Raw genomic sequence first — 139350 nt, forward strand, 5'->3', positions numbered from 1 at the left:
AGGAAGGCGGGGCCGGACCGTGAATGGCAGCTGGCGAGATAAACAAGTCGCTGCACTGTTCGGCGCCCCGCGGCATGGGGTGCGTGTCCACTGTCTATTCCTCTGTTCCTCCCTCCATCGCTCCCTGCCAGCCAGAGGCGCCACGTCCGGCCGCGCTCGCCGGTCCCGCCTGTGCGCGCAATGTGAAGAGTCAGCAAGTTCCCAGCGGCCGCTGAAACGCTCCGATGTCTCCGGAGAAGGGCAGTGCGCCGACGTCGCCCGGCCGGGGCGGCCCGGGGCATGCCGGGAGTTGTAGTTCTGCCGCTACGGCGTCCCGCCTGCGGCGGCGGGGCCGGCTCCCGCAGCCGCACTACGACTCCCGGCACCTCGCGCGCCGCGCCGCGAGGAGCCCAGTTGAAGCGGGTGGCGGCGGCGGAGCGCGCCCCCTCCCCCCCGCCGAAAAGCCCCAAACCAAAACAAAAACAAACCGCCCCCCCCCCCCCCGTCCCCCTCGCCCGCCGCCCCCGCCGAGCCCCGGACATGGCGGCGCCGGGAGGGGGCTCCGCCAGCTGCGGGTGCTGATCCGGCCGCCGCGTCCCCCTGCCCGCCCGTCCCTCCCCGCCCATGGGCGAGACATGGACTACGAGTTCAAGTCGAAGCTGGCGGCCGAGCGCGAGCGGGTGGAGGACCTGTTCGAGTACGAGGGATGCAAGGTGGGCAGAGGCACCTACGGGCACGTCTACAAGGCCCGCCGCAAGGACGGGTAAGGGCCGCGCCGAGAACCCCCTTCCAACCCCCCCACCCCCCCGCACCAGCGCCCTCCCCTCCTTCCTTCCCCTCCCTCCCTCCCACCTCGGAAAGTTCCTGGCAGCGCGGGGGCCGGAGCGCGGAGCCCGCCCGGGCAGCCCCCGCCCCGCGCCGGGAGCGGGCCCCGGTGCCCCGGCCCCGGCATCGGTGCCCGACTACTCAGAGCGACGGAATCAATTAGGCTGGAAAAAACCTCTGAGATCATCGAGTCCACCCTATGCCCGAACACCACCATGTTCAACTACACCGCGGCACCAAGCGCCGCATCCAGTTTTTCCTTAAACACCTCCAGAGACGGAGATTCCACCACCTCCCTGGGCAGCCCATTCCAATGTCTAATCACCCTTTATGTAAGCAGTCCTACCTAATGTTCAACCTAAAGCTAGTCCCGCTCTGCCCCTCTTCCCCCCCGCCATCCCTGGTGGTGCGGTGTCAGCAGGCTGTGCCCTGGGGTCGCCTTTGCTTTGCACGCCGTGTTTCAGGTCGTCGCTTTCGTCTTTTGTGTGACCGCGTTCGTAATTTGATGATTGCAGGGGATTGAGAAGGGAGAAGCACCTGGCTCTCGACCGTCCCTCCCCGGCTGCTCCCTCCCGAGCGGCCCGGGAAGCTCCCGGGGTGTGAGTTGGTCCCTGGTGTGTCCCCAGCCCCAGGCACGCCGCTGATGCCAGTGCGGGGCACGCTTGGCTTGATGGCCTGTCCGGGACGCTCCTTGTAGGCAGAGCTGGTGGCTTCTGTCCAGTACCTATGCGCAGGTGTGTCTCCATCAGTTTCCCATGAAAGAGCAGGATGCCAGTCCCTGTCCCCAAACACTTGGCTGCTGTCCTTTAGGCATTAAGCCCATGTATGTTGGCTAAGCAAGGTTTCTTCTCTTCTCTGGGGAAAGCCAGTACCACGGGATAAGTGTTCCATGGATGCTATTTTCACAGTGTTGTGGTTAAGAGAGCAGTGGGGAGCTAGGGTTGCAATTTGAGATTGTTTGGCTGGCATGCAGTTGTTGCAGGGGAGCAGTCCTGAGGCTTGAGCAAGGCTCTCATGCAGGTGTGGGTTCCAAATAGAATCCTTTTCTTTCAGAAGAGCCATTGAGCACTTTTTCACTGTGGTGTGTGCCTGGTGCACAAACACAGGCTGTGTTTGCAGAGTGTTCTAAGCATACTGTAAGGGTGGATAAAATATACCTGCAAATTAGAGGTTATTCCTTTCTGTCAGAATGTTAAAGGGGAGAGCCTTCCATTATAGCCAATGGAAACTTTGAAAAAGAAGAGACTGAATGTGGAAAAATGACAACTTTTATTTAAAATTTTGGAAGTGGTTAATGGAATGCTGCTGCTTGAGATTAGTAGAGAAGTCTAGGGATTCTTCTGTAGGAATAAATGGCATTCATGTGTGTCTTGAAAATTTAAACTCTGAATTAGGAGGTTGTAGTATAAAAGTGATTAATAACTGAAAGGTAGACACTAATTCCAGTGAAGGATTAACTACCGGGAAATGAGCTCTGATTCTGACTAGCTTGCTCTGCAACCTTAGGAATACTAGAGCATAGCTAACTTGAAATATCAAAGCTTTTCCAGGTATTACAGCTGCCACTGAGCTCTTCCAATATTTTTGAGTTAAGTGATCATGGTTGTTTCTTTTTCCTAAATATTAATTTTTATGAATATATATATGTAAAATATACATGGGATAGGAAGAAAGCGGTAATAAGGAAAGGAAGCAGTAATAAAACCACCAAAAATGCTAGTTAGATGTTTGTTGCTGTTCTTTGATATAGTAAGCCTAAAATTTCTGCTTGTAAGAACAGCATAAAAAAAGGCAGAACTTTGGGTTTACTGTTTTACAAAAGAAAGAAATAAAGAAATTTGGTGTGAGTTAAAACCAGACATTTTTCATTTCCATCATCTGCAAAGTAAAGCCATCACAGGAATTACACTGCTGCTACAAAGCACCATAAAGAACATGTCTTCAAAATCCCTAATAATATGACAAGTGCAAATGGGTAGTAAAGCAAAAGTAAATATGATAAAAAGATAGCTAATGTGTCAGAACTGGGAATAATCAAAGGGAGACCTTGAGCCGTAAGACAACTAACTGGTAAAAGGAAGTGCAAAGTTTCAGTGCTGTCAGATAGATTGACATGTAATATAACATGGCACAAATTCAACTGTACTATATACTCAGAGGCTTTACTTCATGAAGCTTGGAAAGTGATTTATTTTTTCACTTTTTTCTTGATATTCATTTTATTATGTTGGTGAGTTCAGTCTTAGTTGCTTTTGTGTAACTTTAGATCCTTGGGTAAAAGTAAGATGTGAACAATTTAGGAAAAAATTAGAAAACAAGCCATTAATATCAGATGATTTCCTGATGTAAACTCCTAGCTAAAGTATATATTCAGGTTGGAGGATATTTAGCATTAGTTATGAACTTTAAGGGGTCCCTAATGAAAGAAATTAGCAAAAGAAATCTAGCAGTGCTGCATATTTATTGTGTGCTGATCACTGGGGGCTTTTGAGCCTCGTGTAAAGGAATTCTTCTTTAGCTGATTGCAGAGACTATTTCAGTATTTCCAATTTGCAAGGGATTTCTGTATAAAAGAGAAAGATTCTGGCTTCTTGCTTCATATAGATAATTTACAATCTCAGGAGGCTGAGGGCAATAAGAGCCTTGTAGCTCTGCAGAAATTCCACTGAGAACTTGTCACTTCATGTTTCAAAAAGTTGGCATATGAATTTTATGAAATAGTAAAATGTGTTTATATGGAGCTTGGCAAGCTGTTCGATAAAATGCTTGTAGAAAAAGTGGTTGTGTTGCTTAGATCTCTGTGAATGACTTGTGCATAAAAGCAGTTTTTTGACAAAGTAACAGCTTAGTTTGGCTTTTTCAGCCTAGAGTAGAATATAATTTGGGCATGTTTCTAGTGAGCTGACTGGTTTTTATTAAAGTTAAAAGATTTTTTCTTTTTTAAATAGTCAGATTTGAACAATGTTGGTGTTACATTTTAATGCACTGCATCATTATATTTTTAGAGATTTTGAGCAGCTGCAGCTTCTGTTTAGGTCAGTAGTGTTTGTATGGTCTGATGAGGTCTGGAGGTATTACTTGTGTTACACATTTAGCTAAATTAGGCACTTGTGTTTACAGAACTTTCATTAATACCTCTGTAGTCCAGAAGGTGCCAATAGGCACGTATGTAACCTGTCCAATCTTTTATTTCATGTACACTAAAACCAGACCAGTGACTTTGATGGGGGAAATCGTGATATAAGCCTCATGATTGCAGTTCAGTCATCAATATTGGTTTTTAGCTCTTTATGTAGCTGGAAAATCTGTTACAGTTTTTTTGTTTGTGTACTGCTTCAAAGCATCATGTTGACTTGTGCTAAGTGTTTTTTTGGACACATTCACATCTGTCTAGTAAAGCAAAGAATGCAGCTTTTCCAGTAATGGTTAGGAAAATGTAGTTTTGTTTCATGCCTTACCTTTCCTCATTATGTTCCTTGCTGCTTCTTTGATCACATTGTAAGCTACAATGTTGTGCTTAGTTGTTTCATTTCTTCTATCTCCTCCTCATATGAGAGGCAAGTTTTAGGATGAGTGAGTTTTGGAAATTCTGTTTGTCGTGTATGCCTGAGTTATTTTCCTTTAGTTTTTTGAAATGATCAGTCTTTGAATGCAGGCCACTACATAGTATTTCTTCACCAGGATGTCAGTCCACCTGCAGGTGGATGCTTGCATGAGTCAGCAAGCTGAAAAGACACCACTGCTGGTTCATCAGGAGCGCAAGGAATAGTGGGATGCTTGAGTCAAGTAGGAAATAGGCCACTCTGTTCTTCATTCTGTAGCAGCAACAGCAGATGCAACACTTGCAAAAGCTGTATCTTCATGTGAATAAAACCTTTCTATTTATTGCTGCTTCTGTTTACCTGTAAGCAAAAAATTGAGGTGGTTGCTTTTTCTCAGTCTTGGGCTATTTTATTTCTTATTCATTTCCCTATCTGCGCTTGGGCAACAAAGTTTATTATAAAGATTACCTATATAGCTACTTGGAAAAAAAAAAATCTGTAATTTTAATTTAATCTGTATGTTTCAGAGCACCTTTCAAAAAACAAGTATGTGCTTTTTAATCTTGTTACTGAAGGAATGCCAGAAATATGAAGTGATCAGGTTTCAAATCGATGGCTGTAGAAGGGCCAGGATTTGTACCCTGGGCAGCTCACAGGCTCACTGCCAGCTCAGTAGCTGGTGCTGCTGGGCAGACCCTCCTGCCGTGTTATCCTTTGGCAAATATAAAAGATTTTGCACTGCCCTGTACTTACAGTGTATCAGCTAAACCAAGGATGTAGATTTATGTGCTACTGTAGTAGTATACTTTTGTAGCTTGTCAGATTACTTTATTTTTACTGTACCTGTAACTTTTCAAAAGAGAGTTGGTATAAAACAGGTTGCCAAATACGTAATTCCCTTTTGAAAACTGGACAACAGTGATGCAAGTGCAGAAACATCACTGTGGAATACAGGCATAGGAAGGGGAAGACAAATGAAATATTCTTTCCCTCTTCTTGCCCCTATTTTTCAGTACTATAAGTTTGTGACTGAAGAGGAGATTCTGTTTTCCTCCTTGGACTGACACTGGTGTGCAGAATCATTACTGTAAGGTTCTTAACTCACAGCTTCCAAGTCTACGTAAGAGTTGAGTGTCCCCTTCCTGGCAGTGTTCAAGGCCAGGTTGGATGGTGCTCTGAGCAATCTGGTCTAATGAAAGGTTTTCCTGCACATGGCAGGAGGGTGGAACTAGATGATTCCAACCCAAACCATTCTATGGTTCTATGAAAGGTAGGACATGGGGAGAGAAAGAAGGATGAAGTATAGAGCCAAGGCAAATACATAATCTTAACACAGAAGTGCTGCTTGTGGTTGTGGCTGTGTCAACTTGCCTTTGTTTTAGTTTTTTTATTTGATGAATATTTTTTGTTTGAAGCAGAAGTGGAAAAATAATGATTGAGAGAGAAAAAAAAATCTGCTATGAAGCATGGCTCCGTTGGAAAAACAGAATTTCTGCTGGAGCAACTTGGTGTATTTGGTATTTCTGCTAATATTGTTACATTGTTCAGAGGTTGCATCTGGTCAAAGTGGTGGCTCAGGTCACTGTGGTAGTAGAAAACTGAAAGTGTAGAAGAGTTAAAGGTAACCTGCTTGATCTCTTAAATCAGTGTTCGTATCGCAATTAATTTGTGTACTGTTGTCCCCATATTCTTATTTTGTAAAACTGAAATTACTTAAGTTATATAGCAGGAGTTTGTCAGGAGAGGAAACTTCCACTCAAGTTAGCTAAGTGCTGCAGATGGGCAGTGTTGGTGGCAAAATGTCAGGGGGATGAGTACATGTGTACTGCAGTTGCATTTACTCTTAAAAGAGAGGCAACTCATTGATGTGGTAAGGATTATACTCTCTTGAATGTGAAACTGGAATATTATTTACCAATGCAAGTTGATATTTGTAAGACATTTGAGAGGCTATAATAATTTATATCTTTACATTTTCTTACATCCTCTAGTTGACATTGCTTTGAACGTAAGTAATTTGAGTGTTGTGCTGTAGTTGCTTTTACTAATATAAATCTGTGACAGCCAAACCACAGAATTATTGACTGAAGTCAGAATGCAATGTGTTAGAACCTAAACAATTACTTCTCTCTGCAGGAAAATCTCTTACCAGTTATGGTATCTGAAAACCTTTGATTTGCTTTCCACTTTCATATTTTTTTCTTTTCCTGATGAAACTTCTTATCTTGAGGAGGGTAGAATGGCTGAAGGTGTTTATGCTTTGCTAAAATCTCTCAAAAGCAAAGAAAACCTAAATACTAGATTTATCTGCAAATCCTGAAAATACCTCTTAACCACTGAATGCTCTCAATATGTGTGAGAGGGAGCAGTAGAACTAAACCAAACCTGTCTAACTAGTTGCCTGCCATGCATTCTAATAGAAAAGTCCCCATCTAGGAAGAGATAATTAGTGCTCCATATCTGTGCTTTAATGAGAGCTGCTGTTGCAACTATACCGTGGCTTTGCTTCCTGCCCAAAAGGATAGTGCAAGTGGTGATGAGTAATCTTTAGTGCTTCCCACAGACTCTTGCTTATGGTTTCTCCCATGGCTGTTTTGTTGTTTCTTCTGTTACTCTCCCTAAAACTAAGGACAGAAATGAGCTGTAAAGTGCATCATCATCTTTCAGTGGTGTGAAGGTGGTAGGAGCTTGGGGAAGAAAGGGGGTCAGTAAGATGTAGAAGGGGTTGTGTTTGAGAGAAACAGATGAGTTTTTGCTAAACTTGTAAAGAAAGAATTTACATAAATTAGCCCATAAGATGTGAAGGAAAACTTTCAAAGTTAAGTGGTGTTTTTTTTTTTTTTAAAGAAATTAAGAGGGCGAGAACATTCATGTTTCTGAGTGAAGGGGTTAAAAGTTTTCCAGTAGAGCTGCAGGAAAAGGAAGTAAGAGGTTAAAGGGGAAGAAGAGTTTCTTTTCTGCCCCCCATCTGGTAATAGGGTGCAAAGCAAGACAGATCATGGACTAGGTCAGAAATGAAATGCTTCTTATGTGAACTACTTGACATAGCAATTTAATATGTTGTATTTCTCGGTAATCCAATCTTAACATGTTATATTGTGAGTAGATGTGTAGAGGTGTTTTTTGTGAAATTATTTTCATTATGAGTATTTTTACATCATGTATGATTTGAAAAGAAACCAAAAAATCAGCTAAAACCCTGAAGCCCCAGAAATTGCTGTGGTTCATAATGCTGCAGATGTGTTTGTACAAGTAACCAAAATTTCTGTGGAATGTCCTAACCAAATTGCACTAGAGATTTACCAGTAACATTAAATTTTCACCTAAGTTTTGAAAATACCTTCTGAAATGCTGTTTGCCTCTTCTGTGGCCTTAATCAAGCTCATGGCTTGCATAGACTTGGGTCAGAAGGTGCCTTTGTCCTCTGGTTGTAGCAGCTGAGTTCTGTGTTGAGAAGTGACTCCGTTTGTGTGCGCTTGCTGCTGCTTTACGCTGGGTCCAGGAGGAGGTACGGTCTACGTGTGTCATCGGGAAGGGATTGTTAGCAGCAGGGACAGGCAGCTCTTACATTCTGCTTCCACAGATGTTTGAGCTCCTTTGCTGGCATTTGAGAACTGAGGTACACTGCAGGGTTTTGGGTTTTTTTTGTTTTGTTTTGTTTGTTTGTTTTTTTACCGAAACAAAGTGTTAGAACTTAAAGATTTATTTGTTTCAATAACAGCACATTTGCTTGAAGGAATGCTGAAACTGGTCCAGGACAACTGCATTTAGAATAAATTGGCTAACTTAGTATGTGACTTCAGGAAACGAAGAACAGTTTCTACTTGTGTAACAAACACAAGAAGTTTATTCTTTTGACTTGACTTGAGTTTCATGTTTTCTAAATAATATAGGTTTATAAAAGACCTCCCAGCCCTGGGAGCTCGGTTTCCATGGTTTGCTTGACTATAAGTTAGATGACTGACAGATAACAATGCTAGTTGTGATGATATTAGAAATCATTATACCTCTTGTGAAGTTCACTATCTCAACAGATTCAAGAAGAAAAAAGTGCAGAAATACTTCAAACCAAAATTTGTTGTTGACAAAGTCAACAGGGAAAGTCTTTAACTCAACTGAAACTTCTATATCTGAATTTTTTATTAACATTCTTTTAGACTTTTCTGTGGGAGTACAATCCTTTCATTTAGTGGTGGGAGTTTGAGAGAGTTTATGAAATACTAGTGTGTCTAACAAGACTGGAGGGAATCAATGTTGTGGAGATAGCGTCAACTCACCTTTACAAAATGGGTGTCTGTAAGTGTGGGTTGGCTTTTTTGGTTGGTGTGTTGTGATTGGGGTTTTTTATCCTTTATTATTTATTTTATTTTACCTTATTGGAAAGCACAACTGACCTTTCTGTTTGTGAGAAAGATTGAGAAGCTGAGATTACTAAAAGAGTGAATCCCTGAAGGGCATTATTTATGTTCATGTTTGCTTCTCTCTTTTCTGGGCTTATCAATCTTTAAAACAATATTTTCAAATGAGGCCACTCTATAACTGCTTGTTTCTCCTCAGTTGTCATCTGTTTTCTACAAAATTCATGATCCTGAAATATTTTACAGTTGTTTACTTTGTAGATGAAACCACACTGAAGACAGGCTTTCCAATAGGCAGAGTAATGGCCATAGCTTGTGGTGTGTGCTGGGAGTGTCAGGTTGCTCAGTTAAGTATCAGGGTTCTGGGCTAAATAAAAGCACAGATATAACATGGATGAAGGCTGGGACAGTGTGGCTTTAAACATGTGTTCCCATAAAGTGGGCCTTGTGTGCAGAATGATTTTTTTTGTTCACTCTGTGCTGACTTAAGTAGAAAATGCTATTGATTTCTTTTTGCAGTCAAGTGAAAATAGGAGTTATAGGCAATTGACTTAGAGGCAGAAGCTAAATCTACTGGAATGGAAACTGCATCTGCAGGTATGCTTCACTATTTTGAAGCAATGTATCTGCTTTCCTCATGCATTAGTTGAAGGAAGAATCAATCCTTTTTGTGCAGCCAGAATGTTTTCTTCCTCTTTTGTCCCTCCTTTGTTTTGCCGTCTTTATTACAGCACTTGGAAGCATTCACCCAGGTTATGCTGGGATTCAGCTCTGCCTCTGATTGACCTTGACTGTCCCACCTCATTGGTAATGTTGTGGGGCCTGAGAGCCTGAAGAGATACAAGGGCCACTCATGTGTGACATTTCCAGCAGCATGTTTGGTTCTGAAGTCGGTTGTTTTGAGAGAGATACTTCTTATAAGTTGTGAATTCTTCAAATTCAGAGGTGTTTAGAGAAAATTCTCACCTGTGTTAATAATGAATTACCATGGATTCATGCTAAGATTTAACACCTTGCATATTCAAAAATGCTGTGTTTGTTGCTTGCGTTAATTATCGTCAGTGTGGCTGAGAGTGGGTGTCAGCTCATGTCTTTGAATGTGTCTATTCCTCAAATGGAGTTTCTGTATCAGTTGTTGTCTTGTTCTCAAGGGCATTGTAGACTTCAAACTTAGCTTATGCTCGTATCTTTTGATTAAAACCAGTCAATGTACTGGATAACCAGTTGTTCCTTTGCCCAGTTCTGTCATGCTTCAAATGAGAAACAGAGCTAGACAAATTGCCAAATTTAATTTGACCTTCAGTACAACCAAGACTTGTTATGATTAGAATGCCATTTATTCTACTTTTAGTGTCACTTCACTGATGGGTAAAAACCAGCATAAAACTTCATCAAATGATGTTCTTAAACCTCAGATTGTGACAGAAGCCTGTTCTGACAATGGGACATGGAGTTCCAAAATTCAAAGGAAGCAGAATGCCCCTCCCTTTCCCCTGGAGCAGATATGATAGCTGACTAAAGACCTTGTTTGTTTTTGAGAAGTAGCAAGGTTGTCTTAGTGGCTGGAATTAAGACCTCTGTCTTCGAGAAATCCTCATGTCCTGACAGTGAAGTGAGGGAAAAAAAGTGGAGAGGTTCCATTAAAAAAACCCGTGTAAAATTATGATTTTTTTACATTTCAGAATCAGACCTTGGGGTGACTTTATTGAGTTTCATTCCAGTCCTTCTATTTATTGTGAGGGTGTTGTTTCAACTTTGCAACTTTTCAGCTGTAATAAATGTGCTCTGTCTCACTCTGCCCTACTCTGACCATATGGAATTTGGGTCTTCCTTCTTATTCATGATCTGGGTGCAGCTTTAGCACCTAAAGGCTAATTTACCACCTAAGAATTACACTCGCATTGTGTTAGCAAGAATTCTTTCATGTAGATCTGGCTTTGAGAATTGGTAATTTCACTGTAGATGGTTTGAGTTAGAAAGTCTGAAGGAAAAGAACAAAAAGTTTATGCTAGATCTGTGATAAATCTGGGCTTTCATATGCTTAGGGGAAGCATTTGATTATGCCATGAGTCAGAAAAGGAAAATTGACTAACTGCAGCTTTTAGGCCATTGCCCTTCTGTTAGGTTTTACATTGAATCAATAATTATGCATATTCTGCTATAGGGGAACCTAATGTATTATAGGGATTTAGAAAAAAAATCTGCACCTGGTATTTCAAACATGTTATTGCTAAAAAAGACCCCAAAGTACAGGCTTCCTATTATTTGGTGCTCTGATAGTAATTTCCCACCTATCAAAGTTGCAGTATTTAGCCAGATTTAACACTACATAAAAAGAGTTCTGATGCACATTAAGCTGGATGGTTTAGTTACAGTATGGCTTTAGGAGTTAAAAAATTCTGAAACCAGACAGCTCATTTCTGTACATTTATAGTTAGTTGCAAGCATTCTTCTTAAGTGATTTTATGAAGCAAATGGCAGATTCTTTTTTTTTTAGCATAGTCTTAGGACCCTATTTCGATGATCTTGGTACATAATTTGCTGGCAAATAAAAGTTTGTTTCCTCTTTATTTCAGAGTTATTTTTCTCCTTGCTGCTGCTATTCCTTGTTTTAAGGTAGCAAATCCTTACATGCGGTGTCCTTTCAGGCAGGGAGATATTTCCTAAATCTATCCATTATGTTTTATCAAGCCTGTCTGTAAAGAAATAAAATCAGGTGCAACTCTCTCTTCTGCTTAAATATAGCAAATGCTGGAAGAAGCTACCTGGAGCAGCAGAGTAATTTTACAGCTTTCAGAGTTTAATGTGAACAGTTTAGTTTTTACCCTTACAAACAGGCTGTCAAATCTGCTTACCCCAATCTGCTATGAATGTACTTGTATGAAATTCACAGTTCTCAGTCACTCCAGATACTTAGGAATCAGTCTAATTTTAGCAATGGCAACAGCCCTGTAGCTGGTTGAGGTCTCCGAATTTTCATCAATAAATTTGGAGTGAGGGTGGCACTGACTGAAGTTGTGCTCTCCATGCAAATGCAAAGTTTTATTATTACAGTGTAAAGGCTAAATTTTAATAGATTAAGGTTAGCAAGATTTCCAGTGGTCTGGTATTACATAGATCTTAGACTGTGATGTGAAATAATCTGAAATTTTTGTTAACAGTTAGAAGGTATCTATGCTACAAAGATTTTTTTTTTTTAATTTTTGAATTAGAAACTAATGGAATAAAGAGAAGAGCATATAGTTAAGTTAGGTATTATGGTGCTGGAATACTTTTAGTTTCCTCACATTGATACTAAGAGACCTCTACTCCCTACTCCCAGTCTAGTGAAATCATAACTAGGAAAAAGCATCTTTTTTTTTTAATGACAGAAAACCTTATCAGTGCTCAGATTCACTTTTGGTCCTTTTAATCAGCTGTCTCCTCATGTATGAAGAACACATCATATATGTTAGGTGAAGTTTGTGGGGGATTTATAGGTATTCAGCATCTTTTGTGAGGCTCTGTGGAAGCAGGCAATGTCAAGGGCATTGTGTTTAATGACAAGTAGCTTAGCATCACTTTAAGAACTTGCCTTGTTCTTCAACTTGCACATTTCCCCTTGAGTTCATAAACTGGTTTGCAGAGGAGTAAACAAGGGAAGGATAGCCATATCACTAGTGTGATTTAGAGATACACTTGGGGTTGTTCTACAGATTATAAAGCAAAATCTGTTTCAATTTCTCAGGTGGTGCTGTGATAGCACAAAGTGTCTATTAATAATGTGATGCAGTTAGTACTTCTAATATGAAGTCTTTCAGTCTGACTGGAACATGGCAGATTTTCCAGCAGGTGAAGCTGTGTGTAATGGTTCTTCTGCCTATTTCTCATAGTGTATGTGATGAAAATCAGGTATCTTTTCAAAAAGCCTAATTGTAGTAATCAGTTGCTCTGTATTTGAATGCCAATTTATAGCAGACTTAAGCTTAGCGTGCTAATTTCAACAACAACAAAAAAACTATTTTCTTGAAAGGTTTTTTTTAAACCAATCAACCAAGAAAAACCCCCTAAGTATTTAAAAAATTCACTGATTACATTATGATTCCTGAGTTAGCCTTCTTTGGCATGCATTTATGCCTGACATTGGCAAGTCAATCAAATTGACAATTACTGAAAAATGGAGTAGTAAACCATACAACATTCAGGAATTTGGTATTGTTGCATTTTGAGAAGAGTAACATCTAAAATGACACACAAACTTCTGTCTTTTGGATGTATTCTTAGGTTGTTCTAAAGGATTTCATAGGTAGACTTTAAGTCTTGGGGGTAGCAGAAGATAGAGAAAAGTGCTGCTGCCTCGTGTTATTCTGTGTATATACTGAGCTATCTGGTGTTATCTGATGTTTGGAGTGAGACCTAGTGGAGTTCAGTAGGTATCATCAGGCAGTGATGCCAATGGAGCTGAGAAGCACTTAAGCACCTTTTTGAAAATTGAGATTGTAAGGACTTAAGACCAAAAAACCCCCCAAAAACCAGAAATGCAGTATTTACTGTAGCATACTGTCTCCATTCCAAAAAACTTTTTTCCTTCTGTATACCTGGATCAGCCTTGGACATTCTATTTTTACTCTAGTTCTTTTTAATATTGTGTACTAGAGACTGTCCTGTTCGATGTAAGTTTGTTGCATTGTTCCCATTCCTCAAGTTAACTTGTAGATGTTTCAGATGAGATACAAGCTCAGCTTTTAAAGATTGAATAGTTACTGCCTGATGGGGAAGTTGGTTTACCACCCTGCTGTTGTCCACAAGAATTGTTTTTGTTACCCAGTGGGCAACAAGCCAATAACTACACACTTGAGAGAGACATTGATTGTTTTTTTTTTCAGAGTTCTGCAAGCCTGGGTGCCCAGTGGAATTCCACAAGTCAAGCACAACAACTATCAAAACCTTTTGCTATTTATATGTGTCAGCAAACAAAGGAATTAGTGTGCATTGGCTACATGTTACATAATCCTTGTATTAATTAGTGTTCTATCTTCTATTGGTTAATGATTCTCTCTTCTCATGCTAGTCAGTCCCATGGTGTTTCTCTTCTTTTGGGCTGATGGGTTTTTGGGTCAATGATCTGTGAGTCAGTGGTTGGGATCTCCCCCTGCAGAATTACCTTTTACCCACTCAGAGCTGGTTCAGCACAGTTGCTGGGTAAGGTTTATTAGTTTCTTCCTTATCTTGGGGGTTCTGCCCAATGTCCTTGTGGCCCATAAATTCTGCATTCCTTGTGTCTGCTGTCAGTGGTACATCCTTCTCCCCACTTTGTTAACTTCCCTCTGGGTGTGAGATCACTGAAACCTGCCAGGCCCTAAAGCTTAGCAGGACAATTCTACCAAGCAGTAATTTGTCTTTCTAACACCTGCACATCACTTAGAGCTTGTGGGCTGCTGTCTGTTTCACAGATCAAATATCCCATCTTGTTGGTAAAGCTTGAAAGTATACAAAGATCAAACATTAAAGAACATCCTTTTCTTAAGAAAATTTTACATAGTCCACATTTTGCAACACTGCCACTAAGAGGAAAGCCCAGGTCCAGGTGACATACATGTCTGCTCTTTCTGTATGAGAAGTCCTTTCCTGTGACTGACACATGTGATGTTCTGTTTGCAACAACAAGAAGTTCCCATTAAACCTCTGGGGGATGCATCAGCATAGAGGCTAGCTATGCAGTCCACAGACATGACTGAAACTCTTCACAGCAGCAGAATGAGGTACACACCTGCTGGTTTAATCCATTCTTTTCATGGCCAAAACCAGCCAGTTGTAGTTCATGTTGTAGTTTACTGGTCTGGGACTGGGTTGTAGGGGCAGCCTGTAGCTGCTCTGATGTTTTAGCTGTTGCCTGTGAAGGTGAAGAAAGACAAACCTTTTAAAGGGCAGATGCAGTCAGGGATTTCTTTTCAAATTTCTGCTTGACATCCTTACTGTTTTAAATTTTGTGTTTCTTATGTAGCTCTCAAAATGGAGTAATAGCAGTGCATTGAAATACAAAGTGTATACTGCTGGCTAGAAATAAATTAAGATCAATCTGTAGATTCACAGCCTCTGTCATTTGTGACTGGTTGTCATGTGGATGAAAATGAGCTGAATGAGCTGCTGACTGGGTAAGGCTTGATAGGTTTGGAGGATAGCCGTAAAAGAAAATTACTTTCTTAGTCTGGCAAAGAACATGCACCCCAGAGACACCATGTGTAGATTTTTTGATCTAATAATTCTTTTGGCTTAGTGAGTGCTTCTACATCCATAAAAATTCTAAAGCACAAGAACTCACTACTTTTTGGAAAGGATGATGACCCTTTTTCCATTCAGTCATAGATTATTTTTCTGGTACTGTTACCTTTGTAAAGGGCTATGGCCATGTGCTAAGTACAGGATTAAATCCATGAGCAGCTTGCCTAACGTAACCAGTGCTGAGCATGATCTGTTTAGTGGCTTGGCTGCTGTGTTCCAGATGAGGTTTTCGGTTAGCTTCTAGTTGCACTTCAGTGTCATGGTTTAGCCTTTTCTCAGGGGGAAAAAGGTTTGCAACTCTTTGTGATCTCCTGCTGAGTGATTAAGTTAATGCGGTCTGGCAGCAATTAAACAAAGTGATCAGAATGTAACCAGATACCCCTATGAACATTGTGTTCCAGACAGTACTGTGAAGGACACTGAGCTCCATAGTGTTCCCAGGCTTTGTCCTACAAAGTCACAAATACTTAAATTCCATTACTGTTGTTACAGGGGTGAATTGTTGTTCTTTTCTATTACTTTTTTTTTTTTTCTAGATAAGTCTTGAAATGGTTTTATGGTGCACTTTTTCTTGGTTAAGAAAATGTGCACTTTAATTATTATTTATTTATGGTACTGTGCACTTAATTTAAGGCAGCTATTATTAGTATATACAGTAAGGATAATATCTGTATTAATTGATCTGATAGTCACAGTTTTAGCTTCAGAGTGATTGCAGTCTTTCAAGCCAGTTCCTTGATGTGGATAATTAATTCTGAAGTTGGGATGCATGTTAAATTATCTGTGAATTCAAGAGAGACCATCATTGAAAATCTTCAAATTTGAATAATAGGGATAAAACAATTGTTTGAACTATGCGCTATTTTCAAGTCCTCCTATTTTGTTATGGTCTCAGGCAAGTTGTTTCTAGTTTTTAATTCACTTGTTTGTAAAGTAGTTTCTCATATGATGGGAGGTCTCTGAAGTACAATTGCAATAGTTAAGACAGTTTAGCTCCTTTGAAATGTTGTAATTATTCTGAGTCTTCTGAGCTACATTTTTTTTTAAGTGAATTTGGTACTTTGTTCTTTCCAAAGCATTAGGAAGATGGAAACTGAAAGTGTTACCCAGAAGAAGTAGTAATCACATTTTTGTTTTCTTTATTGAGTACAGCTGGACATCAACCGCTGAGTACAGTTTTTTGGGGCAAGAAAACAGTGTTCCTTTGCATAGTACCAATTAAAATATTGGCAGCAACCTCAAGGATTGCAGAATGGGCTATTTATTGTGAGGGAGAAAACCTTGATCTTGAAGACCAAGTTTTTACAGTGGAGGAATGTTCTCAATACTTGTTGACATGCATGAGGACCTTTGTGTTGTGCTGCCTATGGCAGTTTGAAATACTATTTGGGAAGTTTTCAGGAAGGCAGTATCTCATACTGACAGTGTCATTTTGGTAAAAAGTTAATCCCTCTTAGAACAAGAATATTTCTGAAACCAGAACCCCTGGTTTTGGATAGGGGAACTTGAAGCTTAGAGAAGCCTCGTAGTGGTGTGATGTGGTGCTTGTTTTATCAGGCAAGTTCTGCTTTAGTTTGAAAAGCATTAATAAAAATTGTTAACTCACAGGTTCCTAAAGTAATGTTTCCCTTTGCTATGTTTTTTGCTCAGATTGGTGAACACATCAATGGTGAACACATTGCCACCATCAGCCTGGGCTGGCTGTTTAATACAGCCTGCTTGATTAAACCTTGATCTGTGCCACTTGCTTCCTGCCCTCAGACAAAACACCCTTACAGTGGAGGTTAAGACCTTCAAGTTAGTTGACCTGTTCCTGAGGCAGTGTTTCTGTGGACCAGATAAAAATGGCTGTGGGCAAAGACCTTGCTTTCTGCTGGCTATCCCTGGCATGGGTGTCTTTTGCCTCATACCAGAGCTGTGTGGTTTGTGGTTGTTGTTTGGATTTGGTGTTAACTTGATCATGCTTGCTTCGCTCCTGTAAAAAATGTGCTGATATAGGATCTGTCAGAAAACGATTTGTAAAAACTTTCCTGCTGTGTAATTATGTACAATTTCTGGAAATGTGTTCAGAGTTCACTAGGGTTTCTCTGAACTGAAATATAAATACTTCCCCCTGTCTCAAGTGTTTCGTGAGAGCATTGGTCTTTAGGGAGTTGAACAGTGTATTCACCTATCACACACACCATTTGATATTATTTATTGAATTCTTACAAGTGGGGAAATAGCTAATAAAGTACCTATGTGTTCTTTGTGTTGGACACTTCACTGAATAATCAGAATTGTTTGTTTCATCAGATTGCACTGGCTGACTTGCTTTTGAAGTTTTGAATATACTTCTTTCTTTTTCAAATTGTCTTGAATGGAAAATATTATTAGCTAAAATATCACTTGGTATTTTTTGGACATCTTTTGGAAAGTGCTTTAATTAGCTATTATATTTCCATAATAAGGACAGTTAACTTTGGAAAAGTATTTGTATAGACTTACATTTCTTCCAAAGCAAGTAAATAGTATCTAAAGGAGGCTGTGTTTATGATTCCAAAGCTGTTAGTAAGAAAAAAAAAAATCAGGCCAAGAATACGATCTCTTTAGAGTTATTTATCCTTGCCACCCATTTATTATAAATAAGCATTGCACTATCCCTATTTTTGCTCATTTTTTACAAAACCCAGTGTTTCAGAACTATCTGGGTTGCAACTCAGTAAGACTGCCTCCTTTTCCCACATGCTGTAATACCTTAGGTTGTTGGATTGGTTGGGGTTTTTTTTTTTAAACACCTTCCATAATTTCTCATTCGTATCTTGAAGTCCTGCACGGAGTGGCTGGCTGTCAAGGGCTGACAGCCTTGCCATGGCGGAGGCGTTCAGCAGTGCTGCTGAAGGCAGTGTGTGCCAAGTGTCATGCCTGGTCTCTGCTGTGACCTTCACTCTGTGCAAGTCTGAGTAACTGGATAAAATGCTTTGCTTGTAGAATTAGTTCAAGGGTGGCCATATCAGTGTGGTCCTGTGCCTGGTTCAGCAGATGTGCCAGAAGAAGGATGTGATACACCGCTGTAGTGGCTACATTGCTTTGGGATTCCAGCTGATAGTTGTGCACAGGATTGTTTGTGCTGCATAGTTTAAACATGACCATAGTTGAAATGCCGTGATCAATTTTGTACGTCCAGGGTTGGTTTTGGTTCTGCAGACAATGTAATTTTGTCTTCACAGTCTCTGTAAGCAACCTGAGTTAATGGAGTTGACACTTTGCAGTGTATGGAAATCCTCTGCATAGACAGCAGGGCCATGTATAAGAGGGGATGGACATTTATTATTTACTGTTTAAAATTTGGACTAATTAATGAAATCAGAAACAATTCCTGAGAGATAAGGTGTGATCTTATTACCTGTGAAGTTACATGTTTTCATGTGTAGTTGGAAAGCATCTGGAATTTTTCTTGTTAAAATTTTATTTCAAAAAGTGTAGCTCAGTGTTAAGTATAGACATACATTGAGGGTTTAGCTGCTACTGAAAATTAGTGAGAATGCTTGCCTGTGTTACTTATAATATGTGTAGACACCTATTATTTCAAGTTGTCTTGTCCCCACATTTTTCCACTCAGTCACTTCTTATCCCATGAATTTTGGAGGGAGAGGGTCTGGTGGAAGGTGGGAAACAGGCTGAAGATGGTAGGGCACAGGCTTGGAGTTCAAAGCCAGAGAGACTGAATCAAGTGCAAGTTCAGAATCTTTCTGTGTGGCAAAACAAAATGGTTTGGGACTGGAAGAAGGGCTAACTGAGGTCTACCAGAAATGCCACGGGGAATTTGAATAGGGGCTTGTGGGTTGTTGAATTGTGACTGGTGAGTCTGCAAAGGGGCATCAACACTTGGGCATTGGTGCCTACCAACATCTGTCACTGACAGCTGAATCCTGCAAAACCGCGTTGTAGGCTGGTTCTGTTATATCGTGAAAGCTTCAAGATTCTACCTCCTTTTCTTGTTCTTTTGGTGGTCCCTCTAAATCACTTCAAGCTGTGATTATTTAAAAGGATGGTACAGTGTTTGGGCTGAACTCTTTTTCATATTCTGTCTTTGTACATCAGAGCACAGCGTTTCATGTGCTTTGTAAGGACCTGTCAGTAGCCAGTGCTTATTATATAATTAATTTAAAATAGTAGTATTTCGGAAATAAAAGTGGATTGAGAGTAGCTCATAAAATCAAGAAAAAAGCTTGTCATTCCCAGATATTTCCAGGAGAATTTTCCAGGCATGGGATACGACTGCAGTGCTTTCACAGTAGTAGACAATATTAGAAAACGTCCTCTAAAATTCTGTGTTTGCAGTTATCTGCAGATATTATGTCTGTTTTCAGAGAGAAATGGATATAGGTTAACCAGTTTTTTTAATAAAAAAATTTTTGTTTGGGAACTGTAAGGTCTTTGTTAAAAGAAAACTTGCTTTTCATATCAAAGTATAATTCATGCATAAAAGCAGATTGGCTTTTCAGCTTCTTGATCCAGACCAAATTAAAGTGTTTCATCATTATACTGATATTGATTGGTGTAATGTAAGTCAGAGCTAAATATATTTTTCTCTCTTTTTTTTTTTTTTTTTTATGTGTGTCCAGAAAAGATGAAAAGGAGTATGCACTGAAGCAAATTGAAGGTACAGGGATATCCATGTCGGCCTGTAGAGAGATTGCAGTAAGTGTACATAAATGAAAGTAATTTTACTGACATTATTACTCAACAGGTATTTTATTTTCCTAGAATTAAGTAACATAGAGATTATCCAAATGTTTTCTTTAAAGTATGCAAGCATGGAAGTTTATTCAGATCTGAGCCTTTTAAAGAAGCTTTTAAAATAATAATTTTCTTTTAGTTCTTTTCAGGTAATAGCAACGCCTCTTTCTGATATAATTTTGTTTCATTTTATGTGTTGAGAGGGAAATAAATATGAACTTCTAAATGAAGACTTACTTTATAAAGGAATGTTTCTAAAATGACTTGAAAGAAAAAGGTTCTGAAAGATTGCAACTACCATCTGAAGTCCACTTACTAATAATGTATTTTATTTTAGACTAATTGAACTTGTTGTTCTTTAGTATCCGAGAACAGTTTGCTCTCCTCATTTGTAATTTGTTTTGCTAAGTACAAGGAATTTTCATAACAAAATGAAATGCAGCTTTAATTATATTTTTATTACATGTGTCTTTTATTACATACCTATTATTCCTTCAAATTTGGTAAAAAATAAGTGTTTGTAAATAAAGGTAGAATTTGATCTTTAAATGTTTTTTATGTCTGAAAATGTGCATTATTAACAAAATGCTGGATACCGAGTAGAATTTTGTAATGCAAGTGTTTCTTGCATTGCAAAAGAAGTGCACTTGATTAAATATTTACTTTGTCTTACTGCTGTCACTATGCAGTCAGCTGTTGAATGTATCTTAGGATTGTGCCTAAAGGTTTTTATAATCTGGTAATGTTGCATTGAAATACAGCATTCAGATGTGCAATGCAATGTGAGGCATTAGAAACTCTTGGTGTCCGTGAACTGAACAAACCACTGGGTTGTGTTTAGTGTAGTGTCCATGGTGATTCTGTATGAAGAGACTTAACAGATAAAACTGCTGTCCTTTTAAAGTGCTTATTGCTATAAAGTCAAGGTCACTCATGGATTTGAGAGGTGGCCACATTGCTGTCAGTCACTTTACACCGGATTTACCCAGTGACCTTTTTTGCTATTATTTCTGCCTTTGGAGGAAATAGGAAATCCTCTTTTAACATCAGTAGTAGGTTATATTCTTGGTACTACAAAGTCATTTTTGACAATATTGAGGGGTTTTTGTTTCTTGGATTTTTGTCCTTTGTTTTAAATTCTACTGCTGTGGAGATGTGTGGATTAGTCTGAAGGAGACTTTCCTCTGGGCATGGTAGCACTGTAATATGGAGCTGGTTCTGTCTACCTGGACAAAACAATGTAAAGGAGAGAGTGACAGATTATGTTTTAACTCCCATGATACATCTTTCTTTTTTAAATAGCGAAGCTTTATGCAAAGGTCAGTACAGCTTGTGAATTTTGGCATCTACTATGTAAGTTACTTGACTGCTTTCAGTGGTTCTTCTGGTAATTCTTCCATGAGTTAGATTTCATTCTTCTTCTTCAAACCTTATTGTAAAACTCTGTTACCTGAGCTAATGCAGCACATCAGCATTTGTCTCAGTGAAATTTCAGGTCAAATATTAGAATTGTGAAAAAGGTAAAGGTGAAATAGTTGAAAAAAAATTACCAAATTTTTGTCATACAGCCAAAATCAAGTGCATTTTCCATAAAAAGAAACAGACTTCTAAATAATGCATCAATAGCTTATCTTGTATTTAAAGGCTTAGATAGGTGACAAGGAGGGTAATGTTTACTGATTAAGTAAAGATTATCAGTCTGGACAGAGGCCATTTAAAAATGTCACGAGTGGTTCTTTTGGCACTTAACCCTTCCCCTTTGCTCCAGCAGCAAAACAAACCCAAATCTCACTTTGGAAGATGAAAAAATGACAGGGACACCAGTGTACCGGTTTCTGTGTGTGTATGTCCAGAATATTTTAATAGTTCTGTAAACTTCAGACACCTGACATTGTACTCAAGAAATATATTGCTGAACTGAAAGGCATTCAGTTTTACAGTCTAAAACCATTTTGTGTGTCTTATTGCATAGATACCTATAATAGGATCTGCTGGCTAGCTTTACCTAAAGGAAAAGGCAGATGACTCTTCTCTTCTGATATTACAAATCAAGTCGGTTTGTCTTTACTTAGGACTTCAAAACCCATAAAGTTTCTCTTACTGCTGTTCATTTGTAGGAGCTTTTTCTGGAAGAAAGTTTATATCAGTAAAAACATCATATAGGCAGTGGTTCCTGTGGCAAGTGATTGTTGCTTTATTTCAGCTGTAGGGTGATCCCTGCTTAAAGAATCCTTATTTTAGCCAGTTCTGTTGTATTGAGTATGAAAGTATTAGAAAGGACTCTTTATACCTCAAAGAATTCTGTGAGCGTGTAAAAACCGAATTAGTTCCCTGTAACTCAAGTGTGTTCTGAAGATAACTGAAATGCTAACTATTTCAGTGTTCTGGTTATGAGGCAGATTATTGCTTGGCTTAAGCAACAGCATTTTTTGAAGAGCAGAGCTGTAAAATGTGAATGGGAGCAATGACATAGTGTTTCTATTTTTAGATGATTGTTTAGTTAATGAATGTGACATTTCTTTCAGCTCCAGACTTGCATTAGCTTATTTTGGAATCTGAGGTGGGTTGAAAGGAAGACTTTAATTCTGCTGCTTTTGTGTTTTACTTTTTTCCCTTACCTTTTCTAAGTAGGTTCTTTAGAACAAGGAGTGGAGACACAAGAAACAGACTGGAGGACTATTATGCATTAAGGCTGTTTTTTCCTGTTGAATACCTTGGCCGTCATCTGTTAAGAACCAAAAGCTATGACTTTAAATATCTGCAAACAGGTAGTGGTAATATAATTTGGTATTTCTGTATCAAAAAGCACGAGGGTAATACAGCTTTATCTGAGATTTCTTGTCCCAAGGGCTTCACTTCCTGTGAGAGTACATTCAAGTTAATTCAAGGACTTTGTTTTTCACAGTAAAGAGACTATAAACTTTTAATTGTGGATTTTGGGAAAACTTAATTCAGAAAAAAAGAAAAGTAATAAGCCTTTTCTTAGTTAGTGCCATTCACCAATAATGTAAATTGTAAATATATGGATATGCATCTTGTCCCTGAGCGTGGAAGAACTTCAGTGCAATTGTTACTGGCTTACTGATATGATGACGTTGAAGAAGAATTCACTAAGTGAATGGAGCATGTCAAAAAGTAGGATCATGACCCTGGACTTTAGGAGAACAGACTTGAACCTCTTCAGCTGTCTGCTTGGAAGTATTCTGTGACATACAGCCCTGGAGAGAAGGGGGATTCAGAAAAACTTGTTGGTATTCAAAGATCAGCCTGTCCAAACTTAAGAAAGTTCCACCCCAGGGAAAGCAAGCAAGGGCAACTGGAGGCCTGTATGGATGAGAAAAGAGCTCCTTATTGAACCTGGACATGAAATGGAATTATATATGAATTGGAAGGAAGGATGGGCAAAACAAGAGAAGTATAGAGTTGCTGTTTGATCTTGCAAGAATAGGGGTTAGAAAAGCCAAGGCTGACATGGAGTTGGGCCTTGCAAGGGACCAGAAGGACAACAAGAAAGGATTCTACATGTACATGAGTATTAAAAAGAAGACTAAAGAAAATATGAGCCTGCAGCTGTATGGGAATAAATGGTATGGAAAAGGCCAAGGTAGTCAATATTTTCTTTGTCTCAGTGTTTAACAGTAAGTCCAGCCTTCAGGAGTCTCATGCTTTTGAGACCAGAGAGCAAGTTGAGGAAGGAAGCCTTATCTTGGTGGTGGAGGTCCAGGTTAGGGAGCACTGGAACTGGACATACAGAAGTCTGTGGTACCTGATGAGTTGTACCCACAAGTGCTGGGAGCTGCTTGGATTTCCTTATGAGACTTCTCTGTTATCTTAGAAAGATAATGGTGAATGGAAGAGAACAAGTGTCATTCCTGTTTCCAAGGAAGATCAGGGGAACTACAAGTTGGTCAGTTCCACGTTATTTGCTGCAAGAGTGATGAAGCAAATCCTCATGGAGACCATTTCCAAACACATGCAGGACAAGATGGTGATTGGAAGTAGTCAGCATGGATTTTCAAAGGGAAAATAATCCTTAACCAACCTGTTTTTCTTGTACAATAAGATGTCTGGCTTGGTGAATGGGTTGAATGCTGTAGATTCTGTTTATCTTGACTTTAGTAAGGTTTTTAATGGTATCTTCCATAATATTCTCACAGAGCAGCTAACACAGTTCACAGACAAAAATTACTCTACTAAAGGTTTCACATGAACTAGAGACAGTCAAGACTTAGATGTTCTTTGTTCAACTTCTGGTCCTTTCTAGCTTTTTTTTGCACCCTCACCAATGAGAACTTCCCTTCTTCCAAGGATAAAGAACCAACTCTAGCCTTTTTCTCTGTAAATAGTGACTTTAATTCTAAAAGCAATTCAATTTTTCTATATCAGGGTAGTTTTATAGCTCATTCTTTTTTTCCCTGTAGGGGAAAAAAAAGAGACTGGGCTGTTGCAGATGATTTAAATGGGGCAAGCAGAGCCACAAACCACCATTGCTAGCCTAGTGTTTTTTAAGGAGTGCCCTAAATTGGTGCTGTTTTGCCCTGTGTGAATGTTGGGTTTGGATCCTGTAACCATTTCAGTTGCCACATCCTGTGCCTGTGTGTACTGGTTGTTAGGGAAGGCTGCTCCTTCTGGGAGGCCTTGAAATGGTGCCAGTATGCTGTGGCACACTAGTGGGAGCATTAGTTGGCCTTTGTTGTTCAAACTTGCATTTATGGGTACAGGCTAAAGTAAATTCAGACTATAATGTTAAATGAGTTACTGAAAGCTCAGTTGAACAATTTAGCATGCACAAATCATTCTCAGGCCTTTTGCCTATTCATGCAGTATATGTCCCAAAGTACTACAGCATACAAATATTTTGGTTTCTGAGTGTGGGCAAAGTTTTAGAAGCCTTACAGGTTAAATAATATAGTTTTGTAACCTTTTTGTGTTTGTCAGCTCTCTTGAAAGTGGCACTTTCTCACTGTATTTACATTCTTTTCTGCCTCCCTGCTGTCCATGGCCTTCCTTTCCGTGTGGGCAGTTCTTCTGGGGTTGTGTCCCCCTGTTCTTGGGTTTGGCTATGCTGTGATGTTGTGGTGCTGAAGCTGAGCCAAGGAAGTCAGCCAGACTTACCATCTCCATCTTGAAGCACTTTGTGCCTTTGCCATGTGTTTCCTCTGGTGCCATTGGCAGCGTGGCACAGGGACTCAAGGGGATGTGTTGTGCCTTGCTGGTAGAGCTAGTAAAACTTACTTGCTTTTACCTCTGTCAGGTGCTGCACATCATTTATGAGCTGCTCTCATCCCCCTGGTTGGAAACTGCTTAGTCAAATGAGCTAAACATGAAGTTATTTAATTTGAGGCTGTAGACCAGACTGGCCTTAGACTTCTTTGACCTGTCTCTGCATCTCTTAGTAACGTGGAAAAGGTCAGCTGTACGGGAATAATGGTAACTTTTCAGTATTTATTAAAAGATTTGTAATGCCATTGGCTCTCTTCAAGTGAAGTTGCATAAACTTTCATAATAGGTACAAATTTCTGTGTTTCAGCTATATTGACCTTTTCTTTGTCCATGACTATCACAGCAGCTTGCAGTATTTGCTGCTGTGTAGACTTATGTAGACTTTGGTCCTTGGCTTTGTTGGAGGCAAGGTTGAGTAAAAAAGGCTTAAAAAAAGTCTGTGTACCTGAGTACGTTTGCTGTAGGAGATTTCTTTTGAATGTCAGGACTTCTTTTCCCATGCCAAGACAGAATAAATGAGTAGAATATTTGGCAATGTAAAATCTCCCCATAAATTCTCTACTACCTAATTAGAAAAGATTGTTTGTGGAAACTTTGAAACTTCACTCCCGCTTTCAATAGCTGGAGGTAGTGAAATAAGTGAAAAAACTTTTTTTGAAGGGATTTTTATTAGAGAGCTAAGGCATGTGTTGGCTAGAAGTGTCTGTGCATTGTGAATCAGCTGGAAAAAGGTTTTTTGGTTCAGCTACCTGACAACTCGTGTTTTGTGTGCCATAGGAAGAATAAGAGCTCTCTGTATTACATGGTCTAATCTTGTACAATCTGTGTAATTTTAATGCTTTTTGTATAAGGGAGTACTTAAATTCCTGCTTTGGTTATTCTTCAAAAGGGTTTTGTGGACATTTTTTGTCTTTATTTTATTGCATCTGAAAGAACAATTAACTTCATTAAATGAAAAAGTTCACAAGTAGTAAATATGTGGAATAAAACTATTTTTGTTTAATCAATTAAGTTGATGTTTCGATCAGTCCATAAATACACTGTAGTGTTTATGAAAATAAAGTTTCACAGCTTGAAGTACAATTTTATATCAAGAAATTGGACAGAAGTAGAGCATCATCTGAAGCAGCTAGTCAGCTCCATTTTCTTAGCTACAGATATGTCCCTCAGCAATTTAACAACAAAAAAGAGCATGCAGAGGAGAAAGGAAAAGGAAGATTCTGCTTTTAGATTTCTAAATGCAAAATTTGCAACTTCGTTTCATGCAGAGGTTACTTTTCTTTCTTGAAGTTGTGTTTCTGCTCAAAGCAGGAGAGCAATATCAATACATCTATGGAAAGTACATTAAAAAGAAGAATAAGAAAGCTTTTACCCCATTCTAACATGGTATGAGCCAAGGAAACATCTCTATGAGTTTGATACTTGACATCAGTTAGGATATAAACCAAATTCCCAGTGCAGCTGACTAGGGAAAATGACTGTTCAGTGCTATTTAGGCTCAGTTATTTTCACTTTGAATTTGCTGTTTTGTTCAGATTCTGAATATTCTCAGAACACACAAATGCAAAAGCAACTGATGGTGCCTTCAGCAGAAATGAACAAAAAACCATTTCAGATTAAAGCTTCAGATTAAGCTTTAGGCAGCAATGCACTGAAAGCAAATAGCTACTTCATTGCTCAGATAAAGAAAACCAGAGTTGCCAATAATGTAAAGAAGAGGTTTTTAAATACTTACTTGCCAAACTTAAATACTCCCTGCAAGACTGTGTATGTGTGTGCACAAGTGAACATATATACTTACATGCTTTAAAGCTTCAGTTGGAATGTTTTGTAAATTGTGTTATTTTCTGAAATTGCCATAAATTTTCAGTTTTCTGTTTCTCATTTTTTCTTTCACATTGCATATTTTCCTTATGTTCCTTCATTTGTGCTTTCCCTGTAGTTAAGTAAAATTAGTTGAAACATAAACTTTAAGGGATTTAGAGATTTTATAGGAGCTAAGATTTTAGTTAGAGATAAGCCTTACTAGAGTTAATTAAAATAAAAGGACTCTGTAAGTAGGCCTTGATGAAGTTAAGAGTTAGTAGTTAACTAATAATTGATTGCTTGTCAACACAATGTTTAGTTAGCTGGGTTTATAATGAAGAATATAGAAGCTGACAAATAGCTTTTAGGAACATAAGACAATTGTGGGCCTCCTCTGTTGTGAAACAAATTGGAGACAAGGAATGGGAGTTCTACCAAGGTCCATTTGTCATATTTGCATTGAAAAGGTAGAAAGGTCAGAATGAGGAAGACTTCATTTACTTCTTCATTTTGGGACCCCTCCCCATGAAAGGGACCACCGACCCATTTCAAGGAACAAACTAACTACACATGCTTAATAGCTTTTGGAATGATTAGCATATGAAGGGAGGAATGGGATGTACTAAATGATGAATATGTATTTGTATTTTGGGTATTCAATTCTTGTGTGGATAAAAGGACTCTGGAATCATTTGAAAGGCGCGGTGTGTATTTGGGAGCTATCCCACACGCTGCCCGGCGTCGCAATAAACATACACTTTCTAACTTCAAACTGTTAGAGAGTTTTTGTCCGTCACAGTTGGATATCGGTACTAGATCAATATCCATATTTCTTTAATAAATCATAGTTTGTCCATGTTTTCAGTTTATTCTGTGTGGAGTTGTAAAATTGTTTGAATTAATATATTGATTTTGCATAATTAGAATGTCTCTAATTTAACATTACATGTAGCTACTTTTATGTCTCAAGCTGAGAAGTGATGGCATGGGTTATCAGATGATGGATTATTTTTAAGTTGGAACTCCTATTATTGAATTGTCCACTTCATTTAGAAACAGGCTCACATTTTCCTGTTCAGCTTTTCACAACCAATGTTAGGAGAAGCTCTTGTTGCACTCAACACCCCTTGTAAGTGTCAAATCAAGGTGAGCTTCAGCTCTCCTGACAGCATCCCTACATGCCTGGGCAATGTCTATAAACTCCTCCCAAGCAGCCTGTCCCTGTTTGCACCTCTCTATACACTTGCATTTGAACTCTGGCAGTCTGCTTAGCCAAACAGGTCTACTTGTATTTCTTAACAGACCTGCTAGTTTTCCTGAGCAACTTTGCTCTTCAGAGCTGCTTCCTGTGGCTACCTACCAGTTTCTTCAGTAAGCTGAAGAAGTATGCTGTTCTGAAGCTCCAGGTCTGTGCTCTGCCTCTTTCACTCAGGATCTTAGAATCATAAGATAATGGAATGGCTTGGGTTGGAGGGGGCCTTAAAGATAACCTAGTTCCATCCTTCCTGCCTTGGGCCAGGGATGCCACCACTAGATCAGTTTGCTCACGGCTCCGTCCAACCTGACCATGAACACTGCAAGTGATGGGGCATCCACAGCTTCTCTGGGCAACCTGTTCTAGTTCCTCACCACTCTCTGAGTAAAGAACTTCTAAAATATCTTTCCTCTCTTTTTAAATTTAAAATTCTTCTCCCTTGTCCTATCACTGTCTGCTTGTGTAAAAAGTCCGTCTCATTTTTATAAGCCCCGTTGTACTAAGTACTGGAAAGCCACAGATGATCTCCCTGGAGCCTTCTCTTCTCTGTGCTGAATATGCTCAGGTGTAGTTGATGGTTGCAACAGCCAAAGCTACCTTGTTAAATGTCCAACCAATTCTTCCTTGTTGGAGAACAAGGAAGTGTGCTACCTTTATGGGCCCTTCCAGTATGTATGTCAGGAAGCTGTTCCTGCTAGCCTCCCAAAATTAACTGAGTTAATCCCAGTGGATGTCAAGGAGGTAGATGTCTTCTCATAAGAATGATGGCTTGTGGATCAGAGACTTCTCTGAGTTGTAGAGAAGACTTAACCCTCTTCACCATCCTTATCAGATGACTCTGTAATGTACTCCCAACACAATGTCCTCCTTACTGATCTCTGGTGTCCCAGATCTGTAAACTGCCTGAGACTTCTTGGTTCCCATGGAGTCTGTGAGGCAGAAATTAAATACTATTGGTAGTGCCTAAACTGGATAAATTTAATACAGAACAGAGGTGACTGGATTGTGAATGGATCATCACTGGAAGAAAAAAAAATTCTAAGAATTTGATTAAATATTGCTTTTTTTCAAGAAATGACCTGTGTATGGCCAAGTGGATAGTGTTTTTAGTCTGCAGTCGTATTTTACTCTGCAAGTTTTTGTGTGCAAATTGTAGTCAGCTTTGTTATTGGAGGCAAAATATCACCTTCTACTAAGCTTTATTGACTTAAGTGAATTCCATTATGTGAACAGTTTCAGTGTGATGTGTGTTTTCTTGTGAACCTCTGTGTCTATTTCTGTGGTAAACTGAACAGTAGCTCTTTTTAAATACAGCTTCTACTGTACCCTACTGAGATTTTTCTTATCTTTATGATGACTTGAGTCATTAATATATGGGGGTTTTAAGATACAGGAAGCCTATCCTGTTTTGACACTGTAATCAAGAGTACAACACAAAGTGGATAGCCTGCTGTCTTTAATTCTGTGATGCATCTTAGTGTGATGCTTTGTTTGCATTTTGATAAGAAAGGTGTGAGCATCATAGTCTTGTTCTCTGTTCCATTTGGCCATCTAATTGGCAAAATGTTTCTGACTTGTAGAAAGAGCATCGTGCTCATGCTTCCTCTGTCACTGCAGTGTCAGGATGCTTCCTGGAAGCTGCCTGCACGTAGTGGATGTTCTGAGTTGTGGGTATGTGAATATGCCACAAGTGTACTTGGCCTTGAGCTTTTTCATATGCTGCCACCTGAGCATACTGAAGTTAATGTAGTCCAGACAGGCTATACTTCTGGGAAAAACTATGTTTTTTTTGAATATGTGGAATATTGAAAAAAGCTATCAGCAGAATGATTTTGATTGGAGGCAGTTATGAAATGGGAGATCTACTGCCAGTTCTTGAAGACATTGAGTCCTTGCCTTTTCTTTCTGTGCTAATGAACTTACTCCATCCCATGGCCCCTGCAAAGCTTATTTCTCAACTGTCATTGTCTTTCCATATTTTCACTTGCTTATTAGATTACTATAGTTTCATTTTTACCTCAGTTGCCTTTTGTACTATTTCCCTTGCTTTCCTTTATCTCCAGATGTCTTTAATATTTACAGGCAATATAGTGGTTTTGTGTCTGCTAGCTTGGATCAAGTTCTATCTTGGATCCATTTTGGTTTGATTTCTCTAAGCTCCTACCCTAAAAAGGCTTCTTATTACTGTGATTAATGATCTCTCTCTGACCAAACTCCAAGGTTTGTTCAGTATCCTCATTTGCTTTAATATCTTTGCACTTCAGACTTTTTTGACATATTTGTTATATATTAGTGATTTTCTGCTTGCCTAGATTTCACCTAGTCTGTTTAATTTTTCTGAGGATGGATGATCCTTGCAGCTTTACATTCTGTCTCTAAATATTATACTTGTGGCCTAAAAAATTCTTTACTGTTGCTAAATTGTTTTTTGTACTGTTTCACATTTGAAATCCACTGAACTTTGCTCTAAGCTGTGCAGTCAAAATAAGGAATTCTACTGTGATTTTATGTTTTAATAATTTTCAGCTATCTCCATTGTTCAGATTTTCAGTCTAAGGCCAGATGGATGGATGATTTATTTTTTGCTTTTTCTGGGCATCTGAAATCCAGACCATTTTCAAGCTTTTATTTTTTATCCTCGGTACTTTTAGAGCTCATGCTTTTTTTTTTTTTTTTTTTTTTTCTCCCCTCCTTTTTTTCTTTTTTTCCCCAACGGAGATGAGCCTGGAAAACAGATCTATGGTGCTTTCTCACTGGGATTAGTTTCATAAATTATCGAATGGTTTGGGTTGGGAAGGACCTTAAAGATCATCTAGTTCCAATCCCCCTGCCATGGGTGGGGACACCTTCCACTAGATCAGGTTGCTTCAAGCCCCATCCAGCCTGGCCTTTGAACACTGCCAGGGATGGGGCATCCACAGATTCTCTGGACAACTTGTGCCAATGTCTCACCCCCCTCACAATGGAGAATATATTCCTAATATCTAATCCAAGCCCACCCTTTTTCAGTATAAAGCCATTGACCCTTGTCCTGTCACTACATGCTCTTGTGAAAAGCCCCTCTCTGACCTTAATGATCCTACAATTTCAGTTTCTGTGTTTGTTGGTCTTCCATCACATGCAGATGGGAAAAAATTAAATCCATTCATCTTGCTAAAGCATGCAAAGGAATTTGGTCACCTGGTGCACTTCCTTGTTGTTGTTAACATTTTATCACTATTTATAGAATTGTGGTGAGTTTCAGGCAACAAAAGGCATCTTCAAAGTTTAGTCTGCTGCTTCTCTCCTGAATTTGGCTAGAGGACACTAGTGAATGTCCATAAGGGATGAGTCCCTTTAGTGCTAGAATAGCTTCAGCAATCAAGAGGGATGGCAGTGAAAATGTCTCTTTCTGCACCACATTCGAGGTACTGAGCTGACAATTCTAGATTTGATAAGACTTGCTCTCAGAGTACTCATAAGCTGCAGCATTTTCAGCTTGACAACTTGGCAGTCATGGTGGTGGAAACTGGCTGAACACAGAGCCTCAAAGTGACTGTTGCTTGGCCAAAGGACAGTGACACAGCTGTTGCTTTTAGTGTATGTGAAAATGGGCTTGAGTGTATGGGATCTAATAAATATGGGCTTAATGTTCAAAAGTCACAGCATTTGTCTGCATTAGCGGCGATGAGGGAGCAGTGGGGAGAGTGACTGTGCTGTGTGACTTAGGCTGATATTGCCCTTTTGCAGTGCATGATGCTCAGAAGGATTCTGTTGTCTAGGTAACAGGGTCTGTACTTCATTTCTTAAGAAAGATGGAACAGATGTTCCTACAAGAAGCAACCAGTTATCACCAGTGAGAGCATTGGCAGTATTTAAACTAATTGCTTTGTTGTTACATACAGTCCAAATCATAGGCTGTGAATAGTGAAGAAAATTTAAAGGAAGGATTCTTCCGTGCATGGATTTTCCTGAATGACACTTTACAAAAATTTTTGCAGTTTATAAAATTGCACTCATCCATGTGCCTTTTGAGACTTCCATTTATCACTCCTTTTTTCTCTATATCATCCAGTCTTTTCTATTTGATATTTGTAGTGTCTCTGTCATGATCCACTGAATCCCATTGTGCCATCACATCTGTGTCAGATCACATTAATTTATTTTGTTTATTTAAAATACCTAAAAATCTGAAAGCAGTGGCGTAAAAGGATGCTTGCAGTGGAATAAGAGATGGAAGGGCTTTTCTAAGAGATATAAGTGTTTCCTTAGATTGAATTTTTTTTTTTTTTTTTTTTTTTTTTTTTTTTTTTTTTTTTTAATCCAAGCACAGCAAGTTAGGTAGGGACTGTGCTATTAAAAGCTGGGGCAAAAGGAAGCCATATAGACAGGTGTATACATGAAGCCCCACCACGGGCTGCTTAAATGGGGACACAACTTGTGTGTGCTGAGATAAGCAGGTGGTGACAGTGGCAAGAAAGAGAGAAGAGCTGAAGGTGACAGTGTGGAACAAGGAGTGCCCGAGCTCTCTCACTGCAGCACTTCCTAGCAGTGTGCCTTGTTTGTGTGAAAAGTTGTGCTACAGAAACTTCATGCATGGATTCAAGTGTTTGTGTTCTTTATGGATATGCCTTTGTTAGTCTGGGAGATTATTGTAGTCATTACAGCATAAGATATGCTCCTGTCTTTTAGAAGAGATTTATAAGATTTATCATTTATATTTTTATAAGAGGGAGATGTGTGTGTAAATCTACTTTTATACCTTTGGGATAAAAATCTGATGTTGGGTATTAAATAAGGAGAGAGGGCATTGGGATCAGATTCTCAGGGCACTGTTTTGTGAGTCCTTAGCAAAGCTAAGCCATAGCGTTATGCATTTTGGACAAAAGATCTGGCCCATTGCCTGAGGTTTTCCATGCTTCTTGCCAAATAAAAAGGCAAATACTCTATTTTTTAGGTAGGGCATTGCAAAAACATGTTTTTTGTCTTGGCAATAATAGGATAAAGGAAGAATCCTTGACTTGCTCTCTTTTTTGCTTTTTTTTTTTTTTTTCCTCTGATAAAGTATGTGCTGTTTTGATTTTTATCTAACTGTGGAAAATGTCATAATGAGTGGAAACAAAGTGCATGTTGCTCTTCTTAGATTATGTGGCTGAGTTATCCTATTGTCTAGTAGTGACATGTTGATTGGGACAAAATGTGTTACTGCATCCAGTTATTTCAATAACCATTGTAAAATATTTACAGTCTGAGTAGGAAAAAATATTAATTCTAGGGGTTTAAAATCTTTTTTACCAGACTCCTTGCATGTAACTTGTAATCTTTTACTTGTTGTCCTTCCTCTGACTCTGGCTCCTGGCTTTTCAAATGTTATCTCTATTTTCTGTTCCAACCCTTTTCTTTATTGTACAGTTTCTTCTTTCTATAGTATCCTTCATACTCTGTTGCTTAGACCTTCTTATGATATCTGGTGTATAAGTATTCACAGCTTCTCATTTGTGACTTCATTCCTGCTTGCTTTTCTTCTGTTAATACAGTTTTTGATTCTCCCTATTTTCTCACAGGGTCTGTCAGCAGCAATATTTACTACTTTTGCTACTTCTTTTGTATTCTAGACTACTTATAATAAAATCTTAATCACCTTCTGCAGATTTTCCACCTACTTTTATGAGAATTTTCTCCATTTTTGCAGTTTAATTATATCACATATCGCCAGTCCCAGGTTCTTCTCATAACCCTTGACATAAACTTTGAGCCCTTCTCTTCTTCTGCCACCCCTTTCCATACAAATAATTTAAACTGATTTTATTCCTGAAGGTCGTGCTCAAAGAATAAAAGAATTTGACAAGGACTATTGATTTTTCCACTTTCTGTCCTTGGAAATAGAAGTTTCTTCCTTATGATCCTTCTTTTCCCAGCACCGGTTCATTTCCTTTATGCCTCATTTTTTCTTCTTTCTGACCTGCTCACAGCACCGCCTGCCATCATAAGTAACCTCACTGTCATGGGAACTAATGCTTAAAAGAGGAGAGCAAGAGGACAGTTTTGCTGGAGGGTTGGTGTGCCTCTGGACTTTGTGCCAAGGTTAGAAGGAGCATTTGCTATGTTGGACACGTTTCTGTGTGTCTCTCCTCCCTTGACATTTTTGTATTTGCCCTTTACTTTCCCCTCCACTACTCTTTCTCTCTATTCTTCCCACATAGTTCATTCCTTTTTACACTTTCATATCCTATTCCTCACCTCACCAACACAATTTTTTGTCTTCAGCTTTGCTAGTGTCCCCTGCTTTTATTCTCTCCTCCCCCTCTTCCCTACTGTTTCCACAGCCAGTTGAATTCCTCATCACTGATATACCATTGTAGTCCATTAATCCTTTTCACATGGTCTAGCATCTTTCTCCAAGGTCTTGCAGTTATCCTCACTTCTCTTTCCAGCTCTGCCATTTCTCCTGCTCAGTGTTGCTGAGCAGAGCAGGTGCTAAGGTGCACCTCTGTTCTTCTTCTCCTGTGGCTGCCATGCTGATTTCCTTCTCCCTGGGATGGTTATCCTGACAAGCTTTTCCTTCACCTTCTTCCTATCTCTCTTTCTGGAGTGAGTTTCATGTCCATTGCCCCATAAGAAGTCAGCCTTCTCCTCGAGGACTGAATTAAGCAGGGGAAAAATTAGGGATGCTTTCTCCTTTGTTTTAGTGCCAGAGCTGTCTCTGACCTGCATAATTTAATAGTTCTAAAGGTTTTTCTACAGTGTGTGCTCAAATGGCTTTTTTTTTCCCCCAAGGGAAAAAGAATCACCAGGTGGCAGTTTGATGATCAAAATTTGCTTAGCCTGATTTTGTTTCTTTGCTAACCTGTGCAGAAGTGCAAAAGATCTCATAATACTTTGCAACTTGTGTAATAAAATTATAATTAAGTCTGTCATCTTTGAATTTTAATGTAGTGGAAATGGGAGAGAAACTATCCAACCTATTTAGAGATAGCAGTGGCTTCTTGTATGATCATTACTTCAGTGCAAATTGAGGGTGAGGGGAAAATCTGTCACTCTTCTTCTGTAAAGAGCTCCAAGATTAGGAGCAGTCAAAAAAGCCAATTCAGTGTGAGTTTCAGTGAGTTTCTTAAGTCAAGACCTGAGAGCGAATCACACTTGGTCAGACACATAAATCCCTATGATGAGTGTCTTTGTGCTATCCTGGTCTCTTTCCACTTTGGAAAGGATACAGTAACACTAGTAAAGGTAGAGAGAAGGGGAATCAAAAAAGTTGGTGATAGAAAACTATTTCTGTATGAACAGAAACTAAGTAGACTGGGAGTCTGTGAGTTGGAAGGGAGGGAAGCTGAAGGAAAATGTGGGAGGTCTAAAATCCCAGACTTAGATGGGAAAGTTAATTATTCAATGCTTATCAGAATAGAAGAACTAAGGCAACTGAAGGAAGATAGCAGTCTCTGGTTCTTAAATCCCTGATCCAGTGTGTTGCTGGAAACTGACTGCTCATCTCGTAAAAGGCTTTTATTGTCTGTGCACTGCTCAACCTGTTCTTTTCCTTGGTGTTTGCCTCAGCTATGTTGGGGTAGGATAGTAAGCAGACTTTAAATGAGTCTTAATCATGTACAGCAGCTCTTACTTTTTTGACTAGGGACACACATGTATTTTGTGTTTTTATTGCAGTGGTGTTCTTGTAAATGGCTAAATGGTTTATGTGAATAATCAGGTGTTCACTAGTGTCCAGACTAGAAAATTAGGAGCAATAAACATGCAGGAGGCTTGCTGTATTCTTAGTGGGTCCTGGTGTCATTGTGTAAGAAATGTACCTAACTTCTGAAAGATGTAGTTCTTTTTCTTCAGGCAGTCCAAAGTTGTTGTTTCAGAAGGAAGATGCACATAAATGAATGCTGTCATTTTTGCTGGGATTAGAAAAATGTTATTTGCTACTGCTAATTGCATACTTAATGAGATACTAGAAAAGTGCTGTTGCAGGTCTTAAGAGACTTCCAATTACTCCTTTCTGCGTAACATCTGGGGCAGTGTCTGTGGTTAGTTCTCAGGAAAAAAGCCTACGTGAGTGTTCGTAGTGTATTGTTTTCAGGGCCACATGGCTTTTGCTGCCTTGGGCAAAAAGTCAGTTCACTACCCATTTGCTTGCTGTCAAAGTCTGCTTAGAGATGAATTATATTCATTGGAAGATAAATACATAGTGCCACATACTTAACCTCTTATGTTGGTAAATATTAACCAGTTACTAATTTCTTCGTCTGATAACAACCTATTGTTGTTTCCAAAGCTTTCTTACAAAATTGATGTTGTTCTGATTTCTTAGGGGTTGCTGTAAGAGCATATTTACCATACCTTGTTTATATTTTAATCTCTTTGCTTACCAAATTTTATAACTTGTTTTAAGTCACCTTTTGAGCCTTCCCGACCTGTATTGGTCCCTATTGAGGGAAATGTGATTTTGCTGCATTCGCTGTCTCATTAAAGGATTTTTTATGTTTAATAGAAGAAGGAGGAAATAGCAGGCTATAGATTACAAACTGACTTTATTTATCCAGTTGCAGTCTGATCCTGAGAGTATGAGAAGAATCTTGTGGTAGGCGTTTAATGACTTGGGAAACTGCCAGTGAACTTCTTGTTTTAGCTTGCTTCACACATTAGATTTGTCTAATGTGTGGCTGAAGATTGCAGAAGATTTGGGTAAAAAGTAGAAACCTATGAGCAAAAGCAGAACAAATTTAACGGGTAATTGTGTTAATAAACTCTAAGAATGTTCTAGTGTTGTGCTTCCAGAGTGAAATGCTGAATTTGTTGTAAATAACTGTCAACAGACTAATTATAGAAATAATTATTGAGTAAAAACTCTGAAAGAGTAATATTTCTAAATTAATCTTATTTGGAAACAATATATAAGAAACCTGATCTATGTGCACAACTTTTGCTATTTTAACAAACCCAAGTTAATAAAAGGAAGTTAAAACCTCAAAATAATACATTTCCCTTCTGCCGTCTGCAGGCACGTTTCTCATTTGGACAGTGGTATTAGACTCAATTTACACTTGCAACTACAGGCTTGTGTATTAGCTTGTTTAAGTTAGAGGTAAGACATCTAAGACATTAAAGCATATCAGTGGAAGTGCATCAAAGTTTAATGGATGCTGTCATTCAGAACTAAAGCGGTTTCAACTTGATTCCCATAAGGAACAGAGGGTTAATATGCTTAATATGTTTTGAATTCATACCTCTGATTTGATTTCATTTTCTATTTAAAAAAGCCATAAGTATAAATTATGTATCTATATGCCTGTATCCCAGTCTCAAGTAAGTAGAATGAAGCATATGAGCATAACCATTAGGGTTGTGTTTGGTTAATTAGTTGGCGGGGTTTTTTCCCCTTTTTATTTCTTTTTTCTTTTCCCACATTAACTATAAAAAAAGTAGTATTTTCTTTTAATCCTTAAATGCTAAAATACATACAAGTTGTCACATAATAGCGTCACGGAAAACTTAATGGGATTTACAAGATTGCGTTATTCCTCTATGAAAAATCTGCTATTTCTGTGACTCACCATCATGGAAATGGTATATAACAGAATTGTATCCCAGCTGGAGGTTGCTGTTTTGTTGGTGGATCAACCTTCCTGTTTGGTCTAGACTGGGGCATAGGCATTTAATTTAGTTTCTTCTGAGTATCTCAGAGCAGGGACTTTATGCTGGCTTTAGGCAGACAGGTGTCCTGATTCTGTCCATGACAGGGTTAATTTTTGCACAAGGACTGCCTCATGCCATTTTCCAGGTTGGGGGGAAGGGGTCCCTTTTGAGTCTGTGTTGTCAGATCCCCTGTGATGTGGTGGTGAGCATTTGCATATGAATCATTCACCTCTCTTGCACACACTTTTGTTATTAATATTGTTGCTGTTTCCAGTAAATTTTTCTTGTCTCAAGCCTGAACTTTGCTTTTTGCATCTTCAATTCTCTCCAGCCCTCCAGAGGGGCTGGGGAAGAGGGAGGAGTGAGCAACACACACATGGTTTGGAGTGGTTTTGGTGGGAACACTAAACTGGAGAACACCATTCCTAAACCATGACACAGGTACCTGATCTGGCATACAGCCCCTGGATACAAAATTAAGCTAAGTTAGTTATTTTTTTCCAAACAGTTTTTGAATTACAAAAGGGTGTTTTGTTAGTACTTCGTATTATCAGAAGAGTCCCTTCTTTAAATGCTATTGAACATGCTAAATTATTGTGAGACTGTTGTCTCATTATAACTGTTGCTTTATATTTCTGTATATTTCTGTATTGGAGAAGTAATTGTCTGCAAGTTGAGAATGTGGATGTGAGAGTACTGAATAGCAGCACACCTGACCTTGAATAATACACCAAGCCCTTTTACAAAGCAGAGGTAGATTTAAATTCTCAAGTTGGATTTGTAACATGCACACTTGAGCAGCTGCATTTTTTGGCCCTTTCCTGGGAAGGGGCTGGGATGCCTTCCTTCAGGCTGTAGAGAGTCACCTCTTTTACCTGGAATACTGTCCTGAGGTGCTCAAGCGGTGTCTCTCCAGGCACTGAGCCTCTTGTGATCAGCAGGTCAGAGCAGTGCAGGGGACTGAAGCCACGTCTGCCACTTGGTGGGAGTGCTCTGGTTTTGGAGAGGAGATGCTGGCAGTCTCGCAACCAATTTATTATGGAGCCAAATCTGTTATGCATCATCTGAGAGAGCCCCTCACACATTGGATTTTACAGGTGGTTTTGGCAGAGACTTTGGATCTTGGGTATGGATGTTGGATCAGCTCAACATTGTCACACTTTATGCACTCTGGTTCTAGCAAATGTGGGAAATTTTCATACTGTTGGATAGAGGACTTTTCCTCTATCCTGAGCCCAAAAAACACATTCACCAAGTTGGGAGGCTGGTTATTGTCACTGTTCAGGTACAAGAAAAGAAGTTGTTAGGTGGAAGTTTTTTCAAGATTTTTTTTTTTTTTTTTTTTTTAAATTGTTGTTGTTTTTTGGTTGTTGTTGTTGTATTGGTAACTTCAAATAACTTGTTTCACAATTTGTGTTTATACTGTATAAAACGTGGAAAATGGCAAATAATCACAAAAATGAAATAATTGCTTTAATAATAGAAGGATTAATTGAAGAGTCAGTTAAGTAGAAGAGATAAGTTAACTTTAGGGGAAAAATGGACTGTAAAATCATTATCTTTGCAGGATAGTACTGCAATCCCTGCCCAATATTTTGTGTAGGTTAGAAATTTATTACCTTTTGAGAGATACATCACTGTGGTGCCATAATTAATTGAGGTTGGAAAAACATGCTTTTTGACTGTTCTTTGCTAAAGCATTGTTTGTCTTACTCTGGTTCATACACCATTTATCTTTCTGAAGTCTTCTTGAGAGGAAAATCTTTGAAAAAAGAATGGTCAGCATTGATGTCTACTCATCCTCTTTGCCCTTCTACAAGAATTTTAGAGCACCTCAGTTGCCATCACTGTTTATTCACTATGAGATACAGTGCTAGAGCAAGGTGATAACTGGTTGTCAGGAATTCAGAAAAGTGTGGAAATGTTAGAATAAGACCTGCAAGAGAAAACTCGTTGCAGTTTAAAACTCCAGGGTGAATGTGTGGGTTTGAGAATGATGTGACGCTACTTGTGATGTGTTGTATTCCCTCTAACCCATTTTAACATTTTAATATAGCTTTAGGATTAAGAGTCTTTGTTAGTTTGATAGGAAAGTTATTTATCCTTTCAGTAACAGAAGAAATTTCTAGTCAACATAGAAGCAAATTCAGGGTATCTTAAAATCTTCAGAAAGGACAAACATTCATTATTACTTTTTCAGCAAGTTACTTTCAGTATAGTTGTTGGTGTTATATGAGTGGTTGGATGTTCTTTTATTGTAGGCCAAATAAGGAGAAAAATCTCTATAGAGAGAGACAGAGTTTAACTTATCTATACTTTTCAGATGGGAGGAAAATGGTTATTGCTGATCTGTGACAGACCGACCAAAATTAAATACACAGCTACCTTTAAAAGAAGAGAGTGTAGAATTCAATTGTCCTAAAGGAAATGAAGTTTCCTTTAGGAAGATGTGCAAATTCAATAATAATTCAGATTTATTTTGTAGAAAAAATATGAAAATAAATTATATATCTGATATGTGCACTGGAGCAGAGGCTGATATTGTGTGTTCTTAATGTCAGCATTTCCTTTTATAGTTGTATTAAAAATTGAGAAATTTCTTGCTTTGAAAGTAATTTTACAGGCATTCTTTGTCTCTGTTATTAAGAAGTCTGTGCCCTGGTATATGATATTGGTAAGTAATGGGAAGAATTTTAATACTTGTATTTCTGCTCATGTGCTTCAAGATAAATGCCAAAGATATATATATTTTTTTTTGGTGGAGACCTTAAGAATTAAAAGTGCAGTTATCCTAGTTTCTATTTCTTTAGCTGAGTTAGAATGTAATACTTACAAGATGTCTTTTGCCAAGCTTTTGTTTCAGAATAATAATGTTATTTAGCAATGCCAGACAATTTTCAGCTCCTGAAATGAAAATATTTATAGAATAAATACTTTTTTAATCCTTCTCATAGGAGGAGGGTGGGGCACATTTTTGCCTTCTTCCTGTCCTGGCATTTGGCAATTTACTGGTTAGATTCTGTTCTTTGTCTTTTTTATTTTATTTTAACATACTTGGTATTTCTCTTCTGGCAGTCTGAAGCCCTCACAGCTCGGGGACTGTATGCTTTGAAGAGATGCAAGTGTGAAAAAAGAAGGTTGAAGAATGTGTAAAGCATACTTGGAGGGATCTTTTAATTTGAAGGACTGCTTGGGTTCAAACTGGTCAAAATCAGATGCATGTATAGGAAGAATTAGAGGGAAGAAGAGAGTCTGCATGGACTCTACTTAGAGTCTGTTTTGAATTATTTTAGCTTGTTAATTTTAATTTGCAGTGTGCCTTGGAGTAAACTCAGGCAGCACTCCTAGCAGTTTGTGTAAGAATGGCAGTTGTTAATTTTTGGCATTTTACTCTATGTCCCCTACTTGGTTTTGCATGCCAAAGGCAGTCCAAGGACAGGCCTTACCAGACCAGAGTATGATGAATCTGTCCTTTCTAAAGTAGAGCTTAAGCTAATGCTTAAACTTTTACCTTTCTTTCTAGATTCTTTGGATGGTGGGGTGGATTTTTTTTTTTTTTTTTTTTTTTTTTTTTTTTGTGCGTGTGTGTATATCTATATTTCTCTATGTCTGTTTTTATGTTGCCTGCATATTTCTGAGACCTCTTATATAAGTGTCAGCCATAGCCAACTTAAAGCTGGAAAAAAACCCTCAATACCTGCTCAGTTTGAAGGCATTACTATAAAGTCTTTTGGTACTTCAGTAATGCAGTAACTCTGTAATTGTAATTTCTCCAAGTAGAAATGGGAATCCAAACTGGAAAAGCCCTAACTTCAGAATCAACTGCATCACTAGAAAAAGCTGAATTTTGAGTAGTTTTCTAATGTGATACCCTGTTTGAATTTGAATTCCCTTCTCTTTTCTTAATAACTTCTCTTTACTTGATAACTTCAAGATCTGTAGCACAGTTAGCAAAAGATTATTCTTACACATTAAATCAAATAAATAGCTGCCTGTTTCTTATTGTGGTTGTTTTGTTTTGTTTTTTGCGGGGGGGGGGGGGTTTGTGGGTGTTTTTTTAGGGTTTTTTTGTGTTTTGTTTTGGTTTTTTTTTTTTTGAGAAAGAGGCCCATATATACGTCCCTGAGGGAAAAGCTGCAGCATGAGCTTGATATGATAATAGGCAGCAGAGGGTCTATGGAAAGGATAATATTAATAACACGGAGGAGAGGATCTAGTATTGATTAATAGCATCAAAACCAGTTGGAATTTTAAAAGACCTTCTGAAGAAGTAAAATTATGATCTCTATGTTCCTTTGAAAAGCCCAGTTTCAATTTAAGAAAAACTTCAGTGACCCTAGAGGCTTCAAATAGATTCATCACAGAAGAGGCAGCTTTAAAATTCTGTAATGTGCAATTGCTTTTATGAGCCATCAGCCTCATGCTTTGGCCTTTCCTGTGATTTCTTGTGATCCACATTTCTGCCTGTTAGAGGTTTTTGTTCTAACCTTGAAAATGGTTCAATGCAGTACAGCGTGCATTTCCATCAAAGCAACTACCAGTGCTGTTCCAGATCAGTTGAAGTACATAGATCAAAAGACTGTAGTAAACTATGTGAAAGGTGGGTACACCTCTTAGATGAGATTGCCCCCTGGATAAATTTTTGAAGGTGGTTTTGGGTTTTGTCATCACTGATGCAGAAATACATGTTTGCTGCAAGATTTACTTGTGTCAGTTGTGAGAGCACTGGTTTGTCTTCCTGTTTTCTCTTAATTTTTCTTAGGTTGAGATGGGAGTCTCTGTCCTCACCCTGCTTTTTTTATGTGGTAGCTAGAAAGCATTATTCAGCCAGTGAAATAAAAGTATTTTGGGCAAGATTTATTTCCTTGAGGAATATACTGTTTGACTTGTGTTTAAATGTGCTAAGTGTCCTCATAATTGATCACGTTATTTATATTGGTAACACTGCAACTCTTCTCCCATTTTTCTCCCAAAGAGATTTCTTTGGGAGAAACAGGGAGAATTTTACCTATGTCAAAAGATCAAGAGACTTCCTCGTTGCTTGTCTACTTCTTGTAAAAGGAACTTGCATTATATGGTAGATGATTTGCAGGCTCAGTTCAAGCGTTTAAACCAAATTGCTGTAGGGCTTGCTGTCAATCATCTTTTCCATCTGCTGGAGATGATCAGTAAAACATCACTAAACCCATTTTTCATGAAGGCTTCTACAAGAGCACGTACTGCATAGGCATCTGTCTAGGGAATCTAATGGTGACTTCTATCAAATTCATCAACTAAATTTGTTGTCCAATGCTGATAAAGAAGCAAATGAAATACACTGTTTTCCCTGCTATTGAGAAGGTATTCCTGAACCTTCCTGTTCATGAGATGCTAACTTGCAGGGTGATTTTATCTCTTATTAGCTGCCTTTCTGTTCTTCAGCCATGCTTATCATCTAGTAATGATTTCTTTCATCATTGATGCTCATATCTTCGTGTTTTAGTGGGTATCCATCTTATTTCTTTCAATATTTGATCAGCTACAGTAATTGAGAAAGCTACAGTAATTGAGAATTCCCTGTTGAGAGATGGATTGTTTTGCTCCTTTGGTCACCCTTTGCCTCTTTCCGGGAGAGTTCATCTTTTGTGTGGGTGTGGAGGGGGAGGTGTTTGAGCAAAGAAAACTGCATATAGTATTAAAAAAAAAAATCACGGAAGCCTTTTATGTATCTATGTAAATAGATTCCATCCTCTCTTGTAAGGACCTCAACTAGGATATCTAATATCAGATTTACCATCTCAATTTTCTTCTTTGTTTTATGACAATCCAGTTCTACCATTTGTCACTTGCACCTGATGACTTTTCAGCCTATAATAGAAATTCTTGGTTATTTTTTAAGTGCATGAATTCAGATTTTGTGCTGTTGATTTAATCTTGTTTCTGTTACTCTTTGTTTACTCAGTCACAGAATAAAGTAGCATAAAAGATGATGCATTATCACATTCCTTTTCTTCCTTGGAAATGCTGCCTTTATTTATTCAGATAATTTCATTCACACTCATGATGTTGATACTGAGATGGGTTTTATTAATAAGCGCAATACTTGTTCTTTGGTAACTCTTCAAATAGTTAATACATAGAGCTACTTTACCTTGAAATGTGTCCCATTGTCAGCTACCCCTTTAGGGTATTTTTTTTTCCTCACCTTGGATGTATTCCAGTTGTCATCTTTTCCATCTGATGAAGTACTTAAAACTATTATAAGGTTGAAACTTGAACACAGATCTTCTGCTTGAGTAGAAAATCAATTATCTGAGGTCAGGATAGTTTTTTTCACACATTTTTCTTTATGTGCATATTTTCAAAATTGTTTTTTTGCATACTTTGGATTCACAAGTCTCCAAATGTCTCCTTTGTGTCCCTTTTTTGAATGTATGTGATGTATTTGGTAATCATCAGATACCACCTCTGAGTTTTACTTGTATATGATTTGTGCTAGTTTTTACTTTCTTAAGCATGAGGCATTTCTTTTATCTGTGTGTTCGTTCATTCCATGGTCAGTATCATAACTATTATTAAAACCTGAGGTAAAACATAACAGATTTTTTCTTTGTTTTATGATATCCCACTTTTACTTGCTTAATCTTTTATACTTTCTTGTGCTCCTTCTCTGGCTAGACAACCTTTACTCTTTACTTGGATTTTCTATGCAGAGTCTACCTCAGCATGACTACTGACATTTTACATTTCCAAGGCCTCAGGCTTCTATACCAATACTGTTGCCAACTTAACTTTTTTTCAGGCATCATGACCTTCCCCTTCCCTGTAAGAGACATTCACTTATGAGGGAAATTCACAGTGTGCATGATAAAGAACTTATGACTCGTCAGACGGTTGAAGAAATTGCTAGCAATTCTGCATATAGTAGATATCCATCTGGGAATCCTGGAAGCTGTTCCATGCTGTTTGGGCTATCCAAAAGCATCATTTTAAACTTTAAGCTGTGATATCAGCTAAGAATGCTCAAAGATGCTTGTACAATTCTCTTCTTAATACTTTTAATAATAATCATCATACTCTATTTAGATGAAAGCCATTGTACAGGACAGTTGAAGTTGCGCAGATGTTGATAATTCACTATGAAGTCCTTCTCAGTGCCTTTCTGTCTAAGCTGCCTTGTGTGCTGCTACAAGAAGGGAATGTATTGTAACTGAGACACAGGTTTCTGTTAGCATTTTATCTCAAGTTGGGTATGATGGAACTTAAATTTTAGAGGAACATTAGGTTAAAGTACTATTCAAATATGATGCTGTGTTTATTTACTTATAAATTATAGTAGTTGCTGATCCTTTTTATGTTCAGGTTGCTATCTTGTAATAGAAGATGTTGTCAAGTACACTGGAATCTTTCAATTACTAGGACAATATATTAATTCCTTCCTTCTGACTTCAGACTTAGATCAACCAAGTCTTCAAACTGATTTACTTCTGCAGAAGACTTAAAAAAATAATACTGGTATTAAGTTTCATTTATCTATTCTGTTTGTTAAAAGTTTGTACAGCAATTTGCTGCAGGAAAATTGTAGACAATGATTTACCACATCCCTGATGTTGTCCTCGTGGTTCTAGGTAGGGTTGAAATGTACATTTGTCAAAGGTGTTTATGGCGATGCATGGACATAACAATCATACCACATAAAGGTGCATCACTTACCTGTTAGATGGATGTGGCATATGTAGGAGGTAAATATTGACAAAATTCTAGTCAAACATCGACGTTGTTAGGGTAGGTGGTAGATTCAATCATGATGCAAATAGCTTCACTATGTCACCCTAATTTTCACATTGTTGGCTTCCACCTGTCTGCTGTAATGTAAACTTCAGTTTCTGAAGTTCCTCATTTCTTTTTGTCTCAGCCTTAGATTGATATTTGTCTTTGAAACAGTTGTCTCAAACTTGCTGTCTTTTGATTTCCAAAGCTGCGTATTTGGTTCTGCCCAATATTCCTTTCCGATCACATCTTTCCAGTGCTTTTAGAATTACTTCCCTTATCTCCACTCTTTGTGTACCTAACAGTTCCATCTCTTCAGTTCCTGTAATCACCCTCTCTCCTGCAGTAGCATGTTTCTAGATGAGATGGTTTTTAACATAAATCTGACCAACAGTTTGCGTTTGTGGCTCACGCTCATCCCTTGTACCTTACATTATAATTTTGACCTCCTGTAGCTGGTGTGGAGCACCACTGCAAGTCCAGCATAGCTAGAATAGAGCTCTCATTCTTGATGTGGTGTGTTGAACTCCTAGGGCCAACATTTCCTTGGTCTCTCTCGTGTTGCTGAAGCATTGGCTGCTGTGGCATGCAGCCTTGACAGCCAGAATGTAACAAAGAACAAGTCTCACAAGGAGCTGCTGAGGGAACTGGGGTTGTTTGGCATGCAGGAAAGGAGGCTCAGGGTTAGGGAAAGACAGAAAAATAAGAAAGCACTTCCTACATGGTAAAAAAAAAAACATCTAAATTATTTCATTTGCTGGAAAACTGGAATACATTTAAGCAGCTACGATATTCCTTAGATTTCTTGTCTTGACAGATATCTCTATAGTCAAAAGATAATACCATTTAAGATCAGTATTTTATTTCTCCTAGAATAAACATCTTGAGTCTTTTTCTGTAGGGTGAAAAAATGGAAGACTCATTTTTCCCAAATGTGCCTTGGAACATACTCAATTTACAATTTTGCCATTATAAATTGATTCTTGGCAATGTATATACTAGTGTTGCAGATGTAAGCAATTTCCAGATAAGACAGAAATGATCAGTCATTCTGGTGACTACAGTGTGGAGGGGGGATGGAGAAAGTGATTCCATGGAAATTATGTTTTTGGGAGTACCGCTTCACAGCTCCTCCTGAACTTGGTTTAATCTGGCAGAAGGATGACTTCAGCAGCAGTGCCTGCTTTAATATGCTGTCTAATTAGTGATGGAACCTAGTTTTCTTTCAGGCAAGCAATAAATAAATATGGGATGATTTCTAGGTTACAGAATAGTAGTTGAAACAACCAGAAGGAAACCCATTTTGGTAAACTTTTCTTTGGAAACAATCTATTTTCTGAGAGCAACAGCCTATGAACTTTAGGGCAAGTGAGGTAAGGATCCAAAGCAAAAGAAAGTTATTGATAATAAAATAATTATATGTTGATCAAGAACTGTGTTGTCCAGACAAAGAACTGGACCAGCTGCACAAGTTTCACTCTGGCATCCTCAAATCCTGATGTTCACCTTTGATAAGAAAACAATTATACTTGTGTGTAATAACTTTTTTTAAGAAAGATACTGATGGCAAGCAGGATGAATAGGTGGGATGGGCAGCTCTGTGGTGAGTGTGGGACAGAGAAAGGTAGGTAGTGATGGGCAGCTATACTGTTAGAACAAGCAGCCCATGCCACGGAAGCTGTGTACATCCTGATTTTGATATTTGGAAGATAATGGGCTGAATCAGTGGTGTCTTTCCTTCTAGGGCCTGTTTTAGGACTACTTGTTTGCTATTTGACCTGTTTGGTGGTTTTGTTGCTGTGTTTGCTTTTCTTAGCAAGCACAGAAGTAACAAGAGCTTCTCTGTTTCTCTGCAGCTTTTACGAGAGTTGAAGCACCCAAATGTGATTGCATTGCAGAAGGTTTTCCTTTCTCACAGTGACAGAAAGGTTTGGCTGCTGTTTGATTATGCTGAGCATGATTTGTGGGTAAGTACAGATTTCCCTGAGTATTTGAGAGTGTACAATAAGAGTTTGTTCAAACTGACGTGTGTGTGATGTACCTTCATAGAGGCAGAGATGCATTCATTTCTTACTCTGTAATTAAGGGTCTAACTGATAATCCTGTTACTTTTACACTTTAAAGCCTGCCAAAGACTGCATAGAAATTTTGAGTCAGATTGGGTTTTGAAGTGAAAAGGATTTTTCTGCAAGCTTTAATTGGAGTTAAAGAAAGCATTCCTAAATTGAGAGCTTCTAAAACTGTGTTTGGAAATGTATTTAATCCTGTTTTTCTGACATTTTGCACATAGACACACAAGAAAAAAGGAGAGGGACTGCTTTGATGAGTCCTCTCACTGAGAGTGACTGCAAGTGACTGACATTCAATCTTCTATATTTTAAACAGAGAATTTTTGACAGTATGAGTGGAAATAAAATAACAAGTAAGCTAATTGGACCTACTGATGGACACTCATTACATGGAGGAGTAAAGACTTAGATGTCTGTTTTTAAGTTTCTAGCAAAATGTGATCGGATTTGGTTTAGTCTGTTGTAGAGGTGGACGTCAGTGACATTGTGAGAGTTGAACTCGAAAATATTCAAGCTCTGCATCTGTTGATAAGATGTGAGTTACTTGAACCTGGATTTGTGTTTAAACTTGAAAGATATCAAACACGAAGTGTAACCAATATGGTTATGATTCCTTTGAAAATACTGGCAGGGAGGGGAAGTGGTAATATAAATTTCAGTATTACTTTTGAAGGCTTCAGTAATACAGATGTTGCTATTACAAATGTTAGTGACAAATTGTTCAATTTCTTCATACTTGGCTCTTGAGCTTATAAATGATCCAAGATTTTAATTGGTCAGAAAGTAAACTTAGCCCATTCAAAAAGACACTTCTGTCTCGGAACATGTAAAATCATGGTAATTTGTTCCCCTTCAAAAGCATGAAAGATATTTATTTCTCTTATGGGCTAGCAGATTTGTATTTTGCAACTTTTCTTCATCAAAGTGACCAGTAGACATTGAGAGTTTTTGTATCTCACATAACTAGTGGTAGTGATGATGAAGAGAAGTGCATCAGCTAAATCTCTGTATGACAGACTTTATTTGTGCATTAAATTAGTTTACTCATTTTATGGAACAGTCATAACAAACACATTTTACTGCTACATTTATTGCCATGTGTTTTAAACACCTTTTTTTCCTAACCTTTTCCATTTGCGTGTGGTTTTTACACTACGCAGTGATTTTTCACATGATTTAACAGCTTTAGGAGAAGAATCACTGCAGTTTGATGTTCTTGCCACTCCTCCCATATGGCTGAATATTGGATATAATCTCAGTGAAGTTAATTATTTTCTATTATTTAAGACTGAAATGTTTGTTACAATGAGGTTCTTGATACGAACTGGTCTCCCACTTCCTAACTCTCTTTTGTTTTTATTTTTTTCTATGGGACATGCTACACAAGTCATTTCTCCTTTCCTGTATAATTGCCCATGTTTCCTCGCTTCTTAAGCCTTTGCCAGGAATTTTTTCCTCCCTTGCATAAAGTTGGCCGTGTTCAAGGCACTCTTGGTTCTGGCTTAACCTTGCTCCTCATTTCCTTTACTGTCAGCACTTCCCAAGCATCGCTCTTAATTCCCCTTTTGTCTGTTTTGCTCACTCCCAACTTTGTGTCTTTTTCCACGCTGCCTCCTACACATGGAACAGCCTCCCAATTAACGTACGTAAAGATCCTTCACTATCCTCCTTCAAAAAACTCCTGAAAATCCACTTATTTTGTAACGCATTTCAGTAATACCAACCACTTGTCATCCTGTCTGTGTTGTGTTGTGTTTTGCATTTCCTGTGCTTTACAGCTTGTGCCCTTTCAACTCTTTGGGGTAGAAATTTTAGTAGGGGTTTAGCAATTTTTTTTTTTTTACTGTTTAGCACCATGTGCTTTGCCAGCACTACATAAAGACAAAATAAGTCTATTTATCATGGATCTATCAGTTTATAAAGATTTAAGTTTTAGAATTGAGGGTGTGCTGTCACTAGAGACATGTAGATTTCCAGAGAGTAATGTTTTCAAATGTAAGTAGCTTAGAGTTGTTACCAAAATCAATAAGTATGGAAATTGTCTTTCTATTCAAAGCTGCACAGCTTTTAGTAACTCCTATTGGCTTCAGTGAGAAGAACAAATGCTCATCACATTCAATCATTAGATTAATTAAAATCATTATATTTTTCAGCTTCTGTACTGGAAACATTTGGCAAGAGATGGATAAACTGTATTAGATGCTATGCTATTCTGTTAATTTTCTAATACTGAAAAAAATGTTCTGTTCTAAAAGGTTGGTGCTAATTAAACTTATTAAAAAGTTCTTCTGTGGTGAGCAAGAACTTTTTTTTTACTTCTCATTTAATTCCCAAGAATTAAAGAAGAAACTGCTCTGATCTGATTTTTTATGTTTAGATAGCACATATTTAATAATGTTCTGCATCTTCTGCCGATACCATTACCAAGGAATGCAGAAGCTTTGCTAATTTGAACAGCTTTAGGCGTGAACAGCAGTTCTGCTGTCCTTGACAACCAAGATAGTCATCAGTTTTAATAACTAAGCCTATCAAAGATACTTTCTTTTCTTATCTCTCAAGATACATTATACAAAACTGTGCAAAATCATGAGATTACCATGGAGAATATCTAAGAATATAGGAATTATTTTGACAAATTGATTTATAACTAGTTTCCTTTGATTACCAGATTTCTTAGTGTAATACACAATGTTATGATTTTTCTTGGCTCTTCGTCTCTGCCAAAGAGAACTGGTAAAGTTCTCAGGCTATAGGATGTTAACTTTTTATTTTTAATGGTCAACAATTTGTTTCAAATGCCAGAGTTCCTGCTGTCTTATCAGCAAAATAATAACTTTTTTTTTTGTTTAACTTTCATGGATGTTCTTTATAACCCTATTCTTATACTTCTAGACAGTATACTGCTGTCCAGAACTTCCTGCCTAAAGCTAGTGCATTTAAAGACATCATTCAAATTTATATCAAATGCTTTAAATGCATGATGATTACTAAAATGGACTTTAAGAAAAGTTTAATACAAATGAGATCTGTCCTGGAGGTGAATTTTTTTTTTCAATCTAGTTACTTTTTAACCACTGTAGAGGTTACAATATTTAAAACTTTTCCTTTGCTCCCTTTTGCAGCAGATTTCTAATATTGAAAGTATTTTCTAAAGCTCACGTTTTTAGTACCACAGATAAACACATTTGATGATTTCAATTTCATAGTCTCTATACTTTAAGCAGGATTTTTGATTCTAACCAACGTTTTTATTATAACTTTTTAAAAACTTTTTGTATTGACAGATTATCTAAATACCTTTACTACTTATGGTACAGAGTTAATTCCCAGACTCATTTAGTATGTCTGTATAGCATCACATTTTTAAGATCCCCTTTTCTGGAAATATATGTTGTAACTTAAATAAGAAGCTTCTGGATGGGTTTGATCTCATTCTGAAAAAGGGTGACATTTTTATCATAGTAAAAATGTGTTAAGTGTGTTTTATAGCAATAAAAACCACTGCTGTATAAATAATTATATAAGTAAGTACATACATAATTAACTACGATTTGGTAATATTGAATGTGATGATAGATTCACTATCCCAAACCAGTTAAACCATGATCTGTGAATTATTTCGATTTGGTTGAATGTTTCTCTCTTATTACTAGATTCCAGTGATCTCTAACCACTAAATCCTAAGCAACAAATACTACTGAGAAATGTGGAGTAAAATTAATCTTGGAATTATTGTTGATAATAATAAAACTATATGGGCAGACTGGCTTTGTTTTATTACTTGTTATGTATATGTACTGCTTTTAAAAAATGTAGGGTAGAGATTATTAGCACAGTCATGAGTACCTAAAAATAATAATCAAATAATGGAAAGGAGAAGCTATTCTTCCTACATGTGAATTTCATAGCACTACTTGATCCTCTCTGTCTACAAATAACTATACTTAATTTCAGCTAACAACATTTTGAATAATCTTTTATGATAAATGAAATTGGGAGAGTATTGCATACTGATGTGTACAATAAACCTGTACATTTGTTTAATCACATGAATATTGTCTAACAGCTGAGTTTTAACATATTCCTTAAATATGGTATAATCAGTTATGATTCTTTGTTCAACAGGCTTCAGTTTAGCTCTTAATCATAAATATAATTCAGATGCTAGTTGATGACAAATATCTTTATATACATAAAAACACTTTTCTCAGTGTAAGAGGGATTTTTTTTTATATATTTTGATTTTCTAAGTCATGTCTACACTTTTGGTGTAATTCAGGTGATTCTGTCAGGTGGTTTTTCATGCAGTCTTCTCTTGTATACGTATGTACCAATATAGGCTGGAAGAAGAACGTAAGGTTTGTCAAGACACAAGGCAATGGGCTGGCATTGATCTTTATGTCATGACTGATTCCTTCTAAGTGAAATGGATGGGGTTTTTTGACCATCAAAGTGATGGTTGAATTTCTTGCAGAGAACAGTGCCATTCCTTGCCCATAGCTGTATGTCATATTCTCAAAGCATACACTTGTTTTTTCTGCCAGACTTGTATGAATTTGAGGGTAGTTTATATGGACTCATTTTCTGCACCACAAAGCATGAGAAGTGAAGGAAACAACAGGTAGGAGCAGGTCTCAAAACAAAGGCAAGGTTCAGAAGCATAAATGTGTGAAAAACTAAAGTGAACAGAGTGGCGTATTCCACTTTTATGTGTACTGAAAGGGTATCTGAATTCTGATGGTTTTTATTAACATTGTATAGAGTTATTTTGCAATATTTAGGGCTGAAGGCTACTAAAATACCTAGAAAGATGCAGGCAAAATCTAGGAAAATTATATGGGATCTGTTTGTGGGGATGTGTTATATGGGATGTGCTTGATCTGTGTTTCAAAGCTTAGATATTTAAAGCAAGCTAGCATTAGCAAAAGTTGATGTATAAAAGTTCCTTTCCCTGTTACTAAAAATGTTCACCTCTTGTCACTTGGAGTAGGGTCTTTCATTAGGCAGTTTGGTTAATGACATTTTAAATAAGATACTGATGATGGCCATGCACTGGCACCATTTAGAGGGAACAAGCATTCTTCTTTCCCCTTCTCTTTTGAAGGACAGTTTATGTTAATTGCTCTAATGTTTCCAAAATTGGAAACTAAAGTGATTGCTCTAGAAGTACTTCTATCCTCTTCTGTTTTGATTTGATTTTATTTTACTTGTGATACGTACATTGACAAAATTTTCTTAGTTTCTAAAATTCTGATGTCTGAAATGAGTCGTAAGTGTAGGCATATCAAACTGTGGTTTATTTTTGGAACAGCAAACAAATTACTTGGGTTCATTGGGTCTTTGCTTTCTCTTTTTGAAAATCATGGAAGCAATGCCTGGTTGGTTTCTATACCACCTTAAGATGTTGATTTGTTCTTTCATACCCTTTAAAGTAAATGTAATAATTTGAGGTGGTTTTGTGTTAAAAATGAGACTAGAAGCTGTATAAAATTAATCCTCTTGGCCTTAGTACAGATTTTACATGTATCCAAGCTTCCCTCTCCTCAATATTAAAATGTAACTTTACTTTATATTGGCACATTGACATAATTCTGTTCTGTTCTCAAAGGCTGGATTAGGGATTGGATAGAATGCAGGGTTTTTGCTGAAGCGTGGGAGCACAAGCAGTTTGCTTCAGCAGGGAGAGCCATCTGCACTGACATGATTGCATTTCAGTTTGAAGGAGATGCATGTAATTTTCAACAAGCATTGCCTTAAGCAGTAGAAGTCAAGCAGTCAGATTTTCTAGAGGCTTGTGTCTATGGATTGTCTCATGTGTGTTGAGGTGGGAGCTCACTGTAACTTCATTTAATCAGACATGCATAAAGTCCCTCTCTTAGCTGGCTTCCTACTTTAGTGAAAAGTTTCTAGGTCTAACTTGTTTGTTTGCTTGTTTTAACCTCTGTCACACTGAACAGCACTTCTTGGAATTGGGAATGGGATGACACAAACACAGACAGACTTGGAAGCAGACTAAAATTAGGATCTTGTTGAATGTTCACTTAACTGCTGGGTGGGTAAATCCTAGGGATTTGAATTTGCTCTATGTTGTTATGCATTATGTTTGCTTTGTTTGGGGTGGAGAATTTAGAAAATGGACACAGTTCTTCACCAGCCAGCTTTCAAAGCAATTTCCATGCACTAGGCAACACAGAAGAAGGCAGTCAAACTCCTAGATTGACTATTGTTTAATTTTATTTCCAAATGTCTAGTTTTGTTTCTCCTCTTCATTTTTTTATCATTTATATGGTCTTGCCTTTGCAAGAGCTAAAATTGTCTTATTGAAATAATGTGGTTCATCCAGTTTTCCTTGCAAATTTATTACACTTTTTAAAGTTGAAAATTGGGGATTAGCAGTTAGTAAGTAAAAACACCAGTCTCAGATATTGCAAGCATCAAATTATACCTACCTTGCTTTCCTAGGCTTCTGTTGAATGTATACGTTAATGTTGGTCAGTGAAGTATTAATTTAATTTATAATAACGACTTAAAATCACTTCTACAAAGTTGCCGTCTTGTTTAAATTAAAACCAAAATATGTACAAACAATAGAAAAATGTTTACATTATATTTAATAGTGAATACCTAATTGGCTCACACCATTGTTGGGATCCAGTCAGTGGCAGCATGTTTTTAAGATTTAGGAATCAGAAATGTACAGAAAGGGAAAATGGCTACTTTTGCTGAATAGATATCAATATTGCTTGGAGTTACGTTTGCCTCTTATGATGTGTGTTCTTCTTTCATTTTGAAAGATTTTAAATGTATCAGAAGAGAGCTTGCAGTGTTATAATGAACTAATTAAAATGAATTTCTGTCTGCATAACATTGTGGATGGGTTTCTGTTCTGTAGCATGCAACTGGTATAGAGTGGACTGACAATAACTTTCCTCATTAATTTTGCTGAATGAGTCTGGGTGTTTACCAGCTTTTTTGGCCAAGTGATCTATCAGGATATGTGTGTTATCTTTAAGGAATTGCAGTGAAAGAAGACATGGGGAATACTGAAGCTTTTTGTCCCTCTGCTTATTGTCTTGTTAAAAACGTGCCTCTGACTTGCCTGGATTATGGAAGTCCTCATGTTTTGTCCTTAATGGCTATTCATTAGGGGTAAGATTCAGCAAAGAACTTGAGTATACCTAAAGGTTACAAACTGCAGTGCACCAAGTGCATCTCATGTTTCCTAAAGAGAGACAGAACATGCTTCATACCTGTCATGCTTCAGATTTATACTCAACTTACAGGAGAGTCTTAATTTTGTGCTATTCAGCGAAAAGATTTATTGAATGAGAGAAGTGTAGTTTTGAAGCCTAGTGGTTAAGTCAATTTTCTGGGAAATGGGAAATGTAGGCTGTAATTCCTGTAAATTATTCCATGCCTTTATTAGGTCTGAGGTTCAGGCTGTTAACGTGCTGTACTTGAAGCAGCACCTGTTTGCTCTTCTATTTCTTAGATGGACACTGCCATTAAAATTGCTGTTTAGTTTAGGTGTGTTGTTCTTTCTTCATATGGCTAGTTGCTTACAAGAAATTGGATTAACTACTTTTTTTTAGACAACTTTTCAGTGTAGGACTTGGTCACAAACATTGTGGATTCATTCCAATGTCATGGGGCAAATCTAGCTTTTCAGTTCCCTATACTACTTGGCCCTGCAGTATATTTTTAGCTTTTGTCCAGTTCTCTAAACTGTGATGGTTGCAATCTTTTGGATATAAACTTCCATAGTGTAAGCTGGAAACAACATGGTTTTATTTGCTTTTGCAGGAAATTGGATTTTACCTAGTGGTGATATTGCTTGCTTCGAGCAAAACTATCCATTTTTATTTGCTTCTGCAATTCAATAACCCTTTCAAGGAAGGAGCTTGTTTCCTTAGCCTTTCTGAGAGCCACATGGGTGGGGCAGGGACAGAAATGCAATGGCATCAACCTGGTGCTGTCTCACTCCCGACTTCCAGAGGTACCAGAGCAGCTGAGGCAGAGCCAGAGGCAGAGCCACATGTGTTGTTCCTCCTCAACACATCTGTGGTTAATTGTGTCCCTTTCTGTCTCATAAGACTCCTTCATTTTCTCTGTGCCTAAGGACTGATGTTTTGTGTGAGTAGTACTTGGTTTTTAGATAAGTGTAGAAATCCCTTCTACTGATTACATGCACCATGAAAAAGGGCAGGACTGGATTTATGGGCCTCTCTGTATGACCTTTGCCTGTTGGTTCCTCTGTAGTTTTCATTTTTCATTTCCTGTATTAATAAATATACTAATTTGTGAGTTTATGGTATCATTACTGCTTTATAAATCTTACTGTAATTACACATGACGGTCGCTATCTGGTGAGCATTGTTTAGTACTAGGGACTCCTAGTTGAAGTTCTGAGACAGAATCTTCTTGTGACATCACTAGAAAAAATTTTCTACGGAAATAATCCCTTAAAGTATTTCGATACAGTTTTCAGAGTGCACAACTAAGGATCAGGTACTAAGAGCTTGTCTTGTTTATTGATCCTCATAAGTATATTAAAAACTGACAATCCTATAAATTTCTACTGTTTTTTAGTACAAAGCCATAAATACTATACATTTACTAGTGGAAGGCTCTGTGGGAACATTGTTGATAGGGAGTAACCAGGCTGTTTTGATTCATTTGGTGTTTTGTGCCTTTCTTATTTCTCTTTAAACACTATTGTTTACAGTTTTGCTAGGTACAGTTTGACAGTGGCTAAAGTACTGGTGACAGCCAGAGGTAGCATTTACCCTGAGTAAACATTACCGTTGTCATTGGGAGCAGCAGTGACAAACCAAGTGGAGAGTGGGGATGGTGAAGGAGGGAGCAGTGGTCTAATTAAAACACAGCCTTTGGCTACCTCTTTAACCTGGGAAGGGAGATCTTCAGCTAGACAAATCCTATTTAAAAATTGGGTAATTAATAGTCCTACTCTAGCATTTTGTGTGGTTTTCAGTAAAAATGCAAACTGCTTTTATAATTTCTACCTTTCAAAAGACACAGAATTAAAAACTATTTTGTTATTTGAGGTGCTTCATTGAATTGCCTTCAAAAAGGAGATTTTTTTTTTTTTTCCATCTCAATGAACATATTTAGTCATTTGCTGAATGATCATATATTAGGATTGGATTTGTGCCCTGCATAGCCCCTAACCTTTCTGAGGATTGAAAAGGTAGAATGGCCCGACTCCAGTTAATTTCTTGTACAGTGTAGCAAGACCAGACCTAACCCATCATCTCCACATTGATCTTAGAATTAATTAGTTTATGACTATTTCATGATCTCTCAACAACCTTTCAATTTTTTTTTTTTTTTCATTTCTTCAACTAATACTGGGGTCCTTTACTGCATTCTGTGTTTTCAAGTGGTGTTTGTCCTCTAATGGGCAGACTGACTTCTGTAATCCAAGAGGCACCAGCTTGTCATCATCAGTGAAGTATGCAGCCATAAATTGGGAGCAAGAAGACAACCATTTTTAGATGTTTGAACATGATCTCACCCAAATGTTGTGGTGTGGGGTTTTGGGAGTTATACCTTCCCTGCCTTCAAATATTTATTAAAATATTTATTTAATCTGTCTACTGGGATCCTGATTTTGGGAGGAATAGTAGTTGCAAGTATGCTAGCCTAGGTGTTTTTGAAGAGGAGGAGAGAAAGTCTCTATGAAAGCATAGAGTGTGGTCCTCCTACTAGTAGATACTCCTGGTTTAAAAGGTTCTGGTCTAGCTGCCAAGGGTAAGAGGATGCCATGTGGGGAGAAGGGAGGAAGGAGAATGTCTAAGACCCTTTACTGGAGGTAAGTAGCCAGTATTTAGATATTCACAAAAACTTCACGGCTGTTTTTTGAAGCAACTCAGAGAATAAAAACAATTTTAAGAGAATTGTGAGTGCATCACTATTACTTTAATTCCAAAGTTCAACAGACTTTGTATCTCATTCCATTATTTAGTGTTAGAAGTTAAAATATCCCAAAACACCCAACCTTCTCACCTAATACCTAACTTTCTTCATGTTTCTACTTGTTTTATTTCTAGCATATTATCAAGTTTCACCGTGCCTCAAAAGCAAATAAAAAGCCCATGCAGTTGCCAAGATCTATGGTTAAATCCCTACTCTACCAGATCCTCGATGGAATTCATTACCTCCATGCAAACTGGGTGCTTCACAGAGATCTGGTAAGTGTGGCATGTGATACCTGGCTGAGAGAGTTCCACGTGCGTGTTGTTGGGTAGGACAAGAAAAGCCCCTGTTAGTAATCTTGCGTATCGATCCCTACAGCTCTTCCTGTTATTGTTGCAGGAGACCAGTTGTGCCTTTAAACATGAAAACAAACTATGCTTTCACATTGTTTTTATCTGAGTCATCTGAGCTCGGACAATGATGCCAGATCCGGTAAATGGATTGCAGATATCAATATCCAAAAACAGTACGTGAGACAGCTGATATATGTTGGTTGAACATTCTTACAACTTTTTGCATGACTTTGAAAAGGCATCTAAATAGGAGGGTGATTGATACCCTTTTACATTGTTTGGCTTACGTGCAAGTTAGCATAAAAGCTAGTGAAAGGGTAGTTTTTTCATGGAGTATTTATTTTCCATGTGGTATTTTTTTCTGACCGTGGGAAGAGAACTGTAAAAGAGTTATCATCTTGAAATTTCTCATGACCTGAAGTAGCTCTTGAAGTTGATTGCAGATTACAAGGGCAGCCAGTTGCCTTGTCTCTAGTTCCCCTTTTCCCCTTAAAGTTTTCCATCGCTCCTCATAATTACGTGAAGTGCTACCATGGTTTACGAAAAGAATACTAATACGGGTGTGCTTCCACTTGCATTCTAACTAGAATGTTTGGCATGAAACAGTGTGATGGTTTATGTGCCAAACAACACTCTTAGGTATGGTAATCTGTGTATAAAGTCACTGCTTTTATTTTGGTTATTTTTGGGTTTTCATAGTTGTCCCATTATGTCAAGATAGGGCTGCCCGTCCAGAAACTTAGAGTCACTAATTGTTCTTGCGTTTTTAATAGTAAGTAGGGACTTTGATTAATTTTTGGTTGTAGACCAAATTTTTTTTTAATAGATAAATATAAAGCAAGGCAGACCTGGAATACAAGTCACAAATATTTTCTGAACTGAATTTTGTTTAATTTTTGTTGTAATACCTAACAACACTGGCCAGAGCAGGTTTCAGTTTTCATTATGGATCTTTTTTTTTTTTTTTTTTTTTTTACTTTGTCCCCTGGTTGTTTATAGTCAGTTTTTCTGTGAAATTCCAGATGTTAGTATATTTGGGGAGGGGCAGGGGGTGTGGGTTGCCTTTGGAATGGTAGCCATGACCAAAAAACAGGAAGCATGTACAACTCTGATTTTCGTGTTACAATTACTGCTTTCCTAAAGAGTCAGCTGCTGCTTTGGCAGAGTGCTCAGCTGTGATTAGCCGCAGCTTGAGAAGTTACACCTGAAAAGTCTATATCCAGCTCTGTCTAAGGGAGACATAGCTGTTCATGGAACTGTTAATTACATATACACTGAAATGCCATACATGAACTCGTTATTTTGATAGGAAATACAAGATGGTATCTAAGATAATAGCAACAAATAGCCTTGAGAATTTTCTTGCAGGTGTTGTTATTTTCAGCCTGCAGCACCAGGTGTTTTGTGTGACTCGTGCTGCTACTTTACAGTTCTTATCTGTTGCTGATGAGTTGCAGCAAAGCTGTTGTCTAATGTCTTTGTGTTTTCTTTTGGAATGTTGAGAGATGATGGTTGCTGTTTTGAAAAAGACTATATTTTTTGGTTCTGGAATGACAGTGCTTGAATGATGTTGGCATAATTGAGAAGGGAGAAGAATAGTAATTTGTGAAGTCTTAGTCTGTTCTTGGTCTGCAAATAAATGTGAACTGATGGATTCTGGGATGGCTCAGTAAGGCAAAGGAAACCATTTCAAAAATTGCTTTGATACACTAGTGATTTAAAAGTATAATCAGAATCCTTTGCCTTTTAAATTTTTTTTCTGGATTTCTGGAGAATTCAGGTATGTGAAATAGTTATATCTTGAGCATGGTAAGAAAAAAACAGGTATGTGAAATAGTTATATCTTGAGCATGGTAAGAAAAAAACTGATGTCATTCTGGATGTGTCCTTGTGTCCGCACTTGAAATTAGAGGTTAATATAATTAGTAACCAATTTAAATCCTGGATTAACCAAATTTTTTTATTTATCTGTGATTTTTATTTGTATGCTCATGCTTGTGACTTTTTGCTACTAAGAATGATACCTCAGACACAATTTCACTGGAATCAGTTTCTTGCATAATACATAAATACCAGCTCCTCAGTGTCTTTTTAAGATGGGGAGCAGTTTTTCTGGTGGTTTTCTCTTAGCTGTTTGAATTTACAGCTGCTGGAAAAAGTATTTTTCTATTTTGTGTAAACCTAATTTTGCATCAAAACACCTTGTACTTTCTTGGTTTAATATAGCTCTGTTCTTACTATTTTTAACCTGTGTTTGGATGTAGACCAAAAATGGTGACATCCATAAAAGTCGTGTTATGCTTATTTCATTGCTCAATAAAATTAGATTCTCCAAGAATATTTATCATAATATTAGTCAAATTCTCCTGAGCTATGGAAATGACCTCTGTAATTTATTTAACAAATGTTGTTGTGAAAAAACAGAAACCTAGGAGGTTAAGTATTTGCTTAGAGGTATTTGGAGAACGTTATTTAAATCTTAGTTTACTCCTGCCTTAAATCAAAGAGGTTTTTTAAAGAAGCTGGAATACCAAATTTGTTACTTAAAAACCTTAGAATTACTAAGATATTTTTAGTTAAATCATTTTTAAGATCAGCAGTAGCCAGCAAGTGCATGACAGGGTAATAAAAGTGGTGAACAATGTGAGCTTGGTGACTTGAATTCCATGTCCTTTCCTTGGGCTGAGCTCATGGATGGCTGTTACCACAAGGACAGTCTTCTTCCCCTCTTCCTCCCTGCCTGGCAGTGACACCCCTGCTAATGGCCTGGCAGGGGACACTCACCTGGCTCCTGGGGAGCTCATTCAGGGAGTTAAACCCACACAAAGTGTCACAGAAAGCTTTTCAGAGCTTGTTTTCTGCAGGGTTAGGTCCTGGAGGGACCTCACTGGGGGCTTAGCTGGGTGTGCGGGAGCTGGCGCAGAGGCAGCGTGAGGCAGGAGGTGGTGGCAGAAAGCTCAGCAGAGGCCATTCCAGCATCACTTGTCATAAGAACTGGTTATTTTATTGTTAAAATGCACTGTTTTGATTCTTAGGAGGGAGTGCAAGTGTTTTTAAAAGATTAAATTGGTATAACTTTTTAATGCAAGACTTACAGCTGCTTGAGACTCAAATTGAGGTAAACACCAAATAGACTTGTACTCGTGCTTCTAGAAATTGGGAACTAATTTAGTGTTGTGTATCTTTCAATTTTTTGTAGTATTTGGGTTGAGTCTGGCTTTTGTATCTTGAGGGTAGCTGAAAGGTGCTAAATTACTTTTTAGGTTTTTTTTTTTTTTTAACTAAGCTCTTAATTTCTTTTGGGTACAAAACATTCAGCCTTTATGGCAAGATGCAAACAAGTATAGACTATGGGACAGGAGCACTGGGTTACTGATTTCTTTGACTAGCATTGTGTCAGTTTATACATCTTGGAGTTGACCTAAGTCTGTGAAAATCCATACATTTGTTCTCCTATGATCCCATTTTGAGTGGGATTTTGCTGTTGAATTGGCATTGGGCAATGATAATTTAGCCTTTTCAGCATAGCAGTGTTCCTGAAAGCTGTGCACGAGAGGGGGGAGGATTTGCTGGCTTTGCTAGCTGCTGGGGCATTTTATTATGAACAAGAGGTTAATAGAGATAGATATTGGAGAAAAAACCTTTGAGTACTAAGTTTTTGGTTTTTTAAAATACTCTATATACACTGTGGGCTGTCTGCTTGAACAGGGTCTAACCAGTGCTCCATACTTTGAGGTAAGAGCAAGCACTTGAAGTACACTATTTCAGAGTGTTCTGAGACCTTTGTCCCCTCCTCTCCTAGAAGGGAAATATTTAGTTTTTACAGGAATGTTCAGCAATGGTCTTAGTTTGCCAAAATGTCAAAAAATGGAGATCTTACATATAGTGTTTGCAATGTCTGTTCAGGTTAGCAGCTGAAGGGATTTGAGCACTTTCTTGTTCTAGCAATCCTTCTGTAGATTAGTTGCTTAAGGTCAAAAGTAGATAGAGACCATATCCTTTATAACCTGATAAAAGCAATTTCTATTTGTAACAGAATGTATTTTCCTGAAGGGAGGTGTTACCTATGAGATGTTCGAAGTACACAGAATCCATGGAGAAATTAATTTAAGATTCCACTTACATACCTTGGGCATTTCTTTAGAATACTGCTTCATATTAAAACAACTGGTTGAAAAATGAATATTGGAAATCTAACTCACCAGAGAAATGCAGATTTCTTCTTCCCCTCCCCAGGGAGTTAAATGGTTGCTCTAAGAATTCTGAAATAGAAAACTTGCTTGTGATGGTCATATAAAGTAACTTTGTAAGATGAGCAAAGTTGCTGAAGTGTTTTTATTATATAAACATTAATCTGGGCACATCTGTGTCCATGTGGGGTTTTCTCAGTGTAACCCGTTCTCTCCAAATTAACCTTTTCACTCTAATTTCACTAATTCACTGAGGAGAGAGAGGAGGAATCCAGTTGTGGTAAAGACTTTGCTACTGGTTTCCTATATTCAGCTTTTTTATTACCATCTCCTTGTCTCTTGAAGAATGAGAAAATAATATCTGTGTTCTGTAGTTTGTTTCACTATGTCATCTATATTGGGAGAAGCTATTTTTATTGTGTGCTTAAGCTAAGGGTTTCTGTTTCTTTATGGAGTGGATTAGGGAGGGTCTATGTGCTTCTCTCACCTTCAGAATTTATGGAGAGCTAATCTGGGCATTTTTGGTGAAAGGACATAGCAGACAATTGAGGTTGACATAATTTTGACTCCACATATCTGTCTGTATAGTAAATATCTATATGCAGCCTTTAGGGTGATCAAATGTGTGAGCTCTAGGATTCAAGTCCCTTGGATACCAGTGTCGTGTCTGGCTCTGGCTGGCTGTGATTGCACTCAGGACAAGCTGTCTTCTCCACTGGTCCTGCTCTGCATCTCTTGTGGAACTGTGTGGAGTGGGCAATGCAGTATTTTTGTCTCTTAGGGTTTTCTGGAAACTGCAGCCATCTGGAACCTGGGTTTTCTTCTGTCAGAAGTAAAGCAGAAAGGGAAAGCCCAAACTGAAGGGGTCAGACAGATAATTTTCTGTGGGAATCTGCAACTTCTGTCTCCATACAAGCACAGCCTATTCAGAAATGATTGAACTAAATAGGTTTTCATCCTCTAACTCTGTTAATTCATGGGTTTTGTAAAAGATATTTTTGTTCATTCAAAATAAGTATTTTAAATGAACCATCACAATTTTTCTAGAGAATAGCAACATTTTAGTAAATTTTCAGTAATTCAGTTACATTAAATTCAATAAAGCTCTCACAGTTTTCAGGTTTTTAGTTGACTGATTGACTTTTAGTTTAGGAAAAACCCCTAGTCATTTTCTCATAGTAATCCTTTTCTAGCCAGCATGTAAATATGGAGTCTCTTACCTTGAACTTTGCTCCCACATTACACAACTCACTTAACTTGTCTTTACCTCTGTTTCCCAAACTGTAACCTATTTATGGGTCTATTTCATAGCTCACTGCTTAATGTGCTATGAAATTGGTATAGTATGGCATGGCTTATGTAGGTGACTTATTTTTGTTGTTTGATGCTCTTCTTCTAAAAATAAAAATAATTGCATGTTGTATGAAGGCGACTTAAAATTGTTATATACTTTTTGCTTCTGCTTTTATGCTTTCATTTCAAAGCCTTTGATAAAAAAATGCTTATTATTACTAGTTTATATCACTTAAATACGTCTCCCACTTTCTCCCTGTGCCCTCCCAAAATTTTCCAGTAAATGATTAGAAAAGTTACCCAAAAAGCAGAAAAACTGAAGTGGCTTTTAAATTTCTCACTTGCATTTTGCTATGCAAGCAAACTGTGGGTTTGCAAAATAAAATGTAAATAGATGAGTGTGGGAAACTCCCCTTTTACTAGCAATTCTAAAATGGGATTTTTATCTGCTGATATCAAAAGTAAATTTAGATACAGGTTCATGCATCCTTCTCTTGACAGGCAGCTGCTGCATAGGAATGTAGAACTGTTGAGTCCTGCCTTCTGCCAGTAATTTTGTACTGGCTTGAAAAGCTTCTTGGCCCTGCTGTACCCATTTGAACATGCACATGACTCCTATAAATAAATATCGAGTCAACCTGTCTACCAGTTTCTTTAAACTTTTAAAACCCACTGTAATTGTAATCCCCACCATTCTGTGTCATCGTGTGTGCGTGCATGGGAAGGGTGCAGGAATATGTCCGGACATGCACTCCTGACTTGTATTCCTCCCGAGCTGTGTATGGGTTCAGGACTCCTAATCATTTATTTTTCCATCTGCATGGTCTCTTTGGGATGGAGGACACTTTGCACAGTGTCAGAGAATCATATGAATGATCATACTCAGCTTGCAGATTTCCCAAAAGAAAGAAAATGCAGGCTAAACCCACATGTTTCAAGAAATAAGACTCCATTGATGACTTTAGAAAGTGACTTGAATTTACTAACTGAAAGGTCAACACACTTTTCTTCTTTTATATCTGGTTAGAGAGAAGATAAATTTTTTATTTACTAGTGAGGAAGAGCAGTATGTCAGTGCCTATACATGTATCTGTATGTGCTTCTAGATTGATAAATGAACCAGAAATTTTATGTGCTGATTAACAAACTGAGTTTTATCAGCATGTACTTTTATCTTTTTTTTTTTTTTTAAATATTAAGCATATATTGAGGGCACCTCTTAGAACTTTGCTTTTGTCCTTTAGCTGTAAAAACTAATCTTCATATGATTTAAAAAGGTATGTGAAGACGTGCAGATTGTTACCTGTGTTGTGTACATGGAAACAGCAATTTTTCCACGGCTGACTAATGCATACCTTTTGGTTTGTGGCAAGAGTATTAAGATGTTTGTAGATTAATTTTTACTAATAAAAATAATTACAGTTGAAGAGAAATGCTTTACCTCAGGTTCTGAAACAAGCTTATGCTCATAAAACCCTGACTGGATATAAATTCAGATGAGTCAGAAGAAACAAAGGGACTGATTTAATGTTCTTTTGGCTGTGTTTTGCTGCTAAAGTCAACAGATGACATATGGCCTGTGAACTTCTTATCCCTTTTCCTGAGATGGAAAAAGGGCGACAAGGAAGTGAAAGTATTAAAATAATTTTGAAATTTATTTGTTTTTTTTTTTCTGATACAGAATAAACACATTGAAAACGTCATCTTTTTTAATAGCCCCACTTTAGCTTGCCATCTGCTGTGAGAAGGTTTCTAGTAAATATGTGATGTATTTAATCTTACTGTTGCAGCAAACTGTTTAGGGTGAGCAAACTGAGTTTTGCCTTCTAAATAAAAATGCAAATGTTAGAAGCTGCTTTTAGAAGTTTTTCTTTTGTAAAAGAAGTATTACTATTTTTTTTTTCTGTTGGAAAAGGTACCCTTGGGATAATGGGATTGACTACAAGTGCATTTATGGGAGTATTTCTGTTTGGACTCATTACCTCTTCTGAATAAGGCTACAGAGGTTGTCACCATATTGTTTTGCAGTAATAGAAATTAGTGAAGCTTAAGAAAAGCATATTACAATCAGTGAATACAACTAAGGTAACAACATGTAATTGAGGAAAAAAAAGCTTTTTTTTCTCCATGTTGCTTGCCATTTTGCGCTTTCTCATGTGCATTTCTCTTCATTTGCAAATATGCTGTAGTTATTGCTGCTCTACTAAGCAGTTGCAGTTACATTGCAGATTGTCTTGCATTTAAATTAAGCATCTTTCATTAGTGATCCAGGAAGCTGCAGTGACTTACATAGGATGTTAGTTTATTTCTCCTTTTACTATGTGTGAACTTTGTCAAAGAAACTGGCTCTGCTGCAGAAAATGACTGATCAGCTGGTGTTTCCCAGATGGCTTATCTCAGGACCTCTGTCTTCTCCAACCTCCATGCTTTCTGGCTAATGCTTCAGAAATCACTGGCCTTATGGTAGCTCTTAAGACTGAATACCACAGTGATGTCAGTTAAAACAAAGGAAATACTTAGCATAATCTGTCAAGTGACCCTACTGTGTGAAGCGATCCTCTCAGAACTGGGCATTAGGTCTTCAGATTCGTCTTTAGGGAGGTTTCTGAATTTCACATAAAACGATCTTGGAATTAAAATTTCAATACATTTTATTTAAGGAACAGGAACAGTTCCTTCAGGATATCTGACCACTGGTAAAATATTTATTATATTCTATCACCTATTTTAACGGTGAAGCAGCAAAGATTTCAAGACAGAAAAGACTTGTCATAGTGCAAGTAGTCAAAAGCACAGTTTTCTGAATACCAAATCTAAGTACTAAGAGTATTCTTTAAACTGATATTCTCTGTTGTTTTCCTGCACTCTGGAAACTAAAGCCCATGTGAATATGACAGTTGATTTGACAGACCCCACTCCACTTTGTTCAGCACTTCAGTGGTGTTGGAGCACAGTTCACCTTCTGCTTTTCTTTGAGTGGCTTGGAGAAGCACTTCCAAGCAGTTCAGTAACCTTTCTGTGCTACTATGTAAAGTACTTGAAAACTATGTGGAAATTCCTTTATTCTATTTAAGTTAGCTGCTGGCACCTGAAAAATGTTCTTTATATTGGACGTATTTACATTTTCCTGCAAGTCCTCCTTCCCACCCCCAAGCTAGCCCTCCATCTGTGACATTTGGGCTCCTGCTGCTGTAGTAATCTTTGAACATAGGTTGAGGCTATTTTTCTATTAGTTTATTTCTACTTAACCATTTCTGGTGTGCTTGGGATGTTTCTTGTGGTTTTTTTTTTTTTTGGTTCAAGTATTTTACCTAACCAAAAAAAAAAAAATAGTCATAAAAATGTAGTCAGGTTGTACTAGGATTTTATGCCTGCTTGATTTGCTAGTTTAAATATTGAGCCCAAATCCCAAAATTTAGTATGGTAATGTTCTGTGTAGCTGGTGTTCTCAAACGTAACTAATGAAAGATAAAATTCCATAGCCAATGTTTTGCATTCCTGAAAATCCTCTTGGAATGGGAGATTTCAGTTACTCAAGCCATTTTGTCTTACACTGCAGTTGTTGCCAAAGAGAAGATTTTTCAGAAGTGTCTTCTGTTCTGCATTCTTCTCTAATCCATGAAATGCACTTGTACATTTTTACTTTGATTTGCCTTTCATGTAGTTACTTTTGATGTAACCGTTGTGGATGATGAATGTTAGAATTATGAAATAAATGCAAACTCTGGTGGGTTACATTTTAATGAACTGATACTGACTTCTAATGCTATGAAAACTGTTTTTGTGGCTGTTCAACTGTGAGCTAATGATTAGTTATTTGCCAGCTCAGCTGAAATACAACTTCTTAAATAAGATATTTAAAGTTTGGTTTGTTTCTTGATATTCAGAGGATGAATCCCAGTCTCATCCCTAAAACTATTTATCAAGTAAATATTAATTTGAATTCTTGATAGCTAAACCAAATAGAATTGCAGACCCATTTAAGCTTTTGGGTAAGGCTTGTGCTTGAAATTCTGGTTATAGCTAGATAATATAATACACTTTCAGTAGCTTCTTAGTAATTTTGCTGTCAGCAAATATATATGCTGTTGCTGGCTGACTGCTGCTCTTTTCTAGGATGCAGGATTTACTTTAAGTTTGTTTCTCTGTGCCCATCTCACTGCTCTGGTGAGGAGCTGCTCTTCTTTGATGCCAGCTTCTGTAGTGCAATGGGAAGAGCTTGCAGTAGCAGTAAACCTTTTAGGGGACCTAAAAGTAATCTTTTCTATCTACCAGAAGAGTGCCTGAGTGTATATTGCAAGTGGTTTGATATGTTTGAAAAAATGTTAGATCAAGCTGTTTTCTTGTTTATCTCATTTAAAGATCCTTTTTTCCTTCTGCAATGTGAAGTTTTGATTCTTGTTTTTTCCCCTCTCTATAGGGATATGTGTTCCCATTCCTTTACACTCCTTTTTATATTCCTTTATAACTTGTAGCTTACTGAAGTGTTGTTCCCCACAGTTCTGCTCACTTCAGGATTTTTCTTTTTGCTTCATTGGAAAAATATTGGATGTTAATCTTTCTTCCTCACTCTCATGGGCGGCGTACATGGGGACACTCAAGAAAGTCTGCATAACGTGTTGAACTAGATTAGCTAAACTGCATTAAACTTGTCCTGTGGTTCTTCTGAGGGGTCTGAAAAGTACCTGTTTGGCTGTTTTGAAGCGGTCTGTGCCCAATCCAGCTGTATCACTGCGAGGCAGTGATGTCTCTGCCCAACCCTCTGCAGCACTGGGGGTGATGTTAGCTGCTCAGTGATGAGGGTGCTTCTCCACTCTGTCTGACCCAGTCCATGGTCCCAGTGCTGCCTTTGAGGTGCTAAAAGTGGACTGGGGTGCTACAGCAGAGGAGCCCATCCACTCCAGCCATCTGCTGCCTGGGTGATTATTTCCAGCCAAGATAGCATGGGCTGTTAGAGGCAGCAACATTTTAAACTATACAGCTGTTTTTCTTGGTGCACATGATGTGGAACCCTTTTTTAGTATTTTGGTAGTTTTAATGTTGTTGAAAACCTTAAACTAATGCAGAGAGTATGACTACATGAACAAGTTACAGCAAGGTAATCTAGGGTGTGGATTTACTCTTCATTAGGTGCTCTGTAGTATGTGCTCACCTGCATATTTTTATTCTGTGGAAAATGCATAGGCCTTTGATATTTCACTCCTTAATAGGGTGAGATAAAATTGTCTGATTTACTATCATTAAACTGGACAGCTATTTCAGTAATTTCCAAGTGCTTTACATTGTTTCTGAGAGTGATTTTATTAAAATGCAAGTGCCTAAAATGTCAGTGTAGTAATAATGACAGTATGGTACAGGGTTTTTCTGACTGGTACCCACACACTAAGCTTGTAGAACAATGCAGCCTTTTGGGTACAGTTCTTTTACAGTGTGTGTCTAATTTAGGCTTCAGCATGCAAGAAGCACTTCAGTCTTAGAAAAAATTTTGTTCAGAATTGAAGGTGTGAGTGTCTCTTTTCATCCTAATAATGTTAGATTTGAAGTTGTTAAATGTATTGATAGCTTTGGGATTTTTAATAGTAGGAACATTGCAGCCATTAAGTCTTTATCAAAATTATTATTGCCTCCAATAAAGCTTCCCTAAACTTTAATCCTGGTCCTAAGTTTGTGACTATTCTCAAAACTGATGTTGCAACTTACAGAGAAGAATTTCAGCTCGTGAGCACAGACTATACAAAACATGGGACAGAGTAACAGGAAGTATAAAGAGCTATGATGCTGTGTTCTGAAAGCCAGGGATTTTCTCAAAGGCATTTTGTTACCCAGTAAAAGTCATAATCTGGCTTTTAGTAACAGGACTTGAATGTCTAGCCTGTTTATGCAGTTTGAAAAAAGAAAATAAAAATTTCTACAGGGAGTTTGTTTGCCTTTTAAGCACTTGATTTTTGTGAGAATATCTAAAGATTTATTGGCAACATCAACAGTGAGGTAAATCCTAAGACTTAAGCACTGAAAACATAGATATTTTATCTAGTAAGCTGTAGCAAGTACAGTTGTGTCTTACTTTGAAAGTGTGGTATGTATTTGGAGTTGTTTAATTAAAAAAAAAAAAATTAGGGCAGCTTGACCTGCCACTCTTTAACATGTTCGTGTTTTTTACATGAATCACAATGTTTCTCAGGAATCTCATAGCCATTGCATGTCTATGCAGGTTGTTTTTCATTTTTAAAAAGGGCATAATTGTTGAATGGAAAAATATTATAATTAGTTCTGAACTAGTTCAGATTTTGTTTTCGGCATGTAGAACCTTCTTCACAACTATTCTTCTGGGTTTTTTCTTGACACAAATCTTTCATTTGCTTCCAACTTCCTTCTCCTCTGCCCATGTTCCATATCTGTTGATCTGCTTTTTGCCACTTCTTTAACATTACTCATATAACCTTGACTCAGCTTTGACTTTCCTGAAATATTCCTCTATCTCATCTTCACAATCTTAATTATCGCTCCTCCCTTTGGCCTCTGTAACTTTGAGTTCTGTGGCTGGTACAGGTAGAATGCTGTGTTTCATAACTTGACCCCCATGTAGGAAAAGCTCCCACATTCCAGGTGGAGTGACACTCCTTTGTTTTAGGTTCTCATTAAGAGTATCATGCTCATATAAAAACTTTACTCACTCATTAAAACTTAGACTCTAGATTCTGAATTCAGTAACACTCCTTACTGTAGTGGCTCTGCCTCAGAAAAGATGTTGAGATTGACTTTTCTAAGGCTTTTGTTTCCCAAATCAGCTTTCTGTGTTTCCCCACTCAAAATTATATGTACTAAATCTTCTTTCCCTATCTCTTCTGACTTTTAGCTTCCATTAGTAACTTTCTGTATGAATATGGTCATGTATGTTTAAATTGCTATGATCTGTAGTTCTGATATGTCTTGTTTTTTGTGTAATTCTTCTAAAGCATTTGGAGATCATTGGGAAAATAGTTTACAAAATAAAAGGGAGTTTATCCATTTTGGATTTGGCAGATTTTTTTTTTTTTTAAACAGCAAATAACTTTTTTGTCAGTACACTTAAAAAAAATTAAAAAATTGAATTCCAGAAGTGTTTTTGTTATTTGTAATATCAGAAGTATATGTATTACTGACTGCAGGGGTTTTGGAGTTAGTTATCGTAATTGACTAGCTTGCATGAAACTTGAAAATCTTCAACCACAGTCTAGAATCGGCCTTGATTGACAATTGGTTGAAAAACCTTTTAGTAGTTGGTGCTGTAAACTGTCTGCAGGCATTCCAAGTCAATAATTAATCAGCCATTCCACATGGTATTAGATACAGCACAGCAACTTCAGTGTGTAAGAGGTGTCTTGATGCTCGCTACAAAGCTATTGTAAAACTGCCGCTAGTAACTCCAGAGGTATTAACAAGGCTTTATTTAAATGCTAATGTGTTAAGTTAAATTTTTCTGAGGTGACTTAATAATTTCTGTGTTTTATGCTGTGTGTGTCATTTGGAAAGAACCTAGTCTTCAAAAGTAGTTAACAGACTCTCACGTCTTGTCTTAAGCTGGCTCATCTAAAATATTTAAGCATCACTTGTTAATATCCTGCCAAGAAATGCTTTTTGGTTTGCATTAATGAGGACAAGTAATACTAATACCTGATGTATTTGTTCATGAAAGCATCTCTTAACATAATTGTCTTCTGATGCATTTTTATTAGGTAGTAAAATAAAAAATGAAGATTCTGGCAATATGTTACAGAAACAAAATTTTAAGAATCTGAAATGCTACACTATGCTACACTATATAAATATATTTAATGTACCCCCAAAAAAGTCCTTGTACACTTCTAAGAAAGGAAAAAAAGAAACAACTTGCTTCTTGTATAAATTAATCTGGCCTGGTTGCCATCACTGCTTCCCCAAATATGTTTTTTTCTTCTGTTTACATTCATAAATCAAGATGTTTTTAGGGCAGAAGATTAGCATTTTGCTTTAGATACTGTGCAGTTTTAATAAACTTCCATTTTAATATAATGGAATTATAAAACAATTATAAAATTATAAACCAAGTCCATTATTTAATATTTAATTTTAAATTTTAATAGATTTCCATTAACGCTTCAAGTCACTGTATCAAGTATGTTCAATACAAACACTCTATCTACCTAGGTTATTTTAAATTTAAGGGCTGGAAAGCTTTCATATGTATTATGGAAACCTAAATGGAATACTCGTGCCTCTGACAGCGTGTCATCACCTCAGTCTTGTGTTGACTTCATAAACACAGTAAGATATTGGGTCAGGTGGATAAACTCATTAATAATCTAGAGAGATTTCATCACTGATCTGCTGCACCTCAGTTTTCATTTCAGCTGTCAGTGTAGTCTCTAACCTGAGGGACCTCTTGCTCTGAGACTTGCAGGTCAGAGTATAAGTGTGTTTCCTTGAAGGAGGTGTTATTGTGGCTGAGATGGGGAATATGAACCCAAAGCCCTGAACTGCTCTACTTGCCTGTGAGCACACTTTTACCAGTGCTATTGTATGGTAAATATAAGATATGTTCTTGTCCCCATGGAAAGGAGCAGGTTGCTTAGTGCTTGCTGCAAGATACTGCATGATAAGAGCAATGCCCATGGCAGTTACCTGCATGTTGGTGGAGGTGCTGACAACTCCTGCTTTCATTTAGCCTAATTTCTTCATCCAGCTACATGAATATCTGAGACTACTCCAAATGTGTTACTCTGCACGTGAAAATGCCTATAACAAATACTAAGACCGTAATGTAACTGTTTAATGAATGTGTTTATGAACAATTTTTAAGTGGAATCTCGCTCATTTATGCTGTGGAGAAGTATGCCATTGAAAGCCTACTGCTTTTGGCTATTCAAGCAAATATATGTATGAGGGGTACTGGCAGCTTCCCACTAGCATGGAAGTGCTGTGTAAGCTCTTTGTGGCCAGAGCTTTTATGTTAAAAAACAGGTTGTCTAAACTCTTATGAAGGTTTTGGTCCTCAAACACAATCTCATTGCTAGTAAGAGATTCATAGACTGAAAGAAGGGAGCATCTCTTACCAGCTCTGAAGTGATGGTGATGTGGAGTTAGGAACCTTCCTTGCACGTGTCCAGCATGCTTCGCCTCAGCATCTGCAGGATCTTTATTTTGAAATTTTGGAGGTGCTGGTTTGAAATGAATGGCTGTAAGTATTCTGTGGAAAGACTCTTCTGAATAAGTGATGTTTTCTGCGTGAAAACCTGGAAACTGGATTAACACTTAGGCAAAAATACTCATGCCCAAGGTGGCAGGGTACATAACTGCTTAAAGCCTTTGCTTCTAGCTTGTCTTAGGCAGTGACAGTTGATACTAAAACACAAATTACAAATGTCATTTTTTAAAGTGAAATTGTTTGATTTTTAATAGTAGTTTTTAAAATACAAATATTTATCAAGCTGTAAATAATGTGGTATCTGGAAAGGAATATATTTTTCTTTTCCAAGGCAAGAAAATTTAGCAATCTTGGACTATACCTACAGTAGCTAAGTAAGTGGGATAAGTGCTCAAGAGTCTTAAAAGATAATTTGTGGTCTCCATAATTTTTTAATTGGCATATTAAATCTTAACTTTAAATAGTTTTCCTTTTCTTCAGCCAATTTCAGGTTTTCAGTCTCTGTATTCAGAGCCTTTTTTTCCCCCTGTTGCTTATACATCTTTCACAGCCTTTACCAGCTATGCCTGTGGTTGGAGAAGCCTTCCTTGGTCTCTGTCCCTTGCTCCTCCCAGTTTCAATGTTTTATGTGTCAGTCTTTGCTTGAAAGAACCTCTCTGGTTACTGCTCTCCAAGTTCTCTCCCTCCCTGAAGCCAAAGCCCCCTGAGCTGTGTTGGTGCAGTTACTGGTCTTCCTTACACAATGTGTACTGCTCTCTGTTCACTCCCGTGTTTTCTTGCTGTACTGGCCTTTTCCAGACTAGATTTTCCAAAGCAGGAGCTGGTTTTTTGTACTTTACATACTGTACCCTTTGTGCAAGAAAGGCTGCATAAACAAACAATAAAATACTTGAATTGGTTCTTGTGTAGGCTGTGTTCACTCACGTTTGGAATAGCAGTATTCCAGATCTATGCCTTTCAGTAATTTATGGTAATTTTGGGAAGTACGTTCTGTATTGAAAGGGTTCGTGCTTGTTCCTGCCTGGTCTGTTAGAAAATTATTTTAATTGGTGGAAAACCTTCTTAAACACAGATAACCTTTAATTTATGTGAATAATTGTTGTGATGAGATGCTTTAAATTGTTTTGAGGTGCTGATAGTTCTGAATTAGTGCTGATTTAAGGGTTAAGTCTTCAGTTCTTCACATCTAGACCATCTAGACCTTTATTGTTATATTGGATTTATAATGATTGAAGCTTATGCTACAAAAGGAACACCATAAAAATTTGAATCCAAGCTGAACATTAAGCTCCTTTCCCTAGCATTTTCTGATAAAATGAGAAAAAAGGGAATGCGGTATTATTCTAAATTTTAGAGTGCATTTGTGTTGAGAAACATTACTAAGACATCATGAATGTAAATACATGCAGATGTGCTACTTAGTATCTCTTAATCTCGTCTGTGTGTGGGAGTAATGGCAGATAATGAATACATCTCAGACTTCAGAAAACAAGTAGAAATACTATAACTTATGAATCTATCTGCAAACATAGCCTTTGTTACCTCTTTCTGACTTTTTCTTCTGCAAGAAAAGAGCCTAAAAAGATTCAGGGAATCATCCTATCTTGTTGGTTCTTTACGAACTTTGTAATATTGAAGTGTAAATTCAGTCTAACTGAATACTGCTATAGCAGTATATCCAGAGATGTTTTCCTGTGTCTCCTGTAAGATTCACTGCCTCATGATATCTCATCAGTTCTGTTTCATCCAAGGGAATTGTTGCAGCCCCATCCATGACAGAGCACCCTGAGCACACGAGCAGGTTGGCTCAAGGGTGAGCACTGCAGCTACCCAGGGACCCTGCTTTAAGGAGTACAGTGGAGATGTAGGCTGCAGAGGCAGGACAACTCCTGAGATGGAGTGAGGATTCTCCTCTTCTGTAGTCTGGTTAATGTTGTGAAACAAGTGCTCTTCTGAAGAACAGTGGAAATTAGTATCTGTGACCTTGTTTTGGCATGCCATTAGCTGGCTGCATTTACTGATTACTTAAAAGACTTCATAGCTGCTTATTCAAGTGGAGACACTTCAGGAAAACCTTCAACAGAAAACTAGGAGCACAAGGCTTCTCTAACTTAATGTTACAAGACTGGGTCTGAAATATAACAGCTGAAGAAGCTGGCCATTGATGCTTGTCTTCTTAAAAATCAGAGACTTCATGAGCCTGAAGATCCCCCAGAAGTCAGGAAGCTGAGAACTGAGTGAGAGATAAAGAGAGATTAAATCTGAGTCCCGAGGTGAACAGGGTGATGGTGATAAACTAGGAGAAAAGTTTCTATTAGGATAGGTTTCAAAGGTTATGTTTTATTTAGCTTTGTTTGTAATGCATGTGTCAGCTGAACACTGGTACTTTGTCTATCTGCTTGCTTTGGGGTCTGCATTTGCTTTTTTTCCACTGCAAGACACTTGGGGTTGTGCTGCCTCAAATTATACATGAATTAAGTGCCTAAACATGGTAACTGGATGGTGAGTTTGAGACCATAAGGTCCAGACGACTGTTAAGTCCCAGTCAGTGTTGCTGTAGGCACAAGGCTTGTATTAGGGTGATAAAACTCCTTCTTGAAACCTGAAAACGCATCTGCTGGACAAATCATGAGGAAAAAGGGACACTTAACCTAGCCCTGCAAATAGTGGAATGTGGGAGCTTGCTTTAAGAAGATGCTCCAAGAAAGACTATATGTAAGAATTTGGCTTACATTATAAATCACTGATCTAGATTGTTTCCACACAGAGAAGGTTGATGCTATAGTATAAAAAGCATTTGAATTGCTCATATAGGTAAGGGTTAGTTTTAGTCTTTAGACTCAACGTCAAAGAAGGAGGGGAGACGAGATGGCATTTCACTTTTTTATTCTTGAGATAATGAGCATAGAAAAACAGCATATGTGAAAATGGATAAAAAAATATAGCTTGATGCTACAAATTTACATATGTAATACACTGACAAGAGCTAATAAAATATATTAAATATTATTAGACCTTTAATTGTTAAAGTCCTGTAAAATGTTTTTTACTGCCCTTCTAAATCTTCCCAAGTTTATACTCCAATAACAAAAAAAAATGTATTCCATAATTCTGACTCCCTTCAGCTATATTCCCATGTCCATATGCAAGCAAAAGGAGACTCATTAAGATCCACTCAGCATGGAAGTAACCACTTCAGGTAATCATGCTACCCTATTCTTTTCCTCCTTTGAAATTTCCATTAAAGGCTTTTAATATTTCAACCTAATTCAGTCAATCTACACTATCCAAGCAGAAGCTTGTTTGTAATGAAAATGGGTTACATTTGTATCTATTAATTTATGTCTATACTATATTATTTATTGTAGCCAGAAAAGCTTTGTTAATTATTTGACTCTACCAGACTCTTGGGGGAATGGAGATATTGGAATTTTACTGCCAAAAATACTTTGTGAAAGGCAATTAAGAAAATGTTTTATGATGTTGTCACCAGTCTCACTTTCAGTCACTTATTGTTTGATTGGATAGAGGCTTCATGCTCCTGTCTTAATAAACCTACTAAATCAAGAGGAGTTGTCGGAATATAAAACAAATACCAGGTTTTGGCCGTGGTGGAATTTAGTGCTGCAACTGAAAGAATTAGCAGTTATGGTAGCTAATTTTCATGCTGCTGTAACAGAAACAAAGTAATGCAAGGAACAGGTGAGAATTGCATCATGTCAATTCCCCCTTCTCTTAAATTCCAGTCCTAAGCTTAGTACGGGCTTAGGTTTTCTTATGTTAGTGTTTTGTCAGACTTACTGTCTCCTGGCTTTTGCCTTTAAAAAGGTGAAGAAAATAGTAGTGTTGGTAATGTTTCATGTGTGCACATACCTTCTCAGTTTATTTGCCTTTGGGTTATTATTCTGAGTAAAGATTATGTGTGAAGAATGTGTAAAGAGAACTTGATAGCAGAGATGCAATGACTTGGCTTGACCACAGTACCTTGGGGCGTTTAGAATGTGTTTTAAAGGCCCAACAGAGGAAGAGTTTGACTGTGCTTTTATAGAACAAAATTTATCCCCTCTGTTTTTTGTAGTTTTTTTTTTTTTTTTTTTTTTTTTTTTTTTTTTTTTTTTTTTTTTTTTTGTTTTTTTGTAATACATTAAAAGAAGAGCATTCTTCCAAAGTATTCCTGAGGTAAGTCTTTCTTCTGTTCCCAGGCACTGTGGGCCTGCACATCTCACAGTTTGGAAATGGGGTAGCAAAGTTGGACAATCTGTCTTGTCCTGTGCTATGCTTGGTGCTCCCAAAAAGCCCAGGCAAGGTCTAAAAACAAGGCCCTAGATGGTTGCTGGGTATCTTCATGGGAATTTTTGCTGGAGCGTTTACTGCAATGTGTTGAAAATCCTAGGGACAATGTGAATTCAGCATATTATTTGAACATTTGCATTATGACCTTTTATTTTTCATTGAAAATTTATGATCATATTTGTCTCTTTGTTTCTGACTTCTCCCTTCTTTGTCCTTCTCAAGGTTGCATGTAACATTTTAAGTTCAAGTATGCTATTGCAGCACTAGTAACAGCAGAATGCTTTGGATATTGTTGCATAGCAACATAAAATTTAATTTGTGTCAAATGTTTTGGCATTCTCCTAATGTGACTTTTTTCATCCTTTTCTTTTTAACTTAAATTGCATTGCCGTTGATTGGGGTGAAACTATTGGTACACTGGTACATTGTGAAGATTGTTTTAATCAAAGCAATGCCCAGCATCCAAACTTGTCTGGAGTTTTTGTTTTTGTCTTGCATTAGTTTAACACCCTGTCAGCCATAAGAGACCTGAAATGGTGTGTGAAAGAAAGACTGTTTCATTTCTGAACTTTTATGCAGCCCAGAATTATATTCTTTTTTTATGATTACTCTTATTTCATATTCCCCTTGTGTGTACAGTCAATTTTCCAATGACATAAGTGCAACTATATTATCCATTGGTTAACCAGGGAGTAGAGTTGATGAATTGTCTTTTCTTGTTTCAACAATAATCAAAGCATCTTTGAGTTTATAAATCAAATATTTTATCTAGAAATTGCCTAAGAAACCATTGTTTCAGATGGATTTTGAACCAGAGTATTCTTATAAGGAGCATGGATGTTTTGGCCATTTCTGGGGAAGGCCTAGACAGAAGTGAGAGGAGAGAATTTAAAGAATTAATATCACTTAAGGTATATGCTTAATTACATCTCAAGAGAATATCTGACCTATGAAAAATCAAGTCAAACAGAGACACGAATATTCTACCTGATCACTGATTTAATGGAGTGGTTATATATAAGAGTAACTGAAGGAGTAGTAACTTAATTAGAATGTACATCTGTGTGTGATATGTGTGATTTGGTAAAAATGAAGGTGGGAGTGGAAAAGTCTGTCTTTCCCTTTGATGAAATACTTTAGTTGTTCTAGGGACTGGAATTCCATGCTGACGCTGACGTCTCAGATACCTTTTTCTGGTGCTAAACGTGTGGCTCTGGAGCTGTTCAGCCAAAGGTGCAATAGGGTTGGTTACAGCAGGGTGACAGAGATGGCTCTGTGAGCCTCAGCTGTCCTACCACTCAGCTTGGCAGCGTGAGTTTTTTGAAGGGACTTGAGCTGTGGGAGTTGTAGAAATGGTGAAGCTTTCTTATGCAGAAGGAGGAGGGAGGACAGATCCATGTTTTAACAAGAAACATTTTGATTAGGTGATGGGAAACAATCTTTTGCCAGGTGTTGCCCACCAGAAGGGCTTGGTAACCTCCAGTGCTGGAGACTTGCAGCTCCCTTGGTCATGATACTGAGCAATCTGATGCAGCTTCAAATTTGGCTCTGTTTTGAGCTGCAAAATGTCCACATGACCTCTAGAGGTCCTATCCAGCTCAAAGCATTCTATGATTTTGGCTGATCCTCCAGATGAGTATCCAGATTCTTGGGATGTTGAAATCAGTCTGTAATGAAGCCTGTGTAGTGACATCTTTGCTTTTGTCGAAGGCTAGATCACCTTAAGCTTAATTCATGGATTTTTAAAAAAAAAAAAAAAACATATCTGTGGTTGTACTGTGCCCAAAGGTTGGGGTTTTTTCTGCTTTCCTTTATCCTTGCTTTTTGTGCCAAGTTTTATAAGAGTATATAGCATGAAAAGATTTCTTTGATAACTAGCTTCCATACGAAAACAGCACATTTCCCCTTTCAACACATAATGAATACAAGCAAGGAATGTGTTTAACCAAAATCTTTACCTAAGGCATTCCAAAGAAATATTTCAGTTATCTTCTGTATGTTTTCTTCCTGCTCCTAGTTAGTAATATGTTTTACCATCAGTCTCAGGTAAATTCTGCAAATGTAGTTGCTATAGAATTCATGGTAGCTGGAGTTAAATGGCTATTTTGACCACATCAGTTCAGCTGCTATGAAATGCGTAAGTCACTACCATAATCTGACAGCATGGTTTGTGACTGAATATGCAATTTCCATATCTCAGAATCCCACAAGAGCATTTTTTCTTTATTCGTTCTGTACACATTTAATTTGAAAAATATTTTATAAGTACTAAGAGTGGAGATAAAAAGTTACTGTGCATTTTTAAATGTTTCTGTTATCACTAATATTCCTCTAATGGTAATAAAATGAATTTTGGGAACTTTTTAAAGACACAGTCTGGTGACACTTAGCTGTAAAATTTTGTGTACTGTTTTATGGTGGTTGGACCTGGGTTGGATGCCTCGTGCCCACCAAAACCCCCTCTACTGGACAGGGGAGAGAAAATAGAAAAAAAAGGCTGATGGGGTGAGAGAAGGACAGGGAGAGATCACTCACCAGTTGCCATCACAGGAAAACAGACTTAACTTAAGGGAATTAGTTGAATTCATTTCCAATCGAAATCAGAGCTGGATAATGAGAAGTAAAACAAATCCTAAAACCACATCCCTCGCTCTCCTGCCTGGGATTAACTTTGTTCCCGATTCTCTACCTCCTCCCCACACTCAGTGGCACAGGGAGATAGGGAGTGGGGTTAGCAGCGAGTTAATCCCATGTTGGTTCTGCCACTCAGGGAGGGAGTCCTTCCCCTGCTTCATCGCCGTGTCCCTCCCACGGGAGACACTCTGCCATGAACTTCTCTAAGGAGTCTTTCCCATGGATTTCAGTTCTTCACAGGCTGCTCCAGCATGGGTCCCCCATGGGATCACAAGTCCTGTGTCACAATTGTCTTTTGGGCATCCACCTGCTCCAGTATGGGTTTCTCCACAGGCTACAGATGGATTTCTGCTCCACTGTGGATCATCATAGGCTGCAGGGAAACATCCTGCCTCACCATGGTCTGCACCACAGGCTGCAGGAGAGTTTTGGCTCCAGAGACTGGATCATCTTCTGCTCCTCCTTCTTCACTGATCTTGGTGTCTGCAGAGTTTCTCTCATATATTCCCACTCTCCTCTACTCTGACCTCAATTACTTCTATGCAATAACATTTTTTTTTCCTTTTAAAATCTGTTATCCCAGAGGCACAAGCACTCTGCTTGATGGGATAAAAGCATTCTGTGGTACTCTTTGATTCCTGTGTTCTTTTTATTTACTTAATGTGTTTACCTCTTATTTTGTTCCTCCTTTTCAGATTCAAATAAGTTTTGAGTTCAGTTGAATGATCTGCCATTTCAAAGCATTTTGTATGCCTTGAGATTTTGCTGACTCTTTAGATCATGTGCTGTTGTAATCAGTTTTATGTTTGGCCTTTTGATAATTTGATAATATCTATATTATTACATTATTGATTCAAATGAAATTATAATTATCTTGATGGGATTTGTTAAAGATATTACTTTGCAAGATGAATAATTTCAACCGAATAGAGAAATAATGGAAGGAAATCGTATGGATTACAAATCGAGGCCAAAAATGTAATGAAATATGGTTGCGTTTTATAACATTAAGGATAACAACTGATAAAAACCAAGCTGAAAGTGTTGTTATGTAATCAGAGTAGTGACTCTTACATGAGTTTGCAGTGTGTAAAGCTAAAGAGAAGGAGATGTGGAGATATTTTACTCTATATGGTATACTTCTGTCTAGTGCTTCAGTATCAGAAAAATGTTGACCGAACAGTTTTCTAAAAAAAGAGAAGTGCGGATAACAATTTTCCTACATGCCTTTCAGTATATGGAAATATTTTAAATGGAAGTGGTAATGATTTGGAGGTTTGAAGTGCATAATAAAATATTTTAAGAACCTTTAATTTTTAAAATTAAATTTAATTAGCTCAATTGTTAGCAGCAGTATTAGTATCTGTGCGCCAGTTTATTGATCTGAGCACAAAGTCTGGGTTTGAACAACGTTGGTTTAAGGCAGAGAAGTGCCTACATTTCCTTACAGATGAGAAGAAAAAAAGCTTTTTTGCACATTTCAGTGAACAATCAGCATCTCCCTCTTAATCTTGAACTGAGAGGCTCTGTGGTCTTTGGAGTAGTGCCTGCAGAGTGGAACACTGCCATCTCACTCAGGACCTTTGTCATTTGGGGAGCAGCATGCTGAAAGCTGAGACAAAAATACTATTGCTCTCCTCTTGCTTGTGATATGAAAGTGTCTTTATGTATCAAAACTGTTCTGTTTACAATTGTTTTTTTTTTAATAATGGAGGCTTGAAAAGACCTCATCACAAGGCAGTGTCAGTAACTGTGGGGAGAGCTTTTATCTGTAAGGTTTGCAATTTCTTTTACAATAGACGCCTCCTAATTTGATATTATTCTTTTTCCAGTGGCACATTCCAAAAAGGAAACACATTTGTTTGGATATAAACAATAAAGAATTGTGTATGGAAAGTGGTATATCCCTTTGGACGTTTTCTCATAGGACTGTAATTCTGCACCAAATCTCTTATGAATTGTGTCACTGCTATATTAAGGAGATCACAACAACCTTTAAAACGGAAGCATTGCCATCTATTGTTAGGTTGTTGTTCCTGTTTTGAACTGTTATACTCTTTTAATACCACAGATGGTTTATTTTCTTTCAACCTTTCTTCTGTTTTACTGTCTAAATATTAAAATTAGAAGTGTATCTTGACATGGATGTCTGTATGAGTCCTAGTCGTGACACTTCTAGTATTTGTGAAAACACACTTGTTCATCTGACATTTTAATTCCTCTCCCACCAAGATTTTTTAAATTGCTTTATTCCCTCTCCTCCACCAATGTAGAAAAGTAAATGTTATTATCTATGCTTATTACTTGTAAAGAACCTATTGTAAAGACTCGTAAAGAATCATCATCATCTTCATCTCTTTTTGCAAGTATTTCAGATTCTTGCTTCAGCTGTTTGTTGCTGTTAACCTTGCTCTTTTTGCAAATCTTTGTTCATTTTTGTGACTTATATTAAATGTGGGACTCCTAATTCTTACTGTTTCTTACTGTTGTTCCTGTAGCAACTGGATAGGGGGAGATGCAGCAGCATCACTTTGCTTCCCAGCTGGTGTTTGTGTTCTCAGCAAAAGGGGAGAGTAAGAGGAAAATAGAGTATTAATTGGGATGTAACTGGTTTAAAAGTATACTCCTTGTTGGGTTGTCTCACCCAACTACTACTCTAGAGGAGTTAGTTAATGATTTTAAGCAGGGCTTCTCAAACTTCCTTTATAAAAATTTTGTCCTCTTGGATAGAGACACAGTTTACTCTAAGTATGTGCCAGCTTTCGGTCTTTTAGCTGCTGCTTGGTTCTTGATGGTTCCTTCCAGCTAAAATCCTGTTTTCTTCATCAGATAGCTGATAGTAGGATTTGTGTCAGGAACTGGACTGGTGCTTATGACTTACATATAGCCTGAACATAAATGAAGTGTGAGACTTTTTAATTCCTGCTTTTTAATCTGATTTTTGCAGCTGTCCAGTAACTGTAGTATACTAGGCTGTAGTTTTATTGTTGACTAAGTGACCATCTTGGAGTAAAATGTTTTGATATTTAAATGCTACATTTTCAGAGATTACTAAGAACTAAGGTAGAGCTAACATGTTCTACCTTCTCCAAGAAGCAGAGGTTGTTGATTTCTCCTTCTGTAGTCCTTTCTCTTACCTCATGATGGAAACCTTCATAACATAGTCTCCTGAGGATCTCTGATGCCAAATTACTCTCTCTGAAGTAAACCAAAGTCTTTCCTTCATACCTGAGCACCTGAAGTTTTGCTGCTCTGCCTTGGTGCCTCTTTTTTAGCCAAGCACTACTGCTCTGTGAGGGTTGTGTTTCTCTCACCATGGTATGTGCATTGTGAAGACTCTGGGAAGAGTTTTACAATATTCAAGCCATTATTATATGAAGCAACCACAAAATATTTGACCTATATTTTAAGCTTCTCTGAAGCTGTTTATTCTTGGGCACAGGAACTGGATATCATATATTGCATCTCAAGAAGATGGGTTCCATCTGGTTTAGCATATATACATTGAAAAGCCTTTCCTAGCCAGAACAGCTCTGATTAGCAAGAGGAACTTAAAAAGTGCTGATTAGTAGATAATCAAGTGGTTAATTTGTTCATGTGGAAAATAAGAGGTTGAGATGTAGGTTTCTTGTTACTTAAGAAACAGGTTGGAATCAAGACCTATCAGCTCTCAGGAAGGTGCCACGATGCAAAGTGTTCCTGACACAGTGGGGATCCTGCAGGCATCAGGTTGTCATCCTTGAAATCCCTGCTGTCTTCCCACTGGTGGTGGTGCCTCAGGAGAAGCGCTTGCTATTTTGCTCAATTAAAGTTTTTAATTGTTTCCCATTTTATTCCTTCCCTGTTTCCCCTGCCCCTGACTCTCTCAGAGGGGTTCGCAAGAGCTAATGAACGTGACATCTGCTAAGTTTATAAATCAGTTTGTTTCTCTGCTGGCTGTCTAAGCAGGGTTCCAATCCTCAGTGGATTACATATTAGAACAGATTTAAATTTTAATCAGAACAACATCTCTTCTAAACATTCTGGCTTTAAAAATATATAAATGGACAAGTCTCTTGCTTCCATAGACTCTAACCTAACATATCTCCTGTATTCATGGGACCACTAAGTCTCCTAGGGCTTTGGGGAGTCTTTCTGAGGCTGAGGATTCTGGGGCTATTCAATCTCTAGAAGAGAAGGCTCATGTGGGATCTTATCAATGTGTATATGTGCCTGATAAGTGTGAATAAAGAAAACTGAGCCAGACTCCATGCAGTGCTATCCAGTGGTAGAACAGGAGGCAGTAGATGTAAATATACTATATTGATAAACCTTTTCTACTGTGAGAGTGGTCAAACACTGGAAATTTTCAGAGAGAGGCTGTGAAGCTCCATCTGTGGAGAAGTTTAAAACCCAACTTAGCTCAGGCCTGAGCAATCTGCTGTAATTTGTAACCCTGCTTTGAGGCTTGGTTATCTCCAGAGGTCCTTTCCAACCTGAAATACTCTGTGAGTATTGTGGATTATGTCAGCAGATAAAAGAGTTGGGAGCTTTTTTTCTGTGAATAAATTGCTGCTTGGAGAATATTATATTGCCAGAGATAAATTACGGCTTTTTTGAGTTGTTCTGAAAGTCCTTTCTGCTTAGATTTTAATTTTTATCTTACGAAATCTTCTGAAGTTAGAATGTTTATTTCTTACAACCTAATTCTTTTATTAGAAACAACCTGACCTATAAATCAGTGCAGTAATAACATTTTTATCAGCTTGCTTCAGTTGACAAGTAAATGCATTTTTATAGTACTTAAAATCCAATCCTGAATGTAAAGGTCTGTTGAAGTATTTTTGATTCATAGAATCATTAAGATTGGAAAATCCCTCTAAGACTGAGTCCAACCATTAACCTCACACCACCATGTGTAGAACTAAACCATGCCCTCAAATACCAAATCCTCATTTTTTTTAAACACTTCCAGGGATGGTGATTCTACCAGTTTCTTGGGCAGCCTGTTCCAATGCCTGCAGCTGCAGCTTTCCAGCCACTTCTCCCCAGCCTACAGCACTGCATGGGATTGTTGTGACCCAAGGGCACGAGACAACACTTTGCCTTGTTGAACCTCATACAGTTGGCTTTGGTGTATCAATCCAGCAAACTCATCATACTCAACTCTGAATCAAAGTTGCTAGGCAAAAGTTTAGGAAGAATTTCATCAAGAAAACTGGAGTTTTGCTCCCTTGGTTAGGACAATTGTGTCCATTTGATTTCTAACAGAGGTAAAATGTAGTGTGAACTTGCATGCATCTCTTGCTGCCTGGTTACTGAATATGCAGAAAGTGATTATTCTGTTCTCTGGAATATTCAATTCAGGGTAATACATGAATGTACAACCAGAGTTTGACAATTGCCTCGAGGTGTTGATTTTATTGTCATTAAGTATTAGCTAAGAGCAAGCATCATCTTTCTCTTTCCTGGATTTGCTGGGGAGTGTTTGCTCAAGGTCAGTTGAAATTGCTTGTGTTTTCCAAGAAGGGAGTGCATTTTGCCTCTCAAATGGTTCCAATATATGTTGGGGAATTAGAAGTCAGTGATGGTGTTGAGAATTGCAGGTTAAAAAAGGAAGAATAAAAGAGGCATCTGGAAGGAGAGACAGTGGTTGGAGCCAGGGAAGAAACCATGTTAGCACTGGGTGTGGGGTGGGAAGAACAGCTTCCTGGAGGAAGGAGAAAGAAGAGGTGAAGTAGGGTGCTTTTTATTGTTTGTTTGTTTGCTTTTTCAAAAAAGCTAAAGATGTGTAGTTTTGAGCCAAATTAGTAACCCTAGTTTGAGTGTCTTATTTCAGGTAAATAGTGACAAGGAACTGAGAATTTAAGTGAGATTCTGTCATTGGTTTCCTGGACATCTCTTTTAGATTCTTGAACAAATCCTGCTTGAGCAGACCCCTCTGCAGGCATTAAGGATTTAAATATAATTATTGTTTGGATGAACATTCCAAAAATTCTGCTTTGAAGCTTTGTTATGCATCTCTTCATTCAAATCCCTTAATGTTGTAAATCTTGTTTACTTTTTACAGCTGTTAACACAATAGGGCAAAAGCTTCCAAGGAATGACTATTGATGTCTGAGGGAACCTAGATCCTAATTTCAGAACAATTGCTGTGATGTCATGTGCAAATTTTATGTGGTGTTCACAAACAGCTGGTTGCAAACAAATAGATTGCAAAAAATGCCTATAAAGGTTTTGTTCTACTTGTAAAGCTGCTGTCTGCACTGTCAAAAGTTTTTGGGATGTAGCTGTGTGCGAATACTCCTGTTTCAAGAGAATTCTCATAGCATGAAATCAACTTTGTGGATAAAAAGTGCTTTTGCCCATGTGATTTTTATTATTCGTACACTAAAAACAAGCACAGCTCTAAAAATGTAGTTATATAGGATGAAAACAGAAGTGGCTCTCAACTATGCATTTGTATACCAAGATTTGTCATCACTTTAAATAAGTTATACCAGCAAAAGTGGTACTTGCCAGAGTGTTAATGTGTAGCATAAAAGTCAGCCTAATATAAAACTTTCCTCTAGAAGAAAATCCCTCCAGTGAATATAATTATTCTAGTAACAATAGAAAAGACATTTAGTTAAAGATGGCATTTCTTACTGTGAAATGTCAAAGTATATTTCTGTTTTCTACTTGTGAAATTGTTAACTAGAGATAAAAACTAAATGTCAGCAAGATAAAGGTATGGTAATTTTATACTTCTGAGGATATTTTGAGACATGATTTCATTATAAAATAAATGTATGTAATTTTATTATTCTCACAAATAATCATCAAAGACTGACCAGCTAAAAATTCTGCTTTTGTTTTCCAGAAACCAGCAAACATTCTGGTAATGGGGGAAGGTCCTGAAAGAGGAAGAGTCAAAATAGGTAATCTTTTTGAAAAAATTTAATTGTGCAGCTAAGAGATTACTATAATAAAAAAATGCATCTTCTGTGTGAGATAGAAACAGATCTTCAGTATTCTTTGAGTGTATGTCTCTAGTTCAATTTTAAATCTCATTGACTGAGTTTACAGACTTAAGAAATTCCAAATATGTAATTAGACATTTCTAAACTTGCCAAAGGTATTGGATGAGACAAAAAGCATCAGTATGAAACAAAAAAGTTATAAGCACAGAGAACAGTGGCGATAACTAGGGTTGAGTTCTACTATGATTAATTAGCATAAGTTAGCATTATTACTTATGAATTGTGTTTGTTTTTTTATTTTTATATAAATAGCATTACTGCACATATTTGTAGAAATCCAAAGTTGTTTTATGCAAAAGTTATTTGGTGTCAAGGTGAGTAACACGTGTAGCTGTGGTGGTCTTTATCCAAAATCTAATTGCCTTCTCAGTTTTAGTGATGTGGATATTACTTTTTTAAAATAAATCATGTGGCAATACTGAAGTTTGTGTGAAAGAAAAGTTTCAGATTTGAATTGGATTTAAAATGTGTGGGTTTGACAGTACAACAAATTCTGTGCTTTGCCATCTAGCATTTCTTACTGTTACTTACCAGGCTCATTCTAAGGAGAATTTTTGAGTTCTATAGAATGAATGCTTAGTTTTAAAATATACCTCTGTAACAGTGCATGCTGACTGACTCTGGAGCTCAGTCCTCCAAATCATCTAGGAGGCATGCCTTGAAAAATAGTGCAAAACAAGCTACACTGCAGTTATGTTAATTTTGCACTTTGGGTAAATATATAGCAGTCACAAGGACTCACCGTTTTGTAAGCATGTATAAAAATAAAGGAGAAAATGTACATTAGAGACCTACTACTGTTGACTTCAGTTTACCAAGTTTCTGTTACAGTTTTAAAAAATGAACAGGCATCTGTGTTAGGTAAAGTTTTACAATACCATGATCAAAACATGTCAGATATTATACTTCATAGTTTTAGGAATTAACTAAATGGAATTTATCCTCAGAAAAATTTGGTCCAATAGTATTGTTGTAAGTAGTTTTTGTTGTGTTAGAAACTTTGATTTGTAATTTTTAATGTTTTTGAGCTGTTGTTGTAATTGTTTTTGACAATACTGTTGAATTTTGATTTATTTGTATTAAAATTTAAATACTCTTCTCATTTTTTCTCCCCATTCCCCAGCTGATATGGGTTTTGCAAGATTGTTTAACTCACCTTTGAAGCCTTTGGCAGACTTGGATCCGGTTGTGGTGACATTCTGGTACAGAGCTCCAGAGCTGTTACTTGGGGCCAGACATTACACAAAGGCCATTGGTGAGTTGTCCTGTAAGAAAGATGTTTGCCTGCAAGTTCTGGAAGGATAGTAGCCCTATAATAGATAGGATGCTCACCTGACCAGCTAGTTTTGGGGTTTTGTCACTGAAGTAGTTGCAGATGATCCCATCCATAAAGGATTAATCAAGATTAAAACTTTTTGAGGACTATGCCTTTATATTTTGATATAACCCAGACATTTTAAATATCTAGTTTGTTTTGTTTTTAAAACAAAAATATCCTTTGAATTGGTTTATATGTTTTATTGACTGAGAAATCTTGTCATGTTGTAAACCATTGAAAAGGAAAGAGCTGTGGCATTCTTGTAGGGTGTTTCGTGTCCAGATGCTTCTATGAAATGTGTGTCTTGATAAGCAGAAGGCTGGACTCCTGTGCTGTGCATAATCTGCAAATCATTTCCTCCTGATGACTTCTAAAGCTCCGTGTTCAGGAAATGCTGGTAGCCATGCCCTTTCTGCCATAGTAAGTTCCAGAAACACAATCAGCCTCAGGGCCCAGCTGTGTGGAGAATTAAAGCATTGAGGTGCATGGGAGGCATGATTGGTTTATATATTGAACTGCAAAGGAAACAGTGACCCTCTGTTAATAGTGTTAAATCATTCCTATGAGTACAGAGGTGGCTTTCTTGGCAGGCATTTTTCTGTTGCAGAAGTTTTTGGAGATGCTCTGTGGGCCTTTGTTCAGAGAGTTGCAAAATACTGTGTTGTACTGGCATCACAGTTTGAGTGTTCTCTTGGGTGGACCAATACTTTTAAGGCTCATGGTGTGTTGTTTCTTCAACTACCATATACAGCAAAAGATTTGGAGAATGAATGAACTGACACCTGATTTTTTGATGTAGACGTGTGCTTCCCATTTCTTTATTGCTTTTCCACTTCCATTTGGATTCCTCCAGTGCAGGAATTCATTTGTGTACTCTAGGAGAGCTCTGCAGCAAAAGCTGAAGTATCAGAATTGAGGAAAATCTGATCCATTTCAAAACCAAAAAACTGGTCCAAAGAAAAATAATAACTGCAGACAGATTCAGTCAGGTCAAAAGGGACCCTGGGAAGTTTCTTGTTCATCCTTCTGTTCAAAACAGTGCCCACTATAAATTCTGCCTGGTCTGTTCAGCTACATCTTGGAAACTTCTAAGAACAAAGATTTCACACCCTCTCACCTGTTCCCCTGCAAAATCATCCTAGTAGCAAAGATTTTTTTTTATACTTAGTTACAACTTTTTGTTTTGGTTTATGCTGGCTCTCCTGTTGTATGCCATTGTAAGGGCCTAGCTCCATCATCGTGGTCACCTCTGTGTAGGTTCTGGTGAGGCTGCTCATAGATTCCACTTCAGTCTGAACAAGCCCACGTGCCTCATTATCCTGTCCTGGAGCAGGTTCTCCAGCTTCTAACCATTCTGGTTACCTCTGCTTCTTGCCTTTGCTACTCTACTGTTTCATGGTTGTTACCGCCAAGGCTGCCATTGATTATCCTCAACCAGGTTCTTCCTGCTTCCGCAGCAGCAGATCTGATGGATGACACATATAATTTACCCGTAAGTCCACTAGACATCTTTTCAGCATCCCTGAAGTGACCCTGTTTATGTTCTGTTTGTTCTCCATGATGCCCCATGGTCTGTTCACCTCCTCTCACAGCTCCTTTTGCTGGAGTCCCAGTGCCCCAGCCAGAGTGTCTCTCCCAGTGTCACTCTGCAGACTGACTCCTGCGTGGCAGCACCCTCCCTCTGGAGCTCTACCTCACCTGAGACAGAGGCATCCCAGGGGATCTGCTGCAGTGGAGCTTTGTAATGCCCCTGTCCCCTGCATGGTTCTAGCACAATCCCATGGTGGCAGGAACAGACTCTTAGGGCCTGCTTTGCATCTCCCACTGTGCAGACTGGGCTGCTAACTACTAAGTCTGTGTTTGCTGAAGTGTTTTAAAGAAAACACTGACAGGATTGCCTCAAACACCTGCAAATTAGATGCTTAAATTGCCCTGTGTTCACAGTGGAAAACACTGCTGTGAATGGACGAGATTACTGAGTGACCTGCATGTATGGTATAGGGAAGTTACCTCAACTGACAGCTACCTGGTTTTGATAGATGGCTTATTGTTTGGAGATTTGGGTGAGTGATATGTACCACTATCTCAGAGTATCTCTTTGAAGGGTGAATTAGTATAATGCTGTTGTTTGTTTAATTATATCATAAATAACTTGGTTCTTGCCCTGAGGGATCTCTAGTCTATACTGAAACACAGGCAAGAAGTTCCTATGAAACTTGAGGGGACGATGGTACTTTGGAGAGATCTGGTTTTGCTAGTAGTTTATTATTTCTGAGGCTTTTATTTCTTGTATCACACCAGTGAGTCACCCAGGAGGGGTGTGAATGGTTACATAGTACCTGGCATGCAGTGTGAGTGCTGAGGGCACTCAAAACTGTTTGGGCAGCAAAATAAAAAACACGGAAATGAAAACAAGGAGAATTGCAAGTTGAGATTTGTAGGCTGACTGAAGGGTTAGAGGAGCATGTGATTGAAGAGAAGAGAAAAGAAAAAAGGTACATGGAGCTGATCTATGTAAATGCAGCTTTAAGGCAAAGAGAAGTAACAAAATGACAGTAGTGATGATGTTCATGCAGTTCATTGAGTCCAGACTTGTGTTTTGCTTCTAGCACTATGTGCACTTAAAAAAGGCCATTTTCATGACCTAAGCGTGCTAGTGAGAGTTTAATTCGAATGCTAATGTTTTTGGCAACTCTTAAAACTTTCTCTTAAGTCTCTGTGCCAGAAATACAATTTTAATATCTCTTAATATTACATAATTCTCAGGAAGTCTAAAGTGTTGCTTTTAGTTAAAACTCAGAAATTAAGATTCTCATTTAATTGCTTTTAAGTTGAAAACAATAATTTTGAAGAAAGGTGATTAGATACAGCAAATTATGGGAAAAAAATTATTTAGTGTAGCTACTTGTTTTCCATAGCTATTTTCCCATGTCTTTTGGATAATACATAACTTTTATTGATTAGTAAATACAACTAAGATAAGGCTAAAAGCAGAGTTTTCTCTATCGGTTTTGTCATAGTGAGAAATATTGTTGTTTGAATTTACTACGAAATTGTCATCAGTTCTCTTCTGCAATGTCCTAACATTGTCCAAGAATTGCTACATGATTCAGTTGTTTGCTTAGATTTTTAGACTTTATCTTGATTTTACTTAATTTTAAATGTATTTTTGTATTCTACATGTAATACTCTTTTCCTTATCTTTGTTTCACATAAAATTTAATTATTAGCAGTGTATTCAAAATATCCTGGACACTGTCTACTATAGTGTCAAATTAGGTTTTATTCTTGTAATAAAGCCTTTAGGGGTGCATGCTTGCATGTAAATAATTCTCATACAAGATCAAAGACTGAAATTAGAATTTGACTTTTGACTTGTTCAGGATTTTTGTCTTTGATTTCTGGACCTGATCTTAGTTACATTTTAAGGGTTTACCTTTGATGGAAATTTGGAGTAAATACAATCTGTTTAGAAAGTGCTATATATTACACAAAACAATACATAAGTATATTTTATTATTTTAGGGGTGACTTTTCAGTGGTATTTGTCCTTTATTTAGTTTGTCTCTTCCTACTAATTTAATATTCTACTTTTAATTGATTTCCTTGCAGAACAGATAGTTGTTCATCCTCTATATAACATCATGTTTTAGAGAGATGTAGAAATCAGGAAAATACTGTTGCTGAAAAACAGAAATAGCTTTTGCCTTCTCCATGTTAAAAGGATAATAAAAAGCCCATGTTATGGTTTCATGGAGAGTAATATTTTATTTCCTGAATTGTGAATATTTGTAATGTAAGCCCTACTTGTTAATAGAAGTTTCACATGTAATACCTGTTACCATAGTTACAAGTAACTAACTTACCAGATGAATGCAAATTGGGAGAATGGTGTTGTAGAAACCAAAGTTCATTCTCTATTCCATTACTGCAATATGAATTTGTACTAAATTCACTATTGCCTGTGAAGGTTTCCTGCATTTTCAGCATCAAAATTCAAAAACAGAATGTTTCTCTGTGTTCATCAGGTCTTAATACTTTAGCAAAGATGTAAAACCTGCAAATAAAAGTAACTTGAACAAGCTTCAGGTGAAACCAAGTAGCTACAAAAATGTAAATTGCTTGCGATCATGGAAAGTTTAATAAAAATTACTGAACAACTAGAATGTCCAGTACCACAGAAAATGTCTTTATGCTCAAAATACTTAAGAAGCAAGGTTGAAGTAAGTGGCAAGTTAGAGTGCTCCTTTCATGTATGAGCAAAGACTTCTACAGTTTAATTTTAAGGAAACTAAAGGAAATTACTGTGGTAAAATGAAAGAAAAGTTAAGTTGACTTTGAGCTTGAAAGGAGACATTAATCAGAGTGTGTTTGTTTCACTCTGGGAACATCAGATTAGAAAAGAATGTTTTAGTAGGTAAAGCAAATAGTAAAAACTCTTTCATCATAGGTTTTTAAGAAAGCATGTGGCAGTCTCCAATATGATTCATTCTGAGGCATCATGTAGCATATCAAGGTAATAACATAATTATGACTTGTTTTTATCAAGCTGCAGCTTGTATAGTTATCGGTGCTATCAAACAAGCATGTTATCTTACCTCTCTTTACCACTTGCCTTAATTAAAGCAATAGCTTTATGTTTGATAAATGGCAGATGACTTATAGTATTTTAGATGGTTTGGATTTTATTCACAAGAGAATTCTTTAAAGTGATCATTCAGCCACCCATTAAGCAAGGCTAAAACACTGTCCTGAACCAAAAAAAGGATGGGCTTGTTTATAGTGAAAAAATAAATCTGGAAACCTGAGAAATCTCCATTTCTTAGGTACCTTTTTGCACTTGTCTAAATTATAGATCAGCAGAAATGTCAGAAATGGCTGTGTGGCAACTGCATTTAGCAGCCCAAATGAGACTTAGATGTAGAGAAACTGTAATTCAAAGCCTGGGTAGTACACTGTCACCTCATTCTATTTCCAGAGTAGCATGCAGTTATGGAAGCTGGAAATGTGTGAAAGGTATAAGCAGATATCAAAATGCCTTTGAAAGCAAATGACACAGGAAAATATGTGGTGTATCAGAAGGAATGAATTTTTAACAAATGCTGGGATCTGTCAGAGTTTCAACAATTCCATTTGACCTCATGCAGGAATAAAAAAGAGGGAAATATGTGGGATGTATTATGTAGGATTTAGGATGGAAATATGTGCATATGTGTTCCATATTGCCTATGCAGTGAGTCCCACACATTCCGAGTGCATCAGATGTCCCTACTGTGCATGCACAGATTGTTGGCATGCTGGCCAGCCTGTGGGGCCTCTGGAAATCTTGGACTGATGCCCAAAGCTCTTTTGGTCTCATCTTCTGGGAGGGTTGGAAGGAAAAAAAATAAGACCTATCTGGAAAATCTGGTAAACCAGAAATTACAGGTGGGTTCAGCCAGAAGATTGAAAACTCTTGAGGAAAAATGTAAGAGGAGGTTCCCACCTGTCGTCTGTGGAGCCGCAGGAGCAGGGAGACTGCTTTTAAGCCTCCGTGAGAAATAATTAAGAACAACAAATCCATAACCAGCATTTGATTGCTGCATAGGAATCCACATTCTTGTTTGTGAGAGGCTGTGATTTGAAGAAGGAGTTGTGGAAAAACTAGAAAAATAAACTAAATTAGAGAGCTTTGGAAAATATTCATTTATGCAAACTGAAAAGAAAATTTCAGGCTGCACCAAGAAAGGAGCCTTGTTCATGCCCTGGGAAATGTTATACTACATGAGGGGTAATTGGATTCAGATGATATTTTGTAGTAAACTTGTTTTGGCATGTGGTAAACTTTCTTAATTTTGATTATCAAAGTTGTTCTTATGTTTTTTCTGAGAGGCAAAATATTTTAATACCAAGGATTAATTGTTGCTCTCTTATCTAGTTATTGCAGGTACTAGATGATTTACTGTTGTTTTTTCTTCTTGCTCTCTAAAATAGCAAAATATGTCTAAAATACTATACAAGCTGCTTCTTTTATTAAAAAATAGAAAGCATTTTCTACTACAACAATCTAAGAAATGTAAAGTTATATAAAGGAATACTAGATCAAGTAATTAAAACTTTCTAAAGATATATTAGTATTTTGGGAAGCTTGGGATGCTGACAGCAACTCACGGAATATCGTCTACAGGATTGTTGCACACTTTAACATATTAACTGTTTTGTGCTCTAGTTCCTTCCTTCTTCTAACTCCTCTATTACTCTTGCTTCTCAAACATGTTAAGTCTGGAAATCAGCTGGTGGTCATTGTCAACTCTGAAGAGTCTGAGAGGTGTGTAGTAGTTTAATAGTCAGAAGGATGAGAACGGTGCTGTGGGTCTGACCTGTCCCTGCTGGTATAAAACCAATGGACATACTGTAATGTCAGGCAGACTAAGTTTCATTTCTTAGGACCGTAAGCTGGGTCTCAAAAGACTTGGCTTTAAATACTGATTCAGTCCTAAGGTAGTTGGCCACATTTAATTTATTCCATCCCAAGTGTTGTTTCATTATCTATAAAATGAGGACACTACTTAATGGTATTGTCCTGAAGATAAAGTCAGTTAAGGATAATAGGGAACTCCAGTACAAGTATGTTGTAAATTGTTTTTGTTAACTCAGTGAATGGATTATTTGTCTGAGAACCTGAGATGTCTCTTATCAATTAACTTGAGAAATTTACACATTCTGGTCATTAAAAACAAAAAGGAAAGAAAAGAAAAACAAAACCACTAAATCTTCAACACAACTACAATATGCTAATTGTCCTGATTTGGATTGCTTGGTAAATTAACCTGTAAACTTCCACATGTGGTCACAGACTACTTTTTCTTTTCTTATTACTCTCTCCCCTTGCAGCACTTACGAAGGGATGTACTGGATGCTTTTGCCATTTTGTTTAGTAATTTGACAGATTTGCTGCTGCATGGTTATTACTAAGACTTAACTGTATATGGCTTATTTTAGAGCAGGAAAAATAATATAAAAATACTCAGAAGGCAGAATATCCTCTATAGCAATACCTCTGAGATAAAAACCCACTTTTGAGCAAGAGGTGCCTTTAAAAATCTGCCTACACTTAATCCCATGTGCATCAAGAGTTGTTAATGATTTGTGGGCCAAAAAGCCTCTATACTGGTCATAATTTTAGTTTCATGTCTTTTTTCCTTCTAACTTTTCCCTCCAAGTATTAGCTTTGTGTTCTTCCAAACTGTTAATAACCATGAGCACTCACATGGACAAGCTTTTTCTTCCCTCGTATCTCACTGACTTTGCCCTTTACCAGGCAGATGAGCTTTGCAGCTGCATGTTGATTCTCTAATCTTCCTGAGCAACATATGCCATGAACTCAGTTAAAAAAACGATTTAAGATTTTTTTAAAAGAAAGATTACTTAGGGAAGTAAGACAGGAATTTTTCTCATGAAAGTTGGTTCCATAAACACATTACCCTCACTATACTGTGCAGTAATGAGTAGCTTTTAATGTGCACTTTTTGCTACCAAATCTGAAAAGTTGGCTCCTAAAAGTTGATTTTGGCTGAAAACCAAGTGCCTACTATCCTAACAAGATGCATACTTCTGGTGCAGAGGAGTTGTTTTAGCTGAGCCTTCAGTTTGATCATCAAGCATAATTACTTCAGCAATTATCAACTGAAACTTTCAACATTACAGCACTGATTGAGTAGAATGACTGGTTTTCAGGACAGGTGTGATTGCCTCATAAGTTGACTTCTTGTCAATAACTGTGATTGACAGCAGAATTACTCTTCACACCAGTTTGTTTCATGTATTATCCAATTGAGTTGCTTATAATTACGTCGGAATTATTGTCAGTGCCCTACTAGAAATAGTTGTAAGGCTGAAAACCTTAGTAACAGACATGTTAAGATATTGTAAAGTAAAACACTCTGTTTGGAAGGACAAAGAAGCTTCTCCAGTGGTACTGTCTGGGAGGCAAGGTTTCTTCATGTGCATTCCTCTCCGTTGACTGAAATAAAGTAGGCATCAAAAGCTTTGATAACTTCTAGAAAAAACTGTCATGGCTTGTGAATTGGAACAGTCCAAGAAAATATTCTTCACAGATGTTCCTTGTTATAACTCAATCTACCAGATAGCACAGGTTTTGCTCACCTTGTGTTGGCTCTGAAGGTTTTGACATGTTGGATCTATTAAAAAGTTGTAATAGTTAAAGACACAAGCCAAGTGAGAGCACACAACAGATAAAAAAAACTCACTGTTCCTCTTTAGTTAGTATGGAGTTAACCTGCAAAAAGTTCCACTGTCTACAAAATAAGCTGTCTTATTAAAATATTTTGCATTTAATTAGAAAAAAAAAGTATATTTTTCTTTCAAAGAATATGAACTGCTTTCTTATTTGCTACTGTCAGTAATTTTTTCCATATGATTTTATGAAATGCAGAGCTGTGCATATTTCCTGAAAAGTTTTGTAAATACTATTTTACCTAACAGTGTCTAATCTTGCCTGTTTTTAGTTCTGTCATCATTATAGGAGGAAATGGTAACAATTTCTGTATTAGACTTGCCTAATACTTTGCAGTATAAGAGAGATTCATGACCTTTGCAATCAGTTTTCATACTTCTTTACTTGCTACAGTTTGATATTTGGTAGCGAGAAGTAGCCCTGAAGCTACAAAGCTGCCTTTTGTCACCTGTTACATTCCTCAGACTTTTGAAGATTTGTCACTGAAAGGCCATTTTTCTTTTTTCCCTTGTTTCCACGAAGCTTGCCAGGGTACCTCTCGGACCCTTGGAGGTATAAGCATGGCTGTTGCTGAAACAAAAGTACCAGTATGTTTCTTACTAAGTCTTGGAGGTGATGGAGTTGTCATAATGTTCCTCTGCCATCTCCAACCATCTAAATATTTAGGATTAGGGAAGAAGCAAGACTGTCACACCCTTTCCATGCCAGAACTAAGTGCTTGTCCCACTGACTTAATTCATTGCCCTGAAATGACACCAGCTGAGGCTGTAGCAACCCCAGATTCTGGAAGAACTGAGAGGAGGAAGAAGATGGAACTGTCACTCTATTCTGCATTCATGCAACCATCACTCTATGCTCCTGAGGAAGTTAGCAGCTCTACAGCTAGCTAATATAGTAGATCATCTGGTTTATGCAGCAGTAGTCTTGGAGACACAAGTGAGGAGTTAAAGAATTGCTGATGACAATGTGGTATATAGGATTCATGGGTTGAGGGGGGAGAGGAGTCTTTGAGAAGACAGTCCTTGCAAAAGCAATATAATGTTGGTGAAGGTTTAGTTGCTGGAAAAAGTCAAATTCTTGTGCTCTGGGGTTACAATTGTTGGTAAGATATCAACCTTGATGATTCCTGTCTTCAGGAATCTGCACATTTTAAATACAAGGTTTCATATAGAACCGTAAACCTGGAATTTCCAAATTATTGGATGTGAAGTTCTGTAAATTAAGGATTAAGTTTCTTTTACAGGATTTTGCTGTTTGAAATAATATTTTTGCTGCATGAAAAGACTACTTAGGGCCTCTGAATTTGTTGCCACTCCCTGTATTAAATCTATTGTACCTGTGTTGTCAAGCTTAGCACAGTAATTTTAGTGTAATGTTGCAAGCTAGATAATGTATCTAATGCATAGCAGAAGTGTGAAGTCATATAATCCAGGATCTTCATTTAATCATATACTGAGGAGTAGAAATTTAAGTGGGAAAAGAAAGTATTTTGACAGCCTTGAATACCTCTGTTAAGAGAGAATTTTGAAAGCCTGGCCCATTAAAGCACTGCAGAAAATAACAATTGATTTAAGTAAACTCAGAATTTCTGTCAAGATTCTTTAAAATTTTTAGAGTTGTATTAATTAGAATTAATTATATTGTTAGTGCAAAAATGAGAATAAGGCAGCTTAGTTTAAAATGCTAGGATGAAGGCAAAGAGGTAAAAAGAAAAGTAAGAATGGTGCATTTCATGATAAATTCAAGTTAGTATGGTTGCAGTTAAAATTTTCAATTATCTTGACATTATATCATAGCACAGAAGATGATGCACTTTTGAAATAAAACATTGTTCTTAGATACATGGTTGGCTGGCTGTGAACATCCCTTGGATTAGTGGGAGGTGTTGTTTCTGTCTGCAGCACAGGCCTCTTTGTGGCTTTACAGTGTAAGTTATTCTTCAGTCAAGGTCTGTTGAGATGCTGTTTGTTAAAAATTGGTCAACATTTCCTAACATCAGAGTGAAAGCAAATTTCTGACCCTTAATCCACTGACACCATTTTTTGCTTCCCCTTGAAAAGCCTGTCACATGCTTTCTTTAAGGTAATTTTATTAAAGAATTCTATGAGACTAATAGATCATTTCTTCATTTCTTTTCTTGGATATAGTTAAGAATTATGATGTATTTAATCTTGGATTCTGTCTTGTGTTCAGTGAAAAGTTTTGCTTAATATGCATGGGAAAAGATGTTTCCTTTTATGAGTCAAGGCTATTGCTTAATAAATTGTCCTATTGTCTGAAGCGGTCATACTATTCTTAAAGAATATTTCCAAGATACTGGAACAAATACAGAAATGAGATTATTGTTCCACAGAAATGAAAGAATACACGAGCATTTGTCTGCTTAATCAGCCCTATCATTGAAACAGCATCCCTTTGTTCTTGCTTCTTGGCTACAGTACTAAAGTAGAGCAGGACATGCAGGATTTTCTCAGCTGACCTATAAAACTATTAGAGTCCCAGCTTTTAAAACTGGGACATAGACAGCCATACAAATATTTTAATAATCTGTGCACACAGGCATTTATATAGGAAGTCTGTTTACCAATCACAAGTGCCCATCCATAAAAGGCTGGGGTTTATTTCTTTTCATACAATTATATAGTACTTGAGAAGTGTTGTCATAGTGGAAGGATATTTCAGTGGAGAACACATTTGAATGGAACCTGAGGAAGTTGTGTGGGTAAGAGTCACTCCTACCCCTCTTTTCAGAGCCTGGGAGCAAATTTGGCTTGCACTGGGGTCCAGTGTAAACTTGGGGAAAGTGAGGACTCTGTAAGTCTTGGGGGTGGAAGAGAACATCAACAAAACAGCACAGCCCAACAGACAGTAAAAACCTTTCACCACGGATCAGTCCTGAAGCCTAATGACAGTAGAAGAGCCTGTAGGAAACAGAACCATCTTTACAGGAATGGTTGTGTTACTCTGTAAACTTATTAGCATCCTCCCAAGACATCAAGATGGGAAAGCATTTCCTCCCAAGATGTGAAAACATTTAGTACCCAGTTCAAATCTGTAGGACCTTTGTGTCCCAGTTTTCAGTGGTCGGGGACATAAAAAATGGATACCTTCAGGAGTTTAAGCTTTGGCTCAGGAGCAATGAGGCCACTCACTGTCTTGATCATTAGTAGAGGGGAGAGGAGAGAATTAATTGTTGGATAATTTTTGTCACTTATTTTGGTGCTTGCTTTTAAAAAAGGTTTTATTTTTAATTAAAATTTAAATAACATTATAAGAAGCTCCTTTAGTGAGGCAGATGATTCACATTAGAATAATAATACACTGTACTTGAAAAATACTACTTGTGTGTTTTAAGGTTTGCTCTGTCAGTGCCCACTACTGAGGAGTAGTAGATATTTACTTTGAATATATTTGAAGTAGATGTAATAATAATTAATTTTAAGAGTCATAAATGGAAAACCTTAAATGGTGCACTAGACAAGGACTCTTTTCCCATAGTTAGACCTAAAATTTGTATTTGGTTGACTACTGTGAACAGTGTAAGAGATAAATACCCATTAAGATTGCTTGTATCTATGAAGTGTTTAAACTTAGCAGAATTTAATGAAGCATTCCTGCTAGAAGAAGTGCCACACCTGGTACATTATTATTGCAAATTATGAATGTTTTTTAGAAGAAACAAACAAAAGGACTAACTAACCTTGGCAGAAAGTCATTAACTGTGAATGGTATCAAAATAAGCCAAAGATGTGTTCAAGATCAGGTTACATAAAAGGTTCATGAAAAGAAGACCCTGACCTCCATGAGCTACATGGCTGCAAGGCCTTTTCCATATATTTAATATTTTCTTACATAAATTAAAACTTCAGGTTTTCTGTGCAAAGTCTTTTGGGTTACTTTATATTAGTTCTTCAGAGATGAAGAATATCTGGCAAGAAACATAAAGGGTTGAACCCCAGCATGTGAACTTCTAGAGAATATAACAATTGATCAAAGTTAAAGTAGTCTCATGTTTGACTTGTCCAATAATGCCATCCCACAGAAAATTATAACACCATCTTGGGAGTTTCCAGTGTTTATGCAGATGTAACATCCAGTTGGTACAATGTTTGTCTTTCTGAATTCTCAGAGGGTTTAAAATGCACTCTCTGTATGCTGTATAGTGGCTCTTCTCTCACACAGTGCAGGTGATGAAGGAAAAAGAAGGAAATTTGAAGTTTGCTGTGTCACATCAGGGAGATTTCTCAGTTCCTCTTTGCTGTCAGGGAGAATACTAGATTACTAGATTTTACCCTGTTTTTTTCATTAAAAGGAAAAGGTCAGTCTGGATAGAACAGTTATAAATGTAATAATGAGGAGTGGCCTGGCCTCTCCCTCACAATGTGATGCACAGAGAGCAGTGTGGAAAGCCATGAAAACTAAGAGAGCTGCGACTCTTTTGGCCTCTAGATAAGCCATCTCCAAAAGGATTTGCTATCATATGAAAATGAGTGAATAGGTACTGTTAAATGAAGATTCCATTCTTCAATTAATAAGTAATTTCAATTCTGGAGTAGATAATTTATGCCTATTACCCAGGCAGCAATTGTGATTAATATGCTGCATTAGTTGCTTGAGTAGATAAAATCTCAACAGCTACAGATCTTGTTTTCATGCAGATAAGGCTAATAGGAAAATCAAAGGAAGATAAAACCTCGAGAATGTGATGTAATGCACAGAGCAAGTTACACCCTGTCAAAACTGTAAAGTCTGAAATGTTATCAGATTTTCCTGTAAGGGAGGTTGGAAGAAAGGGTTCTATATTGGGACACCTCAAGCTCCACACCTGTAACATGATGGAAATGGAGCTGACCAGTTTTGACAAATAGAATGTGATGGCTCATTTCTTTCTTTCCTACATAAGGGGAGCAGTGCTTTTTCTTAAGGACACCCTGTGTCTCATAGGCAGCAAACACCACCATTGACAGCAAGTGGGGTTTGGAGCAACAACCAAGAGACTTTTCTGGGTGTTTTCTTTACTCTGAATCCAATAAACTAAACTCTGGTTAAATAATTTTGTATCTCTTAGACTCATACATTAAAGTTAAATTTCTTTTTGTTTTATTCTATTAAATTAGAAAAAAATAAAGTTTTTCTAGAGTCATCCAATTTAACTTCAATTACTACACAAATCTCCACACTCTTGTATTCAGCAGACTATGCTTATTATTAATCTGATCTCAACACCTTTTCCAAAGTTGTATCCCAGACATATATTTATCAGTGTAGCAAATCCTTAAATAATTTTTGGTGGTTGTTTTTTTTTTTTTTTTTTTTTTTTTTTTTTTTTTGTTTGTTTGTTTTTTTTTGTTGTTTGTTTTTGTTTGGTTTTTTTTTTGTTTGGTTTTTTTTTTTTCAGCTGGTAACAAGCTTTTTCTCACTGGCAAATTCACATTAAGATGCATAGTAAACCTTTTGGGTCATACAGAATACAAAGATGGATGGTAATGAGCAGTAACTAGAACACATACATGTTATCTGAAAAACTATTCTCTTGTAAATTAATGTTTTGGTCCACAATAGATTTACTCTAAAAAAGCATATTAATGAGAATTTTATGAAATAGAAAGGTTTTTTTCCTTTCAGTATATAGAATCATTAAGGTAGAAAAAATGTCTAAGATCATCAAGTCCAACTGTCAAATATCATGCTGTTGTTTTCTTTATGTTCATGAGATGTAGATGACACAGTTAAAGTATTGCTGTGGGAGTCAGTTGTCAAGTAGAATTTTAATTTTTTCAAAGTTTGGTACTCAATCTTCTTACACTTGATTGAAATTAGAATCTTTTTTTCCCCTCATTTTAACTAGCTTGCACCATTTGGTTAAACATATGAGCTATTAATCTTCTCTTTAGTATTTATTTGGTTATCAATTATCTGTTTGGAATTGTTCTGAAATATGTGTTAGAAGTATTATTTAAACGTGTCTTTGTGAGGGATAATCTTTGGTCAACTGAATCCCCTTTAAGCTATGTTGTAAGCAAATATTGTGTAGGTTTCTGACATAACTGTGAGTATGATAAGTGCTGGACTGACACTGTACAAAAATTGGCTTTCGAGAGTTTAATTTTGGTTTATAGAAAACATATCTCCAGATTTTACCCTTTTTAATGTATTATGTTAATGCATTGTTTTTAAATGTGGAGCATTTCATCTTACTGTGGTTATACAGGTTGAGAAATTGTGTAGAAACAAAAACCAGAGCAGTTGAGTACAGCAAATTTTCATTAGTTATCCCCCTTCTTTTGTAGATATTTGGGCAATTGGCTGCATATTTGCCGAACTATTGACTTCAGAACCTATATTTCACTGTCGCCAGGAGGACATCAAAACAAGTAATCCTTTTCATCACGATCAGCTAGACCGCATTTTCAGTGTAATGGGATTCCCTGCAGGTAATTTATTTTCATTAAAGCAGCAGATATAACTCTAGTGAGTTGTTTGTTGGTTTTTTTCCTAAAGGAAACTATTAGTTGTTTGTATAGGTACGAAGAAACTCTCAATTTGATGGATTTGGAAATATTGGCAATTAAAGAACAATAGCACTGGCCAAGAAACAGGAAGTCAAACAACTCCTGTAGTTATTTCTTCCTGAGTATTACTTAACCTACATGTTCAGAATTGTAAATGCTTTTTCTTTTTTCCACACTACCAAAGATAAAGACTGGGAAGACATAAGAAAGATGCCAGAATATCCAACTCTTCAGAAAGATTTTAGAAGAACAACGTAAGTAATGATAATGTGACGACAGTTCATTGAGCATGGTGGAGGCAGAAATCAGCTCCTATGCTCTGACTTCCTGGGGAGAAGATTTTGAAGTATTTGGGTTCTAACACCGTGACAGCTGTCATGTTTGAGTTAACTGGTTTACATGAATGGTGTTCTCTCCCTCAGCTGCTTGTTAAGAACATCAACTGAGTGGCCTCCTCATTTCTCTAGAAGTGGTTGCTATAAGTGTAATTTAATCTATGGCAGGCACAGACAAATGAGCTTCCTTAACCCATTTCTATTACATATTCAAGATAATGTTGTTCATTTTGAGTGAGAAAGAATAGGAAAGCACTGCTATTTTTGACAAGTGGATATGTGGAGGCAGCAATGTATTGGACAGAAATTTCTATTGAAGGTAACATGTTCAATAGGTTGCGATTCAAAGCCTGTCCGGGATCTGAGAATTTTCCACTTTTACTGTTTCCTGGTGCTTTGGCTAAATTAGTCAAGTGCTGATAATAGATCAGAGCTGGTAAGGAGTCACATGGACTCCTTAAAGTAAAGGTAGAGGACATGGATTTGGGACTTTTGGATTCTGTTTCCAGCTCTGACATGGATTCATTACACTGGCTTTACACAAAATATGAAGCTTCTGTCTTTTAAAAATGGCTAAAGATAACCTCTGGAGCTATAAATTAAAGGCAAGGCACATGTCATAGGTATTTCGGGCCATTTTGAACTTGGGAGCTGTAAGGACTATATAGTTTTCTGGAGGCTGGGGAGACAGAATGGTAATCTAACTGCTTTGCCAAGTTCTAACCAGAAACAATAGTTTAAATGCTAAGCTGTGATGAACTGCTGAATGCTTTCTGTGGCAGAGTTGCTTTAGAAAAATAGAGTATAAACTTCAGGTTGTGTCTCTTTGTCATTGTCCTTATCAACAGCTTATCCATATACTATAAAAGTTGCATGTTTCATGGAGATAATATTTGCACAGTTGATAGCACTCCTATTGGTGAAAAGCACACTTTGTGTGCAACTGCTAGATAAATATCTGACATGCCTTCTGATAGCAGTTCTTTTAACAGTTTACTTCCTGAGGGCTGGGAGATGTTTCTGTGGTCTTGATAGAGTTCTATGTTTTTAATGCACTATTATTTCAGACATGTTTTTCTTTAACTGTATTTTTCAGATATGCCAATAGTAGCCTCATAAAATACATGGAGAAACACAAAGTCAAGCCTGACAGCAAAGTTTTTCTTTTGGTAGGTGCAACTTGAAAATTGCTGTGATGACAGGAATGAAATTGCATTTCTAAGGGTAATATCTGTGTCTGTTTTCCTATCTCATTCTAATGAACACCAATGTTAAAGAAAGCTATTTATCACTAACTAGCCATATTTGAAATGTGTTTTCTTCATACACAAATTGCTTAAACTGCTGGAATTGAAGATCTGAGAGTCTTCTCTGATTAAGATCTGCAAGACACTTGTATACACAGCCTTACCTTTAGGTTTGCTGTGCAAATAAGAGAGTGAGTATAATTTGTGTCTTGATTCTGTGTGGCTTCAGAGACCTAAAGAGCCCCTAAAAGCTAAAGAGTTTTGTAAAGAAGGGGAAGAGGAAAGGAAAAAATTATTTTCTGTAGTAATTTGGTTTTCCTTTTTCTTCCCTCTGACAGTAGTCCACCACTGCTCTGGGGATGATTCCAAACAAAATCCCTAAACATATATTTGCTGGTTGCCTAGTTCAGTCATCCATTGTAGACCAACACAGGGTTGCTCTATCTAATACAGCATAATTTCTGGATGTCTCTGTGATGACTTAGTGCTGTCTAAATTTAGGAATGAAGTTCAAAGTCACTTTGCTAATGCTGTGTACAGGGAGCTCTGCAATGAGGCTCTTAGTGCAGCTTGACTTTCAGTGGTCTGTTTTCAGTTACAAATTCAGCATAGCAGTCATCTCTCTATGTCCTGGCAAAGATTTGCTCTTTGACTCATTAGTTGCTGCTGGATGATGACACAAATAGCTGTGGAAATGGAAGAGGTTGGTTCCAAGTAGGTGGAAGGGAAGAATTTCCATAAGAAGAGTGAGACTTGAAGAAAAATTAATTAAAATTTCTTAAACTCAACTTACTGGGCACACATTGGAATCACCTGAAAAGACGACAATTGTAAGAAACATCATTAGTTAGCACATTAACTTCCATATTTTCCTACCACAAGTGGAATCCACCAGAAAACCTGCTTGCTGTCAGCTTATATTACTAATTCTCTAAGGCTGAACACTGAGTTGAGAATCATCTTGGGTGGGTTGGCTGCTTTTCCCAGGGGAAATATTAACCAGCTCTCTGAAGAGCAACAAAACTAAGCATACCTTGCCCTTCTTTCTGAACATTATGACAAAGACTTAGTTCTCTAAGTCTGGTAGTTTGTTAGATTTTTCTCACAGTTCAAGGAATGAATAAGGGTGGTTTAATAATCAGAGACAGAGGCTGATCTCAGGTAGGTCAGTCTCTGAAAACTCTGAATAAGAATGCCCAGGAGTATGGACTACCTTCCCGATATCTCATTGCTGTACACTGGAGGTACATGTATTGTGAAGCAAACTCTCTAAAACTCCTTGTTCATATCCAAGGTAGTTATTTTTATGAGATGACCTCCATCTTGCAGGGTGGCCTCTGAAGACATTTGCTTTCTCGCAGTCATTGATTGAGACTGTGCTAATGAGTACAGGAAGTGTGGTGCATGGGGAACAGATGGCTTCAAGTAGATCAGTGCAGGATAGCAAGTGACTCTTGACTAAGAGAATGATATTATGCCATTCTGCTGTTTGACATTGAATGATAATGTCTACATGAAGGGCAGAATGTTTTCCATTCAGGAAGAAGCATCTGTTCTTGCTGTCCTGGAAAAGTTACAAGCATAGTATTCATAGCTGTCATGTCAGGCCAGTGGAGCCTGAAAGCTTGAGACCTGCTGGGAAGTGTGAGATTTTGATGAAATCTAGTCTCATTGGTTTCCTATGTTGTCTTAGCAGCTGCTGCCCTAAAAACAAATTGTCTCCAGACACTTTTTTTTCATTCATTTTCCCAGAAGCTACAGATACTCAGAATTTCTCAAATAAGTTGGTTCACAGTAGCATCACCGATAGGCAGGTTATCTTGCTGGGATACTGTGTGTGGTATTACTTGGAATGGGCTAACTGACTGTATCCTCGGGAGTGAAGCAGGAATGATAAGGGAAGGAGTCCAGGGGGCAGAGGCTGATTCCCTGTGCTCTTCTGTCAATGATGACATCTGGTACCAAAGATCAGGAGTGGCCTTGTACAGAATATGCATTTTTGTCCCTGCAAGTCTCTGTGGAGGAACTGGGAAATTTGCATAACCTGTAATGGTGCCAGAAGCTGCTGTAGCTGACAAAAAAATTTCATGTGAGGAAAGGTGATTTGAAGTAAAGATACTGAGTACCAAACTATTGTCTATATTGTATTGTGTGAGGTCACTATGTAGAGAGCCAACATATCATTAGAAGTTTGGTTTGTGAAGGTGCACAGAAAATGTAGGGTTAAGAGTTACCTCACCACACAAAAATACAGTAAGTACCCATTCAAACCCTCCAGGTGTATACAGTGCAGGAATAGCTGGAGGTGCATCTCTAGGCAAGCAGCAGAAATCCATTTAGGAGCTAGTTACAAATGAACTGATGGGTGGAGAGACAGCCCAAATGGCTCTGTTTTGCTGTGCGTCTTTTGAGGTCTGTAGCCCATAAAGTATGTGAATAAGAAGAGCTGGGAAGGAAATGGCAAACATACAGAGAGTCTTGAGACCTTATCTATCAAGTAGGGTTAACTACAACTATTGAGAAAGATGATTCCTTGCATTTCATTTCTTGAGGAGGGTGAGTGCTTTTACTGAGGCTGTTTTCTGTAGCATATATATAGAATATAGAATTGTATGTCAGGTTTTTAATTTATTCGAATAAAAAGCCCCAAATACCCATGCCAAAATCACATTATTTTGTTGAATATCCAGGCAGTTTTTGTTGGACACCTGAAAGAGAGTTTGAGCTGAGATGTCCTTTACGGAAGGAAATTTATTTTCACTACTCTACTGGCTTGAATTAAAAGAGTATTGTGTAAGAGCAGGATACTGTACAATGTAAGCACCCAAATTTCCTACTGTAAGTTTATCAGAATGTGATAAATAAGTAACTATTTTAAATGGTGTGATATGCCTATACTTCCTGTTTTATACTACTAATCTATTGTAATCCTCTTTTATAACCTACTGCAGTCAAAAGCATTCTAGCTAATAAATTTGTGCTTGTTTTCCTCCCAGCAAGGAAGAAAGGTTACTAGGAAGGGTCTGTTCCTTCTCATTTTGGTACCAGTTAGAGTGGGTTTGGGAGCTGCATGAATATCAGAGTGCTCTGATTCTGGAATGTTGCCAGTGCAAGAAATGAAGATTTATTGTTTCCATCCCTAAAGTGATATGGAGACTCCTGGTCCTGTTCAGTCTATTCTGACGCTTTTTTTCCTTTTGTGTCAGCTATGTAGAACAGTATTAAAGCTATACATGTACCACAAAAACCCAAACAGCTGTTATTTAGAAATAATGTTTTATGAACCTGTAATAGCTGAATTTAGCATTGCTTTAGTGCAGTGGTTCAGACTGAGCAATTAATACTGCCTGATACACTTAACTGTTTATTACATGAGAAGTACTTCACAACCACAGTACTTAGATGGATGTGCATTGTAGTTCTTGGGAACTTCACTGAACAAGCAATGCTAACTTAGGCTTGTCTGGACAAGCCAGAAATAATTTGGCAATCCACAATCCAAGACATACAAGTCATAGTTTGAAAAATGATAGTTTGATAAGCTTTTTGCTATTTTTATTGTTATGCTTTGCAGCTTCAGAAGCTTCTTACTATGGACCCTACGAAGAGAATTACCTCAGAGCAGGCTTTGCAGGACCCCTATTTTCAAGAGGATCCTCTGCCTACGTCAGAGTATGTATTCCCTCTTCTGTGCACATGTGGGGTGACTTCTTTCTGCTACATGCTAGTCCCTGAAATGACATGGTGGCTGAAAAATTCACAGGTACCTGCCTGTGTCCACAAGAAGTAGCAGCTCAGCCATGCTCAGTAGAAACTACAAGTGCAGTACAGAAATGTCTGTATCTAGTGGTGCCAGAGCTGAGTGGTCATGAAAAATAACCCAGTACCACAGTAGTTTTGTAATTCTGAACATACTACCAAAGCCAGAGTTACAACAGTACTGTAGCATTTAGAGAATCAATCTCTGCCTCACACAGTCTCACAGAGCCCTGTTCTCCATTGCCTCTCCCTAGGAGCCTCTCCCTAGGAGTGGGGCAGTTCTCTGACCTACAGCCCATTCCCATGCCCTCTTTTCACAGGGTAGCAGTATGAGAAAAGTGAAGAGCTAAATGGCTGCCTAAAATCCCACAAATCCCTTGTTCAGAAGGCTTGAGAGTACAGAATTGATATCTGTATTTTGTTGTCATGAAAAGTTCAAATGACATATTCAATTCCAGCTGTCAGACTTTATCAGTTTCTCTTCCCAATTTTCAGAAGCATGGTGGTGCATAGCATTATGATCTGCATGAACTTGACGCAGGTAGTCTTCCACCTTTGCTTTCACTGTTTCCTCAACTAGCAGGCAACACCAAAAGGAGGGAACAGTCACTGGAATGAAAAAGGAGTCTAGTTGAGACTAGTTGGGTTTTTAACATTTCTGTTTGAAAAAATCAAACACTACATAGCAGCAAGATTAAGAACTGTTTACACCCTTTTAAAAACCACGTCATGTTGATTGTATTCTGAATGTTGGCCCAGAAATGTAAGAAATTGACACTGGTCAAGATCTATCAGTAATTTTCTGCTTAGTGTTTATCTGATGCTATCCTGTAGAGAACTGTAGCTCCCCATGGATTACAGGATAACATTATGATAAGGTCTCTGCCATTAACATTAAGGAATGTTCCAAATTCCATTGGTCAGATGAATTTGAAAGTGACTTTTTTTTTCCTAAACAAGACCTGAGAAGCTTAGTGAAAGTAACTGCAATTGTGATTGGCAAATATATTGAAGCCTGTTGTAAGCCAAGGCAGGCTCATAAGACACTAATACTCTTTGGATCAGTCCCCTTATTCAGTGAGCCATGCATGTTCCAACTGGGTGTTGTGGAACTTCTGACACTGTGTTTGTTCATTTTACTATCTGGATCAACAAGTGGTCGTTCTGCCATTTGGGCATGTTCAACCATGCCATGATTTCTAAATGACAGCCTTGTGCCAACAGCAAAGAGATCTGACATTACAATCAGCACCTATCTTGGGTGCTCACACTGCCACTCACTTGTAGAAACAGGATTTGTCAAATACAAGAAGTGAAGTTGTGTTATATGCACTCGTTTTTAACATAGCGTTAAGTAAATGTATGCCATGTGTACATATTTGTGGAGTGTTTATTGTTTACTGTGTTTCAGTGTATTTGCTGGCTGTCAGATTCCATATCCAAAAAGAGAATTCCTCAATGAAGATGAACCTGAAGAGAAAGGGGATAAGGTATAGTAAACTCCTTGTTTGGTTTACTTTCAAGTATGCAATAAGAAAGCATCATGGTTCCAAATGAAAACTAATGAAACATGAAGAGTTAACCAAAAATGTGTTTCCAAGGCAAAGCTCTCTTAAAACTGCTTCTCAGACAGTTGAAAAGTATCAGATGCCTTGGGGTGTCTCAGGTGGTATCACCATCATGGTTTGCCCTGACCTGTGGGGAGTGAGCTGGGTGGGCTGTTCTGTCAGCTGTAGCCTGCTCTCAGCTGCTGTCATTCCAAGAAGACCTTGCTACCTCCTCCAGCATTGCATGATGAAGATTTGTTGTGAGCACATGAAAAGAATGGCATTTTCATTGTATGACTGGCATCCATCCAGCCATTTGAATGTAGATGGCTGTCGAGGTCTCAAATAAATAGTGGCAGCCTGCTTCTGGCACTACATCAGAACATTTCATCCATCTGCATGCAGTTTCCTGATCATGTTGTAAGGGCCCTCAGACAAAGGAGTAATAAGGATTCTGAACTGTGTAGCAACAATCTGTTCTGGATATTCTGTTTTCCACAGCCCCATAGACACGAGCGAGAACTTGTTTGTGTGCATAATAAATTTTGGTGTGTTTGCAACATAATCTGATCTGCTTGGTGCATGTAGCTCAGCTGTGCTGTGTGACCACAGCAATTGTCCCATAGTGCTGGGAAGGCCAGACAATGGTGCTACAGTGTAGGAAACAGCATGTTATTTTCACAGAACAGGGTACAGTGAGGCACCAGCAGTGATGTATAGCTAACAAAATGTGAAGAACAGTCTTGAACTGTTGTTATCTGAGGACTATGTGAGAAGGGCTGTTGTCTTTCAGAGAAACCATTTGACTACATAAATATTCTGTTTTCAATTTTCTGCGTGGCATGACAAACTAGCTGAGTTTAAACCTATATTTTAGAGAGCAAATTTTGTTTTCAGAACTGATATTGCAGATTCTTCTTTACTGAGAACAAGTGGTAGTATCCATGATTTTTGTGTCCAGATAGTTCTTTCCAAAGGAGGAAACAGACCCCTGAAGAAAAAGTAAAATTAGATTCATTACACTAATTTGATTGTAATTTAGTTACTAGTTTTGCTTCAACTCTCACAGCCTCAAAAAACAAGAAGAAGCCTTATGAATTAAAATTTTTTATATTTAAGTCAGTGTACTTGAAAGGAAATATCTGTCTTTCCCCAGGCAATGTTGCAGGAGTGATGACAATGGCATATTTATATTTTAAAACAGCCAATATATAAATGGTCTTCAAGATTGTTGAGGACAGTCAGGTATTTATGCACACTCCAAATTAAACTTTTTCTTAGACCATTTAGGTAATACAATTCCTACATTATTCATTGAATGTGTTCCCACAGTGTAGAAAATGTGGAGATAAAGGCTATTCTGAAAGTTGAATCTGTTCCATGTTTTGTTGCTTTATGATGTTATTGTAAATGAAAAGTTTTAAATTTTTTATGACTAGTTTGTTACTGGCTTGTTTTTAAAACCCTAAATATCTGTATGATCATTTATATAATCACAACCTGGAGAAGTTGTCTCTGTTTATATGGAACTTATATCTGAATTAAATACCATTTAGCATAAGCATCCATTCTTCAAAATGGTTAATTGTTAGTTAGCAAGACTAAAATGAGGGTTTGTAAAACAAAGTGAAAATACATTTTTTTATCATTTAAATTCTGTTAGGCAAGTTTCTGCTAGGTTTATTTCTAGGTAGGACTGAAATTTAGTTTTGGTAATTTGTGTCTGAGAGGTGACATATGGCAATGGGTTGTTAAGTGTAGGCCTTTCATGAGTTTAGTCATTTGGGAGCTGCCATGAACCAGACTGACCTGAGGACAGGGGTTTTGCTGGTGAAAGCCATTTTTGTGCAGTTAGGTGGTGCAGCCAGGCCCCAGGTGGAGACTGACAGAGCAGGTCTCAGTCTCTAGGCAGGCAGTAGCAATAGTAGTTCCACACAAGAGCCAACTCTCTGTAGTCAACTAAATTTTGTGCTAAAATCTGAAGCACAAAACCTGGGACCTACAACAAAGTCTTGCCTTTAATTGTAAGGGTCCCTTCAATATTTGTTTACACATAGTTTTTCAGCTCACCCAGTAGTAGCTACCTTACTTGCATCCAAACACTCCTATGAAAACACAAATTTCAGAATTCTAACACAAATAGTACCTTAGTTATTGGCGTTTTGTGTAAGTGAAGTTCAAACCATTATGAAAAATAAATTACTTCTTAATAGTTTTTTTGTTTACAAGCTAGTTTAATTAACTTTTTAGATTATTCAAGTTTAAATATCCCAGGAAATAGAATCTGACTGAGATGAGATTTGAGGACTACATGCAGGAGGACACATTATAGCTTTTGCTGAATGTGAAATGGAATTGCAGGCCACCTCTTAAGTCCTTGAAGATGCAAGTCTTCTTTGTAGTCTTAAATGAATACATCACTGCAAATTTTGTTGGAATGTATCTTGGGAGACTATTGTGATGAATGGCATAGATGCAGATCTTTAATGTCATTTATCTGGGGTAACTAAAAGCCTCAAGGTGAAGGGGGCATCAAGAATTTTCTGCTAGTAGCAACTGGTTGTCATAATTTCTGAGAAACTAATAAAATAAGGTTTTAATTTAAAGGCTGCCATACTAAAGTTTTGGTCATTATATAAGTAGATATTAAAAAAAAACCCCAAAACCCCAAAAAAACCCCTATCCTGGAATGTTCCCTACCGTATGTTAGGGGAAGGATAGTAAGGCTTTTTAATTCAATCCATGTCAGTTGAAGGTTTTTTTCATGATGAGCAAGTGACATATTTCCCAGAACTTTAACCATGGGGGACAGAGTTGCACTCAGTTCATTTTGTGACCTTCCCTCCACTTCCTCAAATACTCCTTTTAGTCTGTAGCCCTCTGAAGCCAGAAGAGCTCTCACTGTCTTTTGTTCTTGTGTTCTTCTTCTTAACATTTTTTTTTTCCTTCTGTGACACTTATCTCTGTTTATTTTCCTGCTAGGAGCCTGTGTCATCTTAATTATCTGGCTTCTCTTCCTTTGCTAGTCTTCTCCTTCCCTTGCCAAATTCTTCTTTCAGCTGTTTCCTCCTCTTTTGTCTTCAGCATTTCTGGTTTATTTTCACTTTTCTGCTGTTTTCTGACCCTGTACATTGTGCACCATGCTGGGCCCTATTCCCAGTACAGCAGTCTTTGCAAGGTGCTTAAATGCAAAGAAAACCAAAATAGTAATGAAACCTGTTGCTGGTTTTGCCACAACATTTCCTCGCAACCCAGAAGACATTAAATAATTCCTTTGGTATCAATGTGCTTATCTTTCTGGCAGTAATGCTGTCAGCCTTCATCAGGTGAAAAGTGAAAGTTTGAAACATGGTTTTGATTCTGCATGAACAAGGCCATTGAAGCACTTAAAACAACTTACTGTGGGTTCCCCATGTCTGTCACTGAGCACTAGCGAAATTTTGGGTGCTTTGATTTGCTTCATTAGGTGATTACTGCTATATAAAGGGTTCCTTTTATCCTCTCTGAGCACCTGTTGTTTTGGTTTGAAAACAACAGGTGTCCACTAAGGGAGGCAGGAGCCTTCCTTGAAATGGAAAATGTAAATCCCCTCCCTCCGAATTATTGTAATTTTTTTAAATAGGAGGCTCCCAGGGAAAGATATGGGAATAGGAATAACAGTTCTTTACTAGGAAAATGAAAAATACAAATGCAATACTACAAACAAACAAACAAACAAAAACAAAAACAAAAACAAACCAAAAAAAAACACTGACAGAGTCAGAATATGACCTAAAACCCTGTGGGTGAGGATGTTGGTAGCAGTCTGATTAAATGGTGGCTGCAGTGCTCCTGGATTGACAGATGTGGTTCTGCTGAAACAATGATCCTATTGAAGGGTGTAGTTTTCCTCTGAACATTCAGTGGTGGTATAGATGGGCCTGGTCTTCCTCTGGGAATCCAGTGGAGAAGAAAGCTGCTCCTCTTGGAATCCAGTGGAAAAGGCTGCCTGTGGTGTTCCAAATCTCAGATTATATCCAGGTAGGAATGCTTGGCTCCTCCCCCTGGGCAGAGCTTCTTACAATGGGATGATGTAATTTTACCAGTGAGACTCAATGGCCCATTAACAGAAGATATCTCCCCGAGGGAGGATTGGTTGTGGAAGAGATAAAGAAAAATTGTCCAATTAACAGAAGATAACTTCTCCACCTGTCACAGATGATAACAGAATACACAACCCCACCCACATCTTGCAACCTAGGACACCTGGGTAGCTGTAGGAGGCACTCAACTGTCTTTCCAGTTTAAGTCCAGCTTGTTTCATTAAAAAAGCAAAATGAGCAAAAATGGGACACCCCATAGGTATGCAGGTCTGTACTGGGGGTGAAGTTCTCCCAGCATTCAGCCTCGCTTGTGTTTTCCCATTACACGGGGACCTGCCTCCCCCTCAGTGACACTGCAGTTGGCAGCTCCATGAAGCTCACAAACCTACCTCAGAGCAAGTGACCGTGTTGTGTTGCTTCTTTCCTCAGAATCAGCAGCAGCAGAATCAGCATCAGCAGCAAACAGCACCTCAGCAGCAGGCGCAGGCAGCGCCGCAGCAGCAGCAGCCGCAGCAGCAGAACAGCAGCCAGACCAACGGGACGGCGGCGGGCGCCGGCGGGGCAGGAGGGGGCGCGGGCACGGGGCTCCAGCACAGCCAGGACTCCAGCCTCAACCAGGTGCCTCCGAACAAGAAACCACGCATAGGGCCTTCAGGCGCTAACTCAGGCGGGCCTGTCATGCCTTCAGATTATCAGGTACCTCTGGAAGTTTTTCTGCTTCTGACACTACAGGGCCAAGTGCCAAAATGTCATTTTTCCCCCTTCCCAACTGCAAGAACAGACCACGTTTTAATGAATTTTTGATGTAACCTGAGGCATGCTGAGGTTTTGTTCTGTGATTAGTAATTTTCAATAGAATACCAGTTTGAGTTGTATCTACTACACCCTGTAAAGTGTTGAGGACTAGTCCACTCCAGGAAAGCACTTAAATATTTGCTTAACTTTGTATTTTAGAGTAATCTTGCTGAAGCCAGGAGATGTAAATGCTGCATTGCATCAAGTTTAGGATACTCGAGTCTTAGCAATATTAAATCCCATGTGAGGCGCAGATGTGAGACAATCCTGAGAAGGAGAAGCAAAGTTAGAAGCAGGATCTCCCATTTCATTCCTCCTATTGTCACATGTATGAAGTGGTTCTGTGGTTTATTCTGGTATCTTTCTAGGACTGCTTTTAATGTTAAAGAAAAAAAATGCATGTAAAGCACAGGAATGACCATTTGGTTCATCTGTTTGATTCATGCCAGAGTAGGGCACGAAGACAGGCGTTGTTTCTAATGTGACCAAAGTAGAACAGATTTCATGTTTTCTGCTACAGTAGCATTCATAAGGAAAAGCACTATCACTGAATATTTTTTGAATTTGAATATTTGTCTTTGCTTACTAGAATTTTATTTTCCACCAAAAAAGTGACTTACATTAAATATAGAAAGCATTGAACTTACCAGGATGTTCAGTACTTTGGAGTTAATACTTGGTGGAGCAGGAATTAGTTGAAAGAAAAAAAAGTTAGATATTAAGGGTAAATTTTAAACTATGCTAGGGATTCTGTCTGCTCCTAGCCTCCAAGAGGATCCCACTTTGGAGAATGGTCTTTTCAGGCTGCTTTAAAGTTAAAATAAATAGGGTTTAAATCACCAGCTCTACAGTTGTCTTAGCCCTCCAGACCTTCTCCACAGACAATTGATTACTCAGTGCCAGACATATTTCTCCCATTTTTGTTTAACTCCTTTAGTTACAATTGTCATGAAGGCATTGAGGACAATTTAAGGGGAAAGACAACTAGGTTTCTTTTTTGAAAAGTTCCAGACAGGCGTGAGGCCTGAACAGATCAGTACGTCTATCTGACTGCACCAGTATTTATGGCTGGTCTGGTTTGGTCTACACTTTGAGGACTGGTGTGCTGCATTTGATGATATCCATTATGGAATTCTTATCCAGTTCTCTGAATTGTTGGCAAACTTGCCCCTTACAAGTTGCTAGTAGTCTAAATATACTTTTTTTTTCAGATTTTTTTTACCCTCTGTGATGCTTTCCTTCTAAACTTTAACAGCACAGGCATCAAAATCATGATCTGTATGTTTCTTTTACATCATTCACTAAATTGTATGGTCTGATTATCCATTTTTACACTTGTGTTTGGCTATCTGCCTTTAACTTCTAGCTGACTATCTTCTGTTCCAGAAAGGAATGTCTGCAATTTGTCCAAGTCTGACTTTATTAAAAACAAATTCTCATATGTGAAACAAAAATAAGCATGGGCAAGTTAATGCATTCTTTTAGTCTTAAGGTAGTAATTTTACTCCATTTTATCTTATTTGGAAGTAGATACAAGATTCTCTTTGCTTTGAGTTTCATTTAGCTTGTGTCTGAAGTCTCTGTTGAAGTTTTTGTTGTCATTCACCAGCCTCAATATATGTTGCTTCCATAAATGGTAGTGCAAAACTCTTTGCTGAATTTTACTGAGCCTTCCTTATGTGACCTTGGGTATTTTGCTTACCATGGTGAGCTGATGCTTTTCATCCAGAAAGAGCGCCTATAAAGTCATAGAATTTATCACAATTCTTTTTCTTTTCCATTAGAAGTTGAAAAATTTCAGGTTTCAGGCACTGTGTTACTCAACCAGCCTCATCCCGGGATTGTGGTTGGGTTTACCTTGCTGGACAGTCTCCTGTCCATTGAGCAGTACTTCTCATGCCAAGTGATTTTGCAACTTGCATTATTGGACAGTTCATGATTAATTCTGAATGGGAAATGGTTATGATAATGAAAGGGCAAATTCAGCATGCTGGAGGTTGCAAGATCCACAAATTTGTCTTGCTGAGGTTGGAGTCCACTGAGCTGACAGTCCCAAACTGTGGAAGGGAAAAAAAAATACTCAGGAAAATGAATGTTAGGTTATGTACATACACATACCCATTTTTAAGCAGTTGTCCTTGTTTGCAGTAGTTAAGGGATCAAGTTAAAAGACTCACTTAATATTATAGTATTTAATCTTTATGGACAATTTTTCATTTAGATAAATTGAGTAGTAGTCATGGTTGTCTTTTTCTCAGAAAAGAATAAAACATTTATAATGTTTAGTATTGCCTATCTTGAGAAGGGTGTTTGTAGTCTTAGCATTAATAGCATTTACAATAACCATAGATGTAAGTTTAAGAAACAGATGAATTTTGAAAGGGAGTCTGCTCTTTTTGTCTCTTGTGTATTTTTTCTTCAGAAAATGGGTGTGTACATGCTGTACTCTTAGGTGTCTTCAAGGGTTCTTGTGTATTTTGTGTGCTGTATTAAAGCTGATCAGAATGATGACTTGTTTTATGGGACCCTAAATAGTAGCACTCTTTAGTCCCCAACAATCATGTTTAATGAACACCAGAGAGGTTAAAACTTTCCTGAACTGCATGGTCCAGGCAGGCTGAACCTGTTACGATCATTCCTTTGATCAGTCTCTTTTTTCCTGCAGCACTCCAGCTCGCGCCTGAGTTACCAAAGCAACATTCAGGGATCTTCTCAGTCCCAGAGTACAATGGGCTATTCCACATCGTCTCAGCAGAGCTCTCAGTATCACCAATCTCATCAGTCTCACAGGTACTGAGGGGTCTGACAGGCTGCACTCAGAAAGGAATGGACTAGAAGCCAGAAGACTCCAGCAATATGAAGTTCATAATGATGAGAAGACCAAAAATACAAACTATGATGCAGAATTAAAATTCATAAAAGGAAAACTTCACTCACTGAAGACTTCCCTCATCCCTGCCCCATCCTCATCCCTTTATTGCCATAAAGGAGATTCTTGTGAAGTTTTCCTTCCTTCCTGCCCTTGCATGTGCTCCGTTGTGGTTACTCTAATGAACCCTTCTGATCTGAACCCAGCACTTAACTTCTTTAACCTTTGGAATTTTGAAGGATTCCTGGTGCACCTTCCTTATGCTGTAGTGATTGCCATAAATCTGTCTTTTCAATCTCTTTGATGGGATTTTAAAGTTTTAAAATCTTGAACTCCCAGGCTTTCAAGCTTGTATATAATTAGTTTTGTACTAGGCAGACCAGTTTAGCTATACAGGTATATTGCACCTTTTTAAAGCACTATGTTATTTTCACAGGATATTACTGTTTTGCTCATGGATGTCAAGAACAGCAAAATTTTACTGTTCCAGAGTATTTTACTATTCTGTTTTTATTAGTCTAGTTTTCAGGCAAAGTATTAAAAATAAAAAATTTTAAAAATTAATAAAATGAAAAAAAAAAGAAAAATGAAAAAAGAAAAAAAAACCCACCCAAGTCTCTGCAGCAACAGATATGCTTCATGCTACTGGACTGAACGCCAAACAGAAGATTGCTGATATTTCTTAACTCATTCACATTGAATTCTTGAAATCACAGTGATCATGCTCTGACTAGTTTTAAATTAAGCATTGCTTTAAATGAAACCAGGACAGTCACATAAAAAGGAGATGCTTTCAGGATCTGTTGGAACAGAAGAATGGAATGTCTTCCTAGGCTGGACACCAAAATAGTCAGGAAAATGTATTTACTGCCCTCAAGTCTCAGTAGGAATGTGGATGACGGGCTTTTTCTGTATTTCTGCGAAGTAGCTTATTAATGTGTGTGAGAGTTCTATAAATTTAGCTTTCTTTTACATTCCTGAGTCAGTTCTCAAAATTTAAAGATGACAGAAATACTAAGACTTGCAAAAACAAATGCATTTAATCATTTTATGTTAGAATTTGTAATTAAGAGAAATTATTGTGCAGTTTGAAAAGCATGTTGAAAATTGTTCCTTTTTCTTGTTTATAATGCATATTCTGTGTCCCTCACATTGCTGTGATTAACCAGATTAGTTACACCAGATGCGCTTGATTGCACTGAAATGTTTCTTTTTCCCTAGAGCAAACATGTTTTGATTGTGCCTAAGGGACTGTAAGTGGATGGGTAGCTGGCAGAAAATCCCTAGTAATTAAGCAAGAGTTCAGAAGCATAATCAGAGGATTATTGTCCAACTTCTGGAACCACAGTTATTCAGAGAGACACAACATGTAATTTGGGACAGCTTCGTTTTTACTTCTGCCTTCAGAAATAAGGCTGACTCCTGTGGCAGAAAACCTAGAGGAATGCATTTAGAAAGCTACTGGCAGTGTAACATCAGAGAGCTTCTACAGCTGGTGTCCAGAGAAGAGGTGACAGGAGTTCAGTTGTAACAGGTTTTTATACTGCAGTGTTCTCTTCTGTCCTGTGCCCACACAAAAAAAATGGTGTACCCGTGCACATTCACACTGAAGTTGTGATCAGATGTAGCAAGATGAGTAGGTCTGTTTGCTCTGAGGAGAATGCTTTTCGTCACATATATGGTTCTACTGGATTTGATCTCCCAGTCATCTTTAGTGCCCCCTTCCTCCTCAAACTCGTGCTGTTTTCCTGCTTTGTGTGAGCAGTTGGCTTGCTTTGGCCATACCTACCATCATGTGATTTTGACAACACCTAGCTGCTCCAGAAAAGCAGCTAAAACCGGCTTCTGTCATCAAATGGATAAGACGGTGGTGAAAAACTAAATGAAGCAATTGAAGGGAAGAATTATTTCTGGGGAAAAATAATCTCGCAAAGGATGCTTTTAATGTATAACCCTTGAAATGCTACATTTACATTTTATACATACTGTAGTACTCTGAAAGGACAGGTTTTAATTGTTCCTTTATTTAAGTGACTGCGGGGTGACAATTCTTTCTGTCTCCCCCCTTACTGATGTTAGGATGAGGTACTTTTGATCAAATGGATATTTGTCCAATGCTATTAAGTAACACTTCTTTTATACTTCTGTGATTTGAATGTCACATTTCTGGAAGTTAACTTATGGCAGAGTGATTTTTATCCCCTTGCGTTCTTCTCATCCTTCTCTCAAAATTATTTTGTCTTTTCTACTACAGTTATATAACATTTCTTTTCCCTGCTGTGATAGCAGCTGATCATCAAAATTCATGCAAGATCAGGAGGTGGCAGGGGACCACTGGTTAATTAAGGTGGGCTCTTGTGCCAATAAGGCAAAATAATGGTGTAGATTAATCTGTGTGTAGAGTGTGAAACTTCACAGCAATGTAAGGTGCTTTAATTGAGTGAACTTCCAGCTTCTAGAGTGACTGCCACAACCTCTCTCAGCTGCACTTGGCTTTCTTGTCTTGGCTGGGTTGATAGGTGACCACATGCCACTCCTCTCTCTAGCTTTTATGTGCACAGGTGAAGCCGAGCTGACTTCCTCCGTTCCTCCAAGTTCACAACTGGGAGGAGAGGGAATAAAAGCAACAGCACTGGCTGCAAAATGTAGGCTCTGCACACTCTTGTAGTTTCTTCCTGGGGGTGAAGTAATTTGCCTTTTCTTGGGAGCTCGATGCATGCTGCCAGGGTTGGTGGCAGTCATAGTGGAAGAAGCCTTGCTGCCTAGGGTTTTTTTCCCATGAGGTAAAAAACTCTCCGCTTTCAGAAGTGAATTGTGCAGTTTGTTGTGGGAAACCAGGACCATGTCATTTTTATGGGGTGTTTTTGCCTGTGCAGTTTATTACTCAGCTCTGTCTCTGCCCATAACCTATAGACCCTCAGCAAAGTGTTTCATACCTGTACTAAGAGGTGCAGAGCTGTCTTCTCCGTCCTGGTGAGAGAACAGGCTGCTGAGCACAGCCTTTCACGTCGTGGCTCAGAGGAAACAAACACATGGGGAATTAATGGGATGAGCAGCCTGGTCCGCGTTGGTGAAGTTTATGTAGCACAAACTGCACAATGAAGGAAAAATATAGGGAAAGCTGCGACTCCTGCACTGTATCTGTGACACTGTATCTGGGGAGGGGGAAGGAAGCGGGTTCGTAGCGGGAGGGGTGGCGGGAAGCTAGAAGTGTTCAAATATGTATGATATTTTATATAAACATAATAAGCTTAGTTCCCCTTCATAATCTTCAGGAATGGTACTTTAACACCATTAAGTAAAGAATTGTTTTAGGATTAAATAAATGTATTGTACATAAGGCCATACGTAATCTTCTAAAAATGTCGCCAGACAGGAGCGATGTGTATTACAATATGAAAAAAGTCCTTAATGCACTGTTATCTCCTAAATATTTAGTAGTAAATTAATGCTATTTAATTTTTTTAAAAATTTGTCTTGTGTAGACACTAAAAAAGTATTACACAAAATCTGGACAGAACATGTCCTTTTTAACAGCAATTTAAAGAACTTTTTATATATGTAAGGTAGTAACTTTTCAAATTGTTCTAGTTGTATATTCCCATGTTTACTATTTGTGGAAGTGTGCCTGTCTCTACTCAGTTATTTTTTTTCCTAATAATTTCATGCACGCATCTTTCATTTTTGTAGTTTCCATTAGAAATTACTGTGTATGCGCTTGGTGCTGCCACAAAACTTTCCCACTCTAGATCTGTGGTGGCCGCATTCAGTAGTGCCCGTGCCAATGGGCTACCAAAACCACGAAGCAAAATACTTGTTTCTCATTCTAGAGTTGAGAGTTTACTGCTTTTAAGTTGTCCTGATGTCACTCTTGAAATGACTGTTAAAACTAAACTATGAGTTCATTGCATTTATTTTATATTCTTGGTTGTAATGAAATGGAATTGACTTTGCTTCAGTGTGAATTTTTTTAATAAAATAATATACATTTGTAATAATAATAAAAAGTTCAAATCAAATAAGCGTGCAGTTTTTTGTAAACATCAACTTTGGGCTACCAGTAGGGAAAATACAGCCCACAAAATTGCAGTTGTAATTATATTCAGGATGTTTATGATATCATGCACCACAGAAAACAAAGCTTGCAAAACCTCAGAGTTGAAATTACAGTTTTTAAAATGCCCACGAGAATATTCACAGCTATGTGTCTATCAAAATAGAATGAACCTTTATGGAAAGCAGGATCAATCGAGTGTTCTCTTAGGTTTTGCTCTCCACTTGTAAGTGTACGGGTGTGTCACGCTGATGGCACTTGCTGAGATTCATTATAACTTGCATGACAATCCTGTAGATGCATCTTCTGAAAAAGAAAGCTGTTTTACTCTGTTCTGGAAATAAATGCTTTCCTGCTTTCTCTTCCTGCTGGATATTGGAGCATTTCAAGTATTTCAGGTGGCAACATGGAAAGTATGAGCTAGAGCATTATTGGTGGGTTTTCACAATGGGATTTTGTGTGCTTTGCTGGTCTGTGTGTTTCTGTTCCATCTTTGGATGGATGGATGGATGGATGGATGGATGGATGGATGGATGGATGGATGGATGGATGGATGACTTCTTCCAAAAATCCCACTTTTCTTTTCCGTAACAGTTGCGTGGGTAAGAACGTTTGGGATTTACTTGCACTGCCCATTGCCTTAAGAAAGAGGCTTTGTTTTTTGATGTGCCTGTTACACAAGGGTGGGAATAGGAGTGGCCTTTGGACAAAAAGCTTAGTCTGTGTCTCTGACACCTCAATGCAACTGAATATTCCCAACTCTGTAACCCTCAGGTTTCTGCTTCTGTTGTCATTTTGTTGATACGATTGTGCTTAGTAAACAGCTTTGACTTGCGTGTTTCTAAAACCTCCTATGCCAGCTCTGTCTCAATCTCCATTCTTTTACAGCACATATCTCTCTGTTTTTCCTACCTGCTCGTTCAGTTTACAGTCTAATCCAGCCTGATCATACTGATCTAAATTAATGGTGTTCCTTTTTTGTCCTCAACAGCTAAACAACTTTGATTTCACAGCCACTGAGAAAATTGCAAAGTGGGTTGTTTATTAGTCTTTTGCTTTGACTTGTTGCTTCTTGCTTTGTATTATTGCCCTGGCTCTGCCATCTCTGTTGCATTAGTTGTAAAGCTTCTCTCTTCACTTGCTCATGACTGCCAAAACCTGCTGTTACGCCATCCCTCTTACTCAAATCGATGTTATGTAAGTTATCTCTTGGTCTCATTGTCCCACCAGGTCAGCCTTTGCACCCTTCATTTTTAGACTTCTAAATAAGCATTTTTAGGCTCTGTTTCCAATTGCCCATTGTTTCTGAAGAGATGTTGCATACAGTTCTGAAAATTTCCCTCCTTGGTGTTTTCTGCATCCCTCATTAAAACCCCTTGGTGTTGATGTATACAGAAGTTTAGTATTTTACACTACTGGTGTGCAAGGAGTCATATCTATTGTGTAAATGAAAACTGTTCCAGTGTTCATTTTGCCTTCCTGTCTGTCTGCATCCATCACCTCCCTGCATGCCCCTTACAAGCTCCCTTTGACAATAACAGTCATTTTGTTCTCATAGAGTAGTTCTATGGCTGGGGCTTGCAGCTCTCTGGAATATGCATAATAATCACTGTAATATCATGGTGTTTTACTGCTGGACAATACACAGTAGTAGTGTTGCCACTTTCCATGTGCTATTTCAACACAAGAAGCATCATATTAGTGCCAAACACCAATTTAAACTGGCTAATTACAGAACCTGAGCAAGCATTGTTCCAATAGCTAGCAAAGGTTAATGCTGGTGTTCTTGTAATGCTGTTTTAACAGGTAGGTTCTGCTTTTTTACTTTCCAGGGAGCTTCATATCCTTGTTTACGATCACAGAAAAAAAAAAAAAAAAACAGAAGCTTTGGCTTATTTTGGTGGTTTTATAGTAATTTAGAAAATTATTATTGCATAATTACTACAATGTTTTTTTTCATTTGCAAGAAATATTTATTAGAACAGCAGTTATTGAGGTAGATTAAAATCACCAACAAGGTTATGAAAGATGTGTGTACAGTCATAGCTGAGCTGCTGAAATTGCTGGGGGAGTACCACAACTGTTATGTAACAGATTGCCAAGTTAATCCAGAGTAGGTGTTTAAAAAAATTATTATTATTGTTATTATTGCTATCATTATTACTGCAAGTCTGAAAGTAATACCAACGTACATAATATTTTTTATATAATGTAGTTGCCTTGGAATAGGATGAATTTTTCCAGCTTGGTGTATTGGCATACTGCTATGTGTATTGTAGGGTCTGTAACAAGCCATTTCTATGATTATTTTGTGTGTTCTTTGAAGCATTATAAAGAGGACAGACAGCCTGAGAGTATTTAACTTCTACTTGTGAATTGCATGCACAGAACATGTGGCTGAATGAAGTATTCAGCAATACATTCACTTAGCTAAAATGTCTTATGATGTTGTTCAGTAAGAAGTTGTTTGAATAAATCTGGTATATTAAATTATTACAGAAATAATTTTGATTTCTGAAATCATTTTGATTTGAAATAATTTTGCTTTGCTTGCACTGTCAGTAAACATGGTAAATCAATTAGTAAAGGAAAATCTGAATTATTTTTTAAATATTACTTAAAAAAAATAGTTGTTTGCTACTGAATCTTGGATGTAATGTGATAGCCAATAATAATACACTTTATGCCATCTCCATCCCACAAGAAGACATCGTGGCTCAAGTACCAAAAAACCTGATACGTGAAGCACTGAAGAAGGGAATTCTTCATACCTATCAGCAGCAGACAAAGTTTTAATTATGAACCAGATACACCAAGTGGTGTGCGGCTCAGACATCCTTTCTATGGCCTGCATGTAAACCTACACTAGTAAGATTCTTCCCTGTATTCACAAATAAGAATTCCCTGGGTTGTTGTGGAGGGAAAAGAAGGAGCGGAAGCATGCAGCCTTTTCATTTTGTAAAAAAGTTTTAATGCTATCAAATGTAGGTATCTGCAGTTCTCCAGTTCATAATGAAATTCTAAATACTTTAAAGTAGTATTTTTAACATTTGTTAAAAATGTTTTCTACCCTTGTCTGGGCAATGTGGCATAGCCCTGCTCTGAAAAGATAACCTCAGCTCTGCATGCATGACCTGGTCAGGGGCATGGTTGTCAATTCAGTCTTGCAGACAATTTACACAAGTGGACACTGAACTTTAGCCTGTAAGCTCAGGTCACACAGGTCTGTGGAAAGCAGTCAGCTTTTACAGAAAACACACTTTTTTGGCTGAAAAGTGAGCCAAAGAACTGCAAAATGAAAGGCTTAAAGTCTTATGCAAAGGCTCCTGTGGCCCCCCAGTTTGACAGACAGTGTTATGAGATGACTGTAAATTATCAGATCATATAATTGCTGCTAGGCTGTGCAGTTCTAAAACATCTATTGTTCTAAAACATCTTGCCATTATCTAATATGATGTAGAATAAGTAATTTGTGGAAATGTAATTACAATTTTCAGGTTTTTGTAATTGTAAGACTTGTTTTTGCAGTGGTACAGAAGAAAGAGGGACAGTTTCCAGTAGTTTGGTTTTGGCAGTAAAACTCAGAACATTAACTTGTTAAGGGAGAGGAACCAAAGGAGATCAGGCTTCTCCCTTGCTGGTGTCAATCCTTCCACTGCAGCAGAGGAGATTCAAGGAGGCAGATCATACCATGACACAGTAACTGCAACACTTGCTTTTGAAAAAGAAATATTTGTAAGTGCAGCATTAGAACCGTAGAAAGTATATCCAGCAAAGTTGATGTGAGTTAGTCACCTTTATGAAATTCCCTGCACATAGCAAGCAGACTGACTTGGTCATGTCAAGAAGTTTATTGACTTTGGTCTTGCCTACCCATAAATGCATGAAAATCTGCATAGTTTGTGGTTTCAGAATACTTCCCCTGGTAATAATGGAGCTTTTCTTTAAACATCTGAAAGTTTTCTTGTAGCCTGAAGTATCCCACAAGCATAGAAATAAATCCCTACTCATTTAAGAAACAATGGGGACATCTACTAACACACCCTGGTGGTATGTCCCAATGGGGATCATCAAGAGCTGCTTCTACATCATGCTGCTGCTAGATGAAAGCTGGAAGTCCCCTGTGACTTTGAAACAGTTGGTTCTGGAAAGTCGGAAGGAAGCAGCTTCTTTTAGCATCTAGAGCGATATTAGAGTTATTTGAAGTGCATTTGGGTCATCTGAAATTGTGCCATGTATCATATTTGAACAGTGGCCGTACACTTCCAACTCAATCTCGCACGGTAACATTTACATATATTGTCTGTGGAGACATGCTCAGCTGTGACTTGCTAACTTAAATCTTACAAAATACTTGTCAGTGGATCGCGTGTGCTGGAGGATGTAAGGAACAACCTGCCAGCTCTATCAGAACCAGGCATATTCTCTTCCCACCTAACGTGCCAAGCTCATAAATCAGTCGCAGTGTGTCATGCTTTTATTAATACACAGAGATTGTACTATTCCAAGACTGCATTATCACTGCTGCTTCTCGTGCATCAGAGATGTGGTAATCCATCTGTATTGTGCCTAGCTCCTTTAGGATGTTTCATGTGTGGCTCTGGGGAGACCAGCAATGCACTGGCCCTGACTCTGGATAGCCTATACATGACCTTGAAAATTAACTCAGAAGAGCACCACAGCAGCATTCAGTCTTGACCTTGTGTGGGCTGAAATTCAGTACATGCGACATGGCACGCTTACAGAGGGGACACAGGAAGAGAGTGGGAATTACTCCTGCTTCTGTGAGATTAGGGATGGTTTCTGGATATACTACATGTGAATATGAAAACCACACTTTTGCTTTGGTATTTCAGGATCTTACCCTACAGGTGAATTCCAAGAATATGCAGGTTTAAATTGTTGGGATATGTCCTAATTTTGTTTTGACCAGCGTGATTAATGAAACCGTGTTGACATTGATAGTTGCTATCACTTCTTAAACCAAAAAAAACTAAGGAAGTTTCCTATGCCTTGCTGCTCTCACACACATATCCAAATGTGGAGCTAAGGAATAACTGGTTTCCCAAAAACGCCCTGAGAAAAGAGGATACCCTGTGTAGCCAGCATAGCTATGCATCCTAAATATAACAGTGCTGAGCATTCACAGAGCAGGGTTCAGGTTTACAGCACGTATGGAGCCTGGGATGTTCGGGGCCAGACATCCCCACCATGTAACGTGATCGCTTCCTTGGGTGCCAGACCAGCTCCCAGCCTGGCAGCTGCTGGCTGGGAGTGCAGTTACCTGACCCAGACCCACCTCCTCCCAGCTAGAACCATCCCTGCAAGGGAAGGTGGTGTGTGGCACGGGCAGGTCTCTCAGCCCCTGCACACACCTGATGTGGAGATTTGCTGCTGTTGATGGATGTGAGCTGTTGGGTTGGTGTGCTGGACTGACTCTAGGATGGCAGCAGCAGTGGTGGATGCAAGGGGTGGTGAATGCAATGTGCTACCAATGGAGCAGCTCTGGAGCGGGGCCCACGTGCAGACATGGGAAGGAAGATCGCCCAGCCCCCAGGAGCCTGGGCCCTCACCTTCTGCAAGCTGTCCACACACGTTTCAGCAGTGGGCGTCCTGGGAAGGTGCCGGCAGCGCCTGGGGCAGCCTGGAAGCAGATAGCCCTGCTGGTGTGCCACTCCTGTCTGGGACAGAGGGGTTCTGGCACTGGGCTCCTCTCTTATGGACACTTTACAAAGACTGAGGTGCCTCATAGAAATTCTCTGGGCCTCCTGAAGCCTCATGGCAAATCCCAGCCTTGCAAACTGGGGCACGAGCAGCTGGAAGCGTGAAGGAGGCCGATGCCAGCAGCAAGGTGCCAGCCAATGCAGCGATGGGCATGTTGTGCATTGCTTCCCCCCACGCACGCCGCTCCCCAGGGCCTCCGGGGGGGAGAGGCAGAGGGGAAGGTGCCACGTGAAGACCAGCTCACTCCTGGCTGCAAGGGTGACGCACACTGGGTTGCCCAGCTCTGTGGTTGCATGCCTCCATGGAGTGAGGCTGCAGTACCCATCTTCCAACATGTTTTTGGCCCTGAAATTTTTTGGACAGTCTTATGAGTCCCACATGTGGGTGAGGGTAGGACTTGGGGTAGTTTTGGGAAGCGTGTTCTGCTTTTCTGCAGTGCCCCAGATACAGAGCTTGTTTTGCTGTGCTGTTACACAGGAGGGTCTCATGGTAACTAGCAGTTCACTGGATTAGGGTGGACTGGAGGAAGGTTTGATCCCTTCCAATCTTTTTTCCCTGCTCTGTTTTCATTTGCTAGGGCTGCTGTAAGCTTTGGCAAAAACGTCCCTTTTAATATTATGGCTCAGCTTTGCCCAGTCTACACAAAGCCTCTCTTCTCCAGACACCTGGCAATCTGTACCTGAGGAGACCATTTTGTGGTTAATGGCAGATGCATTTAAAAAAACAGGTGTATTCAGAGGGCCCTTGGGTGGTTTGTTTCACTTTACTGCCAGGGAGGATATCTGCTCTCAGTACTGTCTTGCTGTCCTGGGGAACTGTCTGACAGCTTGGATATTTGTCTGTCAGGATATCTAACATGACAGCCTGTATTTCAGAGCACAGTCTGAGCCCTTTTGGGGTTATAGTCTTCAATTTTCTTACATATGATATACCTTTGTGGATTAAAGCATTGTGTGCTTCATTGGAGACTGCTGAGGAAGTGAAGAAAAGAGTAGTCCTACCTGGGACAGAGTTAGGCAGTTCAGCAGCATGGCAGACATCATCTGCCATGAAGCTGGATCCTCTACTTGGGGAACACAAGTCTTGCTGCATCTCATTGACCTGCAAGTTAAACAGTAAAGGCTGATGGAAACTTGGATTCCGTGGCCGTGGCAGGCAAAAGGAAGTCTCCAAATGCTATGCTTGTGTGGGGCTCCAGATGGCCCATCTGGACTAGGCAAGGTGTGGTTCGTGCAAGCCCTCTGCAAGCAGGAAGCTGCTGCATCCTTAAATCATCTGATGGGCAGGCAGCCACAGCCTCTTAAGGGAGGTAAGAGAGGGTCTGAAGCAAAAAGGGGGTCTCCAGCATCTTTTTGCAGGGCTGCAAGATGATCACTTCTTCAGACATCAGGGAGGGGACTGGCTGCCTCTAGTGCTCTGCCCCCTGCAGAGTGGGACCCTGAGCATCCCCCAGCATCATCATCCTGCTCTCCTCTCTCTGTAGCCTGACCTGCCTTGCCCCAAAGTCCCAGGTAGCAGCTGCTTTGGAGGAAGATTCCCAGCTAAAGGCTACACTGACTCAAATGACTTTCCCACTTGGGGAGAAGAGGGTGAGAGCTAGACCCTCTTCCAGAAAACCCTTGAAAATGTGCATTTTTGCTTCCCTTTGAGATGCTAGCAGGGAACAAGGACAGGGTCATTTAGGGAGGATCTGAACAAACCCTGACAGAATCCATTAGAGAGACTGACATCCTATTATTGGGAGAGAGGTGGGGCAGGCTTCTAGGCCTCAGGGGGTGCTCTTTTATATTTAATTTATGAACCCTTGATTTGTATCTGGCTGGGGTTTGAGCCCACGTGAGTCACATTCACACGGGCAGGTGGGAGTGGCTTCATTATTTTCTCTTGAATCACCCCACATTTCTCTGTCACCAGAACATGCTTTAACAGCCACGTGCATGTGGGTATATGTGGTGCGTGCCAGACCCAGCCAGCCTGCTGGGAACGGGCTTAGCTGACTTTGCCTCAGCTTGGTGGACTTGGCTGTGTTTGCCTTACAGTTGGACTTGCTGATCTTAAAGGTCTCTTTCAACCTAAATGGATCTAAGATTTTATGATATGTGAACTGTGGTATTATGAACTGTGAGCAGATGCCATTCCGCAGGAGTTTCTCACTGCTTGTTTTTTACACAGGGCTCTCCAGTGAGGGGTCAGGACCCCTTTCTTGACTCATCCTCTGGATTCTTGGAACACCAGTGTGCTTTTTCTCTTTGCTTTGTATCTGAGCAGCATGAGCCTGTAGCAGTCATTGCTGTTGGACCTCAGTAGTGCTAATGTCATCACAGACCTGTAGAATCATAGAATGGTTTGTTTTGGAAGGGACCTTAAAGATCATCCAGTTCACTCCCTGCCAAGGGCATGGACACCTTCCACTGGATCAGGTTACTTAGGTACCTGTCCAACCTGACCTTGAACACTTTCAGGGATGGAGCAGCCACAACTCTCTGGGCAACATGTTTCAGTGCTTCACCACCTTCACACTGAAGAGTTTCTTCCTTATATCTAATTTAGACCTGCCCTCTTTCAGTTTAAAACTGTTGGCCCTCGTCCTGTCACTATCTGCCCATATAAAGTCTCTTTGCCTTCTTTTTGTATGCCCTCTTAAGGTACTGGAAGGCTACAAGGAGGTCTCCCTGTAGCCTTCTTTTCTCCAGGCTGAGCATTCCCAGCTCACTCAGCCTGTCTGGGCAGGAGAGGTGCTCCATCCTTCTGATCACCTTTGTGGCCTCCTCTGGACTCTAACAGGTTCACATCTTGTACTGGGAACCCCAGAGCTGGATGCAGCACTCCAGGTGGGGACTCAGAGAGTAAAGAGGCAGAATCCTTGACCTGCTGGCCACACCTCTTGATGCAGCCTAGGATGTGTTTGGCTTTCTGGGCTGCAAGCGCTCAGTTGGCTTATGTCCAGCTTTTCCTCCTCTCTGTTCTCCAGTTTATCCAGGTTCCTCTGGATGGCATCTCTTCCCTCTGTTGTGCCAACTGCAGCGCTCATCTTTATGTCATCTGCAAACTTGCTGAGGGTGAATGTGACCCCATTTTCTATATTCTTGATGAAGAGTTTGAAGAGCATTGGTCCCAAAATAAGAACCCTGAAAGGACCTGAAATCTCTCTGAGCCACTGGTAGCCTGAAGGCATAGGACCATCACATGCAGACAAGGTGTAGGGCTGCCCAGTGCTGGGGCTGCAGCAAGACCAGGCATCTGAGCAGTAGAGCTGTGTCTGTCTCAAACCCCAAACCCCAGCTTTGCTCATCTGGCAGGCATCTCTGCAGGGGTGATGGCTGTCCTGGCTTGGAGCAGCTGGTGCAGCCCCAGGAAAATGTGTATGGAAGATGAGAGGTATGGGGTAGCACACACCCCGTGTGGGCAGAGCTGGCCTGTGAGGGCTGTGCCATAGATCCTGACGTGCTTGGAGAGGAGAGCAGCCTTTTGACCATGCTGGGAGCACACCAGCCTGCAAATTGTGTGTGTGTGTGAACAGGCAGCCAGGCCGGTGGATGCTGTGCTCAGCATCCCTCACACTCCAACTGGCTCCTGGTGATGCCAACAGGAGGGCAAAACTCCAGCGATCTGCTGTGTCCACTGAGAGATGTGACCGCTGAGCTGTGGCATGTGCACCTGCAAATGGAGACCTCCAGTGAGAAGCTCCTCAGGATGTGCCCAGGCCTTGTGCATCCCGGGTGCCAGAGCATGAATAAGGCACAGGAAATGTATGACAGCCTTTGGCAGCTGGTCAGAGTGTGTGCTGCAAGCTGGAGGAAGGAGAAGAGCCATGAGGGCCTGCTGTCCAGCCCAGCAGCCCACAGAGCTGGGGCTGCTCCACTGAGCTGGAATGGCCACAGAGCCAGCTCTGTCCCACCAGCATCAGCCACAACTCCTGATAAGCCTGGGAGAGCTGGGGCTTGCAAGCCTGCCAATGGAGGGGGGGGTCTTTAGGAAGAAAGTGCTGTGTATTTGTTAGGGGGCTTTTTGTGGGTTTTCCCCTCTTAAGACACCTACAGTCAAATTTGAATTTCACATTTCTCTACAGTACTTTAGCTAAATACTCTCCAACACAAACCACAAAAAATTTGAACACAGTTCTGAGCCAACTCCTTTCTTAGAGCCTTTCAGAGCAGGCTTGTCACTGGTTTCACTGGGAGGTTTCAGAGCAAAACTGGGTTTGATTTTGCAAACAGGTTCTTGAGGTTTGAAAAAGAAATGTCTGTCCCTAGCTGTTGCCATTTTCTGCTTGGCAAGAGTCTCTGCCAGCAGAGACCCCTCCATGGAGTTATGATGGGGTTTGTGAAAGTGGTTTGTGTTGGCCCTTGTCCTGGGCAATGACCAGGGTGAGCAGGTACAGCCCTGAATCTGAAGTCTGTGGTGCAGTAGCTGTTTGCTCCTTGGTGTTGGCATGGAGTGTTTGATAATGGGCCTCTTCTTCCTTAAGTATAGGACTGGGGAAGGGGCCAGAGAGCTGGGAGGAGACCTTTCTGCTGTTCAGGTGGGACTGAGGAGTTCAGTAGCCAAGCGCAGCTGGCCAAGACTTCTGTGGCTGACTGGTGAGGACCTCTGCCAGGGGTTGCCTGCCATCTGCTGGCAAATCCCATGGGATGGACAGAACCCAGGAGAGCACTGCAAAAGGAAAGCTGCTGTGGTTAGGTAGTATTGCTCTGGCCAGAGACAATATTTCTGACAGGATCAAGGGCCAAGGATTCATCATTCTGTTGCTTCCACCTAGTGAGACTGAAGACTGCGTTACTGTCCAATACAGTTCCACAACCCCATTGCTCTGGTCAGGTTGCAGAGATGTATGACCTTCAAAGAAAAGCCCTGAAATTCCTGATCTGCTATTGCCTGGCATTCACATACATCTTGTCTCTGTGTCCAGCTTCTGCTCACCACCACCAGGGCCTGCAGTGACCAGCATCCCAGACTCAGCCTGTTCTCTGCAGTTTTGTAGCCCTGAGCTGTGCTGGACTCAGGGCTGTGGCACTTTCTTGCCAAAGCAGGCATCACCAGTGCCTTTCCTCTGGGGCTGCAGTGGGATGAGATGAGGGTGATGCCACAGTAGAGCGTTGGCTGTGGGGTCAGCAGGACAAGACCACAAAAGGAAGCAGGACCTGCCCGCACTGGGACCAACACTGCAGCCAAGGGTGATCTCCGCAGGCCGAGGAGGAGCTGCTGAAGTGCCCAGCTGGGGCAGGCAGAGCACCGAGGTCTGTGTGGGCAAGGAGGGAGCAGGTAGCTGGGCACTTCAGTGACACGATGGGGCAGATGTTGGTGAGTTCAGAGTGGCCAGCTGGGAGTTCTGTGCCTCTGAGTAGCAGTGCCTGAATCTATTTACACACCGGAATGCTCTCGTGGTCTGGGGCCCAGGCAACTGGGCAAAGAGGATCTGTACATGCTCCCTTGCAGAAAGAGCAACGCTGTGATTTACAGCAAGTGCCTCCCTTCCCCTATCTCTGCCATGGAGATAAGCAGTGTTTTGCTCGAGTCTTGCTGTTTGTACAGGGAACCTGTTTTCCAGATTACTCGACACATATTTTGCCTTCTTCATGTCTGAGCAGTCAGATAATGCTGGAGGCTGCGTTAATGTGCAGAGCAGAGGCACGGCGAGGGCCCAGCTTGCTGGGTCAAGCACCATTAGCACCACCAGCAGGAGCAGCAGATTGGCCCACATGCCAGGGGCTGCTGCAGCTGATCCTCTGCTCCGTGCTCTCCACCAGCTTCGCTCCTCTGCTACCAGGCACACTGCCCCTTGGCTGCAGAGAGTGAATCCCACCGGCAGTGAGGACACCAGGCAATCCCAGGCACATGGTGGGCTTCTGCAGGAGAGCAAGAACCTGCCCACGGGGGGTGGTCTTTGTGCTGATGGCTCAGTCTGCCTTCTCTCAGCCCTTCTTTCCCCTCTGTGAATAGCTGGGCTGGATTAAATTGCTCTGCATTGCCCATCATGGGCATGGTTCTTTTTTTAATTTCCCTACTAATTTTCTTTTTGTGTCCATTAGGACTAGATTAGGCTGAGTTTTGTGGCTGGGCAGGCTGGAGTAGTGTCAGACCCTGGTTTTGAGCAGTGGCAGTTGTGTGAGACAGAGATTTTGGGCAGGTTTTTTCCTGGGAAATTGTGGCATTCCAGCACATCCATCTGTGCAAAACCAGGCAGTATGTCTGCTCAGACCCTTTTGTACATTTTGAACATTCCTGAATTAAAGCTATGTGTGGGCAGTTCAGAAATGAAGCTGGGAACAGTTCTAGTGCCAGGAGACAGGCATCCTCAGGTATCACCTCTGGCTCCTGTGACAGTGACTTCTTTTAGCCTTGAGAGTTATAGGAGCCAATCCCTGCAATGATTTTTGCTACCTCTTAACTTTGATTTTTTTTTTTACCCACGATTTTTCCCACTGTGTTTCACTGTCTTACCTCACTCAGATGTGCTAGCTATGCCTTTTTTGTAATAAACTTTTAAACACTTGCAAAGATGATTACATCTCTAACCTGGGGAAGGGATTATTACTGGTTATGTAGAAATCCCATCTGTGAGCAGCAAGCCCCACTGCAATCACTTTGTATCAGAACCTGAAGGCCCTAAATATAAGGCAGGTATTTGTAAATGGGATGGGTACCATGATTATAAAAAGAAGTTTAATGAAATGGCAGATGCTGTGCATGTGTGTGACTTTCACTGCAAAGCTATAAAACCTGTCCATTTTTCTCTCTAAGCTGCTTTCTGGCTGTGTGTCTGTATCCCCCACAATACAGAGCTGTTGAAAGAGATCTAAATATTCAGGGTATTGCACAATTTGAGATAATGCTGCCAGTCTTGCTCAGTGGCAGAGGGATAATAATGGCAGACTTTCACAAAAAATACCTGCAGGGAGAGATCCTGGTTTCATTGGTTTGTTTGTTTTAAGCTGAACTGCTGTATTTGCATTTGGTGTTGCCAAATTCTTTTGCTGCCTGTGCCATATAACTGAATGCTTGGCTTAGTTACCCTAAAATGTAGCATGAATTCCCGTGCTGCACCAACTGCTGGAAAACATACAGCTGAGGAGAAGGGAATTCAGGTGTTTTCAGGCAATAATTCATCAGTGAGAATGGAAGGTGATGCTCAGGAGATTGACACCTCACATGCAGCTCAGGAAACTCAGCGCAGGGCGGGGAAGGAGTAACAGCATTTCTTGCTTCACTTGCAGAGCTGTGGCCTTTTACTCTGCCTTTCCTGAGGCCCCTCACCACCAAGCTGTCCTTAGTGTTTTAACCATACCCTACTAATCGCTGGCATCCAAAACAGAGGGGCTTCTGTGCTGTGCCAGTGGAGAGAGTGTCACACAGCCCCTGAGCCCTTTGGCAGCGGTGCGAGGGCTCCTGTCAGCTCGGGCTGGTGCTGGCACCTGGCCCAGGACAGCCAGCGCTGCCAAGAGCCGCGCTGCCACCCGCTCTTCTAGCGAGAACCCGACACCAGGGCAAAGCCCAGGACAGCTGCAGCAGTCACACACCAGCGCGCCGTTTGGAGGCTTACACAGGGGCACAAAAATGAGCTGTGCCTTAATATAACCCCTTACAGCCAGCTAAACCATGCTTTGCAGAAGGAAATTGCATCTCCCACAACATATCCTAATGCCATTGCTGCACGGAGGCACTCTGAAGGCACCATAAAATCTTTAAAAGGCATCAGACAAAATGAAACCTTTTTCTTATGGTGTCACAGTAATCCCGATTAGGGCTATAATGCAGGAATGTGTGAGATACAAGGTTTCTTAAACAGGAGCTGTTTATGCAAGCATTTCCTTGCCATGCCTGCTGGGAATACAGCCTCGACAGGAAAACGACATTTGCAAACAAATGAGCAGAGAGACACCAGCAAGTTCTCATCTCGGAGGGAAATTAGCATTTTAATATTCAGTGCAGGGTTTTGCTAGGCGGCCAGGGCTCGTAGGTGCTGCGTAATAATGACACCAATAATTAATAATAAATCTGATGCTGAAATGCCACAGAGTTAAGGCTGTCTGCATCCCTGGAATGTGGCAGGGGCTCAGAATGGAAGCTGTTCTTGTGGCAGATAGCTTCCTAAGAATATTTTACGAATGGGGACAGGAGACTCACAGCTAAAATTGAGGTATAAGAGGGGTGTCCGGTAAGAGAGCTGAATGACATGGAAGTAAGGAAAAACTTTAGTGCTGAGAGAAAAAAAGACAAAGGATTCATAGGTCTGATGAATGTTGCACTGGGACAGAGCATCCTCGAGCAGTGCTGGCCCAGGCTTTCCACCCCTTGCAAACTGCTGGTCCCATCTGGGCAGGGACAGTGAGGACATGGTGCCTGTTGGATGCAGAATGTGATAAACAATGATGGAGGCAGAGGGCAATGGAGTCCCTGCAGTTCTCTCAGTGGGACAGGGGGGATGGAACCTGACCTGGGGAATGGGAGAAAGGGTGGAGCCACCACTGATGGCAGGGTGGGAGGCACATGAAGGGAAGGCAGGAGTTGCTGGCTGGCAGGTGCAACCTCTCTGTGCCTCCGGGGAAGTGCATGCTGCTGGTCTGTGCCTGAGTGCCTGGTCTGGGGACTCATATTTCAACTTCATAACCTTGTACAGAGTTGGAAGATGCTGCCACAGCTCCTGTCTGGCCCAGCTCTACCATCCATCACAAAATCTTGTAAAGGAGGGGTGCAGAAAATATGAAAACCATGTGGAACCTTTACATGGAAACCATCTCTTACGAGCAGCTCCTCCTGTGGCTGACTCAGGGCCACCAGCTTAAGATTGTTAAGGCTTGAAGATTCCTTAGCACGTGCTGTTGAACCTCCACATGTCCCAGAACTGCGGGATCCAAGCTAACTGGGAGTGTTTATTCCACCAGATGGCTTAAAGGGGTTTTGTTCCCCAGCAAGCTGCTTGGGGGGGTGCTCCGAGGGGTGGTTTTTCACAGGCAAGGCACATCTCATAACACTGCCGTATGCCGCAGAGCCTCAGTGAGGTGCTTCTGGCAGCGTCTGATGCCATGGCAATTAATTAACCGTGGGCACAGCAGGTGCCTCTTTAGCCCGAAGCTGCAATTTCACCACAGGCATTTCCCCGTAACCTGCTTCTGATGTGATTTTTCTGTCAAATGTATCTGTTGCTCTCACTCTTTTTCTTTTTTTTTTTAATTTTAAATTTTAATGATGTCTTTTACTACTCTCTCCAGAGCCATTTGCCAGCTGCTGCAGTCAGCCATTCCCCACACATGCAGAAGAGGCTCAGACTAGGGCTTCATTTCACAGAAAGTGAGAAATGCACAGGCTGGGGCTGGTGACTGGCATTGCTCTTTCCCAGGGTACACTCAGAGCCCCAGCTGCTCTTTTCCCTCCTTCCTGGGCCTGACCTGCACAAACTCATCCTTACTGCTCTGACCAGGAGCCTCTAGGAGCTGACTGCCCTTTGTTGTTTTATCTCCTATTTCTGTACATGTATTTTGGAAGTCTTTCTCTGAGGTCTGCCTGGGTGGCTTTTGCCTCTTTTATGGGATTCTAAAATTATTGGCTGATGTTTATTCTCTTCATTGGGTGAAACGCTTACAGCCTCTTGCTAAACCTGAACAGTTCCTCTCTAATTTGTGTTTCTGTCTTCTCAAACCTTAAAGGGAGAGGGAGAGATATTTTGAGTCCAAATTGGTTGTTTGAAAATCGTACTTTGAGGGGAAAAACATGCTGCTAACTGTGCAGTAGGGAAGTTGGAATCCAACTGGGGAGGGGATTTTAACTCAGACCATTTTCTTTCCAGATGCCTGCCCATTTTGCTGGGCTACATGGACTACTAGTGTAAAAGGGAGAACTGATTTTAGATCCCTGATTTCATAATAACGTTATGGGCTCGTATCAGCTGTTACCAAGAATGTTGTTGGGTCATACTTTGGAGTTTGGAATTGGGTGAGGAAGAAGCAGAGTAGCAAGTGTGATTACAGCCACGGACTTGAGGAAAGCTGAAGTTGCTGAATGCCTTCTTTGCATCAGTCTTCACCGACAAAACCATCCCTCAGGAATCTCTGACCCAGGAGACCAAGGTAAAGGACTTTTGGAAGGAAGACTTTCCATTGGTCAAGGAGGATTGGGTTAGAGAACACCTAGGAAAACTTGGCATCCACAAATCCATGGGCCCTGATGGGATGCATCCGTGAGCGCTGAGAAAGCTGGTGGATACCATAGTGAGGCCATTTGTGATCATCTCTAAAAGGTTGTAGCAGTCAAGAGTGGAGCCCGAGGACTGGGAGAAAGCAAATGTCATCCCGGTCTTCAAAAAGGGCAAGAACGAGCAGCCAGGGGACTACAGTCCTGTCATGCTCACCTCAATCCCTGGAAAGGTGATGGAGAGTCTCATTCTGGAAGCCACCTCTATCCATATAGATGACATGAAGGTGATCAGAAGTAGTCAGCATTGGCTCACTAAAGGTAAATCCTGCTTGAAAGGCCTGAATGCCTTTTGTGATGTGACAACTACCTGGAGGGATGAGGGGAGAGCAGTGAATACGGTATACCTCGGCTTCTGCGAGGATTTTGATACTGTCTTTCACAACATCCTCATAGGCAAACTCAGGAAGCGTGGCCTGGATGAGTGGACAGTGAGGTGATTGAGAACTGGCTGAACAGCAGATCCCAGAGGGTTGTGATCAGTGGCACAGGCTCTGGTTGGAAGCCTGTCACTGGTGGTGCCCCCACAGGTCAATAGTTATCCATCTGTTACTTGGATGAAGGGGAGGTGCCTTCTCAGCAAGTTCACTGATGACACAAATCTGGAGAGGCTGATACCCCTGTGCAGCTCTTCAGCAGGACCTCAGCAGGTTGGAGAGATGGGCAAAGAACTGTGTAAAGTTCAACACAGATAAATGCAGGGTCCTGGACCTGGGGAGGAATAATCCCGGGCACCAGTACAGGCTGGGGCTGACCTGCTGGAAAGCAGCTCTGAGGAGAAGGACCTGGCTATCCCTGTGGACAACAAGCTATTCATGAGCCAGCAGTATCCTTGTGGCAAAGAAGGCCAATGGCATCCTGGGGTACATTAGGAAAAGCATTGCCAGCAGGTCGAGGGAGGAGATCCTGCCCCTCTACTCAGCCCTACAGAGGTCACATCTGGAGTGCTGTGTCCATTTCTGGGCTCCTCAGGACAAGAGAGATATGGAGCTCCTGGAGTGAATCCAGTGGAAGGTAACAAGAATGATATAGGGTCTAGAGCATCTGTCTTACAAGGAAAGGCTGAGGGAGCTGGGCCTGTTCAGCCTTGAGAATAAATAATGGAGAGATGACCTTATCAATATCTATCAGTATCTGCAGGGGGGCTGCCAGGAAGATGAAGCCAGGCTCTTCTTGGTGGCACCGAGCAACAGGACAGGAGGCAATGGACAGAAACTGATGCATTGGAAGTTCCACCCGAACATGAATCAGAACTTCTTTACTGCACGGGTGACTGGGCCCTGGAACAGGCTGCCCAGAGAGCTTGTGGAGTCTCCCTAATGGGAGATATTCAAGAACTGCCTGGACACAATCCTGTGCCTTGTGCTCCAGGATGACCCTGCTTGAGCAGGGGGGATTGGGTCCTCTGTGGTGCCTTCTAATCTCATCCATGCTGTGATCCTGTAGAATCTTAATCCTTCATGCAAACTACCGAACCAAGCCCAGCCTCTTTAGTTTGAGTTGCACCCTGTCCTCTCTACTGCGAGGTGTCCAGAGTTTTGGTGTCTGCTGTTGCCCTTCATAGGCCATGAGCCAGACAATTCCCAAGCTGTGAAATTCTGTGCAGGCTGGTGGCACTGAAGCCACAACCTGGAACACCTATGGAGTGGAACCAGGCTGAACAAGGATGAGCTGATGAGACTGCAAAGTAATTTCTTCTGGCAATGGAGATGGAAACAGCCAAAAAATGGCTCCCAGCTAAATGGAGTGTTTTAGCAATGTTTTTAGGACAGTCAAAATGATCACCTATGTAACCCACATAGCTTCTGAGAAAGGAAGATCAGGCCTGTAATTGGAGCAATAAAAGGGAAAGATTTGCTGTGGTCCATATTTTGTCAGTTATTCCTAGCATGCCTGTGGGGCATCAGGCTGGCCATGCAGCTTAGTGTTAGGCAGGGCTTTCTTATCCTGCCACCCTTTGCCTGTGCTTAGGACCACATCTCTCACAACCACATCAGTCTTGCCCCAAAGTAAATGATATATGAATAAATCAGGAATGACAAAAATATTGCCATTTCAATTTCAAGCAGCATTTAGCCAGATCTGTTCTATTTTTTCTTTATGATCTGGTCAGTTCTTGCACAAATGTGGCTCTGAAGGCAATTTGTAAGAGGTGGAAGCATGAGAGCAGATTTTCCACAGAGGACTTTGCAGATCAGTGCAGATCTGCTCTGCAGATCAGTGATTTACACTATTTTTCATATACAGTGGGAAGAGAACTCTGTTAAATAAAGGGAGCTTTTTGAGAGAAAGTGCCAAACATCTCCAGAATTTTGCTTTGTCAGAGATAGGAGGATGTTATTTGCATTCTCAGAGATAAATACATTTTCTTCATCTCACTGGTGCCCAGACCATGCAGATTCGATAAAGAGCTCTGT

General features: G+C 38.9%; 1 protein-coding gene across 3 annotated transcripts; it reads left to right on the top strand.

The window, feature by feature from the left end:
* The first annotated feature begins 509 nt into the window (after positions 1-509).
* CDK19 (cyclin dependent kinase 19) lies at positions 510-121381 on the top strand. Of its 3 annotated transcripts, none has more exons than XM_053938556.1 (13): positions 510-692; positions 19573-19648; positions 47192-47302; positions 57475-57615; positions 86108-86165; positions 87391-87522; positions 102112-102255; positions 102518-102587; positions 103765-103837; positions 107490-107587; positions 109086-109164; positions 113733-113999; positions 116764-121381. In XM_053938556.1, exons 1-13 carry the CDS (start codon positions 604-606, stop codon positions 116893-116895), a joined length of 1470 nt encoding a protein of 489 aa, XP_053794531.1. In that variant the 5' UTR covers positions 510-603; the 3' UTR covers positions 116896-121381. The 3 variants fall into 3 exon arrangements, with proteins under 3 accessions (XP_053794531.1, XP_053794530.1, XP_053794532.1); XM_053938555.1 differs by having other exon boundaries at positions 535-742; XM_053938557.1 differs by lacking the exon at positions 87391-87522 and having other exon boundaries at positions 535-742.
* The last annotated feature ends 17969 nt before the right edge of the window (positions 121382-139350 follow it).

Source organism: Vidua chalybeata, chromosome 3 (genome assembly GCF_026979565.1).
Source record: "Vidua chalybeata isolate OUT-0048 chromosome 3, bVidCha1 merged haplotype, whole genome shotgun sequence".
Lineage (NCBI taxonomy): Eukaryota > Metazoa > Chordata > Aves > Passeriformes > Viduidae > Vidua > Vidua chalybeata.

What these genes read in the sequence shown, in the direction of transcription:
- CDK19 (XM_053938555.1), top strand. Translation starts at nt 615, where the DNA reads ATGGACTACGAGTTCAAGTCGAAGCTGGCGGCCGAGCGCGAGCGGGTG. An exon ending in AAGAGGAAGAGTCAAAATAG is followed by an intron (nt 86,166 to 87,390) that starts GTAATCTTTTTG and finishes CCCATTCCCCAG; the next exon opens with CTGATATGGGTTTTGCAAGA. An exon ending in GATCCTCTGCCTACGTCAGA is followed by an intron (nt 107,588 to 109,085) that starts GTATGTATTCCC and finishes ACTGTGTTTCAG; the next exon opens with TGTATTTGCTGGCTGTCAGA.